Source organism: Amphiura filiformis, chromosome 16 (genome assembly GCF_039555335.1).
Source record: "Amphiura filiformis chromosome 16, Afil_fr2py, whole genome shotgun sequence".
In the NCBI taxonomy this organism is placed as follows: domain Eukaryota; kingdom Metazoa; phylum Echinodermata; class Ophiuroidea; order Amphilepidida; family Amphiuridae; genus Amphiura; species Amphiura filiformis.
In genome coordinates, this window is record NC_092643.1 from 45,086,653 (window position 1) to 45,214,890 (window position 128,238).

At 36.6% G+C, this 128,238-nt stretch overlaps 2 protein-coding genes across 3 annotated transcripts; one reads left to right on the forward strand and one right to left on the reverse strand.

The window, feature by feature from the left end:
* Positions 1-58,530: 58,530 nt before the first annotated feature.
* On the reverse strand, positions 58,531-73,637 carry LOC140136061 (uncharacterized). The gene is given in 4 exon segments (XM_072157765.1): positions 58,531-59,565; positions 59,568-59,900; positions 61,709-61,879; positions 73,488-73,637. Coding segments are annotated over 3 exon segments (696 nt in total). The 5' UTR covers positions 61,830-61,879; positions 73,488-73,637; the 3' UTR covers positions 58,531-59,323.
* Positions 73,638-74,220: 583 nt separating this feature from the next.
* On the forward strand, positions 74,221-121,171 carry LOC140136062 (protein Nazo-like). 2 transcript variants are annotated; one of them, XM_072157767.1, is made up of 3 exons: positions 74,221-74,410; positions 98,205-98,480; positions 103,835-104,304. In XM_072157767.1, the coding sequence occupies exons 2-3, from the start codon at positions 98,321-98,323 to the stop codon at positions 104,089-104,091; spliced, it is 417 nt and encodes a 138-aa protein (XP_072013868.1). In that variant the 5' UTR covers positions 74,221-74,410; positions 98,205-98,320; the 3' UTR covers positions 104,092-104,304. The 2 variants fall into 2 exon arrangements, with proteins under 2 accessions (XP_072013868.1, XP_072013867.1); XM_072157766.1 differs by lacking the exon at positions 103,835-104,304 and adding an exon at positions 117,886-121,171 and having other exon boundaries at positions 74,252-74,410.
* Positions 121,172-128,238: the final 7,067 nt, after the last annotated feature.

The following is a 128,238-nucleotide window of genomic DNA, read 5'->3' on the forward strand; positions in this document are numbered from 1 at the left end:
TAATTCAAGGTCGCTGCAGCATATTCTTGGATGTTTAGCACCAAGTGCTTTCCATGGTATATACCATTAATGGTGCTAAGTTCTTAAATGTTTCATCCATGTCATCCCAGTTCTCAAATACCTGTGGTAAGGCTGAAGCTTATCATTTATCCAACTTTGTATATAATGTATGCCTTGTTAACAACGCACCTGTCAGTCATGGTATTTTTTATTTTCTGAAGTAATCCAAGTAATTCTTGTTGGTCTTGCTTAATGTTCAATGTTAATAATTCTTGTAATGTGTCTTCAGTTTCTTGAAGAAGTGTGTCTGCACCCTCTGTGCTAATATCATGCAAGGACAAACTGACTATCCCATCATCTGTTGAAGCAAGGAATTTTGGTGTACCTTTTTCATTTCCTTGTTGTGCCGTCTAGCTGGAGGGTAACAGGATTTTCTGAGGATGCAATCTTTGATCTCACTGCTTCTTTGTTGAGCATGGCTTGTTCAATGCTTCGTACCTGATGAGGGTTGGGTTTGGTAATCTACTGGTTTTCATTCTGTACATTCACTACGCAAATATTATACTATCATATCCCTTCTCATTTTACTTGTATTGGCTGTTAGGGCTTCTTCCATGGTCGACTACACCCATTGCATTTTTTTGGGATTTTTTGCATTTTGTGAAGAAATGAGAAAAAAAATTGGACAAAGTAGTATGCACCCTTTTAATATGGTTACCTTGTGATTCGTACGGCATCTGGTATACTTTTATTCCATCAATGTAATATGGAAGCTGCTCTATTTATACAATTTTGATGTTATTAGCCACCGTTTAAATCCGTCTTTGATAAGTTTCACTATTTTGCCATAGCAATCCCTTGCATGATTCATCAGCTGTTCCCTGAATGCATTATATACACCAATGGTGATGACTACAAAAATTTGACGTAGTATCCACAGTGAACGCGAGACATTCGTTCAACAGTCCTTTTGAGTGTACTTCACATTCGCCTCTGATAACACCAAGATCAATTAGCCTATCTATCTGTCCATAATGTAGAGGTCGCTTTCCACCATCTTAATGAATGGAGCTTTAATGTGTTGACCAATTATTCCCATTGCCCTTATCCCGGCAACAATTATGTCATCCTGTAAATCGGCTTTCAAGCATCTCACGAATATATTTTCTTCCCGTTTTGGGTCGAGTGTATCACACAGTGCGTAAAAATGATCCTTGTGGTGGTACACAGCAGCAGAGTTGTGAAAGGGCACATTAAACCATGAGATGAGAAGTAGGGACAATGCTTATCTGGGCCAACAAAATTGCAGAAACTAAGACTCCTATTGATTCAAAGCCACTGTAGCATACTCTTGGATGTTTAGCACCAAGTGCTTTCCATGGTCTATACCATGAATGGTGCTAAGTTCTTGCTTAAATGTTTCATCCATGTCATCCCAGTTCTCGATTACCTGTGGTAAGGCTGAAGCTCTCCATTTTTCCAGCTTTGTAATGTATGCCTTGTTAGCAATGCACCTGTCAGTCATGGTATTTTTTATTTTCTGAAGTAATCCAATGAATTCTTGTTGGTCTTGCTTAATGTTCAATGTTAATAATTCTTGTAATGTGTCTTCAGTTTCTTGAAGAAGTGTGTCTGCACCCTCTGTGCTGATATCATGCAAGGACAAACTGACTATCCCATCATCTGTTGAAGCAAGGAATTTTGGTGTACACTTTTCATTTCTTTGTTGTGCCGTCTAGCTGGAGGGTAACAGGATTTTCTGAGGATGCAATCTTTGATCTCACTGCTTCTTTGTTGAGCATGGCTTGTTCAATGCTTCGTACCTGATGAGGGTATGGTTTGGTAATCTACTGGTTTTCATTCTGTACATTCACTAGGCAAATATTGTACTATCATATCTCTTCTCATTTTACTTGTATTGGCTGTTAGGGCTTCTTCCATGGTCGACCATCTGTTGGCACCCTTTTAATATGGTTACCTTGTGATTCGTAGGGCATCTGGTATACTTTTATTCCATCGATGTCATGAAAGCTGCTCTATTTATACAATTTTGATGTTATTAGCCACCGCTTAAATCCGTCTTCGATAGGTTTCACTATTTTGCCATAGCAATCCCTTGCATGATTCATCAGCTGTTCCCTAAATGCATTATATACCAATGGTGACGACTACAAAAATTTGACGTAGCATCTACAGTGAACGCGAAACATTCGTTCAACAGTCCTTTTGAGTGTACTTCACATTCGCCTCTGATAACACCAAGATCAATTAGCCTATCTATCTGTCCATAATGTGGAGGTTGCTTTCCACCATTTGCATCAAAGGAGTGTTAATGTATTGACCAATTATTCCCATTGCCCTTATCTTGGCAACAATTATGTCATCCTGTAAATTGGCTTTCAAGCATCTCACAAATATATTTTCTTCCCGTTTTGGGTCGAGTGTATCACACAGTGCGTAAAAATGATCCTTATGGTGGTACACAGCAGCAGAGTTGTGAACATGTGGAAGGGCACATTAAACAAATTCCCTTGGTATGCCATGAGATGAGATGAGAAGTTGGGACAATGCTTCTGAATTCTTCAACCATCCCTGACTGCTCATCTCAATCTGGGCAAACAAAATTGTAGAAAGTCCTTACGGTTAACAGTGATGTGTTTTCTCCTTTGGATCTATTCCACAGGACCTTCTTTTCCCATCCAATCTTCTCATCCCCAGATTTTATTCTCTCCCATTGATTCAAGGCCGCTGCAGCATACTCTTGGATGTTTAGCACCAAGTGCTTTCCATGGTATATACCATTAATGGTGCTAAGTTCTTGCTTAAATGTTTCATCCATGTCATCCCAGTTCTCGATTACCTGTGGTAAGGCTGAAGCTCTCCATTTTTCCAGCTTTGTAATGTATGCCTTGTTAGCAATGCACCTGTCAGTCATGGTATTTTTTATTTTCTGAAGTAATTCAATGAATTGTTGTTGGTCTTGCTTAATGTTCAATGTTAATAATTCTTGTAATGTGTCTTCAGTTTCTTGAAGAAGTGTGTCTGCACCCTCTGCTGATATCATGCAAGGACAAACTGACTGTCCCATCATCTGTTGAAGCAAGGAATTTTGGTGTACCCTTTTTGTATATTTGTTGTGCCATCTAGCTGGAGGGTAACAGGATTTGGAGGGTCTAGCTGGATTTGGAGGGTCTAGCTGGAGGGTAACAGGATTTTCTGAGGATGCAATCTTTGATCTCACTGCTTCTTTGTTGAGCATGGCTTGTTCAATGCTTCGTACCTGATGAGGGTTGGGTTTGGTAATCTACTGGTTTTCATTCTGTACATTCACTAGGCAAATATTGTACTATCATATCCCTTCTCATTTTACTTGTATTGGCTGTTAGGGCTTCTTCCATGGTCGACCATCTGTTGGGACCCTTTTAATATGGTTACCTTGTGATTCGTACGGCATCTGGTATACTTTTATTCCATCAATGTCATATGGAAGCTGCTCTATTTATACAATTTTGATGTTATTAGCCACCGCTTAAATCCGTCTTCGATAGGTTTCACTATTTTACCATAGCAATCCCTTGCATGATTCATTAGCTGTTCCCTGAATGCATTATATACCAATGGTGATGACTACAAAAATTTGACGTAGTATACTATCTACAGTGAACGCGAGACATTCGTTCATCAGTCCTTTTGAGTGTACTTCACATTCGCCTCTGATAACACCAAGATCAATTAGCCTATCTATCTGTCCATAATGTGCAGGTTGCTTTCCACCATCTGCATCAAAGGAGTTTTAATGTGTTGACCAATTATTCCCATTGCCCTTATCGTGGCAACAATTATGTCATCCTGTAAATCGGCTTTCAAGCATCTCACAAATATATTTTCTTCCCGTTTTGGGTCGAGTGTATCGCGTAAAAATGATCCTTGTTGTGGTACACAGCAGCAGAGTTGTGAAAGGGCACATTAAACCATGAGATGAGAAGTAGGGACAATGCTTTTGAATTCTTCAACCATCCCTGACTGCTCATCACAATCCGGGTCAACAAAATTGCAGAACGTCCTTACTGTTAGCAATGATGCACTTTCTCCTTTGGATCTATTCCACAGGACCTTCTTTTCCCGTCCAATCCTCTCATCCCCAGCTTCTATCCTCTTCCATTGATTCAAGGCCACTGCAGCATACTCTTGGATGTTTAGCACCAAGTGCTTTCCATCATCCATGTCATCACAGTTCCTGTGGTAAGACTGAAGCTCATCATTTTCCCAGCTTTGTAATGTATGCCTTGTTAACAACGCACCTGTCAGTCATGGTATTTTTTTATTTTCTGAAGTAATCCAATGAATCCTTGTTGGTCTTGCTTAATGTTCAATGTTAATAATTCTTGTAATGTGTCTTCAGTTTCTTGAGGAAGTGTGTCTGCACCCTCTGTGCTGATATCATGCAAGGACAAACTGACTATCCCATCATCTGTTGGAGCAAGGAATTTTGGTGTACCCTTTTCATTTCTTTGTTGTGCCGTCTAGCTGTAGGGTAATAGGATTTGGAGGGTCTAGCTGGATTTGGAGGGTCTAGCTGGAGGGTAACAGGATTTTCTGAGGATGCAATCTTTGATCTCACTACTTCTTTGTTGAGCATGGCTTGTTCTATGTTTCATACCTGATGAGGGTTGGGTTTCGTAATTAATCTACTGGTTTTTATTTTTGCACATCTTTTAAAACAATTATTATGTCGGATACGTTTCTGCTTGAAACGCCACGGGCAATCAACTCAAAACATGTACGGTATATACAAACCTATGTTTTTGAAGTGAATATAATTCACTGCTGGTACTGACCCCATAACTTGCTAGGCCCATGTAGCACTCCTGCACTTTAAAATTATAGTACTTCCCTTCTTTCATTGTTGACTTGTTTTCCATCTTCTCCTTCTCCATTTGAGTTTAGTGTCCTCTGCTTGTATGGTATGTCTCTTATGTAGGCTATCAAACTTCTTGGATAATTTCATGTCTTGAATATCCGTCTTTCCTTGTTTCCTCGTTGATGCTCCTAGGTTGTGTTTGATAATTGAAGATTTTCTGTATATGCAACTTGGCACATAAGTTGTTTCTGAAGCAAGCTGTTTGATTAATGCAATAATCAACACTTCTTACAATGTGTCAAACTTCTTATTTTCTTTGTGGTATGAAGTAGTGACAAAATTGATAATGTCTCCTTCAGTGTCTTGGTTAAATCTGCCAATTTATCTCTGTGGAGGCTCTACGTTTATTCACTACAGCTTGATCAGCCAAACTATTTATATGAAAGTCACAGAATAAGTATCCTAAATCAGCTTTTGTATTGGTGGTACCCGCAATGTAAGAGGCTGATAACCAAATTTGTCTAGTATGACACCATTTCCATATGTCAATTGCCAAATTGGCCAGTTTCTGAATTTTACCACCCATATTGTTAATATATAATATGGCAGCAGTATATTATCCATCAATAGATGAACATGTTTCCCGACAATATGATCGTAAAAAGCTCTCAAAGCTGTAAATGCCGCCAACAATTCTAGGCAATTAATATGTTGGTTTTGCTCTTCCTCATTCCATTATTTGACACATCTTCAGAAAATTTGCTCTACTCAATATGTTTCATTGTATTTTGAATTAGTTTTCATAGAGCAACAAACCAGAGAATGATATGTAGCTATTACTATCATTGTAAATGTGGTATAATGTACTTTGAGCCAAACTGTATCCATACTTGGTCTCCTGCTACAAAACATTTTGTTTCTAAATTCTTACCCTCAGCCAAAAATGACACATTTTGTCATTGTGAGTTATTAATGACCTCGCAATTAGTGATTTTCATGCAAACTGCATAGCAAAAATTACCCAGCCCATCCCATTTGGACTTGTCCAAAAATTCTTTTCCTTCAATGTTACCCCCCCACAGGACTCATTATTATTATTGCACAGCCTCTAAAATTAAGACTAATACATGTACTAAATTTACAATACGAAATGAAAAAATCTGCATGCAAATCAATACCAACTAAATGTGGTAAAATACTGCTCTGAAATTCTGTGGAAGTCTGATGATACATAATACAAATCAAATAAAAAAGTCAATAAGGTTAGTAATCCAAGTGATGCCATCAAAAGAAATTGATTGCCTGACTGCCATTTTATGTATTAGTTTGACTATTATTATTTATTTATTAGACACATTAACACCATGTTACTTCTTCATTGCTGGGCTTAAATAACCTACACTTTCTGTCATGCTGGCCTCATGTGACCGCCAATGAGGTCTCACAAGTGGCTGGGGCAAATTCATGAATGCACTTAGGGTGACTGCTGCCGATCTCCCCTTGCCGATACTCCTCATGCCTAAAACAAGGCTCCTTAAAATACAAAGAAATAGAGGTATGGTACACCACATAAAACAACAGTATATCAATTTGATTGGATCACAGGCTTCGCATATACATTTTCTATGCCAATTTGTTTTCCTACAGTACATCTACATGTCTATTAGACTGCAATATCAACTTATAAAGATACGTGTTAGATATTATGTATATTGCCAGCACTAGAGTATTTTCAAGTCCCAGTATATCAATGTAACAGTAAGTGAAGAACTTCAACTTTATATGGGAAGTTGACATGATGACCATGTGGACTATTTATTATTCCTCTTTACCGATTAATTTCTTCAGAGTTACGGAGTTTATCAACTGGCTTTGTGGACTCATTCCACATATTGGCTTTGGTGTATTTCCTGCACCTAGAATAAGTGCCCCTCAGCCCCAGGCGTGTAGCCCATCCGTGATCCTGTTCCACCCAGAGCTGATAGCCTGAATCACTTCTTGGCCTCCTTGCAGTTGGCCCGGGGCCACTGGTCATTGAGAAGGGGGTATCATGCGTGGCCACGAAGTTTCAAATAGCACCCTAAACAAGTATTTACGAGGTCTGAAAATACACCCGTAAACAAGTATGACAAGTGCAATTTCATACCCTAAATAAGTATTGACATTATTTTTGCCCCCATTAGAAGCAAGTAAATCAGTCATATTTTGACTCTAAAACCCTTTATGATATTAAACTGGGAAAACACAAATTCAAAAGTTCATAATTTTTAACCTTTATTACATACTACATTTGTCTCAAAGGACCCTAAACACTGATTTATTGTACAAGGTATACCCTTTTTCTCAAATTTCCTTGTTTTAGATACCCTATTCGCGATACGTAAGTACAGTGCCTGATCATGAAAAAAAGACCCTTTTTACTTGAATCTTTACTTGCATAAATAATTAAAATTATTAATGTTACAACTACCCAATTTCAGGTTATGTACACATTGTTTTTTATTTACATCACTTGCTTCAGTGCACTTTTGTAATCCCATTGATCCCTGTTGTTTTTGCAGTTTTAACACTTCAGTCATGAAACTGCACTTTCCTAAAAAAACTGAAAACAAAAATGAAAATTGGACAAAAGGTGCCAAAAACAGGCTTAAATTAAATAAAGTTGCGGAAATTTTGACTTAAAAAAAAAACTGAATTCAGCTTAAAAACTGGAAATTCTCATGCCTGAATTCTGTGTGCCTTAAAATAGGTAATTTTTTGCTATCAAACTTTACCTACTTCCGAGCTTACATTTGTTTTTCAAATCCCTCCTGTGTACTGTCTAGTCTGTATTTGACTTGTTTCACCACATCAAGTTGGTGTAACTTGCTCTTTTCTTTCCAAGGATATATACTTTTAGTCACAAAATGTTTGCTGGTAATATGTACTTTTTGATTTTTGACTTGGTTTACGTTTACGTGATACTTCGCAAGTACAGCCCATTTGATGCTATCAGAGTGAATATTTTGATTACACTTCTTTCTTACCTGCCAACATTCAGCATTATGACCTTTCAGCAGATGTATGGGCATGTTCAGCCCACATATTATGCATGTTTGAAAAACTGTGCTGAACATTTCTTCATTTTCTTCTTTTAAAACTACCTCCCTTTGTAGGGGACGTATGTATATACGTCCCCCACTCAGGGAGTGTAGCTTCTGACCGCTACAAGGGCCAACAAATGTTGTCGTCAGAGTCTTTGATTGTTGTGAAGAGGGGCGTAGCCATTCCCATCCCCCTACCTCCACGTAACTTGGAAATGTGCTGAAAAACAAATAAGAAAAAACATAAATTATTTATGGAAGATAACACATTAAATTTAAAATACATCAGTTTATGCTATAATTTTTGTGAGAACATTGCAATGGAACATTGAATTTGTGAGGATGAGTGGAATATGTCACCATTTTGTAGTGGTATACTGGTACACGACTTCAATTGATCTAGATGAGAAAAGTTTTTGTATCAGAACAAGAGGCGATGAAAGGCTATTGAAGAAATAGTGGGAAACATTTCACTCATGTTCAATGTACTTGTGTAATACACATCGTCTACACCAGGTAAAGAATTATTCTGTATCATAGCACATATCTTTATGAACTCCTCGCTGACTGCTGAGAGTAGCTTTTATTACAAATGAGCTTATACGTGTACTGGGAGCGATTGGTTAAAAACAAATCATTGGCTAAAAACCAATTGCTAATAGTAGGGATGACCATGAAAATTTGAAGTTCCTCCTGTTTTGTAGAATCATATCATATATTACAGAGCTCATTAAATGGAGCATTTCAGTCTTTAAATGACCTTAATAGGATAAATGGTTTATGGCCAATTTTATATGTGTGTTTTGAATAGGCAGTTTGGACAGATTATGAACACCAAGTAAAAATGGCACAAAATTTAATAATTTCCAGTTTCAAATTCATCATTTTCAAAAAACACCTTTTCAGTAACCCTTGAAAAATGGATTACATGATTTGATACAAATGTGACTCCTCGCCACAACTGAGCCCGGATGTCGCCAGTGCCACTATTGAGATATGCTCCATCGAACTTAACAATAAACAATAGGAAAGAAAGGATTTATTGACTGTTTTATTGATTTTTCACTACTTAAATGTCAAGTACTATAGACATGATATACATCATTTTAAAGCTAATTTCAAGCAGAATATTTTGGTTGAATATCTCAAAAATGATGATTGGCGACATCCGGGCTCAGTTGTGGCGAGGAGTCACAAATATGAAGTGCACATCCTGTTGAAAGGCAAAACTTGCACACACCAGTGTTCTTTATGAAGGTTTCCAGCAGATCCACGTCCACAAGGCGATTTGCACATTTGCCATCCTCATCTATTTGAGGCTCTGGTATCTGGGAAATTAAGGACCAAATCAAAATCAATTACACAAAACACGATGGTACAGTTTCAGGACAATAACAACTTTGAATATTTATTGTATATACAATGATGCAACATTCACAGCATACAGTGCATTTAACAAAAAAAAACAGCAGCACTCAATCTGGTGAGATCAAACAAATATGAACCTGTTGTGCTAAATAAAACAAAGGTGGAATATAATATTTTCTTGTAACTGTAACTACCAATATATATTGAATTGTGCAATATGGCCAATTTGGTCAAATATGGGCCAAAACATCCTATAAACTTTAACCCAGAGGCTCCGGAAGGTTAGATAGATTGTTTGAAATGATCCTTGCATATCTAACAAATGTTTTAAACATAAATTTCATCTGTAAGTTGGAAATCTGTTCAGCAGTAATGTAATAGCATGTGCGTAGGAAAATGAGCAATAAATTTTGTAAATATATTCTGAACTTATACAATGTGTGTGGTTGTATGCTATCATATGGTAGTAGAAGGGCTAGCAAAGTGAGTAAATGTTGCATTGTTTCTTGCGGAAATCTGAACCTATAAAAACTACCAAGGGAAGCATGGTTATTCCAGTTTTACACTTACTACCGGCATAAATTGGTTTATGTCTCGTCAGGCATTCATCTTCTTCTACAGTATGCATTATATCATCAGCCAGCATGAATTGTGTCGACTTCTTGAAGTGTTGCGTCTTGAACAGCTTTCTGAAGGAAGGCAACGACAAAATGTGCAAGTTTTAAGTGTACATGATGTAACAAGTTTGAGTAAAGTTCAAATGAAAGACTTGATATGCAAAATCTAAAAAGCATGCTTTGTGTGTGTGTTTGTGTACGTATTTGATTACAGTTGATACACTAGGCTTCCAGGGCTGAAAAAATATTTCCCAGGAATCTTACTCAAAATGTCCTCCAAGGATTCCCTTCAATTTATTATACTTCATTATTTTCAAATCCTAAATTTTGCAATCGGACCCTACGTTATACATGGCATATTATATTAGTTCAAATGTAAGGTTTATCAATTAAAACAGCACTTTTTTAGAGCATTCAATCCTATAAGATTTTTCATTGAAATAACACATTTTAGATTATCCATTTAGTAATGTTCTTTTTTGTAAACTATTCTTGAGAATGACTCCATTCGGCACTCATCTTCATTCACTTCTATAATCGCCTCATCTTCATCGCTGCCAGTTCCAGTTTCCATCTGATCTTCATCCATGCATATCATAAAATGCCTTGACAGCATCAACTTCAGCTTCCCCTGCATAGCTAATTGCAAGAGGCCTTGAACATCTCGCTTCTAGCAGCTTTGAAACAGTTGGTATCATCCAGGTCTGATACTGTAACTGTACTCCAAATGCCTGCCTCTCTTCAATACTGTATGCTGACATCCACTGGCATTATAGTGATTCAATACTGAAAGGGGATGTGTGACAGGTTGAATAAGCAGATTGGGGAAATTCCAATTTAATGTGTTATGTATACAATCTTATTCCATGTAAAAGGAATTTGTATTTATGGAAACTTAGTAATTCAGATACATGTGATTTTTGTAATAGTACAGATAATTTGGAACATTTCTATGTTCAAATAACAACATATTCTGGATTAAATTTTTCAAACTTTATTTGTCAACTGGAAAATTGCATCTTGTTTAAAATAAACCTGGAAAACATTTTATGTGGGTGGGATATTGAAAATAATGAAAAACATTTGGCTAATATTTGAATTGTTTTGGGGTGTTTTGCTATTTACAAATCTAGAATAATATACAATGATCTCAGGAAATAAAAAAGAATTGATCAAATGATGTTGAATACAAAGCGAAAACTGAGGATAAATATAGATAAAGAAAAATGGAATTACTGCAAAATATATTGGAACATTAAGTGGTGACATTATATTTATAATAATGGTACTGAAATAATTCAGAAATAATTCAAAATTTATATGTCAAAGATTAAAAAAAAAAAAATGAGTGTATGAAGGTGATTTAATACAATGTGCATAACATCATTATGTAATGCTGTACTAAAATTACGTATTAATTTTTGTTTTTAATCAATTAACTTACCGGTACTGTTTCTGACTGTAGACCTAGCAACCCTTCAATGGCATCCAGTTCAGGACCACTACACTGTTGTGTAGTAGAGTTGAAAACATTAGGTATATAATCTACATTGTGTGGGTTAGAACTTGTTACATACATTCCCACATGTATGTAACAGACAGGGTTTTGACAGACAAAATATGGAAATGGTTTCAAAATATTTAAAAAAATCAAACATCTTACCCCTCTCGTTGAAACGCCACATTTAAGGCTCTCGCTGCCCCCTTTTCCCTTTCATATTGATCGTCGTCTACGCGAGCCATGATTTAATTTAATTTCCGGAGTTCTCGATCGATCTGAATTGTTTGGATAAAATTGCTGCTGTCAGCATAAGTACACACGTGAGAATGGATGGGGGAAAAGAAGACCCTTTAGCTCACCAAAATTGAATAAAAATCAGTGCAATTAAGTGGAAAAATTTGTCAACAAACACACGCGGGGTGCTTGTGTATTATAATTTATTCATTTATGCACTAATTATGCATAGCTTCACCGGCCATATCTAGTTACGTCATATAATTGACAGCAACATGGAACTTGCGCAGTAGTGATGTTATTGTCGGTAGCAATCTATTTTTAGACAACAATTTGGATGAGACTGCCAGCGAAGTGTAAATTAACTTTCAAGTTTTTGTTTGTTACAGAAGAAATCGGCAACGGATTGGGCTGATATTTGGTGACAATGGTTATTAGGAAGATATCTATCAGTACTAAAAAAATTAAGCAAGATCTTGGACTCTGTGATCTTGAATGATGGCAGTTTGCAAACATTCTTGTCAGATGCATCCTTGAACTTTAACATTGTTCAATCTTCATGATACTTATGATTTTTATGGAAATAAAAATATGATATGTAAGTACATGACCTACTTGGTGAAATGCATCATAGTACTCACAAGGAAGAAGTATAGTTTCCTTTGAACAAAGAATCTGCTCCACTCGTCCAAATTCCCGGTCAGCTGGCACACATGCATAATGTCCCCTCACTGGAAAAATGTGCTGTATGTTAACCTTGTACTTTGTTGCAAGCAAGTTGAGTGCACTTAATATGGTGAAGTTTTTCTGCTTAATGCTCAAGTCACTGAAGGTCCTTATAATCGAAAGATGCGTATCAAAAAAGTGTACCAGAGCACTGGCTATCTGGTTGGCACCTCTGCCCTGCTGGTGTTCTCCCGAGGTATAAAACATTACATCATCTTTACTTTGTCTTCCAGGTAGATGGATGTAACACAAAGGAAAAACAGCCACAGCTGTCTTGTGTAAACCTATCGGTGACTTGGGTAGCGCTTGGTTTTGCATTAAATTAAAACTTACTGTCAGGACATATTCATCTTCAGCTTCCTCATTTAGCAAAGTGTGCTGAGATGTCACTGGAGCTGGAATAGATAATAACATGTAACTTTCAACTTATCCTTATGTTTTCCTGATGAATCCATGATTTGCTGTGGTGTGTTCTTGATTCACATAAAACATTGTACTCTTGGCATTTGTATGCCTGTACTTGTTCATAAGTATTTATAATGGAAAAACAGAAGATCACACCCAATTATATGACAGGCATAATTATTTTAAATTAAGATGAGTTGGAGCTCTGTCAGTGGTAGAGCTGTACTGGGCAATTTTATAAAAAAAGGCTGATTGCCCATCCAATTCAAATTTCATGCACAGTTGGGTCAAAGTGAGATTATGCTACATTTGTTCCTTAAAAATATTGGTCCTGTATTTTGTTGACATCAGGAGCAGTCAGTCACCAAAACTGTTTCAGTAGAAGTGTTGAAGGACCTAGAGCCGAGAAGATTTTTTTCAAAGATGACCTTAGTTGGTTCTGGTTCTATGAGCGATAATCTTGGCATGATTCTGCGTGGGTCATCTTCAGATAGTTCTTGCTTCTGCTGCATCAGTTCCGGCTGATTGATTCTCTTCTTGACTGCCGTCTCCATCAATTCACCAATGAAATGATAAATCAATCTTCTTCTCTTTCACCTCCACCGCATCCCATCGCTTGCTACGCTTCCTTCACATGTAACCTAATTAATAAATTGAATATGAAAAAGAAAATAATTGTTAAATAGATTAAGGACATCATAAAACCACTCTCTACCCTACTATATCTTTATGATGTACCGAACAAAAATTGCCAAAAATTCACTTTTTTGTGATTTTCTTCATAATTGTTGTTTTTACACCAAAACTGTACTTATATTGAGATTCATTGATGTCTTGCCTTTATAAAAATGTATACTTTCATATGTCTTGCGTGAATAATTGCAAAGTTATGGCAGTTTTACTACATGCATGTCTGAGAGTACACATCCTCCTTAACATGTTGTGTATCTGATACTATCACTGTAAGCGTGGTTAGTTTTAGAACCAAACTGTATCCACACATGATCTCCTGCATGAAGCTGTAACACTAATTGGCAATATGTGGACTGAGCTAACATGTGAACTACTATCTGACAGACATTCCTAAACCTGTGCTGTGTGTATTATCCCTAGACAGAAATAAAACTACACGTAGACAACTTTTTTGCGACTCTTGTCGATATTTGAAAAAAGATCAGTGAATTTATTACCACATTTTGTTGAAAAAGAAAACTGGAATCAGCCATTATTCAAGAAGCCCAAATTTGGACAAGCGATTCCTGGGCTTATACTTTTCTGGTGGTTACCTAAAAGTAGCAAAAGGGCAAATCAAGCAAGAGACAATTTTGTTGGTGTGAAATTGTGAATATACCTCATGACGAACTCTGCCAGGACAAACCTGGAGTACATGTAAGTTGACTCATAAAAAGCAAAGCAAAGATAAATATTAAGACAACTTTAACCGGTATGAAAATATCTATGTGGTGAGCTCCATTCGTGATTACCTATAGAGCCGGTTGCTCACTAAAATGTCGCGGTCTTGGCAAAGCTGAGGCCTTCAAGATATAATTGATCAAAGCATGATCTCAATGAAAAAGCAAACATTGAATGGCTGTAACTGTTGTTCTCAATATAAATACATAGCATGCTCGACTTCTTGGTGTACTACCATGAGCCCCTGATGACTGAGCTTGAGTTCCAGTTTTTTGTAGTACTCTCAAATTTGAGGCTGAATGCCGATTCTTGTTAGTTGAATTTCTTCTCCCCATAATTTCTAATAAGCTTAAGCTGCTACTGCCAGTAGCATGTTTTGTTGACATTTGACATGGATTCAATTCATGTCCCCCTGGGGTAACTTTCTTTCACAATTTTTAAATAAAAATTGACTCGTTTGCAACATACAGATTGGCTTGTTCATGGCGATAAATCGCAGGCATTGGTGTTAGTTCTGTTCCTGCCTCTCCTGCCTGCTTACCTAAACGAGGGCAATATCACTGCCGCCTCCTCGTTTGCAACATACAGATTGGCTTGTTCGTGGCGATAAATCACAGGCATTGGTGTTTGTTCAGTTCCTGCCCTCCTCTTCATGTTGCTGAGGGTCCTGTGAACTGCCACCTTGTCCACGTTTGGTGGGTGCCCATATGCCCAATCCCTTCAACGGGATTGGGGTACCGGCCCGCTGCACCCACATCTGTCTTTAGCGTGCCAGGACAGATGCGGTTATGGCAGCGCCAGTACACCGGCAAATCTGTGGCCCTTCTCTTCGTGTACATAAACCCCCCAAAAGCTAAACAATATCTGTCGGAGCTGTCTCTTGCTGTATCTGGCTTTCAAACTCTTGCAGTAGTTGAAGTTACCCAGGTCTGTGAACCTGATAAGTTTCCCTAAAGAGTAAAGCTTACCAGAAGAGGCCACGGACCTGAAACACTAGTATGTATTTGGCCAGGTTCCTCTCCGGAGCTGTCTTTTGCTGTATCTGGCGTTCAAACTCTTGCAGTAGTTGTAGTTTGCCCAGGTCTGTGAACCTGATCAGTTTCCCTGAAGAGTAAAGCTTACCAGAAGAGGCCCCAGACCTGAAACACTAGTATGTATTTGGTCATTGTAAGAGTAAGAGCCAGGTTCCTCTCCGGAGCTGTCTCTTGCTGTATCTGGCTTTCAAACTCTTGCAGCATGTTGTAGTTTGCCCAGGTCTGTGAACCTGATCAGTTTCCCTGAAGAGTAAAGCTTACCAGAAGAGGCCCCAGACCTGAAACACTAAGTATGTATTTGGTCATCAAGAGTAAGAGCCAGGTTCCTCTCCGGAGCTGTCTCTTGCTGTATCAGGCTTTCAAACACTTGCAGCATGTTGTAGTTGCCCAGGTCTGTGAACCTGTAGATGATAAGTTTCCCTGAAGTGTAAAGCTTACCAGCAGAGGCTCCTGTCCTGAAACACTAGTACATGTATGTATTTGGCCATGTTCCTCTCCGGAGCCGTCTCTTGCTGTATCTGGCTTTCAAACTTTCAAACTCTTGCAGCATGTTGTTGTTTGCCCAGGTCTGTGAACCTGATAAGTTTCCCTGAAGAGTAAAGCTTACCAGCAGAGGCTCCTGTCCTGAAACACTAGTACATGTATGTATTTGGCCAGGTTCCTCTCCGGAGCCGTCTCTTGCTGTATCTGGCTTTCAAACTCTTGCAGTATGTTGTAGTTGCCCAGGTCTGTGAACCTGATAAGTTTCCCTGAAGAGTAAAGCTTACCAGAAGAGGCCCCAGACCTGAAACACTAGTATGTATTTGGCCAGGTTCCTCTCCGGAGCTGTCTCTTGCTGTATCTGGCTTTCAAACTCTTGCAGCATGTTGTATACCCAGGTCTGTGAACCTGATAAGTTTCCCTGAAGAGTAAAGCTTACCAGAAGAGGCCCCAGACCTGAAACACTAGGTATGTATTTGGCCAGGTTCCTCTCCGGAGCTGTCTCTTGCTGTATCTGGCTTTCAAACTTTTTGCAGCATGTTGTAGTTGCCCAGGTCTGTGAACATGATAAGTTTCCTTGAAGATTTAGATTATACCAAGTCTATTTGGATTTTCATTTCATCATGGACTATGACGAAATATATCTGGTGCGCCTCTCTTTCTTCTATCTTCAGTTGCCGCGTCAGTTGCTTAACCGCATCAACTATAAACCCACTTGAGGGTTTAGTCCAGCAGATGTATGACCTCATGCAGGGTAACTTCATTTGGTATAGTTTAAGCATCCCCATCTTGTTCTGGTAAGCTTTACATTAAGCCATTCTGAGGTTGAGACACCATTTACTCACCATAGGGTGCCATCTGTGTCTCTTGGAAAATTTGATTTTTAGTCTTAAGAGCCTTGACCTGCTATTGCCAGAACAAGTGTCCAAAGGTGCCTGGTTCAAATTCTAATGTAATGTTTGTAAACTCAACCAATAAAGTATCGAAACGATTATAGATGGTCAGATATATCGGGAACTGAAATATATAGCAAAAACTTATTTAATGTATATAAAGCGCAGCTTTCTCCTGCGGATTTTGATACCTCTTTTGTTGCTCTACGATATCATTTGGTCGAGTTATGGGCGTTTGAGTGGCTTCGAGTCGGATTTTGAAAGTTGCACTTAGCTCCTATTCAAGCCAAATGCGTAATACTGTGACCAATAAATTACCATTGCTTTTGTCCGCCAAATTCAAATGAGTATGTGCGTCGCCTGTTGGATAAATCGATTGCGATGACCATCAATTGTACTCAATGGTCGACAATAGTGGGCATAAATCAATATGAGGCTGAAGACAGATTACCTTAGAAGGCCTTCGGCACATCCTGCTCAGGAAATGGCGAGACATTGACCAAGGAAAGATTAGATCTTGTTCAGAGCATGCAACGACGAATCCAGGCAGTGATAGAAAATGATGGTGGGCACACCAAGTATTGAGATGTCAGCAGAAAGAGTTCATGAGATAAGTGAAGGGTAGCAAGGATTGAAGTTGGAAGTTGAAGGAGTAAAATAAAGTTCATGGTTAAGTAAACAGAGCACATCGGTGTCCTTTGTCTTGATTTTGTGTGTGTATGTACACGACGAACGCATTTGGCTTGAATAGGAGCTAAGTGCAACTTTCAAAATCCGACTTGAAGCCACTCAAACGCCCATAACTCGACCAAATGATATCGTAGAGCAACAAAAGAGGTATCAAAATGCTCAAGAGAAAGCTGCGCTTTATATATACATTAAATAAGTTTTTGCTATATATTTCAGTTCCCGATATATCTGGCCATCTATAATCGTTTCGATACTTTATTGGTTGAGTTTAGTTTCATCTTTTACTATCTCATGAAGTCCATGCAGCAGAAATATCATTATCACAAACATCTACCCCATCATCTCTTACTGCATCTTGAAGGTGCTTTTCAAGCAAGTGTGCATGGCTTTTTGCTTATTTATTGGAACGTCCTTGGACAGCTCACGAACACGGACCAATAGCTCTTAATGGCTTTATGAGCTGAGTGGTGCTTTACTCTCCGCCATTGTTTATTTAACAAAAAACTTTCCTTTCTTGATGCCATTTTGCGTAACAAATCTGTATATTCATTACAGTGTGTACACATTAAACCACTGTTAATAACAATTGTGGCACTGTTCATCACATACTTTTTGACTGAATCAATGTTGCCGAGGGTCCTGTGAACTGCCACCTTGTCCACGTTTGGTGGGTGCCAATGCCCAATCCCTTCAACGGGATTGGGGTACTGGTCCGCTGCACCCACATCTGTCTTTAGTGTGCCAGGCAGATGCGATTATGGCAGCGCCAGTACACCGCCTAATCTGTGGCCCTTCTCTTTGTGTACATAAACCGCCCCAAAAGCTAAACAATATCTGTCGGAGCTGTCTCTTGCTGTATCTGGCTTTCAAACTCTTGCAGTAGTTGAAGTTGCCCAGGTCTGTGAACCTGATAAGTTTCCCTGAATATACCAAGTCTGTTTGGATTTTCATTTCATTATGGACTATGACGAAATATATCTGGTGCTCCTTTCTTTCTTTTATCTTCAGTTGCTGCAACAGTTGCTTTAACCGCATCAACTATAAACCCACTTGAGGGTTTAGTATGACCTCGGTGTAGATTCGTTTGGTAGTTTACGTGCCCCCATCTTGTTCTGGTAAGCTTTTCATTAAGCCATTCTGAGGTTGAGACACCATTTACTCACCATAGGGTGCCATCGGTGTCCCTCGGAAAGTTGGATTTATAGTCTTAAGAGCCTTGACCTGCTGTTGCCAGAACAAGTGTCCAAAGGTGCCTGGTTCAAATTCTAATGTAATCTTTGTAGTTTCATGCAGCAGAAATATCATTATCACAAACATCTACCCCATCGTCTCTTACTGCATCTTGAAGGTGCTTTTCAAGCAAGTGTGTGGCTTTTTGCTTATTTATTCGAACGGCCTTGGACAGCTCACGAACACGGACCAATAGCTCTTCATGGCTTTATGAGCTGAGTGGTGCTTTACTCCGCCATTGTTCATTTGTCAAAAAGCTTTCCTTTCATTTTGCGTAACAAATCCGCATATTCATTTCTTTCTTGCTTGGAAGACTTGCATGGACGATACTTTGGTTGTTGTAAGGCTTTATGACTTGGAAGATCTGGTGGGACGGGTTCTTCATAATCTTTTGGGACAGCCTTGCCCCCATTCCCCTTCAAGCAATAACCCAGGGGGTACTCAAGTTTGGTTTTGGTAAGGACGTGCCACTGAGAATTTGAGAGTGGACCCATAAATATACCAATTTTATAAGAAATTTGGACCCATTGATATACCAAAAGTCAAAATTTTCGGCCAAATTTAACCCAAATTGTCTTAGTTTTTATAAATTAAAATTTTGGCTAGGTTAAGGTAAATTTGGGCTATTTTCCGAGAAAATTTTGAAAAAAGGACCCATTCACATACCAAAATAGGCTTTGAAAAAGGGGTCAGTGATATACCAAGAGGCTGAAAATGCTACCCATGTTTGCAGCACGTCCCGTATGGTCATTTGTACTGAGTACCCCGAGCAATAACCTCCTTTACACCATATTGTTCCTGCATGGATTGTATGCCCTGTGGTTGATCTCATAATAAACTGGTCGTTCGGGTTGTCTTTACGCAAAGTAACAATACTTGCGAGGACATTTCTTTTGATTGATGGATCCCTCACGTGATATAAAATAGCTGAATCTCTCACAGGATATAAAATAGTACGCCTATCATCAGCTTCAGTAGTCATAGTGCCTACACAAGTGATGCTACAGGCTTCTCTCAGGAGCAAGAAACGTGAAAGATGCTTGTAGATTTAGTAAAAAAAATAGATATTGCATGATTTTCACATCAGTTTCATTGTCATGTGGTGCTCTTGCTCCGTGCCTTAAATGATCCTTCAGAGTCTTGGAAATGAAGCTGGAAAAGACTGTGGTAGTTGCCCAGATTTGTGAACCTGATAAGTTTCCCTGAAGAGTAAAGCTTACCAGAAGAGGTCCTGAGCCTTGTCTAACAGAAATTCAGAAGGTATAATGTTAGGGTGGTGAATTCCCATAAAATGAAAAGCACAAAATAATATAGCCCTTGGTGGCAAACTCAGCCAACTCAAAAGTCTGTTGGAAGTGATCTTTAACATTGGATATTACACTAGTATGGCGGGAGAATATAGTCAGAAATAGAGATCATTGATTGTAATGTGTCTGTGCAGCCTTGTCTAACGGAAAGTCAGATGGTATAATGTTAGGGTGGGGAATTCCCATGAAATGAAAAGCACACAGAATAATATACCCCTTTCAGGTGGCAAACTCAGCGAACTCAAAAGTCTGTTGCAAGTGATCTTTAACGTTGGATATTACACTACTATGGCGGGAGAATATAGTCAGAAATAGAGATCATTGAATGTAATGTGTCTGTGCAGCCTCGGCTAACAGAAAGTCAGATGGTATAATGTTAGGGTGGCGAATTCACATGAAATGAAAAGCACACAAAATAATATAGCCCTTGGTGGCAAACTCAACGAACTCAAAAGTCTGTTGGAAGTGATCTTTAACGTTGGATATTACACTAGTAAGGCGGTAGGATATAGTCAGAAATAGAGATCAGTGATTGTAATGTGTCTGTGAAGACTCGTCTAATGGAAAGTCAGATGGTATAATGTTAGGGTGGCGAATTCCCATAAAATGAAAAGCACACAAAATAATATAGCTCTTGGTGGCAAACTCAGCGAACTCAAAAGTCTGTTGGAAGTGATCTTTAACGTTGGATAGTACACTAGTATGGCGGGAGAATATAGTCAGAAATAGAGATCATTGATTGTAATGTGTCTGTGCAGCCTAGTCTAACAGAAAATCAGATGGTATAATGTTAGAGTAGTGAATTCCCATGAAATGAAAAGCACACAAAATAATATAGCTCTTGGTGGCAAACTCAGCGAACTCAAAAGTCTGTTGGAAGTGATCTTTAACGTTGGATATTACACTAGTAAGGCGGGAGAATATAGTCAGAAATAGAGATCATTGATTGTAATGTGTCTGTGAAGACTCGTCTAATGGAAAGTCACATGGTATAATGTTAGGGTGGGGAATTCCCATGAAATGAAAAGCACACAGAATAATATACCCCTTGGTGGCAAACTCAACGAACTCAAAAGTCTGTTGGAAGTGATCTTTAATGTTGGATATTACACTAGTATGGCGATAGTCAGAAATAGAGATCATTGATTGTAATGTGTCTGTGAAGACTCGTCTAATGGAAAGTCAGATCTATGGTATAATGTTAGAGTAGTGAATTCCCATGAAATGAAAAGCACACATAATATACCCCTTGGTGGCAAACTCAGCGAACTCAAAAGTCTGTTGGAAGTGATCTTTAACGTTGGATATTACACTAGTATGGCAGTAAAGATTGCGGATTTGTTGCAAACTGCCTTTTTCCTTGCGGCTTTTGGTGTACAAGTCATTAAAAGGCGTCCTTTGCTTAGAGGTTAGTCTTTAAAATCTTGCATAGCAATCACATATTAACAGTTTTCTGCCAATTGACCTTCTTGAAACCTTTCAATTTCATCACATATGATCGGATAAGTTCTTTAGCTAGGGCATTCAAAAAACTTGCTATGATCATCTGCCTAGATCTGTGATGATCGATGCTCACATGGAGATCAATATCGTAATAGTATGACGAAATGTTGATTGGAAGGACTCCACAGCAGCTTCATTATAGATGGTATAATGTTAGGGTGGCGAATTCCCATGAAATGAAAAGCACACAAAATAATATAGCTCTTTTAGTGGCAAACTCAGCGAACTCAAAAGTCTGGAAGTGATCTTTAACATTGGATATTAATATAAATACAGATTTGGTGTAAAAACGACAATTATGAAGACAAAGTACATACATTTCAAAAAAGCTCAATTTCGCGAAAGAAACAATGTCTAGAGTACACAGCCACGTTAACCCCAACTTCAGGCTAAAAAATATCTATATCAAAAAATGCCTCTTTTGCCAAATTCCACCGTGGGATTGAACCTGGGACCTCGTACCCCAATCCTATGTCCAGCAATATCAAGCCACTGGGCGGGCGCTGCTTTGGCAGCGATTGGCTGCTCATATATATCTACCATCTATGACGTAATGAGCCTGTTTTCTTGATTTTCTACTGTAAGATTTTGTAGGATTCAGCAAGGTACTGCACATATACGGGCATTATTAACCCTATCTCTCATCAGGCTAAAAACTATCCCCGGAAATTCCTATATCAATTTACCTTTTTCAATGACCTTAAATTTTCTTTCTTGACAATATATTTTCCAGGCAAGACTAGTGTATTGCTATTGGTAATAATAGCTCTAAATGCCTCTCGCATTCCTCCGTGTGCAAAGTGATCCTAATGAAAACAACATCAAAGCCTTGTTCCCATGTTATAGATCCATTTCTTATCATCATACGCTGTACAGTCGCCGCATAGCCTACTGGCGGCTTTGGTTTCATGATGCTTAAGCCCATTTGCCCGAGTATCGCCACATCTGATGGCATCTGACTTGGCATCCCTGCCCTCCCCTGGTATGGGGCAACCTCTTCTGCAACTTCTTCACCTTCTCTGACAGGTCATCACTTCTTGCTTCCATTTTTCTAGAGAATGCAACTGTGGCCAGTCTATCACCAAACTTTGGTATATGTACCTCTTCATGGATTCATCATCCATCATAAGGGAACTTTCATAAATACCTTGGTGGGGGGCTGGAAAATTAGGAAGGGGGTCAAAAAGTTTTGACCTTCCAAAAGGGGTCAAAAAGTTTTTGACATGGCAAAAGGGGGGGGGGGGTCAAGAAAGTTTTGACACCCATAAGGGAGGGTCAAAAAAGTAAAATACTAAATTTTTGCTCGCTACACGCGCACATTGTCACAATGGAGCCCTTTTCATCCCGATCATGGGCGTAAACTGGGTATTCCTTTGACAAACATTAATGTAAGGACCTACATCAGGTCTTGATGAAGCAAATGAGTCATATAAGCTTATTAGATGCAAGCTAGCCAATATCCACAAAGCATCCAAGAAAATCATCATGAAATTACTCCATTTCAAAGTGTCCATTTCCAACAAAATTCAAAATAGAGAACAAGCATGACAGTAACTAAAAGTCACAAAATTTGTAGAACAGTCACAGTCCTTTATACAAGTAGATCAACAAAAGAATGGCAGAACATCATTGAATCAGATGATTCAAACTATTCTGCACTGTGAGACTTGCCAAAGGACTGGTTGAATTGCTGCCCTGTAGTCTGACAAGAGAACATTGTTTCGATGTTTGTGCACTCGTTAACGAAGCAGTTGTCCCATGATATTTCCCAAAGGTATGGAATGCAGAACACAGATGAGTCAAGGTTTTAATTTTTTCATAATTCTTAACAAAAGCTTCAACGGCGTTGGTCATGACATCTGGTTCCCGATGAACTTTTCGAAGGATATCTTCGTAAACCCGATGTAACCCTTCTGCAGGCTGTTGAAGTGGGTTGCACTCCCATGGCCTTGCTGCCTTGTAGTCTGACAAGAGAACGTTGTTTTGATTTTTGCACACTCTTTAACGAAGCAGCTGCCCCATGATATTTCCCAAAGGTATGTAATGCAGAACACAGATGAGTTGAGGTTTTAATTTTTTCATAATTCTTAACAAAAGCTTCAATGGCGTTGGTCATGACATCTGGTTCCCGATGAACTTTTCGAAGGATATCTTCGTAAACCCAATGTAACCCTTCTGTGGGCTGTTGAAGTGAGTTGCATTCCTATGGCCTTGCTGCCTTGTAGTCTGTCAAGAGAACGTATTTTGGATTTCTGTGCACTCTTCAGTGAAGCAGCTGCCCCATGATATTTCCCAAAGGTGTGTAGTATAACATTAAGATATGATTCTGCTTGCTACATATCAGCTTCTGAGGGAACAGCCGATTATCCAAAATTGGAAAGGAACCTTGCTGAACTGTGGAGTGCTGCATGCTTCGTTCCTATCTTGCTGAGTGCATCATCCCCTGTAAAGACATGGGCCTTGATGAGAACCCGACACAATTCATCTCCTAGCTTGAGGTGCAGCAGATGATGTGGGATCATGTGCCTTTTCTCTCCTGTCCCAAACTGAACCCAAAGCTTGAGCACCTGCAAGCCATTCTCCTTGAACAAGCCAATCTGTGTGAGTCATTAGACACAATAACTGCTCCCTCACATCCACTTTCAACTGCAATGCACGTGAAGTATTATATGGCACAACATTTTGGAGAATCGGCTGTTCCCACAGAAGTAGATATCCAGCAAAGCATAAGCATACCATGGTCATTTTTTCCCTTGTGTATATATAAAAAATGGACTCTCCATTTTTTTATTTGTCTGTTTTTAACGGTTTGTGTTTATAACCCCTAATAGGGCACACAGATATAAATAAGACGATTTAGTCATACATCACTCAAATAATACACAATGGAACATTTACAAAAACCATCAAAACTCCCATGACCTTAACTCCATGACCACACCCCTAGGACGACAGGTTCCATCCTAACACTTGAGTTACCTTCCTTCAAGACAATATCCCACACTAGGGCATCATGCTCCAATACGTAACCTCTCTTTTCCAGATGCGGTCTGAAGGAAACTTGTCCTAATGTATACTTTATATCTTCCACGTTCCCACCCTTACCAACCTCCTCCTTCTCCATTCCTCCAACCTCTTTGCTTTGTTCCTCCTTCCTCCTCTTCCCTGTACTCTCCTCCTTGTCGTTGCCACCTAAATCCTTTTCCTGTTATTAACTTCCTCTTTTATTACTTCTAAAACTTTTTCTGCCTTCTCCTCCTTTACTTTTACTACCTCCTGTTTAACTACATACCTATACTCGATTCCCTCCCCTCCCCTCCTTCCATCTCCTCCGGTGCCCTTTCATTCTCCACGTCCTTCCTCTGCCATTCTAAACTCTCCCTACTCGTTTTTAGCTGCTTTTCTGCCCGTTCCTTCTCTCTTTCTCTAATCACCGCTTTCATTCTATCCAACTCATGCTGTCATCCCAGGGATGGGCAGTTCCTGAGACATGCCCCTCCCGTGACAATAAAATCAACCTATTGAATAACAAAACAGACAACAAAATATAGTACACGCATGATACAATCTCTCTTTTTTTTTTTTTTTGGGGGGTATATTTTTGTTTGTTTATTTGCTTTTAGTAACATATTTAACTATCCTCCTCTACTCCAACTCAAGTTTCCTCAGTGGCAACCACCAGCCCTCCTCCGCACACTTCCTCCTTTCTCCAGGTAAACCGCTCCACATGGGTCTGGTAACATGTATCCGCCCTCCTTCTTATCCTCTCCTCTGTCCTTCTTCTCTAGGTCCCTCCTTTTCACCTCCTGCCACTCCCTCCTCATCCTACACTTCATATCAGCCAGCCAAACCTTCTCCCTGTTCCTCAACTCTTCCCTTATCTTGTTCAATTGTCTCTTTGCCACCTCATCCCACATACTCTCCGCCTCCTGCTCCAGTCTCCAGAAGGAAACTGGTCCCAATGTTTACTTTATATCTTCCACGTTCCCACCCTTACCAACCTCCTCCTTCTTCATTCCTCCAACCTCTTTGCTTTGTTCCTCCTTCCTCCTCTTCCCTGTACTCTCCTCCTTGTCGTTGCCACCTAACATCCTTTTCCTGTTATTAACTTCCTCTTTTATTACTTCTAAAACTTTTTCTGCCTTCTCCTCCTTTACTTTTACTACCTCCTGTTTAACTACATACCTATACTCGATTCCTCCCTCCCTCCTTCCATCTCCTCCGGTGCCCTTTCATTCTCCACGTCCTTCCTCTGCCATTCTAAACTCTCCCTACTCGTTTTTAGCTGCTTTTCTGCCCGTTCCTTCTCTCTTTCTCTAATCACCGCTTTCATTCTATCCAACTCATGCTGTCATCCCAGGGATGGGCAGTTCCTGAGGACATGCCCTCTCGTGACAATAAAATCAACCTATTGAATAACAAAACAGACAACAAAATATAGTACACGCATGATACAATCTCTTTTTTTTGGGGGGGGGGTATATTTTTGTTTGTTTATTTGCTTTTAGTAACATATTTAACTATCCTCCTCTACTCCAACTCAAGTTTCCTCAGTGGCAACCACCAGCCCTCCTCCTCCGCACACTTCCTCCTTTCTCCAGGTAAACCGCTCCACATGGGTCTGGTAACATGTATCCGCCCTCCTTCTTATCCTCTCCTCTGTCCTTCTTCTCTAGGTCCCTCCTTTTCACCTCCTGCCACTCCCTCCTCATCCTACACTTCATATCAGCCAGCCAAACCTTCTCCCTGTTCCTCAACTCTTCCCTTATCTTGTTCAATTGTCTCTTTGCCACCTCATCCCACATACTCTCCGCCTCCTGCTCCAGTCTCCAGAAGGAAACTGGTCCCAATGTTTACTTTATATCTTCCACGTTCCCACCCTTACCAACCTCCTCCTTCTCCATTCCTCCAACCTCTTTGCTTTGTTCCTCCTTCCTCCTCTTCCCTGTACTCTCCTCCTTGTCGTTGCCACCTAACATCCTTTTCCTGTTATTAACTTCCTCTTTTATTACTTCTAAAACTTTTTCTGCCTTCTCCTCCTTTACTTTTACTACCTCCTGTTTAACTACATACCTATACTCGATTCCCTCCCTCCTTCCATCTCCTCCGGTGCCCTTTCATTCTCCACGTCCTTCCTCTGCCATTCTAAACTCTCTCCCTACTCGTTTTTAGCTGCTTTTCTTCTCGTTCCTTCTCTCTTTCTCTAATCACTGCTTTCATTCTATCCAACTCATGCTGTCATCCCAGGGATGGGCAGTTCCTGAGGACATGCCCCCTCTCGTGACAATAAAATCAACCTATTGAATAACAAAACAGACAACAAAATATAGTACACGCATGATACAATCTCTTTTTTTTTGGGGGGGGGGGTATATTTTTGTTTGTTTATTTGCTTTTAGTAACATATTTAACTATCCTCCTCGACTCCAACTCAAGTTTCCTCAGTGGCAACCACCAGCCCTCCTCCGCACACTTCCTCCTTTCTCCAGGTAAACCGCTCCACATGGGTCTGGTAACATGTATCCGCCCTCCTTCTTATCCTCTCCTCTGTCCTTCTTCTCTAGGTCCCTCCTTTTCACCTCCTGCCACTCCCTCCTCATCCTACACTTCATATCAGCCAGCCAAACCTTCTCCCTGTTCCTCAACTCTTCCCTTATCTTGTTCAATTGTCTCTTTGCCACCTCATCCCACATACTCTCCGCCTCCTGCTCCAGTCTCGCCTCCTTCTCTGCCCATCACTCCATCTTTACCTGCACCTCCTCCCTCACATCCGCCACCGCACTTACTGTTAAACTTGCATTCCTCTCTCCATCCTCCTCTCCACCCGACTTACACTACTAGATACTATCAGGGGCTCCAGCGGTTGGGCTAACCCCCGGCCGAGCCCTAACACTCCAGGCATATTAGCCTGCCTCCCTTGAAGAAAGTTTTTGCACAAGTCCTGTGAACAGGACATGTCCATTTGAAAAGACAGGTTTCAGACTGTCACGCATTTCATCCTCTATTTGACCCTCACAATTGCATTCCAAAATTAGTTCAATTAATTCTTGCACTTGGCGGGATTCCTGGTAATTCAGAACTGGATGCTTCACCTTGACTTTACCTTCGTTGTCATAAACCTCTTTTTCCTCGTAGTACTCTTGAGAGTAGTACTCTTGACGATCACATTGACCATGTACAATGAGGGCTGAATGTGATATGATTCAATTGTAGCGACCTAGGCTACTAAGGGCTCAGATGATTCAAACTATTCTGCACTGTGAGACTTGCCAAGTGACTGGTTAAATTGAACAGCATGGTTTAAGTTGTGAGGAGCTGGTCTTCGCCTTTTTGGATGGGCATGGAACTGGTTTGAGATGATTATGATTGAGATGCATATTCATGTTCAGTTCCATTAGAAGTGGCCTCTGGTTCCATGTTGAAAGCCTACTTCCTGCCTCCTCTCCCCATATGGTCCCTTCTGTGTGCTGTTGAAGTGGGTTGCATTCCTATGGCGTTGCTGCCCCATAGTCTGACAAGAGAACATTGTTTTGATGTTTTGCGCACTCGTTAACGAAGCAGTTGTCCCATGATATTTCCCAAAGGTATGTAATGCAGAACACAGATGAGTTGAGGTTTTAATTTTTCATAATTCTTAACAAAAGCTTCAATGGTGTTGGTCATGACATCTGGTTCCTGATGAACTTTTCGAAGGATATCTTCGTAAACCCGATGTAACCCTTCTGCGGGCTGTTGAAGTGGGTTGCACTCCTATGGCCTTGCTGCCTTGTAGTCTGTCAAGAGAATGTTTTTTATTTTATTTCTGTGCGCTCTTCACTGAAGCAGCTGCCCCATGATATTTGCCAAAGGTGTGTAAAGACGGGTGAGTGGAGGTTTTGATTTGTCTGTAATTCTGAACAAAAGCCTCTTCAGCTTTTGTCATGACATCTGGTTCCATCTTATTTTTACACAACGATGTAATCCTCATGGTTTAAGTTGTGAGGAGCTGGTCCTCGCCTTTTTTTGGATGGGCATGGAACGGGTTTGAGATGATTGAGATGCATATCCATGTTCAGTAGTGAATGATATTTTGGATGGTCGACCTGCTGAAAGCCTCCTGCCTCCCCATATGGTCCCTTCTGTGTGCTGTTGAAGTGGGTTGCATTCCTATGGCGTTGCTGCCCCGTAGTCTGACAAGAGAACATTGTTTTGATTTTTGCGCACTAACTTGAAGCAGCTGCCCCATGATATTTCCCAAAGGTATGTAATGCAGAACACAGATGAGTTGAGGTTTTAATTTGTTCATAATTCTTAACAAAAGCTTCAATGGCGTTGGTCATGACATCTGGTTCCTGATGAACTTTTCGAAGGATATCTTCGTAAACCTGATGTAACCCTTCTGCGGGATGTTGAAGTGGGTTGCACTCCTATGGCCTTGCTGCCTTGTAGTCGTACTTCTATGGCCTTGCAGTTGCACTCCTATGGCCTTGCTGCCTTGTAGTGCTGCCTTGTAGTCTGTGTAATGCAGAACACAGATGAGTTGATGCAGAACACAGATGAGTTGAGGTTTTAATTTTGTCATAATTCTTAACAAAAGCTTCAATGGCGTTGGTCTTGAAAAGATATATACATAATAAAAAATACATAAATAAACACCAGTTTTCAGACTGTAGATCTACTGCCACATCCACTATAAAACCAAGTCCTACATCACAATCACCATGTAATGCCATTCCTGAGCAAAGGAATCCACCATCATCCAATCTCCTCTCAGGAATCAGGACTATTTACGGACATCCAACATCATAATGTCACTGGATAGCAAATCTACAGTCATCTCCTGGTTCATCGTAAATTTCATTGACATTCGGATATTTTTAAGCTTACCAAAAAAAAAAAAAATAAGACAACAGTATGAAAAGTCATGAAAAACGAGAGTTAATTATTGCTTACGTCAACTTCCTGGTTAACAATCGCCTCAGTTGAATTGCGTTAAATGCACACGAGAACTGTACCCAGAATTATGAAATACACAAATGATTGAGACAATAACAAAACAGTTCATGCACAAATTATTTCACGATTTCCAATGTTTACATGCACGCAAAAATGTTTGAACTGCTATTGACAGCCCGTGTCCCATAAGCAGGAACTACTTTCGGCGCGTTTTTAAAATTTACAAAATTGAGCAGCCAAAATAAAGGATTCTGGTACGAATTCTGATTCTTACATCCACATAAACACATTTTTAACAGTGTTTGCAAAAACAAATAATAATTCAAGAGAATCAATCTTTTTATGTTGAGGAATAAACATATTTTAAACATGTGAGATAAATTTATCTCCAGAAACATTCAATTTTACTCAACGTTACCACGGCAATAAACATGTGCAGTTGTAAACATGTACACACATGTGCATCCAACGCTCTGCAGGGTCTATTGTTCTATTGTTTCCGATTAGAGCGCTGACATATTGGAAAATGTTGCCAATCAATATTCATGAGAGTGTACATTCAACGTCCAGTTTGCGAAATTGGGTGAGTTGTGTTTGGTAGGTGTGAAATACATCTGACTGGGCGTTTTAATTACGTAAGCGAATAAAAGCATTGACATCGTCGAATGGCTGCCCAGTGCTGTTATGTGTTTAGTTATTATATAGGCCTAATGATTATTATTAAATGTATTCATCATTCCTTTCTTTTCCCTTCTCTGTACATATTCTTTCCTAGACCTACACTTTATCACTCCCTCGCTCTCATTGTCCCTCTCACCCTCCCTCTCTCATTCCCATCATTTTCCTTATATTTCTATTTATCTACTTGTCTTTATTATATTTTTTTAATTCTCCCTTCCTCCAGCCCTCTCTCATTCTCCATATCCCCTCCTCCGAAGCCTTTCCACCTGCACTCTGCTTCACCTTCGTTAATTCGGCAGGCGCAGTGATCTCTCGCGTTTTTTCGGCCTCTGACGGGTTCTTCTATCATGCGGTCTTCCTTTGAACACGTCTGCGCAAGCGCATCTGTTTCCATCAAAACGGTAATACTTTCCGCAATCACCGCATCTGAAAGCTCTCCCGACTTTAGACAACTCGCATCCACAGCAAGAAGACTTTGGAACTGTTGATCCAGTTCCGGATATCGTTGGATTTTGATTTTGATCTCCACTAACATGTCTGTCAATTTGTTGAACACGCCCAGGGCTGACTGGGTTGGCCGATCTGGCTCCTTCTTGTTCAGCTTGGATCTTTCTCGTTTTAGCTTCTTCTTCAATTGCTTCTCCGCATTTGTAAGCATTGCGATCAAGGCATAGGCGTTGCCCCATTCCTTCTTCACCCCAGCAACAGTTGAACTCAGATCCTGAAATAGCAGCTGATTTGCCGTTAAAGCCTGATCTATATGACCAGGTTTCACGCTCTTCTGCCGCGCACATAAGATCGAGTGGACAGAGTTCACTTGCATTGATATTGAATCTAGATCCTCTTCAGCAAAAGCAGCTCGAACTGCTTCTTTCGCTTGTCTCGAGCATGTGCTTCCTGAGATCTCGCTGGTTGTTTCGGCTTCAGCATTGCGAGGGTATTCTGCCATGCTGGCACTTTTGGTGAAGCCGCCCTGGATTCCCCCGAATCCGATGCACTGGTGGGAGATCTATATCCCAATCTGGGTGGTGGTATACTCGCATCACTGGCAGGTGGTGATATACTCCCATTGGCCGTCATCTGATGAATCACTGGGCGGCAATTCTGGTTCTTGCGCCTTAGGAATTTTTCCTACTGGAGAAGAGCTACAAGATCCGGAACTAGTAGGCCTGGGCCTTTTCTTCCAGAGACCCTCACACCTACGTGTTTGGGTAGGGTTTGCACTCTCCATCTTCGGTTTTTTCCTTTCGACACAGTCGCTGGAACTGGAACTGAGCAGCCTTTTTAACTGCATTTGCATGTCAACTATACTTTCACTTAGGGACTGCATCTGTTGATCTTGTCTCTCCCAAGCTCTCCAATTGACATCTTCTTCAACTTTACGTTGTTCACGTTTTGACATTCGACTAGTAGCAAAGTTTGTTTCATCATCTCCTTCTCCGAAATCATAGTCATTCTCTTCTACATCAAAATTTCTCTCAAACTTGGCACCCATCAACGCTTCTCTAAAGATTTTGGCGCCCTCTCCCGTTAAATCATCCATATCTACCAATATGTGTTCCCCCGTATCCGGGTCTTCCACACCTATAGTGCTAGGATCTCCTGTCAGATAGTAGATGGATCTAACACCTTGTGAGGCTAACTTTCTCATAACCTCATAGGCATCTGCAGCTTCATACGATCCGAAAAAGTCTCTGGCTTTCCTCCTACGCGCTTTATTGCTCATGACATTGAGTGCGTGTTTAATGCCTCTACCTATAGCCTGTTTCCTACCTCTGCCCCTTGCTGACTTGGATTCCCCTCTCCGGAAAAAGTGTCCCTGCGATTCCATCTTGGCCCCTACGGTTCCCTCTTTTGCCTGAAACAAACTATCAAGCTTGCCCTCAGCAATCCAAGAACCTAGTGTAGCCATACTACGCACACTTTCATCTTCGGGTTCATCCTGCTCAGCATCTCCTGGGTGATCGAGTCTAACTAATGCTTCGATATATGAGGCACTATGACCTACACTCCTTCCACAAGCAATGTGGTTATGTATAGCCAAGAGTGCTCCTCCTCTCATGTATGCTGCTCCTGTAAATCCATCCTCAGTCTTCGAGGAATAATCAACTTGTCCAGCTACTGGACTCTTCTTGATTAATCCTATGGTCTTCAGACCTTCTTCAGATTTTAAATCCCCTGTCTGATTGACTTTCGACACTATACTAACGTGTTGATCGTCAACGAATGATTTGGGTTTGGACACCTTTACCTTTAGCTTTGCCAGCTGTTTCAGCGGAACTGTAATATACATCACATCCCTGCCTACTTTACTATAAATTATGTTTCCTGGTGGTATAGGAACATAGTCTGACAAGTCCTCTTGGCAATAGTGCCATATTGTCTGTACCAGCATGCTTGTATGTTACAAACAAGGCAAGATCTTTCTCATGCTTATGACCTTCTGGCCATCTCCACCTTGTAGCATTAGCCACTGGGTAGCAGTTTGTACCATGCTGTTTAGCTACAATAACTTGGCAATCTGGCAATTCCTTTGAGGCAAAAGGCAATGAAGAATGTAATGTAACGGAACCCCCAGTAGGCTCCTCAGTAGGCCTACTAATATTGAAAACCGTCATTTAAACTTCGGCAGCACTAATCACATTTTTATCATATTTTATAATCTATTCATTTAAATCTTTATTTCATTTGCTTAGGTATCGCGTGCTTGCTTTGCAGGCGCAGCGCCAGACATAAATTGCGCGACCTAATTACTTGCGCGATATAGAAAAGAAATGCCGTTTGTGTATCTTGGAGCGGCTGAGTTGTGCCCAGGCTTTGTACCGGTGGGCGTGTATTGCATGTCTTGCAACTCACACTTCGCACTCGGACATTCTGATACTAGATTCGCTGATCCTTTTAGGATCAGCTACGTGAGTGTTGTAATAATTCGTAATGATTCGTATTTAATAATATCTGACTAGAAATGTGTTGCTTAATTTATGTAAGATTTAGTATACTTTTGGATCACGGAGACTCAGTAAGCGCGGATTAATTCCGAGTGAGTTCTCGCTTATGGCGTGATCAGGTTTTTGGCTTTCTATTTTTAACTTCAGTCAGATAAATAAAAATACGCATCGTCGATAAAACATAAATCATTAATTTCTTTAGTTAATTCATCTCATTAATTGTCACGATTTTCTAATCAATACGTCGGCCTTTTAATAAATAAATAATATAATAAATGTATTTTAGAGATCGGCGATAGAGTCCGATACTCGATATTTCTTGAGCGTGGGAAATTATAGCAATCAGCTGTTTTAATTGTAAACAAACCCACGATGATTTTATAAGTGAAGCTTTTATGCCGATGCACTCGTGACTTTTAAAGGATGAAGTGACTGATTTTAGTGATTAAATAATGTCGTTATTTTGCTGATAATTTCAGTGATGAGATTAGAATTGTAAACTTGATACGTGAATATTGAATATATTGTTGTGCATTGTGAAGCTTTCAGTTTATGCTGGGAAACCAGTACAATATAATATTGATAATTTTATATGTTGTCATGAGTCACCTTTATTGATCTCATTTCTTTAATTAAGTTACTTAAACTAATTAATTCACAATCCGTGGCAAATCACAATCAATTCTACAACCATTTTCATAATTAACGACCAGGTATTTATGCTATTTATGATCCTGACATTTAGGCCTATATTTCACATCGATCCTTTAGGACTTTCACGCTACCATTATACATAGTCCATATTTGTATTTGTAGGCCAAGGTATGACATCTGGTTCCTGATGAACTTTTCGAAGGATATCTTCGTAAACCCGATGTAACCCTTCTGCGGGATGTTGAAGTGGGTTGCACTCCTATGGCCTTGCTGCCTTGTAGTCTGTCAAGAGAATGTTTTTTTTTATTTCTGTGCACTCTTCAGCGAAGCAGCTGCCCCATGATATTTGCCAAAGGTGTGTCAAGCAGAAGATGGATGAGTGGAGGTTTTGATTGGTCTGTAATTCTGAACAAAGGCCTCGACAGCTTTTTGTCATGACATGCGGTTCTTCTTGCAGTTTTTGAAGAATATCTTCATAAACACAATGTAATCCTCCTGCAGCATTGTTGTCTACAATGGGTAGGAAAAAGTCCTTCAAATAAACAATTAACCTAATGTACAGTCATGTAATTCATGAGAGAGGGAGGGAGCCTCCTGCCTCCCCTCCCCATATGGTTGTTTGTGCGCCCTTCTGTCATAATAGCTTTTCTGCACGTCTTGTCGATTTTGTAATCGTGCCGTGATACTATCTTTGTTTGGCGATGTGTTGGTAATTTTGCTGGGCATGTTGTCCTTTATTTTGCAGTTGTAAAGCAATTCCGCTGGTGATGGTAGATAGTTGTCTATTGGTGTTGTTCTTTGACATAACAGCGCTTTGTGCACATCCTTGTTGTCTTGTTTTGCCTTTTTCATTATGCACTTGACTGTTTGAATTTGTCTCTCAATGAGTGTCTGGGACTATTAAAGGTGATGTGCTCAAAGTTCCATTCTTTTGCAAATTGTCCGAATTGGTGGCTGGCGTATTGCCTTGGAGTATCCGAACTCTTGGCAGACTGCGCATTTCCTGACAATGTCTTCAATGTCTTTGTTCATGTTGATCCAATACACGCAGCTTTTTGCTCGTAGTTGGCATTTGGTAATTCCTTGGTGAGCTTCGTGTATTTTTTCCAGTGTGTCTACTCCTTAGGGATGTGTTTGGGACAGAAGAAATGCCCCTTAGAGCACTTGTCCATGGCTACCTCCCCTTGTTGTGTTGTTGGGTAATATATCCCAGTGCAAGCTTGCACTTACCCCCCTGTTTCTTTACGCCCATTTTTCCTGAACAGTTTATCCAGTTGGAATTAACTTCCAGGTTTACATCTACATTGCTGTCATACTCTATGTTCAAGATTGCGCATATATCTTCGTTATACTGGATACCCATAAAATCTATCTGTATATAATTTTACATTTTATCCTATGTAATCAATGCCAAGATGGCATCTGAGATGATTAGGTAGATAATTCTTCTTTGGTACCCAGCTTGACTACTGCTGGCCTGCATGTATCCATTTTAATAGCAATTTAGAGCTCTGATTTGGGTAGTGTACAAAGCACCCAAGAGACTCTGATTTCCATGTTTTGGCAAATCTCTGGAACTCTGTCCCTGTGTACTGCATAGCTGAGTCAGATATGACTGTGTCAGGTATCCCATATCTACTAAAATGAGCTTTCATCTTGTGTATGACTGTGGCTGCTGTAGTGTCATCTAGATGATCTACTTCCCAAAAACCGGAATGGTAATCCACTGTTATGAGATAGTATCGTCCATCCAACATAAACATATCAGTTCCTACTTTGGCCCAAGGTCTAGTTGGTATTTCATGTGATATTAATGTTTCTTTGGATTGCTTGTTGTTATACATGCAGCATATTTCACACTTCTCTATGAAGTTTTTCACTTCCTTGCTCATCTGTGGCCAAGAAATTGAACAAGTCAACATACTGCAAAGTATGAAAGTATCAGAGCCAAGACTTGACGAGATGGTGACTCTTCATTTGGTAGATATGCCCGGCTCAATGTATCGGCTAAATACATGTGTTTTCCTGGGTGATATCTGATTATTGCATCATACTTTTGCAATCTCAACATTAGAGTTTGCCTCCTTAATTAATGTATAATTAAGGTTAGCAAATATTTTATACTGTTGCGATTTGGTAGTTCACAGCATCTTGTGAATGGTATTGAGCTTTGGCAAATATTGCATTGATCATTTCATAGCGGCGTGTAGTAGAATTCTAATATCACAGATATACTTTTGTAGGCCATGTGGTTTTTGAGTTATGTTGTAAAGAGGGCTAAAACAACAACACTTTTGTAAAACGTACATAACTCATTAACAACAATAAAGCAATCAAGTTTTCAAAGTGAGCTTTGGCAAATATTGCATTGATCATTTCATAGCGAGCGTGTAGTAGAATTCTAATATCACAGATATACTTTTGTAAAACGTACATAACTCATTAACAACAATAAAGCAAACAAGTTTTCAAAGTATATGATTTGTAGACTATACTTTTGCTAAACATCAAAGGGTTATTTTACAATAATGTATTGATTTAGATAATGAAAATGATTGTTTTTGGTTGCTTTGACCAACAATACCGTGTCTACCCTTAAGCCACTAGTCAGCATGTAACAGGTGGAGTTGCTCAAAATCTAGGACATGCAGGGCACCAACATACAGACTGTGAAAAGAGAGCACTTTGTGATATAACCGTATATCTGTTTACGCAGTCAGGGAGGTCTTTCTTCTTCCTGAGGATATTCAGACACAGATTGCAAACTCCTTCCACGTGGTTTGGATGCATTTGATACAAAGTCTTACCTCTTCCGATGCCAAAAAGTCTGACTCTTCAAATGTATTTGTCCATCAGTGTCGGATTTATAGAAGGCAAATGCTACATTGGTGTCATCTGCTTCATTACTCAAATCATTATCGCTGTCATCAATAATATCCTGATCAGCCGTAAGAAAGTAGAATGCATCTTCCAAGAAAGTTAATTATCATCAGCACCACATCTTATTCTTAACATTATTATGTTCTCAGATTCTTCCTTCCTTTACTTTGTGTCACATTTTTGACCAAAAATAAAATTTTTTACCAAAAATCATGGTTTTTGAACAAATTAACATTTTTGACCAAAAAAATCACATTTTTGACCAAAAGTCATGTTTTGACTAAAAAGATTCTGAAAAAGTGGTGGCTGTTCGCTTCCCCCTTCCCCTTCTTTTGCTTCAGCCCCTGGCCAAATGATGTTGCTAACTGGGCTTGGATGACCATTTTGATATGTCCATTATGAATGGAAAAAAAGGTCCATTAAAAATGAAATATGGTGCCTTTTGCTGATTTTCTTCTTTGTGCTGCCTGTTCCAGCACATAGTCTCATACTGTCAACCTTGTCTGTTGCAAATCATGATGGATCACTCCCATCCGTATCATACTGTCAACCTTGTCTGTTGCAAATCATGATGGATCACTCCCATCCCGTATCATTTCCCTCTCAGTGAGGTGAAATTAAAATATAGGGCGAGTTCTTTTTGAGTTATTGAATTTTATGCACCATGAATCAAGAACTTAACATGTAATTTGAAACCAACTTGGAAGCCAACTGCTGCCCAAAATCAACTGATAATCTATCATTAATCCTGTATAGTCAGTTCTATGACACAAGCAACTCCGTACTTGGATTTATGACCACGCTTTTGCCACGAACTGTCAAAACTAACGGCAATAATACTATCGTCCATCAAAGTTCGATCCGATTTCTTGTACGTTTAAAGAGGTAAGCCATCAATGTTTAGGCTCAAGTTAAAACAGTCTAACCTCAGAAATGATGCTTTTTGTATACTGGTTCAAACAATTGACCAGCATACTTTTCATTACAAATGGAAATAATCCATGCCTGAAACAGTTTTTATGTCTACAACGTTTGGTGTTGCCATAGTGTATGGCAACACCAAACGGGGTAAGTGGATTGTTAAGATGCCTGTTCTTATCACAAGGTGTCAGCCACAGTACCTTTTACTTCTTACTTCACATGTATTTGTCCATGTCTTTAAATACATCTGTAAGGTGTTCCTTCTTCACATTCTTCTTTAACTTGTGCATGTAAATCTCTAGCGCTCATCGCAATGGCCAAATGTACAACACTCCCCATTCTCAGTTACATTGTCATGGCTTCGATCGTCAACTGCCGTCTCTATCTTCCCCTTGATGAAATCCTGGCACAGAGTACTCTTCAGGTCTTCCAGCATTGTTAACCCTCAAGTCCCACAATATTTCTGGATCGTCATAATTCTGTTACTTTTTGTACTCTTCCTAAGTTCCGCTCAGCTGCAACATCACCAGTCAATTGGTGGTAAGCTTATCGGGGCATCCACTCTTGATTCCTGTCACTCTTCCAAAGCTGGAAACAAATTCTCACCTCATGACTCTCAGTGAAGAGAATGTTCAGTAAATGATTTTGACTTCAAGAATGCTGTATATAACATAACATGGTTATAGTTTGTGGGGAGATGAAAAATGGTACATTGATTAGGATGAGGAAGGTTGTGATTTTAAATATATAAGTAGTCACCTTGGGTATGGAGGGGGTACATTTGCTCCTTTACACTTTTTGTTGAACTCTTCTGCCAACTGAAGAACTATTTCCTGCGACTGGATGTCCTGAGAAATGTAGAGTATAATATACTCTGACAAATTTTGACAAATTTGACGAATCTACTGAAGGGCGGGAATCAGCGATCACCTGTCCCCAACGATCGATGGACCAACCACTCGGGTAGCTTTGCAGTCATCTTTCTATTTGCATGCATGTCATCAAGTTTTTTTCTGGCCTTTGTTGTAGGCAGGCGCTTCCTTTTTGGCCACCTGTTTCATTCGCTTCCACTTCTCTTTCAGATCCTTCACTGATCTTTTCTGATGGTATTTTGCACTGAAGCTAGTCGCCATCTAGTCCCAGATTTTCTTCTTTTGCACTATCGTCTGGACATCATTTCAATGGCTGCAATATTATCTGTGACCAGCTCAAGTAAAAATAATTGTTCATCTCCATCCCAGTTATTCCCCCTCTTTGTATTTGGCTTGACATCTGGGGCTCCTTTTACATCCATTTTCTATGAATTTGAAGATTTACCAGGAATTTTCACATCAGGTTCAACGTAAAGGTCAACTTCTTAGTAACGCCATGCGTATACCATTTTGCTCATTCTCTAGTCCGGCTTAAGTCAGACCGGTTTCGAATACCAGCCTTAAACTTTCATTCATTGACATGGCAGTTTCGCATTGACGAAGGAAATCAGCATATTTCCTAAGTGCTGGACCATCACGGGTGTTGATCTTAGTCCATGACTCCCATTTGTTTCTGAAAGTATTAGCGATTGCATATTTGATATTTTTGGACCCAAGCTGTGTATATCATCATGTTTGCTGACGTATAGTGCACATGGTAAATCTATTCAACTCAAACTGCTCAATTAATCATGTTCTGAATCTGGATCATTTTCTGCATCATCAGCGCCGTTTATCCGTGGCATCTGACTCCTGGCCCTCCTGTCTTTTCATCCTCCATCCAAGTCTTTGGAATGTTTCAGCCAGCCTCTTATCACCTCCTCTATCTCATTCTTCCTTGCATTCTTTGTCAGAGGGTTTTTTATAACAGCTCTTGAGCTTTAGCTCGCTGAACGCCCTTCCTAGCCAGTTAAACTTCTGAGCCAGTGGAGGAGACATGGCCGTTCGCATGATTCTCCTCACAGTTGTCTTTAGGTCCTGTCCTCCAACAAGGGAGAGGATTTTAATCTGGAAAAGCAAGGGGAAATTTTTAACAAAAGGTGAAATTTTACAATTAGCACGCAAAAGTATCTGACACCTGGCCCTCCTGTCTTCTCGTCCTTCATCCAGGTCTTTGGAATGTTTCAGCCAGCCTCTTATCACCTCCTCTACCTCATTCTTCCTTCCCTCTTCCTACCCAGTTCCGGGACCCAGTTGAACTCCTGAGCCAGTGGAGGAGACATGGCCGTTCGCATGATTCTCCTCACAGTTGTCTTGAGGTCTTGTCCTCCAACAAGGGAGAGGATTTGAATCAGGAAAAGCAATGGGAAATTTTTAACAAAAGGTGAAATTCACAATGGAGTCAATAAGCACGCAAAAGTTTATTTTGTGTCATTAATTTCACATTGTGATATACTGAACTTTGATACTTGTAATGACTCCAGTAAGGTCCTGTTCTGGTATTAGCGATTACATATTTGATATTTTTGGATATGGATGGTGACCCAAGCGGTATAGCAAAACTAAACTAAGTTATATCATCATGTTTGCGGGCGTATAGTGCACACGGTAGAATCTATTCAACTCGAACTGCTCAATTAATCATGTTCTGAATCTGGATCATTTTCTGCATTATCAGCGCTGTTTATTTATGGCATCTGACACCTGGCCCTCCTGTCTTCTCGTCCTCCATCCAAGTCTTTGGAATGTTTCAACCAGCCTCTTATCACCTCCTCTACCTCATTCTTCCTTGCATTCTTTGTCAGAGGGTTTTTTATAACAGCTCTTGAGCTTTAGCTCACTGAACGCCCTTCCTAGCCAGTTAAACTTCTGAGCCAGTGGAGGAGACATGGCCGTTCGCATGATTCTCCTCACAGTTGTCTTGAGGTCTTGTCCTCCAACAAGGGAGAGGATTTGAATCTGGAAAAGCAAGGGGAAATTTTTAACAAAAGGTGAAATTCACAATGGAGTCAATAAGCACGCAGAAGTATATTTTGTGTCATTAATTTCACATTGTGACATACTGAACTTTGATACAATGACTCCAGTAAGGTCCTGTCTTGGTGCCAGCATGATTGGCAAGACCTTTGTATATAGGGCCTAGCATATTTCCACGCTGGTATAAAAAAGAAATTGAAATAAGTTGAAAAAGTAAATTACTGCAATCCTGCCTGGATCACCTTTGTTATGATGACTCCTGTTAAGTCCCGTCTTGGTGCCAGCATGATTGGTGATATTTTTGAATAGGGCCTGGCATATTTCTACACTGGTATAAAAAGAAATTGAAATAAGTTGCAAAAGTATAAATTACTGCAATCATGCCTGATCACCTCTGATATGATGACTCCCGTTAAGTCCCGTCTTGGTGCCAGCATGATTGGCGGTATCTTTGCATAATTATAACGCCTATAACGGCATATTTCCACACTGGGGAAAAAAGAAATTAAATTAAGTTACGCATCATTGTCTAGTTTCGGAGGCTATTGGTCGCATGTGATACCAAATTGGTACCATGCGACCATTTTGAGTTGATAGTACAAATCTCTTCTCAACCTCTCCACATGCGACCTATACACTTTTCCTACTCCCCTCTTTTCCTCAAACCTCTATAAACCACATGCCTTGTCGTGAAAAAATGTCCTCACTTTCCTTCTCATTTCATCTCCATTAAGGGGGTGCAGGAATTATAAGTTGATTGATTGCGTTCTCCTTCATAAATACCAGACTCATCTCCGAAGTGGAGGTCACTTCAAATCATCCCAAGCCACATGGTTTAGGAATACAGAGAATGTTCCTTATACATTTTGACTTCGGGATGATTTGAAGTGATCGACCTACACTTGATGAGTCTGGTATTTATTCCTAGCTATCATGTGAAATGAGACACATGTAGCAGCCGACAAGTGCATCATTTTGATATGGATGTACACATATAGTAACTTTGACTTCAAAGTTGATTAAATTGTAACTTGAAGAGCTCTGAAATGTTTTCCAAGGCATGCTGTCTCCATAATTTGCAAGTTATGCTAGAGCTTGCATTGTTGTCGTAGGCTTCATTCAGTGTCGCTTTCCTCGGTTTATAGGGAAAATGGGCCAAAGGTTGCTTCTAGTTTGTGGAGAGACCTTGAACCATAAAAACTAGCCCTCAATTGGCTACTTTTTTAGTGCTTGCAAATGACCGTAATCATCTAACCCATCTAGCATGTGTAACCCTATGTAGCGGGTTGGGGGTCTGGGTCACTGGTGATGTGGGCCGTCCCAGGCCAGAACCAGGACAATGCTCTTGGAGACACAGAAATAGAGGAACAAAACGTTTAATACTTTCTATCAATCTTGTGGTTTATTTGACCCCGCATTCAGTACACCTATTCTCTCTCTACACCTCCTCACCCTGCCTCCTTTTACCAACAACCTCTATCCTTCCTCCTTCCCCTTCTATAACCCTCATACAAATCCCTAGTCGTCTGTAGTCAAACTGTAATCCTAAGCCTAATCAACTGTACTCGTAAGCAATACCATCTGTACTCAAAATGTAATCCTAAGCCAAAATATCAGTACTCTTAATCCAAAATCATCAGAACCCTGACGATATGACAAACTCGAATATGAATTATTCGATCTGGTTACGGTATATTAATATTATCTGCTGCGCTCTCGATAAATCTGAAGTAAATCTCAAAATTCCACCTCCTCACACACACCGGCCGCGTGCTCTCGTGCTTAAGGGAACACGGAGGTCACCAAAAATAAAACTTATGTCCTGTCACATTCAAGCCCATTACACCTAGTAACACACAAACCTGTTGCATCTTTGTCATCTTTTGCACACGTTTCTCTAATATGTTTTAAAAGATGTTGCATCCAAATCTGGTGTCAAAGTTCATTCCTTCCAACCATCTATCAATGGATCGCTTATCAAGTAAATTAATATTTTGTATTGATGCCATATCCCCGATGGTAAAGTGATATTGAAAACGATATTCTCCTTAGTATATTGTCGTCCTTTTGGGCATGATTTACTAAGTTTTATTTGGGATTCTGGGAAGCTGTACAGCTGTGGATTGTCTTTTATGCTGGCTATTGTTGCCTACTTACCCTAGCTCCTTTGATAGTTTTTGTAGTTGACTCACTATATATTTTACCTTCGCTCCTCCAATTTGGTTTGATATCATATCCTTCAATCTTCTCACTTTTTTTAATTTAACCATTTCAGGATTGACTGATCTGCTGCTGAGATTGTATGAGTGAGAGAAACAAAGACATCCTTTATTAGAAAATTAATCTAATTAAATTCATTTTTAATTATTCATAATAAGGTGTGCACCATTAATATGGGTATAGGATCAATTAATCTCAGAATAGTTAAAAAATAACTTTTATTCAAGTGTTTAGTGTATTTAATGTGAGATTCTATGACATAAAGTTGATTATCGTCTGCACATACAGCGAGACACCAAATCTGGCAATCGCCTGATCAAGCTCTCATCCCTGACTGAACACATACAGTAGTTTGCATACAAGTGTACTGTACCTTGATGCACTGCAAAGCTGAAAAGTCCAGGTTGGTTAACCTTGAACTATCCTAGTAATAGTTGTGATGGTCTTTGTGATAATGACAGTTTTTATTTCCGAATAATTTCCTAATATAATTTGAACAGAAAATCACCATTTTTGTCACATTCTTTGCACCATCACCAGTTCCACTTGTTCTTTTACATCTCTCTCAATATCTGATTGACTGTCTATTCCGGGGTCTATTCGTTGGATAAGGTCTGCAGAGCACAGAGCATGAGGTTTGCAAACCGAGAGAATGCTCACACAAGAATTGAAAGCAAAGCCTTCTCAAAAGATTTTAAAGGAAGGTGACCCGATATATTTGGAAAATGGAATTCTTTAAAATTGATGTATAGCATTAAATGTTGTTCCTTTCAAGCATTCATGCAAAAAGAACACATAAAATGTTTCTTGTAAATGCGACTAATTCCTTATTAATTACTGACATTTATACAGCGTGATAATCATGATAATATAGTCTACAGTGTGCTCTCTACAGTGTTTTCTCATTAACATGTTGAAATTAGGAGTTCCAAATCGGTGTATTTCCAAAGATATCATCAAAAAACTGTCGAATTAGTCTCAAACGTGGTATGCCACAGTTAAGCCTAATTCAACAGTTTTGGAATGCCTAATTTCATTGTCAATGAGAAAAATATGAGCTTTCACCTGATACCAAAATCTGCATTTTGAAGTGGGGGATGAGGCTGTCAATCAGGTTACCCACCTTTAACCTAATGACATGATATTGGAAAGTTTGAACAAATTTCATGTTTCAACCCATGATTTAAACAGTTTCAAGAATTGCAAGACATTAATTTTATATCTCCTACTAAAGTGTATTTTTGAATTGGGCTTCTCCCCTGTGGAAGACATGACCTTAATCTCCCCCACAGGAGATGTAGATTTCAAATGGAGTCCCCCATTCAGGTAACCCCATTTGAAATTCACACTCTTTGTATTGGAGAGCAAGGTTATGTCTTCCATAGGGGGTGTATGGATTTCCAGCCCATTACTGGAACAATACTTAAAGCAATAATTATTGTACATTTCCTTAAGAAATCGATTTGTATTTTTGTCCACAAAATGTTAGTGCATGCATGTTCACTGTCGGATAAGTCCCTCTTTTGAACCAAACAAATGAGGCAAAACATCTATTTAAAATGTGTGTCACTACATCAATCTTGACTGTGGTCAGTCCGTTTGATGTGTTATGACCGACCATCACATATGCCCTATGTAGGTACAGTGTTATAAACATCACATACGCATTCGACGATATTTTGATCGAATGAATAAAACGACGGGACGCATCGTTTTACTTGGATTTTGTTACAAATACAGACTTGATTTTGGCAAGGTTTGTTATAGTTTGTTACGAGTACGTTACAATCATGTTAACATTGAGGGCATCCTCCTTAGTAAAGTGCAGGCGGCGAATGGCATGATCGAGCCGGCAACTTGTAAACCGCCGCCGTATGGCATTTTCCATATACTTAGTTAGTTTTGTGGGGTTCATTATCGAACCCCTACGGTTTTAGCTTGTATTTATATTATTTATTAACATAGGCCTATTTCTTTGTTTGTGGTATTTCAAGCGTTTTAAAATTTCAAAATAATCCCATTCAATTACACGGTTGACGATGAAAATTTACTGAATTTAGAGAATGCACATCGACCACCACCTGGTAAAGTGTTACAATGTTGCTTTTAGAGATGTGATGTGATCAAGTAAAATGGGCTGTTCTATTTTGAAATCCATACTAACCCTGTGGAAAATTTTGTAAATATCTTCCACATGGGGAGTATGAATTTCAACTTTTATGGAATGAACACATTTGCCAGCATCATTTGAATTAAATGCACACTCAAAAAAGATTCAATTTGAATCTTCCACAGAGGAAGACGTGAGTTTCAAATAGAGCTGGTTAATGTGCTAATTCCATTTGAAATTCATTCTCCCCTGTGGAAGATATTTTCAAAATCTTTCACTGGGGGAGTGTGGATTTTAAATGGATTAGTCCAATGAGTTGTGTGATGTTCAAATAAATTTCAGGGCACAACCAAGACAAGTTTTCAACTCGGGGATGTTTAGACTCTCCCATGTTTGGGTGTATGTGTTGTTCATGATGGGCAAAGATGTATAGTTTATTTTTTGTATATCTTGTGATTATTTCACCATTGTGCTGCATACTTGATCATATATTTTACTTCTCTAAAAAATACTTGTGTGAATTTTGAAAGTAATATTCTTAAATAAATACTCCCCCTCTTTAAAATGCTCCAACCGTTTTCTGTCAAATTGCTCCATAAATGGAGTCAAAATACCATGATATCCATGTGTGCTGCCATTAAATTTTTGTAGAAATTCCTTATTGTTTGTGGGGCACTGGCAGGCAGGACTATAATTGAAGACCGAATTAAAGAGACCAGTTTGCATAATGATGTCCAGTCAATCAGGCCAAAAAAGCCGTACTGCGCAGTTTAGCAACCAGTCACGCTGCACTTTTGCCCTGACGTCAGATGCAAACTAGTCTTTTTACTGAGTTATTTTGTGTTGTATGTTCTCACTTTGGCATTAGTTGCCCCTGCCTGTTGTCACAATTTTTGGATTATTCAAACACTGCACCAGGGTGTGTGATATCCTGTATTTTGTGAACAAGCAGGGGTTACTAACAGTAAATTCAGTGTTGTGATATGATCTGATCTACTACAGCTGGGTTTCAGAGAAGAACGGCAGTCCCTTGCTCAGATTGATGCGAGCGCTCTGTTAATGAGCGACATACGTGGAGCTTTGTGTGTTCTTCAAGGGCGCCCATCTGCACTGCATCGACTAATGTTTGGGCATATAATCGGCCAATCAGATTATTGGTCTGTTGCTATGATTGTCAGACGATTGATTCAGCCAATCAGAACCCCACATCACAAAATGTAAACAACTGCTGTTCTTCTCTGACATACACTGTATTACATGTATGTATACCTTTCTCGAGTCAGTAATTGAGATTGTTTTTTATCGTATCTTTAAATGTAATGATGAGAAGTATATAAAAGTATACATTTTCAGAAAGGAAATGTTGCACAAAATCCAGCTAACATGACAGGTTCCTGCAAAATTAACAGAAAAATCTCAAGATTTGATTTTACATTACTGACTCAAGGAAGGTATAGAGACCATATTGGGCCTAAGTTGTAAATGTCTAATTTGATAATTTGGCAAAAGAAAAATTTGCAAAAAAGAAAAACTAACCAGTAATACATGTATTTTCATTCTTCATGTTTCACATGCATATTAAGAGTGTACAACCGAGTTTTGGAGTCATGTGTCCAAAAGGTCACTGATCCCGAACTTGGGTTACGTCTTTATTTTGTGATGAGATCATGAGTTTAAACAATTAATTATAATTCTATCATGTCATTCACAACTATGTAATATTATATTTGGCTGATTCAGGATCTATGATTCAGGTAACAATTAAGGGTACATGTATGTTGACGATGCAGAGAATACATGTATGTTAATTGGGACTGTATTCTCTGCATCGTCAATGGGCGGGAATAACCTCATGTACTTTTTGCCCTTGAACATGGATGAAGCAAACCATTCAATATAAAGTCTACACCTACAAGGCTTTATCCATTTTCAAGGGCCAAAGTAAATACGAGGTGTTTCCTGCATGTACTTTTAGCCCTTGAACATGGATGAAGCAACACCTTCAATATAAAGTGTACACCTACAAGACTTTATCCATGTTCTAGGGGCAAAAGTACATAGGCCTTTCCCGCCCAGTGACGACATGTTACATGTAAAAAGAAACAAACCAAGAAAGTACATGACAACCATATGTATTGATGAGATCAAATAAACTTTTATTGGACACACTGAAAAATCTTGTTTTCTCGTCCATATTTTTTTAAAATACAATAATACTCTGTTCAGAAAGATTAATTTCCCACTCACTATTTAAGACAACCCACAAATGCAATATATTACTAAGTAAACTCCCATTGGGGACAATCTACTGGTCTGATTCTTTCAGATTCCTGTGAAATATTGAACTGACATTCAAATGTTCCAAGAAGATTGCCCCCTACTGACTCACATGCACAGAGCAAAACACACATTCGAATAACACTAAGTCTCTGTCAACGGTATTCTCTGAAAACACTCTAGAAATATACATGAACAACCCTTTTGTTGCAGTTTTCTATGTACAATTAGCCACTCTAGTAGATTTTGTGACAAGTTTTGCTCAAAATATATGCTACTTTTTATACAAGATAAATTACAATTTGAGTTGACTGACGTTCATAGGACACTACAATAGGTTTCACGCATACACACATGGAAAACACATCGATACATTCATACTTTTTTTCCTTCAAATAACTAGTTTTCCTGCTTTGTTGATAAAATTCCTAACTATTATGTTAGGGTGAGGTTTATGGACAATAGATCCATTTATTGCATTGATATTTTTAATTCATTTCAGTGTCCAGATAAAGGAGATCTCTCACATTTATTCATATGTTGCACAAATCTTACAGACAATCTCATTTTGATCAGTAGTTCTGTGTGTGAATGCTTAGGCTAATAATAGGCCTGTCGGGTAAAACGTTTCTTTCCTGGGATTGGCCAAATTGCCCATACAAACTTCCATAAATTTCCCAAACGGTATGCACATGTAATGTATCAATTTAATGGGAAGTAACCATTCATTCCAAATTTCTTTTTGCACATGTCACCAGAATTCCATGTAAAATTGCATTCCTGATCAGAATAGGATTTAATTGCCAGTAAACTTTCAACATAATATGAATGTGAACCATCTCCGTAGGACATAAAAATATAAAGCCCTGAATAGGCCAACATTTGTGGTAACAATGTGATATTTAATTGATTACCAGTGCCATAGAACTACATGTATATCACGAGCAGCATATCCAGGATTTGAGTAATTATCGCATTAACAGAGTGTTTAGCTGTTATTTCTGATAATGCATCATTTTATGAGGACTCATGCCCCCTCAGCCGTTTCCCTGGATCCCAAAGTGAATACATGTATGTTCCATGAACGCATGCATTTAGAAAGATCTGAGGCTATCAATCTGTGGATCAAGATCCAACCAAAAGGGCTCCTTCATTATCTATGGTCTGTATGATAAATTTTGGGTACATATGCAAAATCAAGGAAAAGAAGGGCCACACCCAACATTGAACAAATGAAGTGAACAATTTTACTGTCAGCCTTTTGGTCAAGAGAGAGAACATTCTTAATCTGATCTCAACTGCCACAGGATCATGGAGACCATGGGTGCCTCTAGGCCTTTGGTGGATATGGATCTTGGTCCAAATGATAGACTATGATGATGTAGATAACCTCATTATCACTAAGTAATACTTAAACTATAATTTAGTCTCTACTTGCAAGCTGATGTCAGTACACTACCGAGCCCTAGCTACATTGTATCACTATCGTTTTACACAATTCAACAGCATCATCTCATCTTATACCACTTGAGACGTCATACAGCCACATAGAAAAGTCGACACTATCGTAACAGTTGCCTTTATTCTATAAGCTTACTGTCACGGGTGGTATAGGTGAAATTGCAATCATTAAGAGATGCACGACACCACAGTAATGCTAACAAGATGTTTGCATGATAATATTTCTACAAATATTACATCTAGATGTACCAATACAGTATGTATTATAAATTACACACATATAAATGTAGACTGGTTGAATCAACAGCAATTATGAACACAGCATGAAAATTTTAAGACGACTTTGAAACATCTACAGCTTTATGAAATTCAATGCTTACTCTGTTACAGTACCTAGTAGTACATTAAACGGTGTAGTAAGTTGACATTTAATTTCAATGGAACGGTTATAATACACAAAATCATTATTCTTGTAGGTATCAACCATCATTGACATTCCAAATCAAGGGTGAAAATAAGAGAGCTTGAACCAGGGGCCACTTCGGCAAAAAAAGTGGCCCCTGGTTCAGCAAGATTTGAAGAAACCAAGGGCCACTTCCATTTACCAAGGGGGGCAATAAAAATAAAGATATGCTGGATGGGTTAGATAAGCACTAGTTGCTTTGAATTTGATACTTTTTGGTTCACTATCCAGGGGGCCAGTTTTGTGAGAAAAGTGTCCCTGGTCAACTACAACTGAGATGGAACCAGGGGCCATGTCAGAGTTTCTGGGGACCAAACGGCTCCCATCTCCCGCTTAATTTCACCCTTGTTCCAAATGCTTAAAATTTATCAAGTTGGGTGCAATGTGCTATTCAGCAAATACCAAATATAGAAATAGTATTCATGTGTGAATAGGAAGTAATCAAAGGTATTTGACAATTGAGCACCCTATATTCAGGTTGTCCTTTGCGAATAATGATATCTGCAAAAACATGGATGGATTTCAAAAAATTTTCTTAATGTTACTATTATTATTGTTATACCATGTATTATGATTATTTTAAGGCTTTGTTTGGTCTGTTAAACATATTAAAAACAAAAATTAATTTGTGGACAATTTGGTTTGTATCACAGGTACTAAAAGCATGTACGACGAGTCTTCAACACAGCGCTCGTTAAGTCACACACTTTAATTATACGTTGAGCGCTGTCACTCTCTGCATGCTCATGTACTCCCAGTTTTGTCCACAAGTTAAGGTTGGTCTGAATCCAACCAGGGCATGTTTTAAAAATGCTGAATTCCCGTTTTCTTGAATTTTATATTCATTAGTCTGTGTACTTCAAGTTTGAACTGAAAAACTTTTATACACTTTAGATTAATAATTTAGAAGTTACAAGACCAAAACGTTTTTCATAATTCCATGGTTCAGACCAACCTTAATTCTGTCTGGTTTACATTTAATGGTCATATTTGTAAATGACAGTGTTGATTTTGAGGTACTTGTAGAAAAATTCTTAAATAAAAAACTTAGGTAATAGTTTACCTAACCAATTGTAATTGCTTAAAAATGACAAAAAGGTAATCAAAGAAACATTACATACTAAATGGATAATTAAATTAGATTGATAATTATCAATATTGGCATATTTTGGGGTTGAGTTCAAGTTTTGTATTCTGTGTTCTCCATTTATATAATGAACAAAAGATCTCTCAGCAATTGGTAATCAGCCTTATTATACAGTACAAGCCAGGGCTGAACATGAATGTATGATAAACAAAAGTATAAAGGCCGCTACAGACTCGAGTATAAAGGCTGCTACACACTCAAAGTATTTGACTTAGAATGTTTGATGTTACATGTCTTTGTTATTTTAATAATCTATTCCCATTATATTTCCAGTAATGTTTAAGTTCTAACAAATGTTATGAAAATCGATAATATGTTATGTAGAATATCTGGTGGAAATCTATTATCGATTTTACATCAACAGGTTGCATCGAATTTTCTAAATCAAATAAAAAGTCTGTAGGGTCCTTAACAATCAATCCACAGGCATGAGTTGAATCAAGCAGATTATTGCTTAATCTGAAATCACCGTAAAAATGGAATTGTTTATAATCTGGTTATGTTTACTCATGTGTTAAGATTATAAACAAAAAAACAGGAAGTTTCCAGAGAATGCTTTTACAAAAGTAGGTAATTAAATCAGAATTTAATGCAGCCTTCTTTAAATGATCATGGAAGTAAGTCTCTTACTTCCATGAAATGATATAATAACTGATTTAGTAAAATTAAAATCGATTGATGTGTTTTTCCAAGGATTTGGCCTCCATTAACTCTTTCCATGCAGTGTCTACTGCAGACGACACATTTCAATTTTTCTTTTAAATTCAAAAATTTCAGAATTGTAAATTCTCATGAACATATATATGGAATCAGCATGAGAAATGCTTTAAAATGAGTACAAACAAGCTTAGTAATAGTATTGGTTCAGTGGTTCTTGAGATAGCTCTTGATATTTTGAAAAAATGTCTCATAACTTTTTATGTTGAAGCCTATGGCTACATGTAGCATGCAGAGCATTTATAAAAAAATGTACCTCAGCTAAGCTGACCTGCAGATCATATTTTGTAACTTAATTCTAGATTTTAAAAAATATCATTGTCAGCTCCTGTACTGTTTTACATTCAAAAGTGTGTAGTTTTTGGAAATTGTTACATACAGTTTGAAACCTAAAATACAGAGTTCTGTACATGGATATTCACTGTTACTTGTCTTTATGAGTGCTCAGCTTAATACCATTGTGAAAATAAGCCCATGTAAAATATGTAGATTTTTACTTGATTTATTTTTCAAATTTCAAAAACAAATAAGAACATCTATACAAAGCTGTTGTGAAGCTGTACCAACACTGCCAAAATATAATGCACAGTATAGATGCTATTTGTAATTAGAATTTTAAATTATGTGTGAAATGACTTGCAGTATATTAATTTGGTAGATTTTGCACAGGTGTCAGTAACCAAATTAGATTTCTGTGAAGCCGAGTTCTTAATAAAATTCACATTTTTCCTGCTACTGTAAAAAACTGAGCTTTTTACTAATTCGAAAAAGTAAGATCAAGTGAAAATAACCATGTTATGTACAGTATGATAGTGCAGCGCAAACAAATTTAGTGCCAGCCATTCTCAGCGCAGCAAGTGAGTCATTCTCATACTACAAATGACTCGCTCACTCATTAACATGCATTCACGGTCGCGGTCAAAACACACTGTAGATACAGCCTGGTCAAAAAACATGCAATTGAATTCTGTCATCCGTGAACACTGCTTTCCTTTTATAGAACTAGTTGTATTTGTGATGCTTGAAATAGAATCAATAGTAGGGAAGTATTTGAATTTAATATTTGTAGGGAAGTATCTGAATTTAATTTTGAAAAAATGTAAAACAATTGGCATACATGTCATTTTCTGATAACCAAACCAATTCTACAGTGAGATGAAACTGGTCAGAAAACAATTTCAGTTAGCTGGGTATCTTGAAATATCAATAGTGGCATCAATTACAGATATTTATGATCACTCCCAAAAATGATTAAAATTATGTTTAATATAAATGGTGACACTGTGCTTTTTTGTATGTTTGCATTTGGGCAAGAGAAATACTTATTGAAAGCATATAATAATATTCTTGTATTCATCAGGGTCGTGTGGGTATAATTAAGGATAAAAATGCAAATTTTATTAATGAACATTGCGAATGTATAATAGATAATTCTGTCACTGTGATGCCAATGTTATTTTTACAGAATTAATGCTTGAGTGCCTAATTGATTAGTGGTTAATTAATAACTACCAAAAGCCTGTTCTTTCAGGGTATATGTGCTTTTAATTAATATTTCATATTGTAATAGCAATAAGTTATCTAAGCAGAAAAAAATGCAAATTTTTGTAATTAGCAACTGCATACAAAAGAGCTAATAAATGTGTGGCAAAGAGCACAAACCATATGAAATAAATGAGTTATTCATGTGAGTAATGAATCATATTTTAAGTAGCATATTCTGTACTGCAAACTGCTAAATAATTTAAGCTTCAAATAAATGGTTATTTATAAAAGAGAAAATATAAGAATTGAGTTTGCTACGTGCATGCTACAATTATTTGTTATTATTATGATTTTGAATCATTGTAAATATTTCGTTTTTGATGACCATTTTTTATAAATACTAATATAATCTTATTTGCATTAGTATTTTCCGTAGCGGCAGCTTTGGGTTTATATTTCCACTTGCACTCGAATTTGCAAAATTAGTGAAAATGTAACGACCATTGAAAAAACTTGCTCAAACACAGCCCCTAGATATTTAAATCAGTCTCATTTCAGCCAACAAAGGTCAATGCACCTGCCATTCACCTCATTGGGATAGAATTCAATTAGTGAAACAACAAAGCTTGTATATGAGACTAGTCTAGTGCCCCATGGCCACAATTTTAGATGTACATTATTTTCACTTATCACCTTTTCAAAACCCAACACAAAGGCTATGCTTGTTACAAAATAGATCCGTTTTGTGTGTTTCTATTAAAAGAAGTCAATTATTCATAATATATATCGGTAGGTTTATTTATAAAGAACTCTATGCACTAATTACCGTCAAATTACTCTATGGCCTTTAATTTTCAGGTTCAACATTTATTTGCGATTCTGAAAATACTAGAGAAACATGTTGCAAGAGGTATTTATTTCATGGAATTTACATTATAAATAATGTTACTCTCTCTGTAAAATATATTTTTGCGTAATATTTTTCACAAGTCAAGCTCTAGGGAAATCCGTGAAAATAATACCTTCGCGAAAATTTACACTGTATTACAGTATATAGGGAAAATATTGCAAGGAGCGTTTTTATTTTTTTGCATTACACTTGTAGATGAGTAATTGACTCATGCCCATGGGATGAAAGAAGAAGAAAATATTATTGCAGGAAATTTGTGGCAGGTGAAGAAATGAAGGGATATTGACCATGTTGACTGCTCTGTGCCAGAAGTGGGTAAGTACAATAGCTGCCCTGTGAACATTTGGCAATTTACATACAGTATATTGTACTCATCTACATATGGCAGCTATTGCACTTACCCACTTCTGGCACTGAGCAGTTGATATTAGGATTTCATCACTCTGATCTAATACATGCTAATTGGTAATGACAAAGTTCCTCTCCATATAAAATGAACTTTGAATACAATGTATTTTGGGTACATAAATCCAAAACTTGAGGTCAACTTATGAACTATGAAGTGAACTGAGACATTGGGAATGAGACCATTTGGGTTTATACTGTCAAATTCAGAAACCACTGAACAAAGCTGCTAGAATTGTCTGCACTTGTCTGAAACATCATGAATTCAGTTTGATTGTTCTAAAATGTTATAGTTATTGTCAAAAAAATGGTTTCACTGCTCATGCTCTTTTAATCAAACATTTAAACAAAGTACCCGGTACTACTTTACTTCTTTGAAAACACTCTTCATGTTGATTTTGCAGAACTGTAAAGCACAATATTTTTGCAGTGATAATTTTTTGTGATTTGAATTGTTTGGAGTAGTTTTTGCTGTTTCTTATTTTGGCAATTACAAATAGTTAAAGCCTATGTGTAAATAATATTTTTGTGGGCTTTTAAATTCACAGCTCTAAAATTTAACCACAAAAATAAAAACCTAGCGAAAATTACCCGCTTATATAATACAGTACCGGGTACTTAGAAATTCTTAAAGTTTCAGTTTCCCTTTATTATTAAATTCTTAATAATTCGAACAAAGCAATGAAGTGTGTTATCCAGAGATAGCCAGTGATATTAGGCTATTCCAGTTGAAACTCATACACTCCTATAGAAGACATGACCTTAATCTTCCACACAGTGGGTGTAGATTTCAAATGGGCTTACCTGAATGAGTGACTCCATTTGATTGAAATCTACACCCCCTGTGTGAGAGATTAAATGTGTTCCATAGGGGTGTATGGAATGGATTTTAAATGGAATGGCCCATTGTTACAATCACTGGCCACATATCATGTGTTCCATAGGGGGTGTATGGGTTTCAAATGGAATTTCCCATTGTTACAATCACTGGCCACTAGTATCATGTATCAGAACAGATGTCTGCGTTTGTTGGTTAAGTGATCCACAGATGTGACATGGTGTATTCATTACTGTTGCATGTAGACATTATTTTATAAGTGTTATTGAGTTACACAACAAAACAGTAAAAACTATCTACTGGCATACTGCGGGTATACAAATTATAGAAGCTAACAACGATAATATGTTAATTAAGAGTTTAAGACATTTTAATAACATTAATAATAATATATTAATTTAAAACAAATAAAATAATAAAATCATATTTACTTATATAAAAACTTTTTGCTACCGTATACATAGCTGTCTAATGATCTATACATAGAACTAATAGTCACCTAATAATCTATAGATAGCTAATATAGGTTGAATGTTGTCAAAAATATCAATGAATAAAGAGTTTTCAATTAGTGTATCAACTATTAATTTGTTTGTTTAAATGGTCACTCCATGTGGAGACATGCTTGGGTCCTGATGGGACCGGGCTCAAGCAAAATGCTCAAGCCAGGCTAAAAAGCCTATTAGCATGCTGGCCTATATATGGAAACAAAGAGAGAGACTTGAAGATATTAAAAGAACAAGGAAAAGAAGGCCACTCCCAAAAAATCATGTAAACAATTTTACTGTTAGCCTTTGGGTCAAGAGAGAGAAATTTTAATCCAATCTCAAAATTGCCGCAGAGGCTTTAGCACCGATAACCAATTCCACCCATAATATCATGGCAGCTTGTGGTTCGTGTCTAGATGATACATTAAAAGGTCAAAGGTTATTGTACGAACTGGCCTAGCTCTAACTTAGATTCTATCGTGGAATGTAATACTGCTCCTCCTATGTAATTAATTGTCTGTATAAGTTGTTATTTTGGCTTCATTTATTTTCACAAGTTCACAACTAGGGCTCACAAAAAAGCGCACAAAAATCTAAAATACCATATTCTAATCAAGACACAATGTACAGAAACTTTTTAATACAAAACACAGCAGATTTTTAAAAGCACTACAGTTTTGCATCCAGGAACTGCCATTTTGCAAACTGATGCACAAAATTGCAATATTTTTCCACCATTCATTTGTGATGTAGCCGAGCGAGGAAAATTTGTATAATTTCTAATATTTCTAATGGGAATAGCAATTAATATTTATATTGTGAGATGTGAAAAAGTTATAGTGCATAAAATAACGGCTTATACATATACTATATTTAACTCTAATAGGTAATAAACTTGCTATGAATTAGTATACATTTATACATAACATATCATATAGTTATCATACATATTTAACAATAAATACAACTGATGTAGATGGAACAAACCCATATTATAAATTAAAAGTTGACGATGACAATAGTGATTTATTTTAAATAAATGCTATATTTGTGTAATAAATAAATAGAACTTAAATGAAGTATGTGTAGCACAATTATTATGAAACAACTTATTTTATATGTAACATTGGCTTTTTGTAAGCAAAAGGATGATCGCCTAGAATTAAATCAAGTTTTCAAGACTTGTTGCTTCCTTACTGCAGAGACCACTTACAAGAAAAGTTCTGCATGATTGGTATCAAGAAGTTTTAAAATGGTTATGCCAGACTTTAAGAAAGTATTATTGCATACTTACAACATCTTGATGCAAGAGGTCATATGGCACACAATGTTAGTGATATACCTCGCACAACATCTGAAGAAAGGATATTTTGAAGGGAAAATGTAAACTGTGCATCCTTTTGCCATCAAATGCCCAAGATATGGAATGGGAGTTTACACACGGGGGTGCACATCATATAAATAACAGACTCTACAACTATTGTAAATATTTATGTTGAAGACATAGTGGTTCACCTTACAACAACCTCAGTGTCTGGCAAAAGTGTCTAGTACAACTGTAATGACTACTACTGACTGAACTGTGACGGCTAAGATGAGGTTGATTGTGGTGACATTAATTTTGCAGCATCATGTGATCGGGTAATTTAATTATTACTATAAAAGGATAAATTTTTTGCAATATTAATTTTTTTGTTTCACATTTTTCACAGATTTTATGTATGTAGTGAGGTCCAATTTGTCAGATCTTTTGTGAATTATGATGAAACAATGTGAGTAAAATTGTTCAAATATTTATCACAAAAAAAATTAATTTTGCAAAAATTTATTCTATCACAATATTGGAAAGACCATTGATAAATTATATGATGATTGCATCATGTAAAATAGTTTGAAAATGTTACACTTCCAAAATGGAGAGTATTTATGATGGCATTATTTATAACCCTATGAGAACTACCTGCCTGTTGGTCAAAAAGAAGTTTTTATTATCAATTGGACCAATCAGCAACATTGTTAGATTAATTTCACCATGCAAGAAATTGGGATGATTTATTTGCAACGCTCCATTCTGATTGGTGATTAAAGTGAAGATATCACATAATTGACCAATCAGAGGCAACGTTAGATCGGCAGGCAGTGCTCAGGGTGTTAACTAGAATTCAGACTCATGCAACATTGTTGTTATTAATATGCATAATGCTTGTGATCAATTTCATTGTTATTAAAATTACACCAAGTGCACAATACGTTCAATTGTCTTTTCATGTCGTGCATAGAAACACATAAAATTATGTGCTCTCCAAGGTCAGGGATATTGTCTTCAATTTAAAAAAAATTACTCGGTTTGCCTTCATTAGGTAAATAACTAAAGGTTTTTTCCTTCATAGTTAGTTTCACTAGTGATTAAAAAGGGATGTGTTAATTATTATTAATTTTTCACCTGCACAATACTGTAAAAGTGATAATTTTCATGTGTGGAATTTTCCCCGCTTCGCTTTGCTGATTTTTAACTATTTTGCTTGTTTTTAAAGCCATGTTTTCTTTGTAGACTTATAATATTTGCATTCTGCATTATTTTTGTTGTAGCTACAGTTGAGCAAAAAGTGTGTGAAAATTAATTTTACGCACAAATTTCCACTTCTACCGTATGGGACTTGGTAATGATGAAATGATTATCGATAATGTATGCTGTTGCAAATTTGACTTTTTCAATATTTTTCTTCACAAAAAAAAAATCAATTGATCACTAAATAATATGACATAGTATTAACATTCAATCATTGCATTCACCTGTTTTACATTGTTTGGCTGGACTTTGATTTGCTACATGACAAAAGAGTGTATCATATCATACTCACACTGTGTATAAATAACTCCCTTTGCCATAGTATCATTGTAAAACCATGCATCAAAACTGATACGCTATTATAACATTGTTAGTCAGGAAAAAACCTGTGTCATTGGCCCCTGAACATGTATAAAGCAAAACCTCTTATGTAAGCTGTTGGCAGTTTTGTTTTAAACATGTTCAGGGGCCACAAACACATTGGAGGTTTTTCCTGCCTAATGACGATAATTGCAATAAAAAATGTCACATATATATGTGATATTTTCAATGAATATTTGATACCAGTATTTGATATCTTCAAATACCAAATGTTTGATATTAAAAATCTAAATTTGATATTTTTAAATATTTTCAAATATCTGTACCAAATATCCAAATAGATGTAAATCAATACTTGTGGACATTATAAAGATAATTATTGAAACTTAATTTTCAATTTGATAAATTCCTTTTGTTACATGAACAGATGTGTAGCGTACCATGGTGAAAGGAAGTACATTTTGCTTGGAAACTGATACAGATACACTCTTCTGACACAATTAAACCTGTATAATAATGCATATATTTTACTAGTATAACATGCTGTGGATTATTTCGTAGACAGATTGGAACATGGCCAACAGTAAAATCTGTATAATTGAAAATAGACTTGAATGTTCATCAGCCTGTGGCGTTGTGAATTTTATTTTGAACAATATGGTGCATTTTATTCATTGACAAGATTAGCTAGCTGTTTTTTAAAGCTTTTCCTAAATGGAAATTTCCATATTTTTCACAGTGCTGTACAAAATTGTATTTTGATGAAATCCTAGATAAAAATATGATATGGAAATCTCCAACTTCAAACATTTATTATGTGATGAAAGTGCTAAATCTTTTGATTGAAATGTTAAGTTTTTGTTTACAGACCAAGATTCTCTTCTTAGGCCTAAGACTAGAGAATTGAAGAAACTACCAAAATCACAGCATACCACCAGTAATGTGTTGTGTGCAGATTTAAATAAAGTTTGGCTAACCATTTCTTTCACTTAGATGAAAAAAATTGGGGTAATCAGCTTTCTCTGCAAAACCGTTTACTTATTATTTACTTACAGGATTTGCATAGCAACCTGTATCTTCCCAAAACCAATCTTCAAGAAATTAATTATGCGCAATTGCTCTCTGTGATAGATGATGAAATAGCACATCATCTTACATCCTCCTTTATTTAAATCTGCAGTTTGTGTTTGTATTTTGAAACTGTAGTACCATAAGCTAGGCACAAAAGGCGAATAACGTTACTTGTTAGTAAACGACATTGTGTGAGGTTTTATTATTTTAATCCAGTTTTTAAGTCATTTTTAACCATATTTTTTTACTAAATCTTGGTTATTTATTAATTATCCCAAGGTATCTACAAAACATTAACTCAAATAAGTAAAAATACACCAGTATTTTTTAAAAATTCTATATATTAACTTTTTATACTGTTTTTACTACTTCTAAAACACCAGCAATCGACTTTTAATCAAACTAACTTTTGAAAAGCATTTTCAAGATAGCTTTGTACAGTTTAAACTGGTCAATTGAATTTCTTAACTCAACATCTTTAGATTTTGATTTTAAAATAACAAGATACCCTGTGAAATAGTTGACTTGAAAACTGGGTAAAGAGTAATCGATAAATTAGTTTGGCCAATTATTGATTATTAATTATTGATTAGCACTTTTGTTTGTAGATAGCACCAGAATGACGACCGCGACCCATGGTATTTTGGCGATAGTGATGATGTCCGCTACGCTTGTTTTGATGATACGCTTTGTTTTGACGTGACATTTTGGAGCGACTCAACATCTTGCCTTGAAAATGCTTTGCCGTTTGCACCTCCTCAACTGCCGATGCACTCGGGGCTTGCACCATACCAGCACGGGCGGCAACAGCCGCTGCTCTTCGTGGCGGGCAACGTTCCGGACTCGCAAATTGCGAGTTTTCTTCACAACTTGCTTGCCTTGCTGTTGCTGCCGAATTCGCGCCCTTGTCACCATTCCTGATGAGGAGGGCGCTTTTCGTTCATGTCCTTGAGAATGATACACTGACATACTAGGATGTTCAATGAGTAAGTCCTCCATGGGACTTGTCGCAAGTTGCTGCGGGGAACTTCCACCAGCGGTAAAGCATGGTGGGGGTGTAACCATCCAACTCTCCTCGATACCATGATGCTTGTCGGGCACAGACACAGCACTACCTTGGCCTCTTGCAGCTGGGTGAATTCGACGCGGAGATGACTCCGGACCGTCTGGTAAGAGAATAAAATAGAAATTGTTGAAATGTTTTCTCTTATAATTTTCAATATTTATTTATAACTTTAAATCCACAAAAACCCCATTTCATTTTTCAGTTCAATCATGTAAAACAGTCAAAAAAAAAAAAATTGGATTGTGTACACAATCCATTTAAATTTTTTGTTCGTTTAAATGTTAAAATTACATTTCCTGAGTTACCAATTGGATTAAAAACAATAAAAATAGTAAAATACACAATAATTTGACCATTGTTTTTTTCATGTTCCATTTTGCTTGATCACATATATTCCAATCAATTTTTCTCTACCAGATTTGCATAAAATAGTAGTAGACCAAAGATCCCAGTTACTTTGTAAATAATTTTATAACAATATATTTGCCCAATTTGGTACAGACAAAAACAATGGCACATTCACTATCATTAATTATCATTTTAACAGATTTATATTTTAATTTATTTGTATGTAATATTAGCTACATATGTTATCATTTTATTGTCACCCATTTATTGGGAAAATTGGATTCTTTGAAATTGTAAAATATTGTGACGCAATCAGGCAAAATGTGTCAAGCGTATAAAATCAATTTTATTTTTCAATCAATATATATATTTTGTGTCAATTTTTGGGTTTAAATAATTATTATTATATTAAAATATTATTTAAAATTGTTTATTATAATTTTATTATTGTTTTATTTCCATTTTTTCTTATTTGTACTTTATTTCTTGTATTGGAAGACACTGTATACATGTTCAGTACTTTGTTTAATATAGCCAAATCCAAATGTTTTTTTGGCAAAAAGTTATCATCCAGAGGATTCTAGAAATGAAACCTAATTTTACACTTTTCTATCAAAATCCATGTGCACATTTGGGGAAACAGATAAATTTCAGTTATCAATCAAAGTATAATACCACATTCAAATTCATTGAAGAAAATTCTGTCATAATTATCTTTGTGAATATACCCTGGAACATAAGTGCAATAAACTCCTCACTGGGTCTGGGCCAAGGCCAAATGACCATTGGTCAGTTTGCTCAGGCCACACAAAATAGTAAGGAGTGAGATAATACATATGAAGAACAAAGCATTTTCTCAGCTAGTCTCAAACAAATGAATAATTAATTTCTGCAAGTGGTTTTGCTTGACATGTCTACATAAATTAAAAAATTAAACTGCGCAGCCTGCTTTTGTAGCCGGCCAAATCACTGGAATGGGATGGCTAATTGAGACTTCTGTAATAACATCAGACTTGGACAAATGGTGAAGAGTTTGCCTTCAGGGGTCTGTTGGTTTCTACACCCAGAATGCAGATTAATTCTTGACAATCAATGATACTCAAGAAGAGGATGTGGGGGTGTCTGGGCGTGTGAGGGTACGTGCCTTTGTAAAGACCTGTAACGAGGATCAGGGATGTACACCCATAAACCGAGGATGTCGAACAGTTCCCTCTACCGACCAGCATATATTGCAAACATAAAAGGTGATATAAGACCATGTCTTGTTCGCTGACTATCTAGTAGAAAGTCACAATGAGTCCACAGTTTGGAGCCCTAGCGTCAGGTGTGCAACGTCCTGGGCTAGATAGGGAAAAGTTGTAGGTCCTCGCTTTCAGGTCTTTGCAAGTAGGGGTGGTGGTGGGGGGGGTGTTCCATATGCTTTGTCTTGACATTCCAGCCATTTGATTGGTCACATAAAATACAGTCTATATATGTAAAAGAACAATGAATTTTAAATCACTACAAATAGCTTGACATGAACAAAAGACAATATAATCCTAGCTGAAGTATTATACTTACTCGTTACATCTACTAGGACCCAATCATCTTCAGCATCGGATGTGAGCATCTGCTCTTGTTCACTTGTTTGGGTGGCTTCGTCAGCAGTGCCAAAGAGGTAGCTGGCAATTCCACTCAACATGATGACTTACGATGGGTTGGTTTACTCGGAAAAATACAAGAAATCAAAATCTGAAAGAAAGAGAAGATGCAAGAATGATCATCATTTGCAGTCACATTGATGGCATATATGTGTACATCCATATCAAAACGATTCACTTGTCGGCTGCTACATGTTTCTCTTTTTAAATAATAGCTAGGAATAAATACCAGATTCATCTGAAGCGGAAATCACTTCAAATCATCCCCAAGACACATGGTTTAGAAATACAGAACACTCCTTAAACATGTGACTTTGAGGATGATTTGAAGTGACCCCCATATGAAATGAGTCTGGTATTTATTCCTAGCTTTATGTGAAATGAGACGCATTTAGCAGCCGACAAGTGCATCGTTTTGATATGGATGTACACATATATTATCATCATCATTATCAGTTTTCCTTACTTTAGAAATCAAAATCAATGATTTGCAAAACAAAGGATTTAAAAAAAATATATATTATAAATATCAATTGTGAAAAGTTTGTCTTGTTTCTACATGTAGGTACCGGTATTTCATGTATGACGTACGCACATTGTACGTAATGGCCTTTTCCCAAAAGATCTTAAAATACAAAAGACTCGGAAAAATATTTGTAGATTTTAAATACCCAGGAAATTGTAGCTATTTCAAGCCAGTGCAATTGTTGTTTTAAATAAAGATGGCTTTATCTTCATCCATTAGCAAAATATGATCAGTGGCATCAAAGTATTGCCTCAAAAGGATATGATTATGTGTGGCTGTTTGTGTAATTTTTACAATTTTAAATTTTGCTGAACATGCGGGTGTGTTGGGTGAATTTAGGGATCAACAAACATTGTATTATGAATGTTCTGAAGTCCTGTAAGTCCAGTTGCAAAGAATTATAATTTATTCTACATTTTTAAATGTTTTCCTTACTTTAGAAATCAAAATCAATGATTTTCAAAATAAAGGATTTTTTTTCAAAATATATATTATATCAAGTGTGAAAAGTTTGTCTTGTTTCTAGGTACCGGTATTTCATGTATGACGTACGCACATTGTAAATTTATGGCCTTTTCCCAAAAGATCTTAAAATACAAAAGACTCGGAAAAATATTTGTAGATTGTAAATACCCAGGAAATTGTAGCTATTTCAAGCCAGTGCAATTGTTGTTTTAAATAAAGCTGGCTTTATCTTCATCCATTAGCAAAATATGATCAGTGGCATCAAAGTATTGCCTCAAAAGGCTATGATTATGTGTGGCTGTTTGTGTAATTTTTACAATTTTAAATTTTGCTGAACATGCGGGTGTGTTGGGTGAATTTAGGGATCAACAAACAAGTCCTGTAAGTCCAGTTGCAAAGAATTATAATTTATTCCAACTATCAACGAACATTTTTAAATGTTTTGTGACCGGGGGAATAGGATGGAGATGTTCATGTTCCTCTTCATGTTTACTCAAAATACACTTCTCCCTAAAAAGAGAGTCATCAGCCCCTTGCACATTTTCCAATATCCCCAACAAATAATGTTTGAAACTCATACATGTATGAAAATATTGTATTTTATGTGACATTTTAAACTTTTTTTTGCTTTCTAAGTGTACCAGCAGAGAACCTGTTACAAAGTTGCAAAAACACCTCAACATCATTTTTTTAAATCGTCTGCCACATTTGGACAGGAATTGGGTGTGGTGGTTTTCTAAAAATAAAACGTCAAAATTTGCATGCATATATATATATATGCTTGTAAATTTTTCAATGTATATTTTTAGAAATTGAATTTGAGATAATATTTTTAAATTTTAAACACTTTATTTTAGATTTCAAAAATCGTTAGGGGGGCCTGATGCAAAAAGGGGGCTCTTAAAAATTTTGACCTTCAAGGGGGGGCTTAAAAAATTACCAAAAATTTTCATGGGAAAATTGAGTTTATAAAATATGCTTTTCTATGGGGTTGACCGGTAATTTTCATGTCAAAAAGGGGGGCCCCTGAAATTTTGAGATCTGTAAAGGGGCCGTTAAGGGGGCACCCGAAAAAAATTTGGGATAAAATATTTTTGCATCAAGCCAACTTGTAGTGTTTGTAACGGTCCCTAAAACTGTTCTACAAACACGGATGTAAGTTTTCAGGATTAATCTGGAATTCCAGATTTGTTAATTTTTTTGGTCCAAATTTTTGCACTTTTATTTATTTTCGGGCTTTTTAGCCCAAATTTACACGCTTTTTCCAGATTTTCAGGGTTTTTTCTTCAGGTCTACTTCCATCCATCCCTGTACAAAGTGCAATGACATTATAAATCTTCAGTGTCAAATTTTTATACTGTCATAAAGATAAACTGGTTGAATTTGAATAGAAGAAGCCTTCAGTCAAACTGTGTGTGTGAGCTCAGCAAATTGACTCTTTTCACTGAACATAATTTATTTGACCCAAATGGCTGTGTGCATCAAGGTACGTTCCGGTGTGTGTGCGTTCGTGTGCAGTGGCAAGTGGCTTGTTGTAGCACTGATCAGACTTGGAAGAACCTTTTAAATTCAAAATGAATTTTAATAAATCTTGATAAAAATTGTGGTTTGCTGCAATTTAGCTCAATAACACTCAGGTTATGCGGAACCGTAATATTTTTTGTGGGTAAACATTTTTTTGCTATTTTTTATTAGCGATGTTCAAGGCATTTTTAAGATTGCATTTTATAATAAATTTCATATTCATTTTAGCAATTTTTTCCTTAATGATTTTCATCTGATTTTTTTTTTTTTTTTTTTTTTTCTGATTGAAAAAAAAAATCTAGCTAAGCGACAAAAAATCTGTTTTACTGGCCCAGTCAACCCAGATTTTAAAAAATTGGGGAAAATTTATTCTGTTCAAATGAATGCCGACCCAAAGAAAAATTCAGGATTTTTTGTCTTGTATTTCAAATTTTTGTTTTACAGATTTTGGTGATTTTAAGGGGGGAAAGGGGCCTGATTGACCCTACTTAAAAGGTCTTGTCTGTCCATACAACAAAGTTACTTTTTATTCTTTTTTGATATTCGGTTAATTTATTTGTATGGATTTTTAGGAAGTGAAAACTTAAAATATTTCCCATTTATTTTATTTGACAAATTTTTATTCTTTTTTGGTATTTCGTTTAATTATTTGTATAGATTTGTAGGAAGTGAAAACTTAAAATATTTCCCATTTATTTTGTTTGACAGTAATTATAATCTACAATACATCTAACCTATCTAACCTATTCCCTAGCGATGATACAAACTATATTAATCCAATTGCACCCACTTCATTATACAGCAGTGCAAATTACTTTATTTTATGTTTACATTTCAATGATGTGCCTCAAAATGCAATAAATTCAAATTCCCATTGCATACACCGATCACTATCATCCAAGATGTTTCTTGTGATCCTCTCCACGTCAAAGACTGTCTGTTTACATCACATAGGAATTCTATCTCTATCTTCATTCACACCATGACACAAGTAGTTGCTCTCGTCAGCTAGCTACAGTAGATAGCAATCTCGAAGAAATTATTCCCAGTTCAATATTTTTGTGACGTATCTTTTTCAAGTGAAAGCGTAAAAATATTTTTCTGGTAACTGTTCTAATTTTATCCAACTTACGTGCATTCGGAGATTGATAAATGAATACAAGTTGTTTTTCTTTTAAAATTTATTCTAGTATGTCCTAAAATAAATTTATATGTATATTTGTGAATATATCTTGGTGCGTAAATTATGTTCCCTACGTCATCAGTGGGTTCTTATTGAGGGAAGATGATGATGGTATGCAGAAGAGGATGACACAGGTATTCAATGGGGTTAATGCTTTGCAATGATATAAGAAATTTCATCAGGTAAACATGTCATATTTCATGTGCTGCCTTCTGTAAATTTTACCCAATTATCATTATTCATGTCCTTATTTTGATAATTGAACTATTTCTTGCTCTCTTTTAAGTTCATATCCACCATAATAATTGTATCTTGTGTGATCGCTCACAAGATTTCAGAGGTATTTCATTCATTACATTTACATAAATAATATAATTTCAGATTAAAAATGTTCACAAGGCAGCCTTTTGATGCATGCATGTTCACAAGTTACACACATTGCTGAAATGACACTGTGTCATGTTCCGCTAAACCAATATACATTTACTAGGCATGTTTGTACTAAAAATACATTTTCATGTAGAAACGTGGAACAAAAATCAGACTTTGAAATTATTTTGAAAATTTTCACCCCGTTCAACGGCTCTGAACATTTGGTACATTTTGACCCCATTCAATGGATCTGAACACACATCTGCAGCACCTGAATGGTTAGTTTAGATGATATGAGCTTGATGGTGCACAATGCTTTGATATTGCTCGTCAGTGTTTTTCAAGGAGCTCTTATGAAAATAGGTTGAGATAATACACTCGTGTCTGAAGTAGCAAAGCACATTGCACGGTATGTTTAATGTACCGTCTTTGTACAATTGTTAAATTGCTGGTGAACAATAAAATCCCTTTTGTAAATGATTTTTTGTTAAACCTGATGAAAACTGTTAGTGTTATTGTTGTTTTTATACATAGACCTATTTTTATATTTAAAAGGGTCAGATCACTTGTTGCAGGGAAAAGAAAGTGTTTCTGAAAGCATCTTACCTTTTTTTTACATTTTCATGAAGACTTTTTTTTTAAACTGTCCATAACAGAATTATCTTCTTTTTTTTTCAAAACAATATATCCAGTTCTGAATTTTGCTCTGAATTTCACTTACCTCAAAAACTATACTTTGTTCGACTAATGGCAAAGATCATAACATCATGGCGTGATATCGAATTATTAGAATGGCGTGCAATGAGGTAGCGCAACACCTAGTATCACCTGACCAAGTTGTGTTAAAGTTATGTGCGAATTTGGGACTTTATTGATGTGCACACTGCACAGTAACAAAAAACAAATCATTTTTGCCATTTTAAAGTTGAACAAATTAGAATGGAATAAATGAATGTATAAAATAAAGAAATAAAGAAATTTAAATAAATAATAAAATGAATTCAATCAATTGAAACATATGAACAATTATTTAAATGTTTCAAAACAGCTTTTCAGTCTTTTGTTTTGTTCTTTTTTTGGGGGGGTTGATGATAAGTGAGGGTGCGTTAATGTCAGATGTCATTATTTTGTGTCCATGTACCACAAAATCAATACAACATCATAAATGTCACCTTCACTTACAAATGCCAACATAATTCAAAACTTCAAACACCGTGATAGCACTTGAATAAAAATGCCTTCCACCCAACTATTTAATACTGCAAGAACTCTTGCTTTCCCTTTTAAAGGGATTTTTTTATAACTTTTCTGTTTTCTTTCTGCTTTTTCAATCATCAACTAAATCATCCAGGCATGATCCAGGGCAGTATTACCTCACCTGTCAGGTTGTTTCTATTTTTAGCCACACATAATAGGATATATTTGACAATTTGAGTATTTTGACTCAAATAAGGTCAAGGCCTCATAATGTGGCTGCAGTTTGTAAACAGACCACAAAACTTTCCATTGGAAATCTAGGTGGTTTTTGTAAATTTACAGAAAAGGTGTTTCCAACTTTTTAACCTAAAATAATATCCATTATCTGAGAGCATGGAAGTAATACACATGGAAGCTGGTCAAATACTACATGAAAGTGAGTATCATACTTGCCGCGATACTGAACAAAAGCAGTACAGGTGAAAGTGGAACAATTGAGTCAACGGATGGTCAACGTGTACCATGTCTAAAATCAAAGTTCCCGCTTAAAAATCAATAGCAGTACGAGGTCGTGTACTAAGTCCTGACAATGGGCTGTGTTATATTATCGCAGTGCATGACTAGTTTTATGAACACAAACAGATTTTATAAAATCCCTCACGTAATGGTCAGAATGCTATCAGTTTAATTTATACAATTTTATTAAAAGTATGTAATTATGTGAAAACCTACCGATTACATGTATATAAATGCTAGACTTTCAGATAGCAGTTTTAAAACAGAAAATGAAATGAAATACAATTTATTTTACATAAAATGTAAAGATAATACCCGACTCTGGAACATTCTAGTCAACAGCAAATTCGGGCAGCCCCGGGCACACAAATAGATGCGGGATTCATTTTATAATGTAAAGCATGTGCCAAGTGCAAAAGATATCAATTATTACCGCTAATTAGCGGTTTAGACGTAAATGCATGATTTCCAAAATTTTGAAGTTTAAGAAAATCTGTAAGTATAGGGTAGGAATCGATATTTTGATTGGATTTCTGTAATTATGGATTACAAATCTAACATCCCTGTCACTTTTTTCCGAATAAAAACAACATTCTTGAAACATAATCAAGAAAAACACGATTTTTGCTCAAAATAATAAACCTGTAAATAAACGAACTGGCAATAAAGGCGGCAAGTCTGATCCACATCAAAGACACGCTGACTACATTGTTATCACAATAGCTTGATACGTACCCGCTATAGAATGTTACGTAAATAATTCAATAGGTGTTGGATCGACCAGCTTCCATGTCTCTTACTTCCATGCTGAGAGGTACAATTTACTAATTATTATGCAACACTCAGTTTGCATGCCCCCCCCTGCATTATTGTATGGGCCTACACACAAGCTTGTACATGTGTGGAGGGTGCAATACCCCCCCATGAACTTTTTGCTATATTTTCCAACAAAAGGTCCAAAAGTGGGAGAAAAATTGACAAAAGGTCCACTTTTTGGTGATAAGATGTTCAAAGAGTCCAAAAAAAGTCCTGTTTTGGGGGATATTAAAGTCAACTCCCTACAAACAAACTGCACAAGTGCACCTATGTTCCAAAATCAATCCTGCAGTGCATATACAGGCCTGCCTGGTCAGGAAAGTTTTGTATGATACATGCCATGGTGTTAATACTTTTATGAACATCATGTTTCAAGTGTTTTGACTAATATCTTGATAGTATGAATTAAACACATCACATCTATCTTAGATTTTATTCCAAACACAGCACCAATGAAAAGGCTTGATTTTTCAGGGTGGGTATGTTAAAATTAGTTCATTACATTAAAATCATGTAAAAATCAGAATTTTGAAAGAAAAGTATTAAGAATGTTACAGTACCGGGTATTGCTTTAAATGTCAAAATTAAGCAGAACATTGTTTACCTCAGGTAAATTTCAAGTCAAAGTTTGTTTGATAGGCAAATTTTGATTTCAAATATAGCCTATATTGTTGACTACATGGCTTTTAAATAGAATTTGATTTACTCCCAGTACTTGGTAGTTCAATATTTATTTCAATGGTTATTTTAGCATCTGTCAAATTGTATTGATTTTGCATAATGAGCAAACAGCCAATCCAAAATGATGGAGCAGATGGGTGCTATAAATAGCTAAGACAGTGCTAGAAATGGACACCTCCCAGAACCACGCCTAAACAGTGACAACTGAAAACATTAAAAAATCCTTGATCTATTATAGAGCCGATTTCCATCAACTTTTAATTTTGTTTTTCTTTACCCAAAATGCTGAAACAACATATTAAAGTGTATTAATCATCAGGATGGGTTTCTGTCTATTTTAAAAGCTGGAATAACGAGGTAAAGTGAAAGAAACCCCACTGGCTTTTTTTGGCCGTTTAACGTCTACTGAGTTCTGGGGGGCTAATAATTGTAATATATTTTTATGTCGAAATTGTTCTGTTGACCTACAAGTACAAACACAACAAATTTACATGGCTGATCTCCATTTAGCTTGATTTAGGTGTCAGTTGGGACATTGTGAAAACAGAATTATAGCAAAAACTATCAAACTTGGAAACAAGAATAGTCTTTAAAAAAGACAATGAAAAAATCATGGAGATCATGCATGGTTTAAAAAGCAAACATATGAAGCTGTACCAATATGCTGTATGAGACTGGACTCATCTACTTTGATTATCTTCATAGTTCTGTAAGAGCTGGAGGGTTGTAAACTTAGAAGTGCGTTAACCCTTGGTATATTGGTAAATATAAATGGCATCAAGATATCTTTGATGGCATACATATGTATGTCAGACAAATTATTAATAAACACTTGACTTGCACAGGTGCACAAATGTACATTTATAATATTTTCAATATGTGGTGTGATCAAGCAAAATCAGTCTGAAGTCAGGTATATTTAATTTTCAGTTTTCTACATTGTATAGAACATTTGCAAGGGTACATTTTAGTTCCAATCCATGAACAATTGAAGCATATCCAAAACATTAGACAACAAAAGAAATGTTTTCCTGGAAATCAATATTTCTGACTTCCGACTGATTTTGCTTGATCACATCACATTTAAAAATAATTATAAATGACCAACTGGTTTTTTTTTCTTGAATAAAAAATGTATTTCTATTTACATTTCATCATCTATTGGCCTATAAATATAGACCTGCCCTAGATAATTTTTTTATAATTTAGGGGCCTACTTATTTTGTTTAAATCTAGGCCTATTCATTTTTTATTTAAAAACTTATTTTATGGATAATTACGGTAATATTATTGTCAATTTACAAAATAAGCTGAATAAAGCAAGTAATTTAACAGATTTAGTTCTAGTTAAAAATACTGCAAGTTTCAAAGTTTTTTTTATGCAAAGTAATAATTGGTGTTCATGTCATAGTCAAACTCTTAATGGCCTAATATGATTTCAAAACGCATTGAAAGTATCAATTTTTATTTTTATAAATATTTCTGAAATTTATGGGGCTGGACTTTACTAGAAGTTGGGACTATGCGCCTCGCTCGACCCCCCGCCCATTAACGTTCTCGGCTGGCCTAGGTTATAAAATCAATTTATAGTATTGATTATATTAAACTTTCATAGTTCTTGTAAATTGTAACTAAATGTGATGACCTGGTAACTAGCTGGCTGACCTCCACCCAATGTTTACAGGTACCCTGGAGGGAGTCCAACCCTACTGTATTCAAATCATTATGTCCTTGCTTTGTATGTCCTCATTCAAGGTAAATAAATGTCCTAATGTAAACAAATGCATGCCCTGTCATGCCAGAATGTCAGCTGGTGTAAGCAAATGATAACAATAATAACAACACTAATAATAAATACTTGTAATAATAATTTAATAATAATAATAATAATTTTAATAAAAATGATATTTACTTGGCGTGCTTTATTGATTGATATTAAACTTACATTTTTGTCCCGGATTTCGGCGGGGATTTCTGTACAATCAAAACAGTCAGATAGCTCAAAATAAAACCTACAACTGGCTGTACCCAAATCATAATAATAACTGACAGTCTTATCTGGGATTGTGAGACTTGACAGACAAAACAATCAACAAATTGATCAAAGAATCAATAAACAAAGAATCAATAGATTTCTTATGAAATCCAGCTAAACACAAAGGCCGGCCAGCCATTATAGAGATGCCCTGTATCCATGTATTGATCACTCACAGTGCATGTGATCAGAACCAGTCATAACAAATAAAGCTGCGATTTGAACATGTCAAGGAAACCAAGTCAGCAGGACTTGTTTGGATCAGCTGATTTGCCTGTCTCGAGGACAACAAAGTCTTTGAGTTCAGCCCAAGGGGAACTTGGAGGAAATCCATGGTTGGCAAGATACTCATTCAACTGAATCCTGTTCAAATTTACTTCATTTTACATGTTCAAACACTTCACATGAGCAGTTCTTACTCCAAGAGTATAAAAATGCTTTTGTTTTTTTCCAATCAATATCCCAGTAAAACAAAAACAAAGAGGAAAAGGCAAAAGAGTTTGTATCAAGAAAATGTTCTTGTACTTGACCTAAAAAAATCAATGGACCTTGATGTGAAATTAACTTTCATTGAAAATCTTCTCAAAAATGCCCATTGGCATTGGACCAGTAGTTGTGGCTCAAAACCCTGGCTCAACTTTACTGTCAACGTTACAATTTGCTTCTCCTTCACTATCCATGCTTTGACATTGTTTTTAAGCCCTAATGTACAATTTCCTTCAAATTTAATACTAGTAATACTTGTCGGGAAGGGTTTCTTTCCATTTTGAGCTGATCAGCTGAAATTGCAAGGAAAAGCGAAACTCTACTGCTTATTTTGGCCATCTCTACTGCTTATTTTGACCATTTAACATGCAGTTCTAGTATTATCTATAGGAGGACATAAAGTCACTAGTCATAATTATTCAAACTTTGCTCTGTTGACCTACAAACACAAAATTTGGCTGATTCCATTTAGGTGCAAGTTGGGACATGTGTAAAGTAAACAAATGCTACAAATATGCCAAACAATCAGGTTTGAAAAAAAAACCTGGGAAAAAAATTAACCAATTTCATATTAAATACATTTAATTATGCCTTTAATATTTTCCATAAGTAAAGTTTTCTAAATGTGAAATCAGGGACCGGTGAAGTTGAGTATACTGTACATGGCAACACACATTTCCTGTTTTGTCCAAAGATATATAGATTTTGAGACTGGAACTGTTCGGTCAGTTTTCTCTAACTTTGCAGGATAATCCTAAAAATAGCACTGGGGGCCATTGCAGGGTTTGGCAAATTATGCAATTTGGCATGACAAAAATGAAGTCAACATAAATACCAGTAAGGCAGTATTCATTCCAGGAATCAGGATTGTGTCTTTTGTGACATGACCAAAAATTCATCATGAATATTTTTCTCTGTGATTCTTAATTTTCAATTTTGGATATCGGAATTTCGGAAAATAAAAGAATTATAATATATATCATAAAATTGTGCTGTTTTTTCTTCATCTTTTCTTCTAATGTTTTTAGTTCTTTTGGATTTTACTGCAGTGCTCTGCTCAAAAAATTGTAATCTGTAAACATGCATGGTAAAAATAAAGTAGTATAGAATTCACAAGAAATATCAAACAAATCTGTATCAATTTGATGGGCTAATATCAGAGCTGGGCTTGAAAAATATAATATTTAAATACTCAGTTCATAAACAGACAAACTACAAGGTTGATGTGTACGTGTCCATATCTACGGAGAGTATGTATGCCACGCCCACGTACAGTACAGCAACTGTACAGCTGGTTTTCCGGTCAACCCCGGTACAAACATTCAAGCAGAAAACCCGGTAGTGGTATCGACGAAAACATTGGCGAAATGCCAGCTATAGATCCGAGCACGGGAAGAAAATCCTTGAATAGTGCCAATAATGTGAACAAATATTTCCGACTTTCATGAAAAATGCAACATTAGAAGGGAATAAATTAGTTTTTTGTAACATAAAAGTTGATGAAATATATGCGAGCCTTTTTTTCATCACAAACCGCCAACGGCATCGATCAAAACCGCAACGTAACGTACCAAAACAAAGCCCCCTGTTTTGTCTGTGTGAAGATTGCTGTAATCATGAGCATTATAGTTGAAAATTAAAGCACTTTTGGCCGATTTGTTGCTTTTTTAAGGTTCCGAGGTGATCCATGTAACTGTTTACCGTTAATTGAAGAAGCCGGTAGAGCGTCAATCGACCATTTTCCGTTGTATGTAAATCAACTCGAGTACTTCGGCATTATGAGACCTGTGTGACGGCAGAATTGACCGAGCAAAATGCAGCTGCGCTTACACCGGACACCCACAGCAAAGACAGTAAATATCCAAGAAAATAAGCCAAATTTAGCAAGATCAACTTACCTACACCTTCGATCTGCAAATAATTTGTCCGTTTGGCGAACAAAAATAAAACTATACAGCTTAAAATAATACGAATTCTGCACGTAAATGATGCAATGTTTGGCGATCAATGTCTGTTGCTGAAAAAACGGTTTGTTGACAACCGCCCAAGCCAGCTGATCGGTGATGACGTAGCTGTCAATTCTAAATTTGGCAACCAAAATGTAAACAAGCGGTTGATACCAAACTATATAGAGGGGTGGCAATACAAGTATTATTAGAGTAAATATCGCTATTTTGCCCCATGGATCAAATTCGTCAAATGAAATAAAATTTGCCTTTCATTTTAGACCCTTGGTTGGTATAAAGTGGGCAATAATTATGATAATCAATATTTTAATGTAGTAAAAAAATAAAAATTTTATCCAGAAATGCTAAACACCCGCCGTGGCATAGCCTTCACCCAAAATAAAAATGCACGTGATGAACTGCGTGATCAGCTGTACGCGTTGGCTGTCAAAATGTTAATCGCCTGCATAAATTTAACCAGTTTTCACAAATTTACGGAATTTGGCTTTTTTTATGTATATATTTTGATAGAAATAATGTAATTATACGAAAATCTATCCATCAAGATATTATATCCTGTCTACAAACTCTGTAAAATGGGGAAAATACCACAATATTTGCCGGGTAATGAATATTCATGAGCTAGCCGCTTTGTTGTTGTTGTGGGATATTTCAAGGTCGGAAAAAAGGGCTTATAACCCGGAAGTGGATCTTCTAAATTGCATGCATCTATGTTTGCCCTATGACCTGCTATATCCACGTAGACGCTGACTGTTGCTAAATTCGTTGGAAGTTGCCTCTCAAAAGGGTCGATATGATCAGATTTCGACCATAATAGTGCTGAAGAATTTATTGACAAATATATAGTTCTACAGGTAAGGCTATAAGCTGAGATTTTAAGGCATAAAGTCATGCTGTTAAATGTTGTACGTTGTTGTTTATGAATTTTGATGATGTGGAACTTTTTCGGTTTGTTCATGTCATGCATGTGGAAATCCCTTCCATGCTTCAGTCATAGTGCAGTGTGTGTGTGTGTTGTGCAATCATTGCAATTGCAAGCATGCAAGCACTGAATTCTACATGTCATGTTTGTACAAAGTAAAAAGTTTCACAAAAAAACATTTAATTTCAAGCTTAACAGAACCAGAAGTTAACCCAATGTAGGTATGCCAGGTGAAATCAAATTTGCCATCAAACGTCTGCATCATTTTATATATCAAATTAAAGCCCTTGAGTAAACAAAGCCAAAACTGAAACCCTTTTTTTTTCATTTTTTTTTTCGTAACAAAGTTACATCTTGTCAAAGACTGACTTTCATCAAAAAGATTAAGCTAGCAAAATTCCCCAATTTAACGGCATTTAGGGGGTGTCTCTAGGGTAACTGGACATTTCATCCCCTCCTCGCATTTTCATCCCCTGGACTAGCTCGTTCACGTAGCGGTTTCGTTGTCCCACTGGCCTACTTACCGCCACGTATAATAGTAGTGGCGAATTCCGGGCAGAGCCACGGGTGTTTACGTACGCTTGCAACCGATTTATTCGAAACCTCATGCTCACCTCCTGCCTTGCTCCAGTAGTTATTTCATATATTTTTATAAGTCATCCATGGCCTTTAAAGAAAGTAATTCCTCTTAGAAGCAGAAATTAAGTTATATTAGCTCGGTTATATCTTGCACTGTCACGTACATTCAATTTTGTCAAATTACTTCCTGGTTTTGAGTTTAGGGTTGGGCGATATCGCAAAAAGATCGTACATTTTTGTTTTTATGGGTTTTTTTTCGGTTTTTTTAGCCGATTAAATTGAAATAGCAGTGTTATACAAATGTAGTAATGTAAATGAATTATTTCTTGGGATAGGTATTCACATTTAATCATGTATAAATATTTACTGTTTTCTTTTATTATTATTATTATTATTATTATTATTATTATTATCATCATCATATCTTTATTTAGGCTTATACTAAGTATTTACTTTTAATTATGTGAATATTTGTGCATTTTCTTTTCTTCTTAATTTTGTTTTCCCATTTTATAAATCTATTTATGAGGAAGCAGTGTTTTTATTACTATGATTTATAAACTGTTATTGATTTATGTTTATGTGTTAATTTATTTTGGATTAAATAAATTAGACCAAGTAAAATAAAAACAAATAATTATGAGCCCCCGGGTTAAATTTCCAAACGGCTCGCCAAAAATCCCCCATCTCGGCCTGCCAAAAAATCGCTTGCCCCCCTCGGGTCGCTAAAAAATCTTTGCTCCCCCACCCTTTGAACATGCCAAATTTTGGGATCCCAATTTGCAAACCTTAAATGGTCTAGAATTAGGTATGTTATGAGTGTAGCGTGCAGGAAACTTTGCATATTAAAGCGTTTCCGTACTGTCTCCCCAACTGTTTTTTTTTTCACAATTTTCAGACCTCCCCAGGGCTCATAATTGTTGCACAGCCCCTTATTTTGTTATTTTGAGAGTTAGATTCCCTCATATCATCAGGCCCGTACGCAGGATTTCATTTGGGGGGGGCTGATTTTGAAAAAGTGGATTTTTTTCCCAAGGCGGGGGTTGGGGCGATTTTGTACAGAGTACATGTACCATAGATGACATTAAACAAATTATGGGTAATGTGCTATCTCCAACTTGAGAGGGGGAACCAGTGGTCTACGGCAGGGGGGACTTTTCCCCATGGCAAAAAATTGCCTATTTGGTACCCCTCCCCTAGTATGCAAGGAAAAAGAGAAAAAAGGAGGAGAGAGAGGAAAGAGAGGAGAGGAGAGAGAGAGAGAGGGGGGGGAGAGGAGAGGAGGAAAGAGATGTGGGGAATCCATATGATATGCAGTACCATACGATTATTATCAATAAGCCTGGCAAAATTGATTTTTCATCAAATTTACCCCAACTTTTCATGCACTGTCGAGGACAAAATTTGGCCAAAAACAACCACTTTTTTGTGGTTTTCAATGACAAGAATTTCAAACACCCCTTTTCAATGACACTTAATATTTACATAAACTTATCGCCGCTTATTCCCAAGTACCCTTTTATCCAAATTTCATGGACAGTGCAAATTATACCCCTATTTTGATGATATCACGGTCAAAACAGTTAATGACTTGAACGTGAAATCCATAAGTGTAAATCAAACCAATTTTTGAAGTTGCTGATCAAATCTCGACAGAGAATTTATGCCAATACAACATTTTAAAATTTGACCTCAGATGACCCTGGTAACCCCCAAATGACCTTACCAAAATATGATTCTAAATGGTGACTGTATCCACCAAGTTTCATGCCCATGTGACAGTTTTTGGCTCTAGCGAAGCGTATGAGCCAAAGGCATCAGAACGGATAGGGTTACACATACAGTGTTGGTTTTTATGCTAAGGAATTTTTTGTGCTTGGTTTTAGGTTTTCAAATTGGTTTCTAAGTTTTGCTAAATTATTTTTTAATCGATTGCACTCGATAGAGTTGAAATTCAGTTGAGAAAATGTGATTTTTGGCTAAAAAGCCACCATAACGAGTTATTACTTGGTTCCCTGTGTGCTATAGAGATTATTTTGTCTGTATTTAAATTTAAGTTGCGTGACAATGGCGCAAACCAACGGAAGTTTAACATTAAAATTTCTTAAGATTTTAGTACTCTCAGGTTCAGATTCAAAAGTTATTTTGACTTTCTTAACTTCGTTTAACTATTTCTTTACAATTTAAATAAAGAAATATTTAAGGAATGTCAAAAAAAATAGTCATGAAAATTGTCGAATCTTGAATAAATCGGAAAAAATGAATTTCCAAGTGGACTATTTTCCTTGCGCAAGTGCAAATTTTTGCCTTTTCGGTAACGCGGTTATCTCCCAAAGTCCCAATGATGTAATGTGTAATTATCCAATCAGTACTGTCCTTAGAAAATAAGGCCCAAAATGAACCAATCACAGACATCGTAATGAACAGTCTTTGGCAGTGGAACAAGTAAACAAACAACCAAGATGTCTGCCTCCACATGAGCACACATGACAGATGTCGCCGGCGAAATTGCATCACAATAAGTCGTAAACATGGTTAAAACAAATGAAATTAAATATGTCAAAGGACAGATTGTTATCCTATTTGGTAAAAATATCCCAAAGAGAGATCGCAAGGTGTCTGGGATACTAGGAGTAGGAGCAGTACTACCTCTACGATCGATGCAACTTTCAGAAGTCGGAGACGGAAAACACTCGACACTCATCAGCCGTCATGGCATGCTCATGCACATGATGCACTCATGGAATAATACATCATGGATACATGTACGTATAAAACCCGGGACGTAAACATGGTAAAGTCATAGTATTACTAGCCAATTCTAGTGAAGCAGAAGAAGCAGATGCAACTTTCAGAAGTCGGAGACCATGGTCATGGAGACGGAAAACACTCGACACTCATCAGCCATCATGGCATGCTCATGCACATGATGCACTCATGGAATAATACATCATGGATACATGTACGTATAAAACCCGGGACGTAAACATGGTAAAGTCATAATATTACTAGCCAATTCTAGTGAATTCAATCACCAAACCAAACATCCTTTTCAATATCAAAAAAAAAGAAGATTAATACTGACGTCCCAAATATTTTCTCAAACATAAAAATATTTAAATGCCCAAAGACAAGTAATAATAATATAATATTGAATAAATTATGCCCACATTACGCAACGCTCTATCTGTCTGTCAGTTTACTCCAGAACTCTAGTTTTGAATTTGTATCGCTTCTACGCATTCCATGCTAGAGTGCTTTGCTATTGTTTTTCAGGCAGACAGCGGTGCAATTTTTTGCAGTTTGCACCGGAGGTTCATTCTGTTAATGTTGAAATTAAATTTGGATGAAATCATGAAAGTTATTTCGATGAGTCAACTGCATCTTTTGAGCAAGATTTGCCTTTTTTTTGCCGAAGAGTGAAGTGTAATTTTAGCAACTTTTTTGATGCAATCGCCTGTTGTGATCGGCTGTTTACTTCTGAACTTCCGTTGCTTTACATGGTGTCATTCTTCAGCGAATCCGACTAGATTTTGAATGCAATGGTCTCTAGTCTACAATGTAAAATGTGAAGCTATCGGTGAGCAAATTCTTGGCTGGACTTCTCGAGCAACTGTAGACTGCTTATTTTTTCGGAGACCAGGGGTGTGTGTTCCTCAAACTTGGTGGTGGGTGCATTCTTGACCCGAGACAGAACAAGTTTGTTTTGGCAAATGGGTCAAGGTCACTCGAGGTCATTTGGGGTCAAATGAGTAAAACTGTCATGGCAAGAATTAGAAACTTAGTGGGTACAGTCAACATTCAGAGCCAAATTCAGAGCCAAGGTCATTACGGGTCACCAGCTGAGGTCAAATTAGTAAAATTTTAGGGTCACCAGAGGTCACACGAGGTCAAATTAGTAAAAACTTTTGGACGGGCATGAAATTTGGTGGGTATACAGTCAATATATAGATCCAAATTTTTGGAAGGTCATTTTGGTGTCAACAGAGGTCATCTGAGGTCAAATTAATAAAAACTGTTGTATGGGCATGAAACTTGGTTTGTACAGTCAACATTTAGAGCCAATTTTTGAAAGATCATTTTGGGGTCACCAGCGGTCATCTGAGGTCAAATTAGTAAAAAGTGTTGGATGGGCATGGCAGGTACAGTCAACATTTGAGTCAAATTTTTGGAAGGTCATTTTGGGGTCACCAGGGGTCATCTGAGGTCAAATGATTAAAAAGTGTTGGATGGGTATGAAACTTGGTGGGTACAGTCAACATTTAAAGGCAAATTTTTGGAAAAGTCATTTCGGGGTCACCAGAGGTCATCTGAGGTCAAATTAGTAAAAACTGTCGTATGGGCATGAACATTGGTGGATACAGTCAACATTTATAGCTAAATTTTGGAAAGGTCATTTCAGGGTCACCAGGGGTCATCTTGAGGTCAAATAAGTAAAAACTCAATGGGCGTGAAGCTAGGTGGGTATCGTCAACATTTGGAGTCACATTTTTGGAAAGACATTTGGGGGGTCAATAGGGGTCATCTGAGGTCAATGTAGTAAAAACTCTCGGACGGGCATGAAACTTGGTGCTGGTGGGTATGTCAACATTAAGAGCCAACTTTTTGAAAGGTCATTTCAGGGTCACCTGAGGTCATCCAGTGTCTATCTGAGGTCAAATTAGTAAAAACTGTCATATGGCCATGAAACTCGGTGGATACAGTCAACATTTTAGAGCCATTTTTGAAAGGTCATTTTGGGGTCACCGGGGTCATCTGAGGTCAAATGAGTAAAAACAGTCGGACAGGCATGGAATTTGGTGGGTACAATCAACATTAAGAGCCAACTTTTTGGAAGGTCATCTTGAGGTCACCAGAGGTCATCTGAGGTCAAATTAGTAAAAACTGTCATATGGGCTTGTAAATAGGTGGATACATCCAACATTTATAGCCAAAATTTTGGGAAGGTCATATCTGGGTCACCAGGGGTCATCTGAGGTCAAATTAGTCAGAACTGTCCTATAGGCATGAAACTTGGTGGGTACAGTCAACATTTGGAGTCAAATTTTGTTAGGTCATTTTGGGGTCACCAGGGGTCATCTGAGGTCAAATTAGTAAAACTGTCGGATGGGCATGAAACTTGTTAGGTATAGTCGCTTTTTAGAGTCAAATTTTGGGAATGTCATTTCAGAGTCACCAGGGTCATCTGAGGTCAAATTAGTATTAAAGGAAATATGTACCATAAACTAATCAATGGCTATATAGTTGCAGTAATAATAAAAACGACAAACAGTAAAAGTCCCAAGCTTACATACGGTACGTCCAAATTAAGGAGAAATTCTTAATTCCTTACGACGATCAACGGTCAGTTTGCGATCCATGGTGGCGGCCATATTGATACCCGATGTATTTTTTATTAGCTATAACGGTACCTCGATTTTGAAACCAGCGAAATCCGTGCCACAAGCCTCGTCCCTCGTGAACTTTGGTGACACGAAACGAATACTAACAAAGTTCAGATTCAACATTCGTTCAAAAGAAAACGCGACAATTTTTGCCCATAAAACTACAGAAGAACATAAAAAAAATGCATTTTAAGTCATATTTATGATCAACAATGTCATTTGAGAACGAAAAGTAAAAACAGCACTAAAAACCAAAATTTGCTGTGGGGTCGCGAATGCCATAGCAACATACGCCGCCGTGGGTCTGTGTGAAAGGTTACGCTTATCGCTTGGCAGAAGCAGCTATCATGGCGGCTTCCATGAATCGCAGTAACGAAGGATTAAAAGTGCTTTTTCTTTGTTAGGAATATTCCGAAATTCATATAGACCGTCTGGTATGTTTAATGTAGGGGTATATAACTATATTAGCCATTGATTAGTTTATGGTACAGATTTCCTTTAACTGTCATGAAACTTGGTGGTACAGTCACCCACTAGAGCCAAAGCCTTATTCAGACTAACACTATTCTTGACATAGGCCTACTCGCCTGTATATTATATTTTGATCCGTTTTGGCCCATTTGGACTCGCTTCCACCCGTTTCGATCCATGTCGCTAATTCCCTAAATTGATTGATGTATCATTGTATGCTCTGCAAATGGGATAGCTACCAAACTACCTGTTGGGGGAATGTGATCTGTCACATTATATTCAAATGATATTTCACCTGTTGCCCATTCGACTCCAAGAACAATTACTTTCACTGTCACCAAAAAGCGCAGAGCCACAGCGCCATTGGTGCTCTTGTTAATAATTTGACCTCCAATGACCTCTGGTGACCCCGATATGACCTTCAAAAAATTTGGCTCTAAATGTTGACTGTACCCACCATGTTTCATGCCCATATGACAGTTTTTAATAATTTGACCTCCAATGACCTCTGGTGACCCCGAAATGACCTTCAAAAAATTTGGCTCTAAATGTTGACTGTATTAACCAAGTCTCATGCCCATATGACAGTTTTTACTCATTTGACCTCGGATGACCTCTGGTGACCGAAAATGACCTCTCAAAATTTTGGCTCTAAATGTTGACTCTACACTTGATGCCCATGCATATGATAATTTTACTAATTTGACCGCAGGTGACCAAAATTGTTTGGCCAAATAATAATTGCCCTTGTTAAACAAACTGGGACATCCCCATACCCCACCCCCATTTAACATGTGCTTAATATCTGTATCGTCCAAGCATCCTCATCTTCAATGCAACATTCACTATTTATCACATTGGAATTATATTGCATGTTGAAAAATGTAGGCCAGGGGTTGATTTTCTTGACGGCATAACATGCAGGCCTGGGCGAGCGCGCGCGGCATGAGAAAATAAATCTTGGAATATGATCCTGAAATCTGTCAGGTTAGTTATTTTAATTTTTGTTTTACAAAATGACAAAATGAACAACTTCCTCAACGTTTATAAATTGATTTATTTGGACAATTAACAGTCTTTTATTCATACTTGATAGTGGTTTATCGTTGAGTGTCTAGGACAAAAAAAATAATACACAATTTTTCGGCCTAGGCCTACATCATTTTTAGCATTTAGTTAACTTTTTATTACTTGTCTTTTTAATACGAGCTTTAGGAGGATTAGTTCGACAACAACACCGATTTAATGAGCGTTATACCGTTTTGGTGGGTTTATATGCTACTATTTGTGCGGATGGTTTTTTGGCGCTTTAATTTTTTACACAAAATAGTTCAGTGGTTTCACTAGTTGTAGGCATACTTAATATTAAGAGTCGTGCTGCACGCTGTTTTCATAAATAATACTTGTGCATAGGCCTATATCGCGATTGAATATTTTATTAATCAGTTAAGGGTGGTGCAATAATTCCTTTTCGCTATTTTGTAACTCTCATGGTTGGTTGCTAGCTTTTGTGTTGAGTTGGGAGGGCATATTTCTGGCTCTTCATGCACAAATAAACAAGACAATAAAAAAAACCCGTCATTTCTGTTAAAAAAACCAAACATTTAAATAAGCCAATGAAAAATTACAAAAGGAATATCTTAAGAAAATTCAAGCAATAAAAACAGAAACAAAAATATCACAGTCACAAATACTAATACCAGTAGCTAAGTAACCTATATATAAAAAAAAAGAACAAATTAATTAATTAATTAAAATTAATTAATTAATTAATTAATTAATTAAATTTAATTAATTAATTAATTAATATGAATAAATCATTCTACCAGATAATTAATTAATTAATAAGAATAGAACATTCTACCAGTAATAAACAACTATAAAGAATATAATTATAATAATTACAAAAGGTAATGTCTTAATATTAAAATTCTAAGCAATTCTAAGCACTTTTAAATTTATACGATTAAAAGGAAGAACTTGAGTGGCTATGCGTGACTGTGCATGCCTGAGTGGGAATGAAACGAAATAATATGATATCGCCCAGGATATCCAATTACGTCATTGGCGAAATCCAATCTTCATGCATGCGTAATAGCACTCATGTAAAAATTTATCGATGAATTTGAACGATTTAGTGCCTGTGATTATCGTTAAAATACTGCGGATTTAGACACAATGACAGTTTAAAATGTAGCTCTAAATATTCATATGATGGAGGAGACTACATGAGACCGTGGAATAAGCCATAGCAAGTAAGTAAAAGAAAATGGGGCAATTTGTTTGCAGTCAATTATCCCCCCTAATCTGGACGTAGTCCTTCTCTGACGTTAATAACGTAGATTGCCTGGCGATCGGAGTGTTATCGTCAGAGCACCTCGGACTACCCCTGGACATTTCATCCCCTGGACATTTCATCCCCTCATGTTAAAACGCTATTGTAGAGTTATTTGAGCGTGACAGTAAAAAGATTGCATATAAATATAATAATTGTTTAGGATCTTTAGAAAGAAATAATATAAGGAAATTAAATCTTTATTTAAAATTAGTCTTATTTGTCCAATGTATGCACCGTGTTCTGTATGAGCGATCACCAGCTGATCACACGTATAAAAATCGATCGATGTTGAATGGCAATAGTGCAATGAATTTACCTATTGAACAGTGCGTGTAGGCCCCCTACACGGATTATTCTAATTCAGTATTACGCCTATTATTATTATTAAAAGTATTATTATTTTGTTATTTTACCGGGTAGGCCTATCGTCAATATATTATTATTAATATTTTTATTATTATTATTTAAATTATTATACTTTGTTTTTTTGTTGTTGTTGATATTAGCCTGGACTATTTAACTTAGCTAAAGTGTATTATCTTCTCTTTCTTCCTGTTATTTATGTATTTATTGTGTATTGTTTATAGGTTGTTTATTTATTTATAATTATTATAATTTATGTATTTATTATTTATTTTGTTTGTTTATTTATTTATTTATTTATTATTATTTACTTAGTTGTTCATCTAACAAAATTAGTAGGCCTACATTTTTATGGGAACCATGTATCTGTTTATGTTATGTCATGTGGATAGTATGTTATATTATTAATAAGATAGTGATAAAAGATAATAGTATACAAATATTAACTGTCTATGAGTGTGATGGTCGAAATATAATCACTCGGTGAAAGATGGATTGTTCCATTCCACGAGCCGGAACGGCGAGTGGAATGGAACAATACATCTTTCACCGAGTGATTATATTTCACCATTACACTAATTTAAGACGTTAATATTTGTTTTATATCACTCATGCATAAATTATATTACTAAAATACTATTTAAGGTATGAAATACATTTATTCATCAACATAACACCATGTTTTGCGGTGATATACTTCACATTTTGGGGTCCACCCCATAACTAAATCGGCGAGTCCAAGAGTCAGCGCATGACGGCTTGGGCGAGGCGCACTCACGGCAAAGCAAATGATGGTAAAGACTATCACACGGAGTGGGTGATGGTAAAAATGGCAAATGGTAATCAACCAATGAACTGTCTAGAATTTATGTATGAGTGATATAACATCAAATATGTCTGCATATAGGCCCAAGGGAAGGTTCGTGGCAATATTTTTGTATTGTCCACTTGATGAGGTGATTAGATTTAGTGCAATGTCATGTTATACAATATGAACAATAGCCGTCAGCCGAATGGTTACAGGAAGTTGAACTCTTTCATTCAGTGGAATCTATACATATAACCATGGAGGTATATAAATATTTATATACCTCCATGATATAACTATATTGCCAGTTTTAGTTGCCCAATTGGGCGACTTTGGACTTTCGTCCCGCGACAAACAAAGTGCTCCCGCGATTTCGTGACATTTTGGCTACTTTGAAAATCTCACCCGCGGAATCCATTAAATATTGAGCGATTTTTGAAAAGCCGACTTCATAATTGTTAAATTGGATATTCTGTCATAGTCAATGGTCCTTCAAAACAAACACCTCCAAACAACTAATTCAAATAAAAAGAAAACATTTTGTGGTTAGTGTGCATCCAAGTATGACAATGGGAAACAAATTAAAGTCGATACACGCGCAGGGAGATAACTGATATAAGGGCTTAATCCCCATGATTATCCTTAGAATATTCCCATATCAATTCTCAAAGGTGCCAAGCGGGGGTCCAAGTTTCTCTTTTCATGTAGGTTCACTTGGGTTTATTAAAATAACACAACAACATGTCGCTCCATGGCTCTGGGGAGTGGGGCAGTGGCTGAAAATAGGTTAGTCTACATTACCAGCCGTTATCTATTTTTTTTTTTTTTAATTTTTGAAAATCAACTAATTTTACAAAAATGCATGATGTAGGCCTACGAAAGAGGGTTTTTTTTGGTTAATTAAAAACATCACTAACTACATGACATTATACATTGGCACGGAGGGGTGGGCACGGGGGGCGATGAAAATAGAAAATAGCTTAGACTACATTACCAGTCGTTATCCACGGACCCGGGAGGGAGTTCTGGGTTGATTAAATTAAAGTCGATACACGCGCAGGGAGATAACTGATATAAGGGCTTAATCCCCATGATTATCATTAGAATATTCCCATATCAATTCTCACAAGTGGCTTAAGACGACAAAAGTGCTAAGCGGGGGGCCAAGTTTCTCTTTTCATGTAGGTTCACTTGGGTTTATTAAAATAACATAACAACATGTCGCTCCATGGCTCTGGGGAGTGAGGCAGTGGCTGAAAATAGGTTAGTCTACATTACCAGTCGTTACCTATTTTTTTTTTTTTTTTTTTTTTGAAAATCAACTAATTTTACAAAAATGCATGATGTAGTAAATACGAAAAAAAGAGGTTGTTTTGGGGTTAATTAAAAATATCACTAACTACATGACATTATACATTGGCACGGGGGCGATGAAAATAGAAAATAGCTTAGACTACATTACCAGTCGTTATCCTGGGTGTTCTGGGTTGATTGATTGAAAGTTGACTGAACTTAAGTGGTTATAAAAAAAATTGTATGGAAAGGAATGGCAGGCCTATACTATTTTTGATTTTTATCAGCAAGAAAGTATACAAAGTGCTCCCGCGATTTTTTATAACCCGGTCTTTAGGGGCCATGGATTGTAATCCATACAGATGCAGAGTGTAAACTCTGTCGGGAATCACGTAGTTCAAACTTTAAAGTTTCCGTGGAGGGGGGCACTCTAATAGTAAAATGACATGCATGTGCGGAAAAACCCCAAAATCAGTTCTTTCTGCAGTTTTTTGAGCCATATTCTAAAACTTGGTTGCCGGTCTTATAACAGTAGGCCTATAGAGTGTCCCCACAAAATGGTCTTGGGAGCAAAAAATGGCTTTTTGGGTGAAAACAATAAAAATTGGATCTTTGGAGGTGGTGAAGGGATCTTTGGAGGAAAGCAAGAAAATAAATGGGCAAAAACAGGAGAAAAAGAAAAAAATATAATGCAGATATTTATTATCAGTTGAACTGATGGAATTCCAGTATTTTATGTATAGTACTCCTTAGTCTTTACCGTTTAGTATTAATTTAATTCTCCTACAAGTATAAGTTCTAACTATCCTTGTACTTTACTACTTTTAGAACCTTTTAATCGCACCTTATCAGTGGTTATATATATTACAGATTTATTTTATTTTTATTTATTTATTTTTTTATTTAATGACATCTTTAACGAGGGTAAACCCTGATCAGTGCAAGCACTGCTTTCCACAGGGGCCCTCGATACAATAAAACATAAACAAATGATTTACAAGGAAATAAATGTAAACTACACTTAGAAAGTCATTGCACCAATAATACAAGATATAAAACAAATAAATATTATAAAATTACAAACTACATAATATATACAGAGTAATACCATAAAATATTTAAAAGATTAAAACACATGAGACTATAAACAGGATAGACTAGTTAGGTTTGTAAAATGTGCTCCTTGAGCGACTTTTTAAAGTTAATAATATTGCTTATTTGTTTTAAATTGTCAGGGAGGTTATTCCATGCTGTTGTTCCAGAGTACCTGAAGGAACGTTTACCAGTTTCAGTATGAACAGAAGAATGAAAAACATTTTTATTTGCAACAAATCTAGTGTTGTATGAGTGAATGTTTATTTGTGAGTGAATGTTGTCCCTCAGGTACTCAGGAGCCACATTATTAATACACTTATACATAAAAATAATTCTAAAATAATCAGCCCGCTGATTTACCTTCATCCAATTGAGTTGTTTGTACAAATCCTTCACATGTAAATCCCTAACTTTACACCCAAGAGTCAGTCTGGCTGCTCTGTTCTGTAAGACTTGAATCTGATTAATATATTTACTTATGCAGTTGACCAAATTGTACAACAGTAGTCGATGTGAGGCAAGATGATAGCATTACATAAAATATTACGAGTGTATTGATCAATATACCAACTTAACCTTTTTAAAACACCAAGTTTTTGTGATATTTTGCCAGCCATTTTTCAATATGCTTATCCCATTTAAGTTATGGGTCAAACCACATACCAAGATATTTAAATTCATTCACATTCTCAAGAGTTTCATTATTGATTTTTATTTCCAAGTCACCCATTTTTCTAGTTCTTTGGTGTGTTCCAAAAGTCATAACCTTTGTTTTAGAGGCATTAAGTGTTAATTTGTTGGTGTTCATCCATTTAGAAATATGGTCTAGATCTTGGTTTAAACCATTCTCAATTTCAGACTTATTGTTTGAACTAAACAAAACTGCAGTGTCGTCAGCATATAAGACAACCTTACTTTTGATTGCGTTGGGAAGATCATTTATGAATAAAATAAAAAGAAGGGGCCCCAATATTGAGCCTTGAGGCACACCGACTGTTACTGGTTGCGGATCAGATTGCACACCATCAATTAGAGTTGTTTGCTCACGACCTTTCAAATAATTTGAAAACCATCCCAACTCAGTGTCTTTGATTCCATACCAGGAGAGTTTGCGAAGGAGAACAGTATGAGACACCGTATCGAATGCTTTTTTTAAATCTAAAAATACAGCCCCAGTAACTTCACCTTTATCCATGTTGTTAAAAATATAGTCAGTAACATCAGTTATTGCAGTAAGTGTAGAATGTTTGGGTCTGAAGCCAGATTATGCAGTTGTTAAGAGCCCATTATGTTGAAGATATTCGTACACTTGGGTGTGGACAGCACGCTCAAGAATTTTAGAGATGACAGGAAGGACCGAAATAGGTCTGTAGTTGCTGTTTAGTATGATAGTTGTAGATTCCATTGATTAATAGTACACCAGTCAATATTTGAAAGAATTCAACTTCCTGTAACCTTTCGGCTATTGTTCCTATTGTATAACATGGCATTGCGCTAATCACCTCATCAAGTGGACAATACAAAAATATTGCCATGATCCTTCCATATGCAAACATATTAACAATAAACAGATAAATAGTATTAAAAATGTACTAATTTTGTTAGATGAACAACTTTAAGTAAATAATAATAAAATAAATAAATAAATAAATAAATAAATAAATAAATAAATAAATAAATAAATAAATAAATAAATAAATAAATAAATTTGTTAATTAATTAATTAAAACAAACAAACAATACATAATAAATACATAAATAACAGGAAAAAAGAGAATACACTTAACATAACAATAATTAGTCTGAGATATCAACAAAAAAACCCACAGTAAATAATAATAATAATGATAATAATAATAATATGCCTAATAATATGCCTAATAATAGTAATTATAATGATAGCAATACTCACAGTAATAACAAAAGATATGTGCGTATGCCGTATGCACTGTTCAATTTAGGTAAATTCATTGAATGTATAAACTATTATTAACTATTAGTCTATTATAGGCCCTGCTGCCATTCAACATTGATCGATTATTATACGTGTGATCAGCTGGTGATAGCTCATACAGAACACGGTGCATACATTGGATAAATAAGATGATTAATCTTATATTAGTTCCTTCTAAGTTCAAGATTCTAAACAATTATTATATTCATATGCATTCTTGATTCACTGTCATGACTGTCACGCTCAAAGAAGCGTTTTAACACGAGGGGATGAAATGTCCAGGGGATGAAGTGTCCAGGGGATGAAGTGTCCAGGGGATGAAGTGTCCAGGGGATGAAGTGTCCAGTATTCGTTTCTAGATCTTAGTCTCATGGCGATAGCAGCTTTTTTTAACGGAACTGCTATCAAAATCCCTCTAAAATTCCATGTGCGACTTGATTATCACCATAAAAAATAATATATTTGGGTCAAGTGAAGTATAGAAAACATATTTATGTAGGTTTCCTTCACCGACCTATTCTCGAAAAAAATTCAAATTTCTATGTAAATATGCATTGTGTTTGGGCCCCGGTCTCGGCGAATTTCGCTGACTAGCAAATGTGTTAACTAAGGTTTGCCTGGGATACCTACCCAATGTTTCTAGTCTATCCGATCCTCCCCAGCATTAGTCCGAGGTGCTCTGACGATAACACTCCGATCGCCAGGCAATCTATGTTTATATGAAGTAGGCCAGTGGGACAACGAAACCGCTATGTGAACGAGCTACCCCAGCATGTCCAGAGCAGAGGTTGTACAATGTACATACAGGCCCATGCCATGCTTGCTCGAGAAGTCTAGCCAAGAATTTGCTCACCGATAGCTTCACACTCTAGGCTCGAGACCATTGCATTCAAAATCTAGTCAGGATTCGCTGAAGCATAACACTGTGTAAAGCAATGGAACTTGAAGTTCAGAAGTAAATACAGCCGATCACGACAGGCGACTGCATCAAAAATGTTGCTAAAATTACACTTCAGCAAGATTTTAGACTGTCCAAAATAGGAAAATATTGCTCAAAAGATACAGTTGACTCATCGAAATAACTTTCATCCAAATTTCAACATTAACAGAATAAATAACCTCCGGTGCAAAAAATTACAACGCTGTCCGACCGAAAAACAATAGCAACGCACTCTAGCATCGAATGCATAACTATCGTGTGCAAATTCGAAGCTAGAGTTCTCGAGCAAACCCATGCATGTATGAGCATGGTTGTAAACTTGTATAGTTCTACAAATTTTGAACGCTTGATGATGTGATGGATCATCAGTGTTACCGTACTGTTTTTGCATGTTTGAGGACTTGATGAAGGAAGTGCCATAGGGTGTAGTATGAGTGTAAATTGTTTTTTTTTACTTTTATGTCGCAAAATATTAATAATATTTACAATAATCGACACCCTCAATGTCATTGCCTGTTTGACCCATTAATTATTGTGACCATCCACAACGAATTCAGTTTAAACTTAAAAGTTGCACTTTTGAAATCAGTCGCAGTTTTGGAATCAACTCCCCAACCAGCCCTCGAATTAAGGATCTGAAGGGGCACGGCAACTTTTTTAGGGCAAGTTGATAATTGCCGTGGATTTTCACTGAAAAGGCAAGGCAGCACGGCAATTTGTAATATTTCAAAAGGGCATCAAGGCAACTGTTGAAAATTTGAGAAGGGCACCAAGGCAATTTTTCAAAAGCGAATAGATGCATTACCGCCAGCTGAATTCGACACCAAAATTCGACTCTCAACTTTACACTAAAACTAACCTGATTGCTTAAAAAACCTGCTTTATAATACAGTTTAATTCACTTAAATTTTGCGATCCCTAGTTCTGAGCTGCAAAACTGACTCGAAATGTAGCGATGAAACAGCTGTAACTTTGGTAATAATATTGATCAAATTCGCGGGATAAAAACTATTTCGTGCAAAACATATCTAGAGATGGGCTCACATGTATAAGATAAGACGATACCGGAAGGGTATCGCCATCGGTTTGCAATGGGAAGTCAATGTTTGATAATCGAGAGAACAATTGATTTGCCCAGCGCTCAGCTTTTGATCACCACAGACGCGAGGCCGAGGAAGCTATAGTTACTAACAGCGTTTCTGATTGGTCTATAGTACGTTGAAGGTATTTCTCTGACCAATCGAGAAAATGAAGTCAGATTTCTAGTAACCAGATAATGTATAAGCCGATGTGATTGGCTGAATATGTAAGTTACGTAGGGGTAATGAATATTAATTCACAACAAACTATTGTGTATTCTGTCGGTCCGTGTCACGTCACTTCCGGTTGATGATGTTCGAGTGAAAACAAGTCCCTGATTCGATTTTTGTTGATGATTTCTGTCATTGGTGTTATGTAAATTTCGATCGCAAATAGTCAGTGGAATCAAACAACCGTTTCTAAGTCTAAAGAGTGAAAGAAACTTACTTGATTTACCGTTTATATACTGACAAACTTAAAATTAAATTCCATGGTCGAGTATCGTTTTTTTCTGAAATTGAATGCCACTCCAGCAACATCGCTATGTAGCCTCCTTCACAGCCGGTTTCTGTTGTTCACAACAAACCGGCGCCACATGCAGTTTGGGCCGAGACTAGAGATAGCCCGGATGTTCAACCGACAGAATACTGTGATTGATAGCTGGGTTACGTTGCTCAAAATAGTGATCATGTTCAAGATTTTCGATTTAAATTTCCACAATTTTGCTGGGATTTAACTGACCAGTACTTGTTAATGATTTTATAATGAAGGGACAGGGCTGGCCGGCTAGGGCACCCACGGCAACTTCATTTAGGGGCACGGCAAGTGACTGCCGTCGGTAAAGGACATATTTTGAGGGCATTGCGGCAATGGGGGTGGGCACTAGGGTGATTCACAAAAAATGAAATTGGTATTTTTCAACGGGACACCCCCTCGTTTTGTTCATTTTGGTAATAAAATTATACCTGCAAAGTATGAAAAAATTCAAAAAAAGTTTAGGGGGTGCTACCGGTCAATGAACTTTTGTACACAAAGTCAATGGGATTTTTTGTCAAAAATTTCAAACGCTTATTTCAGGGCCTAAAAAGTCTACCAGGCTTGCAAAACTGAAGTAAATGTTCAATGATATACTTAACTTTGTGAAAACATGGGTTTTTACCAAATTAAGTTCATAGTTGACTGTAATAATAAAAAATGTTTCAAAAGTGACAGAGGGAGTGTAGCTCAAGAAAAGAATACCCTGGGATATCCCCTGAATCCCACCAGGCACCCCAAATTTATACCTTATTGAACTGAACTGTTGATAAAAAAAAGATTAAAATTCTTCACATATTAGTTTACCCCAATGGTGATACCAGCTTTTGAAATCTTATGTAATAGTAACTATCAAAATCCATACATCTGTATCAGGGGTGGTCATTATGGCCATAGCTGATGAAGATTTGTATTGTTTGAATTGAATGACCATAGGAAGGATTAGATTAGATTCACCATGGTAGAAAAGAAATGTATATAAATTGGGGTCACAACATTGGATAGTGGCCAGTTCATAATATTTTGGCTGTTCCAGCAACTGCCTTGCCCCAAATGTAACAGTTTTCACAAAAATTCAATTTTCTGGAAAGCGGGTTAACATTTTTACAATTTTCTTTAGCATTTATTTTAAGGACATTACTCACACTATGATCAAATATTTTTGGCACAATCAGGGAAAATTAACATGGCTTTTTTGTGTTGTAAAGAGAATGGCTCATAAATCCCATTGACTTTGTGTACAAAAGTTCATTGACCGGTAGCACCCCCTAAACTTTTTTGATTTTTTTTTCATATTTTGCAGGTATGATTTTATTATCAAAATGAACAAAATGAGGGGGTGTCCCGTTGAAAAATACCAATTTAATTTTTTGTGAATCACCCTAGTGGGCACCCACGGCAATATGCCGTCGGTGCCGTGGGTTAATTCGAGGGCTGTCCCCAACAAAATCATAATCATCGAGTCCATTCATTCATTCATTCATTCATATTTATTCGTCAAAATCGACAAGAACAATAAATATAATCAATCACAAATTATCACAAATTTAGCATATGAAATACATGGATACAAGCAAAGACACCAAAAAGCCGAAATGCCAGGATAACCCATAAAGTCTAGCTGCAAATGTGTAAACTTATTTCCAATGGGGTCCAACATAAAGACAAGACGGTGCCTGGGCAATTCAAGAAAGAAGTCACAAATCAATACTACAATACTCCACACTCAACATAGGCTAGCATGTCATCGCTTCACACAGCGCACACCATTCATCCTTCTCGCTTGGCCCTAAATAAGTCGTTGGGAAGTATCCTACTTGAACTTGAATTCGAGTATCAACAAGCTCAAAAATGATAATATCAATGTCATAACTGCTTGAGAAATAGACGCTCAAAAATGAATTTCGCTCTTGCAATAAATTATTCCTTTGTTTTCTATTGATTTCTGTAATGTCTATTGGACTAATTGGTCCATATCTCTGAATATTAAGCACTGGCGACATTACACTGGGTTTATAGTATGGTGGATGGTCGCATATATTCATAAATTGCTTACTTGTTTTCATATATGGGTTGTTTTACAATCAGGGTACACAGATTGTCTCACTGGGGGTGAAAAATGAAGTGTCTAGTTTTTCCTCAATTTATTTGTTTTTGTGTTGTAGATGGGTCAAATAGGAAATCTGTAAAATTTTTAGGCGTCAAGTGTTCAGAGTTTCAAGTTATGCCAGAAACATGTTTTTGATACACATGATTCTGTATACCCAATTTTTCGGAGAGGACACATTTTGACGGAAACCTGACTTCCAACTTTCAAACATGTGATACATGGAAACTAAGTGTAAGTGGGCTAAGTGTTTATTATGAGTTTGTAGGATATATATTAGTGTTTTTCAAGAAAATATAATTTTAGTCTTGGGTCAATTTTAACTATGGATTACGAGCTTGTATTCGGAGAGGAAATTTTTTGACGGAATTTTCAACATAAATTTGAAGAAATGGTACAATTAATGAAACAGTCGCAATCTTACATGGTTCTCAATTTCGAACAATCATGTTTCAAACATTACTTCTGAACAGTCAAAATATGTTTTTATGTTATTGCTGGCAGTGATATATCATTTGCAAAGTTCACAAAGGTCAAATGAGACCCAAATTTGTCCCAAAATCATACAGAAATGTATATTTTCATCATTTGCTAAGCATTTCAAACAGTTTCTTTGTGGCTGTAGGTGGAACTAATAGGGGCCAATAATTAGGCATGGCAACTGTTAATCATAAGTTAATCTAATATTTGAAACAGGGCATAATATGGTGCTCAGCCTAAATGTACCCTGATTGTAAAACAACCCTTATATCATATTTTGTGATAAAAAATGATTACAAATGTAATTTCCAATCATTTGTAGTCAGTAGAGCAAAATTGTCTTCATTCCGACGGCTAAGCACATCAAACCTTTGCCACTACAATTTCCACTGACTTCTCCGTTTCGAGGTCTGAGATGCCTACCTTAGACCTATCCAGGGTCAGGGGAATAGAACAATATGATTCGAGGGGTGTACAGCATGTTTTGCTGACGAAAATATTTTGTGAATTGTAGACCCAATTTTTTTTAGCCAGGACGGTTTTCAAGAATCTAAAAAGTGGGGGGGTTTGCAGTCAAAATTTTTTTTTAAATTAGTAACTACTATAACATTAACAATAAACAATAGGCCTATTACGTAACAACAGCACAATTTCGTAACATATTATACACATTAATCTTTTATATGACTCTGTCCACAATCACGTAGTTTTTGCCGACAATGACATGGTTTTGACGACAACAGTCAATTTTGCCGACAAAAAATGGGTATGGGGGATGTCACAGAATTGTTACCGTTAGGCCTTATCGTCACCGTTTTGAATTTTGATGATTTTTACGATCGTCTGGATGAGCAAATCACTGAATGGGCCTTAGAGTACATGACATAGACATGAGTACTAAGACTTACATGTAGCATATTCAAAACACATAGGCCTACATTTTATTTTATTTTTTTGCGGTGGAGGACAAACAAACAACTTTTTTTTTTGGCCTTACCGTACCTAACGTTATGTTTGATTTCTCAGTGGCAAATTCGAATCATGTAAGCTTACCTAATCCTGTGGGGCGTATACATGCGCATAGAAGTGTGATTTGGCGATGCAGTCGGGTAAGCGCACTGATTCAAATCTGCTACAGCAAAATCCAACATGCCATTACTCTCAACTTGAGAGAAGACATCACATTTATATTCAAGGTATGTACTGTGTAGCGGGAAATTTTCACGGGGGTTAAATTTTTGCGCTTTTCATGGTTGAACAGGCAGCTGCGAATTTTTAACCCCGCAAAAATATTTACTACACATAGTAGGCCCTACTTACATGTACGGTAATGTGAATACAATACAAATTAAACACAAATAAAATGCCCAGAATTGATAAAGATTCAGAAAAATTAACCCAGGGAAAATATCCCACTATTAGAAAATGTCGCAAAAACATGCCGGTAGAGTCAGTGGGTACCACCATAGCTAGTGAAGGATCTTCTCAGAGCTACTTTAAACTGTGTGGCAACATGTACCAGATCAAACTTCTACATTCATTTATGTTTCCTACAGATATGGGCTGATAAACAGGAAGAAACAACACAGGTGTCAACAATTATGTCATTACCTCGTTAGGATGCTGCATTAATTAGGTGTCAATCCAGTTGTGTAACAGCACTGCTATACTACATGTAGTGTAATCTAATATTCTAAGAAAACAACTCAAATTTTTAACCCGGTGGGTTCAGTTTGTATTTAAAGGTAGGACGTATGACCGTTCCACTGGCGTTCCAGGATTTGAAAATGACCCCCTATTTCGAGGAATCGAGGACATTTGCAGCAATTTTACCCCCTATTTTGCGCGAAATCAAGGAAAATTTGCCCCCAAATACCTCCCCTATTTTTATCATTTTGAGGACACATTTTTATTTCACCCCCTTATCACGAGGAATCGAGGACATTTTCCCAAAATAAATACCCCTATTTTCACCATTTCAAGGATGCTTTTGAATTTCCCCCTATTTCATGGGGAAATGAGGACATTTTTTTTCGGAAAAAATACCCTATCAATTTTTGTGTGGAACTGCTAAAAAACGGACAGAAAAAAAACAAAATAACAAAAACTGTAGCGGTAAAAAATGCGGACGAAAGTCCTTGAAATACACCCTATTTTTCATTTCAAGGACAATTCTGCTGCAAAACACCCCTAATTTGAACAATCGCGAACGATTTTGTCCTCGAAAATTTTGCGTACATTTCTTGAAAAGTAGGCCTACCCCTAATTAGAACAATCATGCATACTGTGAGATAGTAAATAGCATGCATAAAGTGAATCATTAGAATGTATAAAGAGAAAGTTACCAACTTCCCAAAACATACCGGTACACAATGCATCGTCAGTGAAGACTGAACCCACCGGGATTTTTATTCAACTTTCAAAAATCATGGGAATCTAGATATCAGTTATTTTCAAATCAGCACCAACTTTAACAGAATCAGGCATTATTATAATGATTGTTGATGAAAATATTGATTTTCAGCCCCCATGTCCAAATACTTGTTTTGACCGGCACCAAATCATTTTTTGGCCAATTTGGATGAAAAAGAAAGGTGTCAAGATGCTCCGGAAGACCGGAAATCATCATCATACTTATAAGAAGGCTCCCTAAGAAATTTGAAACATCACCATTCTTTGACCCACCACTAATTATAGTCTTTTCTCATATCATCTTAAAACTAGAGTGGTTACCCTACCATAGCTGAACCATGTGGCTTTCAGCAGAGGGGGAATTTTGTTCCCTTTCATTTGACACATTAGGGGGTCATATCTTCTTGGTATTTCGATTTAATTTCATTAATTATTTGCATTTAATTAATTAATTCCTTAATTCCTTAAGGTGGTACTATGCCCCCTGATAAATTTTGTGACTAATTTTGCATTTTTCTCAAAAAATAACTATACACTGGTAACAAAAGTTATATATTATAGGGGCAAGGAATCCAATTACTTTACTGAAATTTCAGTGATTCAAGACAAGTGGTTCATTATATAAAAGAAATGAGGTACATTCTAGTGGTACCTCATTTCTTTTTATAAATAATGTACCGCTTGCCTTGAGTCACTGAAATTCGAGTGTAGCAACTGGATTCCTTCCCCTATAATATAGTCAGGGCTGTCAACTCGCACACATTGGCCGTGAGTCTCACGCATTGGGTAACTTTCTCACGGTCTCACGCCAAGGTAGTATAATCTCACGCCTAGGTAGTTAATTTCACGCAAAAAGCTGGAAAATGAGTAAAATCTCAGGCATCGTCATGAATAATTTGTTGCTCCGGTTTTCACATTCTCGAGCGCCGTGGCTCAAATAATCATGGTACAAAATGAACATTGGAGTTGGCAAATCCCGGTACGCCTCTCTCTCTCACGCCAAGCAATTCCAAAAAGTTGACAGCCCTGATATAGTTCAGGCAGGTTCAAGCAACCAGTGAGTTGTCATAGAAAGTTACCAATCCCGTGATCAGTAGCCCAATTGGGCGACTTCTGATGATTTTAAAGACAAAATGGAACACATCTTAAAAACTATTGGGAGTAGAACCCCCTGTGTTTTTGTATTATTTATATATTCTTTAATTTTTTCTCTTTCGTTTGACACCACTCAGGGTGGTCATATCTTTGTGGTATTTTGAAATATGCCCATTTTACAAATGTAGACCAAATGGTTAATAAGTTAGTAAGCAAGTAACATTTACTAATATAGGCTGATACCATTTCATGGTTCAGCAAAAATCTACTGGCATGCCAGGCCAGCATTGTTGAATGTTTACTGCCCGATGCAAAATCCGCTTGTGTTGGGCCACTCCGGCTTAACTGGCTTAACTCTGACCCTGGTGCGGTGCTATGACTATGTAGATTTTAACTTGATGTACTGTCAGTGAATGCAATTTCAGATCAAACAAAACTGGTTGAAATCATCAGTGGTACACAATACACATAGGGAACCACTGGAAACGGTAACAACTAACTAATTAGATCAGAAAAAAGATCAGAAAATTTGGTTGAATTGATACAATTTTTCCTGCAGAAGCTCCCAATTGATATTATATGGTTTTAGAAGTCAGAATTTTCAGGAAAAAGGTTTGAAATTGTCATAACTTTCATCATTTTTTTTTAAATCCACAAGATATAATTTTCACTATTTTGGTCCAATAAAACATGGTTTTTATTATACTATCGGAATGTAATATTAGAAACTCTCAAAAACCATCTGAGATTTTATATAGTCTTGATGTTCCACTTAAATTATTAATTTCCACAGATTTATCAACTTGGCAGACTTTTGCCCAGCTACAGAAAGAATCGACTACCACTTTATACACCCACGAACTCTTATATTTCCACCAAACCAACGTTGCCACATTCCAGCCATCCACTATGCCAGTTACAGCAGAAGAACTTGTCAGATTACTCGCCATCTTGGCTGAGGAAGAGAACCTCAGGGTGACCGTGAAAGAGACGCTAAAGGGAGGTGCTATGGCCGGTGCCGGGGCCGTCATTGGAGGCATGTGTGGCGGACCTGTTGGTCTCGCAGTCGGTAAGTTACCTTGGATTTTAATTTACCATAGAAGTGATGATGTATGGTAGGATAAACTAGCTACAACTTTTGAATATATCACCCTGCACTCATCACCTGTGTATGTCTGCAAGCATACATGTAGATTGAATACAATACTATTCTTTCAAAGATACTAATCTTACAGGTGCAAGTGATCAGCATTCTACAGAATTATGATCCAGGTCTTTATCCTTGTTCTTTGACATCTATGGTTCAAATGCAGAGGTACTGTGTGAACGTAATAGTGCAGTGCGATTATATGCAACATGTTCAAAAATTATATTCATCTATTGCTATTGTAGTTAAGCTGAATTTATACTCAATCGCCTTTGCAGAAAAGCGATTCTCACGCATGCTCAGTGTTGACGTACATTTCCAGAGCATCAAGCTGATCAATTGATTCAAATCGCTGAGGCAAAAACGATGTCGCTATTGCAAGTTGAAGAAATCTGAACTTCCAAGCGATATCGCTTGACAATGACACATGATTAAACGTGAATGCATCAACCAATCATATACAACCAACTGGATCTATTATTTTGCTAATTAATTTACCTTTCTCGATTATTAACTTTTGGTGATGAACTAATTCAAAGCAATAATTATTGACAGCAACTGATGTTTTAAAAATATATTTTGTGGCATTTAGAATATTTTAATTATCGTCTGCAATCGCTATTGCTGTGATCACATCAGTATAAATGCAAAAGTGACGAAAGATGCATCGCAAAATTCGGCGATTGCCCATCGCTTTCCAAAAGCGTTTCATCGCAATTGCTCGGCGATCGAGTATAAATTCAGTTTTAATCCTGTAACATCATCATTTCTACGGCGAATAGAAACATTTGTGTTGTGTGACTGCATTGAAGAACATGGAATCTGTACAAAATTAAGAGCTCAATAGCTGCTTTATGTATAATTCAAATGGCAGCTTTTGCATGTTCACTTTTGGTATTCGCCAGCGAAGTGTAACATGTAATCCAATTATCACTATGTCAACTGGATCACACTTTTGAGTCCTGAACCATGATCAAATTGATCGCCACACACAGTGCACCAGACACCAGTTGTACCATAATTCCAAAAGGTGTGTGATCCAGTTACCAAGGAGTTACTTACATTACATCATAGGCCTTGCTGTACCCACTTCGCTGGCAAATAATGTTCCTGGAGTCACACAACTAGTTGATAACTTGGCATGGCAACTTAGGCTTTAAAAACATGTTTGGCTCAGAAGAAAATAGAAAAAAAAACATCTTTTTATTGCATATTCAGGCAAAATGTTTGGCCACAGTTTCATCATGTCTTTATGATGACTAAAATCAATTTTCTAATTAGCATTTATAATCATCTGAGACGAACTTGTTTTGATTGTTAAGTTTCATACTAGCAAAACATGAGCTCAGATATCCAATTTGGACAAAGATGTGCTATACACACAAAAGAGAGTGTGAGAGAGCAGGAGAGAATGAAAGATAAGGAGGAGAAATAGAGAGGAGGAGAGAGAAATGTCCAAAATTTATCCCACTTACCTTATCAATGTGTCATCATCATGATACAAAATTCAACTGAATGCAATATAAAAGTTCCAAACTTCAGTTAATTTCAAATGATTTCAACTGAATTGTGCAATACTGTAATATTTGTGTTTACTGTTCAACAATAAGTGCAATAGCTGCCCTGTGAACATTTGGCAGTTTACACACAGAAGCCCTATATTGTACACATTTTCACATGGCAGCTATTGCACTTACCCAATTCTGGCACTGAGCAGTTGAATTATATTTTTATTTTTCCAAAATTAATTTCACAAATCTTGTGAGAGGCATTTGTGAAATTTATTTGCCATGAAATTTATTTGTTGTTAAAAATTGAACTCTTTGGCACAGAGTCAAAATCAATTTGTGAAAAATTATTTGCAGCCAAAATAATGCAGAGCTCTTTGAAGTGTATGAAATATATTATGCCTTATTTGAGTGTTGAATCATTGAATGTGCAGTGTTTATAATTTGGGATGATGTCACAAGCTGCAATTGTTGTGCAATACTTGGAGCAGAAGTTGTGAGTTGGCACTTGATGAAAATACACATCAAAATATCCATCTAGTATCTTGATTATATCAACAAAGAATAATATAGTAGGATTTTTTTTTGTGTGTGTTAATTTTTTCATTGTTCCTTATTGTTTATTTTAAATTTTGACTGTTTTGCATTTGGTTTGTTGCTGTTGTTGGACATTCTTTCATGTCTGTTTAATAAACAGACGTATACAAAACAGTGTTTATATTTGCATACATATTTTTTGCCTTGGATCACAAAAAGGCATTGTGTTAGTCACTTTTAATCAGCCAATCAGAACCCCACTTCTGTGTTTATGTTGTGTACGCTCTCAAAATGTAAACAACTGCTGTTCTTTTTGCTGTCAAGTATAGTGTTTGCATTTGACCACTATCATACATGTAGTATCAAATGGCTGACCCCTTTACATTGTTTACACATGTTAGTTCTTTTCAAAATCAGTCTGCCGAGGCTGCATTTATAAGTAAGAATTTCTTGGTGCAAACAATACCGAATGAAGCCATATTGGCATAATACACATTCTCTATTATTTTTTTTGCATTTATTTGAATGAAGTTGATCTCTGTTGCTCCCCCTCGACAAATATTTAGTGGGGTTTACAAATTGCGAATGAATCTGCAAGAAATAGATTTGCCATAATCATGTAGCTAGATGTTGACGAGGGTATAAAATCTCTACCTTTCTAATGGTCCCGAAATACCGAACTTTAAAGAATAATATTAAATAAACGTGTAAAGCTGACTGTGTGTCAAGAATTGGCATGATATGATTTGTCCTTCCATTTTCCACCTTGATGTGGTGGTGACAGCAGTGCAAGCTATGGCGTGCACATGCCTTTAGAGTGACGCTGCATACATGTAGATGGGCACACGAAAAAAGTTGCCTCGACGCGTTGAAGTTTATGCCACATCAGGGTGAAAAATGGTATGGGGTTAAGGGGGTACTACACCCCTGTGGTAAATTTGTGACTATTTTTGCATTTTTCTCAAAAAATAATAACACACTGGTAATAAAAATTATGTGTATTATTGGGGCAAGGAATCTAATTACTACACTGAAATTTCAGTGACTCAAGACAAGCGGTTCTGTATAATAGGAAACGAGGTACATGCTAGCGGTACCTTATTTCTTATCATAAATAACAAACCACTTGTCTTGGGTCACTGAAATTCCAGTGTAGTTATTGGATTCCTTGCCCCTGTGTTATTAGTTTTACCACTGAGAAAAATGCAAAAATATACACAAATTTATTGAGGGGTGTAGTACCCCTTAATGTTTAAAATTTTCATTTTTAATTTTAAATTTTTTTAAATTTTGATATTAAAATATTTAGGCCTGAACTATATTTCACAAAGGTAATAAGATGTTAAAATAAGTAGTTTTTAGCAGATACTTGATTCTAGTATATAGCCAGATTGGTCACGATCACAAAGTTTTCATATATTAAAGGTGTCACGTTCTATTGTATGTAGATTATTATATGTTTGCCAAGTTTTTGGTGTAAATTTCTGGTGTTTAATACGAAGAAGCCAAGATAAACAGTTCATATCAGAGTCTATTTATGGATTTGAGACAAAACAAGTAATGATGTCATTGACCCATAGTTTGTTGAACTGATAGCTGAAAAGTTTTAAAAATTGAGGTTATCTGTCTGTAGTGTACTGTAATGTAGAATAATTTTTCATATGATGAAGACACAGTAATAATGCACTGTAAGGTTATTTGTAGTCTTACGATCAGCTTTTTTGAAGCTCAGAAACCAGAAGTCGGCCACATGAATTACTAGGAAAGGATCCAAACGCCCAAAGTGGAGGAGAAAATGATTATTGTATGGATAATGCAAATTTGAAATTACCAGACTTGTCTTGCCTACCAGCATCATGTATTACATTCACTACATTTGATACCAGGGGTAGAATTTTGTCGCACAGTGAGAGAATCAAGCTTGATTCTTGCAGTAGGTGTTTATGAGTTTCCTTTGATAATACTGTCTTTACGAGAATCAAGTTTGATTCACATAAAGTTGTTTCCAAGAAGAATCTTTACAAGAATCAATATTACGTATTCTCAACAAAATTCTAGCCCTTTGTATTTATATAAAACTTGCTTCATTCATCAACAACTTTGCTTCATTTTGTTTATTTTGCTCATGAACAGTGCAATCACCAAAGAGGTTAGAACTTAAGGGTCTAGACTTTGAAAATCCCCGTGTGTAATGCTAATGATTAGTCCACCATATTGAATTATCATGCAAGGGGACCAATATTGTGTACCTCTGGCATTTCATCTGCAAAGGCTGGAAATCAAATGATAATTACCACCTTTTAAGATTGAGCATTACAGAGGTTTGTGCATTTGACGCCTAGTGTGTTTATATTGCCTTATCGCAGGATGCTAGAAAGTGCGCACTTTGATTTTCAGTTTGCTAGTTAAGAGGTCGAACCTATGTTCACAGACAGTGTTGCTTCGAGGGGAGCGCTACACCTCCTTCACAGAGAGTCTGTTACCTTCCCGGCATTGAATAAAGCCAGTACCCATTTGTACACCTGTCGAGAGGCAATAGGGTGAAGAGTCTTGCCTAAGTGAACAGGTTGTAACATGTTGGCACTATGGCCTCAAGTTACCTCACGATTATGAGTAGAAGTCTTAGACCCCTGCTATGAGTCGAAGTCTTGGACCGCTGCACCACCATGTCCCCAGTTTACGGACACATGGCAAAATACGGCAAAATTGTCGGAGGATTGCTATAGTGCCCTGCATAAGCATCACACAAACATGTCACAGCGTGGCCTCTCTCCTATTCTACATAACCTCTCTGGTCATAACACACTTTTGGCCAAACCCAGAAAGTCATATAGTACTCGATCTTTTATTTTTGTCAGGCTTTTAATTGTTATTTTATATCATTTAACTAGTGTAATTGTTGCGATTCATTGCTTTGCCTCAGTTATCATTGCCGAGATGCTTGAACTTCAATGCTGCTTACCTGAAAGTAATCATATTGGGCTATATTGAAATCCATACACCCCTATAGAAGACTTAGACATGACCTTAATCTCCCACGCAGGGGGTGTAGATTTCAAATGGAGTCATCCATTCAGGTAGCCCCATTTGAAATTCACACTCCTTACGTGGAAGATTAAGGTAATTTCTTCCATAGGATGTATGCATTTTTACAGGTGTCACTCTAGATACAAAAGTTTCCAAATTTCTCACAGATCGAGTACTAAGACTTGAACCTTTTTTCCCCCACAGGTGGAGCCGTTGGAGGAGCATGTGCAGCATACATGTCCCGGAAAATTCAAATCTGTGCGGAAATTCTTTTTGAAATGGAGCCAAAGAAGAGAGAGCTACTGTACGAACACTTTAAAAGTATAATCACTGGAATTGACGCACATGATGTGACGTCGTTAGGGCGATTAATAGCAGGTGACCCCCTCATTAGGGGTCAAGCCTTGATGGGGTTAAAGGATTTTGTTGGTGGGACGATGAGTATGCAGATAATAGATTGATAGTATGAAAACTTGACTGCAAAAATGTTGTTGTGATAATTTAATACCATCAGTGCATATACACGTATGAAGGATGAAGAGTGCTATCTCAAAGCTTGCCCAGTCCACCATCAGACACAGTAGACCAGTTCAGTATTCTACAAAAGTGAAATGGATTTTTTTTCCCATTTCACTATAAAGCAGCTGTGTTTCTACAAAGTTTCTACATACACAGTTAACCTTTTTTAGGTATAGTGGATGCAATATGAAGTAAAGGCCCTTTCAGTGATCCTAGCGTAAGGCTGTTACAAGCGTAGCTTGAATGCTGTCGTAAGCGTTAAAAAAAATCAAAATTGTTTATAACAATTTTGTCTAAAAGTGAAGGATAAGTCATTCAAATTGTCATTAAGTATTTTTGAAACGAAAATTTGGCAAAAAACAAAGAAATCAGTAGTATTAAGGGGGTACTACACCCATTGATTTTTTTTTGCATTTTTTTGCATTTTGTGAAGAAATTACAAAAAACAATTGGACAAAGTGGTATGCAAAATGAAGGAGCAAATCTTCTCGTTTTATTGGTGGCATCGGTATCAACGTAGCTTACATGCTTTTAAAAGTAGAAGCCAAAAGGTGGTACATCACTGATGATTTAAATTCACTTCATTTTGGAAAGCTTAATATCAACGGATTTCGTTAAAATTTTGGATATGTGTTGCTAACACGTTAGGGAAATAAAGTTGATATGTAAAATGGGAATAAGTGGTTCCTGATTTCTTTTATGACTTCATGAACTTGGTGCTCCACAACTATCAAAAAGGAACTGGTTAAAATGCTTCTATTTTCAATGTTGAGCTATATTTTGTATTTTTAACTTGCGACATTATTTCACTGAAAGCCACAGGTAACAGGTTACCACAACCATACTACAGCAATGTTGAAAAAAATTGTATTTCTTGTCACCTATACCACCATATTGGGTAGTTTTCCGTAAGCTTAACGTTTGTGATTTTGGTAACTATTTTATATTTATTTGTGAAATTCATGTCAACTAGGCATTCTAAATTGTACTCACCATTTACATCCCAAGGTATATTAGTATATCCACCTTGCACTTCTCGATATATATCCAGTTAAAGACAGAATATCAAAATTATTCCTCATTATGATACATTTTGTATCACAGACTCTCACATGTGTATTCAAAATTGATGCTTAAATTTGACCTGAACCAATTGACCTATAACCTGACATACGGTGACCTAATAGCCTTTTATTCTCCTAACAACACATCAATAACAACATCAATATCAAATTGACTAATGACTATGCATCTATTGTGTAAGTGTTTATTTAATTTATTCAGTGTTATATATTTTGCAAGCACCACTAGATTTTCTATAGAGAGTATAACAAAGGATTTAATGTATTCTATTCATGTACCCTACTTGAACATGTTGAAAAGAATAAATTATGGTTTGTTATGAAACATGCATCTGAGTTACCAGGATACGGTAAACAAAAAATATATAGGGCTAAAATGACTTACTATACAATGGTTTAAAAGCACCTTTTTTATTTATTTTTAAAATTTTTTTTTTTTCACATGATCCGTGCATATATCGCCTCGCTATAAATGAAAAAATATTTTTTAGACCAATCAAACCAATATATGGGTGTAGTACGCCCTTAACAAAGTTGAAGGCCCATTCAAATACAAATTCAAATGAAGCTAATTTCTCTGTAGAGAAATTACAGATTCGTGTGAATATCTTCTATTATCTAAAATACACAGCTTTCAGCTTAACCACTAGCAGGCTATGACAGCACGCCTATGACACTAACAAAGATGCCGAAATCTGAATTTTTGAATATTTTTACAATCTTTCTGATGCAAATCATTTGGGTCAATTCTTGCCAAGTAGTTTTGCCGAGTTTTATCATGACTGAATACTGTCCTCCGCTTGGTGCACGCCATACTTTGAAAAGGCTAACTGCTTCATGGCCAGTGTAGCAATGGCGTCTGATTGAAACAACTTTTCGGAGCAAAAACAATCACTTGCATGTTGCCTCCATTTTGGGGAAAATTTAGGTGATAAGTGTGATAAAACATAAGACAATAAGCAAGTTTTGGAATGGCAGGTGTCTTCATGTTAATCATCACAAATATTTATATATTAATGGTACATGTTTAAGTGGCATATTTTCTAAGCACCATGTGGCCTGTACACAAAGCTGAAAGATGAAGGTCAGCCAAATCCAATGGTATTTGGTACTTAGTCTAGTTAGGTCAGATGGTTCACAACTATGATAGTAAAAAAATCAGGTGACCCCCCTGGGGGAAATTCCATGACCCCCCCTAAAATTGGCCCTCTTTTGACCTGCCTCAGAATTGATATAGCTTTAAAATGCCCAACATTTGACATCATGAAAATGTACTTTGAAATAACCTGGGTCTGACAGAAAGTTGAACATATTGAAATTGAACTAGGCTTTATAAGATGACCTATTCAGAAAAAATTAATTCTTTTGATATAATTACGTAAAATCATGATGGAATTTGGGCAAAAACAGGATTTTTCATAATTTTGAAAGTAGCGAAAAAAGAACATTTTCAAATCACATTTCCTGCTATATTCAGGCTAACATTGGATCAAACCTTTTGGATAATATAACCAACATGTTGTACTTCTGAAATATGTTTAAATTAGCGTGGTACTTTTTTTCCTATACTGCAGGGGAGTTTGTTGATTTTGGTGGATTTTCCGTTTTTTGCTTGTTTTTTGTAGACTTTATTAACGTTTTCCAATGTATAAACATACTAATCATTTTACATTCTGTCTGGCTTCAATTCTCAACCAAGGTTATTATTGATTTGAAGTTGATAACTATTTTCAGGTGGATTTTGCTCTTTTATTATAGTGGAATTTGTTAATTTTCATCGAATTTGCATATGAATCTCCTGCAAACTAATGATATGAAACTTGGGTTTCCTATAGATTGTTATGATAATTATTTTGATTGCTGATTTTAGGAATATGTTTCCAATAACAGAATGTGCTTGTTTTGTGTTAATGGAATTTGTTTTTTCCAAGGAATTTGTGTCTTTTAACATATTTTCTGGAATTTGCAACCAACATTAGGCCTACACTATTTAGGTAATAAATCATATTTTAAATAAAATAGACTAATCTTTAGTTAAAAAAACATTTATAACAAAACAAAACAAACACTACACCATACTTCATATTATCTACTACCAATGCAATGGAATTTTCATTTCTTTTCAAAGCGAATTTGCCAAATAACATGTACAGGTGCTTTAAGCATGGTCTAAAATTGAATGTGAATATACATGTAATGATGTCTTTTATATCTTTGTTTTATTGCTGTAAAGCGCTTTGTGATCGCTTGATGTTATTGCGCTATATAAAAATAAAATATTATTATTATTATTATTATTATTAGGTTTACAATCTCAATATCTCATTGAGCGTGAAACTCACACATTCAGAGACTTTATCAGGTGTCAGGTCTATTGCCATTTGGTCTAATACCATTTGGTCTAATACCCATTTTATCTACATACTTGACATTTAGTATGGAATATTTTCTCACAAAATTCAAGGACTGGGCTGGAATTTCGGACTTTGTGCAAAATTGTTCTGTTATTGTCCAATGAACTCACGCTGCTTCTTTGTGTACAGTAAGATTATAACATTTCATCTGGCCCCAGGGGCCATTCAAACTTTCTGAGTGCGCGTACCACTTTTAAGAGCCATATTTTTAAAGCTCCTCCCACTTTCAAAATGGGTAAATTACAAGTGCATTTCAGTTCTGATGAACACTTATTGGTATTAAGGTTCAGTAAACATCACCTTAAACCTAAACAAATTTGACAATAATGTTGCTCAAATTCAGAAATTTTACCCCCACAAAAATCCAATTCAGTCTCCTTAAGACCGCCATTTTAGACTAATTCACTACATTATGAGCGCCATAATGTAAACTAATGGAATTTGGAAAGCACATTTTCTGTCAAAATTTGTGTTACACCATCTCCCGACACACCCCGATTACTATTTAGCGCGTGCGGTTTATGCAGACCCCTTCCAGACCAGTCTTGGAATTTTGCAAAAAATATTCCATACTAAATATCAATTCTGTATATCTAAACGGTCTAGTACCAGAAAGGCTAATTACCACGTCTAATAATCATATAGTCTATAGTCATTTAGTATAATATTGTTTGGTCCAATAACCAGTATGTCTACTGACCATATAGACTAATAACCATTTGGTCTAATATTTTATTATGAACAATTTGGCCTAATTACCTTCTGATCTAATAACTGTTTGGTCTATTAACCGTATGGTCTAATAACCAGTTAGTCTAATACTATGTCGCGTATTTGCCAAACAATTCGTTTACAACTGGTTACGGGCTGTAAATATATGTAAATGAGACGAGCATGTGTATCAACATACTACATTCATCAAAACTTATGCATTATTCCTCGGAATTCTCAGGTTTATTATTGTTTATAATGTACCAAAAAAATTAAGAAGAAGACTTGCGGCCTGCATGTATTGAAAATGACATTTTGCCGGGCTATTTGTTCTTCTTTTCCGGTCTTTACAAGGTATATAAATAATATAACCGACACTAGGCTAATCATGCATCACCGGGGTGCCACAGGCATGGGACATGGGCCAGTACGAGTTACCAGCAACTCCAAATATTAAAGCGTAATATGTTTGCCTGTTTACGTCATTTGCATAATCCCTGTTTATGAAACAAGTAAAGGCATCCTGCTTTTTATCGACCACAGTAACCTTGACCTATGACCTCATCATGTGTAGTAGCATCATTGCACCTACATAGCCTCACATGTGCTATTAGACCAATCGGTTAGTAGATCAATTAATTAGTAGACTAAATGCTTGTTAGACCAAATGGTTTGTATACCAAAAGGGTAATATTAGACCAAATGGCTATTAGACTTAATGGTTATAGACCAGATGGGTATTAGACCATATGGTTCATTGGAATAAATGGTTTTAGACTTTTTGGTTATTAGGGACCGTTCACAAACACTTGTTGGGAGGGTGAGCTGATTCAAAAGCGATGGGGGCCTGAAAATTTTGATCCTCCTGGGGGGCCTTGAAAAAATGACCACAAATTTTCCGGGAAAATTGGAATTGATATGCTTTTCTATGGGGTTGACCCATAATTTTCCTGTCAAGCAGGGAGTCCCTGAAATTGTAGAGGTCTGAAAAGGAGGCCCGAAAAATGTTCGTGATGAAATTTTTGGCATCAGGCCCCCTAACAAGTGTTTGTGAACGGTCCCTTAGACTATTGGGTTTTGGTCGAAATGGTAAATAGGACCAAATGGTTATTGTACCAAATGATAATGGGACGAAGTGGATGTAGTAAAATTTAACAAATTCTCACACATCAAATTTAATTTATTAGGGATTCATTCATGAAAACCACGCTTATACCAGAACATTTTGTGCTACTATACTATTTCTTCATCATATACCATTATTTCTACAACTGAAATCCTCACGCAAATCAGCCGGTCCTAAACGCTGGGCCATATCGCCGTTGTTTAGTCTCAAACAAAGCGCGCCGTTAGGTAGCGCGTATGTATGTAAGTATATGGTCGAATCCAACCAAAAGTGTCCACGGGCCAAAAATAAAAGTCCGAAATAAAAATGTCTCCACAATTTTTTCCTTTTGCCCATTGATTGATGACATATTGGCCTTATAGGAACCAAAAGTGCCATTACTAATCTTGAAAAATAAATCCAGGGCGTGTGATAGTAAATGTGACATCAAAACCCAATGTTACCTACGAATACCACTAGGATGCTTTCACTATCGCAATACTAATCAACCTAAAACAAATGGAATATTCCCATTAACGCTTTTTTCGTGTAATGTAGACCACAGGGTGTTAGGAAAATGCTAGCTCAACCAGAAAATATTTGTTTTTATTTTTATAACGCGATCAATATGATCTTAGTCAATTTATGCTAGTTTATTTTTGAAAATGAAGTTTAGGTCAGTTTCTGTATTTTATTTATCAAATGAGTATGAATCAATTTACACATTGTATAAGAACGAGTAGGATATATGTTTTCAAGAATATTAGGAATTATCGCATACACCCAACGCTTTATACAATGAAAAGGTGAAGAAACCCGGGTATTCGTAGGTAACATGAGCGATTTAACAATATCTATATTGAGTTTAGAGGTTTAAATGTTGCTATTATGGTAATGAATTAATAAAATGGTAGTTTTTAGATCTCTTTCAGATGGTACGTCCAAATGAATAAATGCTATTACCTTAGATCAAAAATTTTTGATGCTTTTAGCAAGATTTTGACCACTTCATTTTGATATACAAGTAGTTAATCAGCAATTTTACATAATAAATAATTGTTGAATGAATCCGTATATGGGTAATAATAGTGTCCTGGGGTACCGCTTAAAGTTTTTGACAATTAATTTCCATTGGTAAGGACACTTCATTACAAATGTCATGTATTATGCTGTATTCGTAAGTAACATTTCAGTATTTGTAGGTAAGAATTAGACTTTGGTGGATATCGCAATCAAAACTTCATTTTATAAAGCACTTTGAATGTATTATTTTCTTTATGTGCGTTTATTGATACTTTAGACCCTATCACGTATTAATAATGTCGGTTCACAGCGGTTGAAAGAGGATTGAAGTAAGAAACAAAGGCACTAAAGTGACTTTAATTTGCTTAATTGCACACAAATCGCTTAAAACCGTTATTGCAGACTTGTGAAGTTAATCTTGGAGTCAGTTACGTCTTGTGGCCTTTCGTTTGAGGGCAACTACAATTAGCTTTATACCAGGGTCCATCACTGTGTTGTCTAGATCATGAGACAATGAGAACAGTCGTTTTTTCCATGGTATTCGTAGGTAACCTTAGCGAAAACGTCAAAAGTTACCTTCGAATAAATCAATTTGGACACAAATTACTCAGAAACCAGAAGGTCGGTAAACATTTAAAATGAAGCACACATGACAGTTGACAAATCCAAGTATTTATCCCTTCTAATCTTCTTTGAATCTGATTTTTCTTTTAAATGAGCAGACCGTCGTCTATTTCAGTACATATTTTTCAACAATTAAGCCGTATTCACTTTTGCATGGTGGGCATGTATGTGAATTCGCAACTTTCATTGACATATGATTTGATAGCAAACATACAGGCCTTCGTTATGTACCAATATGGGCATTGGCATGAATGGCGGTGTTTCACAATACTGTCATGATGTCAAATTGTATTCGTAGGTAACATTCGGTTACCGAAATTTACCTCTGAATACTTGCTTTTATTGTTGACATACAGAAATATTTAAACGCAGGCTATTGAAACTTGGTAGAAATAAAGAGTGTATTACCCTGCACCTATTGCTTAACTATTGTTTACTATTCTCTCACTTTGTGGAAATGACACAGCTTTTAACATGTATTCGGAGGTAATGCATATTTTTTACCAAACCTACCTTTGTGCCATTTAGAATTTCTGGCAGCTAAACACAATAATAAAGATTTCGAATGCAATGCATTTCAGTATTGGACATATCAAAGCTTGTATCAATTGCGCATTTATTAGTGATTTCCATTTTTAAAGATATATCTAGTGCTATGAAAAATTGTATTCAGTAGGTAATGTAAAAAATACCACTCAAAAATTATCACAAAAAATTCATAATTATGTACAAATATGTGAAAAATTGAACAGGCAATCTTTGAATACACACCTTTCAGGAAATCAATTTAGATTCAATGCAATGACTGCTTTTCATAACTGATTTAGATGTTTTTAAAAATACTTTAAGAAATATTTGAAAAAATGGGTAAAAATAGCATGTTTTGGGGTCTCTGTGTCTAAGTTTTTCACAGAAGGGGTCTTATTATATATGGCGCTGAAGCGTATGATCAAAGCGAATAAACACAATACAAAAGCGAATGCCAATTGATTAATACTTTTAAGTTATGGCCCTGAACATGCCGTGTACACTTTTGGTTGGATTCGACCATATATGCATGTAAATTATTGACCAAATACAGCCAAAAATGGGGTATTTGGACATTAAAAAGTCACTTCTAGGTAAAAACTTGTACTCAGTTGTTATTAATAATCTACATACTGATGTTATATAATATTTTCTTTCTGAATAATACAGATTGTAAATAGTATTAGACAATATTAATATGCTCATTTTGATTTTGTTGATTTACGAACTAACGCAAAATGCAATATTTTAAAGACCCCTCAAAATAAATTGGAAAAAGATACCACAATAGAGAAAGTATTTTTCTATAGGCAAAGGATGGGAAATGTTTATCTAAAAAGGTCATATCAAACTCAGCCTGAATAAAGGCAATAATTAAGTTAGAAATTAGGTAAAATTTGCATTTTTTCTCATTTTCGACATTTTGAAAATATGGCTATATTGAGTTTATGAAAATCCACCTTAATGAAATTGCTGGCTTCTGCAAATTTGTGAGGTGATTTACCAATATATGTATTTTCAATACCAATTTGTTTGGGACCTGTTGAATTATGGAGTTTTCTACAATATTTCCTGGAAATGCGATGAAAAACCGCTTTTAAAAACATATTTTACGTGATTTTGGAGCGATTTTTAGGGGTGGTCATATTTTTAACGGGGGCTCCAGAGAATTTTTTAGTGTCGTGATTGAAAAGTGTTATCAAAACCTATCAATGTCCCAAAATATTATTGATGGCGGCCGACCTTCATCTTTCACGTCTGCAGGAAATTAGAAAATATGCCACTTAACTGTTGGTAAAATTTCAGATGTTTATTTGTACCAAAGAAAATTTTATGAGATCTGTGCATATTTATCCTTTCGGTTTCACCATATTGGGGTTGGGTAGAGCCTCAGACTAGCAACAGACATGGAAGGAAAAATGATGTAACTTACCACAAATGGCACAATGTTATATCTGCTTTAATTCCCATTCATGTATGCTGCCAGTTCGAGGCCCTACTCTCAAATTTGATGACTGTGCACAAAGTGAATACAATGTATGTTCATGGGATTAACCAAATTTGTCTTCAAGTATTTATGCTACCCATGAGCAGGGTTCGATTTACTCTGAAAAATATGTATAGCCATTTTTAGGGAAAACATTATGTAGGTGATGTTCTTTTGATATAAGCAAATTTAGCATAAGTTTACATTGTAAAAAATTGATATGCAAGCTGAAATGTGTGTAGCAGGTTGTCCAAAATGGGGAGCAATTTGCTCTGCAGCACCAGGTTTAATCGAACTCTGCCCATGAGCTATCAAAAACCTTGATTAATAATGTCCATGTACCGTATGAAATAAATTTGCAATGGGAGATGTACAAATAATCAAATAACTTGTTGCAATAGAACCAATGTGGTGCATGGATGTTTTGTAAATAAAATGAATTGGAATTGCCCACTTGTGTAGTGGCTATCTAGATTGGTGAATCAATCCAGTTTACTGCAATCTGCTTTTAAGAGCATTCTAAGGACCAATTGATAGTCTGATGTTTGTGTGCAATTTTCCTGTGTGACAAGCGCTGAGTTTTAGTTCATGATATTGATAAGCTCTTTTCTTTTCATGGTAACAGAAAACACATACAACATCAAACGATTTTTGTTCACTCAAATTTGGTAGTGAAGTCAATGCTCTTTGATGGTTCTGTCACAATTCGAGGAGAACCCGAGAACCGGTTCTCGCTGCGATATCAAGCATGTGCATGGGACCTTGAGCAAAATAATACACGCTGGACAGTTGGTAGTACGCTTAATTTGTAAAAGGAAATCTGCAAAACATAGATTAACTGCATGTAAAATAAAATATTTTTGCGACCAGCCGACCCTGTTTATGAAGAAGCTGCATGCAACCTAACCAAACAATTACCGTACTGACACAAGTATAGTCCCACCCCGTTATTGTGTGAACATTTTTCAAAATTAGGGGGTGGAACTATACTCCAATTTAAGTTTTTTTTTTAAATAAGTTACCATATTTATTTTTTCGGTTTTGGAGTGTCCCTGGACCTAGAAGTGAATGCTAGGATCATTCATGGCTGACTGTGTTTTTAATATATAATGCAAAGTTATACTCTATTCATGATTTCAAAATAGATACAAATTCAATGCATTTTGAAATCATTCATAGAGTATGACATGAGTACAAAGTATTACTTAGTATATATTCAAAACACATGGGCCTGTAATTTTAAGTCAACCATGAATGATTCTAGCCTAGCATTTATCTCTAGGTCCAGGGACACTCTCCAAAACCAGGGGAAAAAATGTATTTATAAAATAATCGAAGGTGGGACTATACTCGCGTCAGTACAGTACAGTACTTTTCCATGGCCTAACGCCTAACAAGGATGTTACTTCAGATGTCTAGTTATAAACTGGGGTATTCCGTTTGAAATCCATACACCCTCCATAGAAGACATGTACATGGGGTTAATCAATACCCAAATGGGTGATGGATTCCATTTGAAATCCACACCCCCTGTATGAGAGATTAAGGTCATATATCTTCCATAGAAGGTGTATGGATTTATAGCTGATTTAGCCCAATCTCGCCTAAATTTATTCAATTGTCATATAGCTGGCCAGAACTCTTTAAGCATTTACAAGATTGAAGTATTTGTAGTGTATGATTTCAAGTTATAGTACAAGGACACTGTCTTTAAGAAGGTTGTTTTAGGGGACCTTGTACTTTTATCTAGGACATTCTGATAAATTCTGATTAATAGCAGTATTATTTATAAAGTATGACATTGTAGGTCAATGTCTTGATTACACCAGGTACTTCTTGTTGAAGAATCTGTTTTATGTGCAGTTGAATTTCAGGGATGGAATCTTGACAAGTCACTGTAAAGCATGGCATTTTTTTAGCATGAAAATTTCGCGAGTGAATCGATTCACCAAATTTCCATACACGCCAATATTTTTTCTTCCTATAGGCCTAAAGGGGTTACAGTCAAAAATGAGGGAAAACCAATATTTGATCAATAAATCAATAACTACTTGCCTTGAATTTTCAGTGCAGTAGTTGTAGTCCTTGCCCCTATAATATACATATCTTACTTGTCACCAATGTGCTATAATTTTTGAGGAAAATGCAAAAATAGGCACAAAATTGGCCAGGGGTGTAGTACATGTACCTCCTTAAATGGAAATGTACAAATTTGCAAAAATTTCAGTTCATATAGAAACATGGATTCTCTCCAAAATGCGAAATTTTCAATGCTGCGAAAAAAGATCATGCTTTTAATTGGTGTCCTGTAAATGATTTACCACTAGTCTTGCTTGAAGACTTGGAAGCATAATGTTAGAAATACTGGTAATATTTAAAACCACTGTTCTTTATTCCTTGCCATAAAGTATTGAAAAAAAGAAATATATATCCCCGGACTTGTGTAAAGGCACATTTTAGCCAATATTTATAAATCAATATATTGACTGCTCATTGCCAGAATTTGGTAAGTGCAATAGCTGTCATGTATATGCGGCTGCCATGTGCAGATGAGTACAATATATACTGTGTGAAAATGTTCACAGGGCAGCTGTTGCACTTACCCACTTCTGGCTTTAAGCAGTCGATATTACCGGGGTATATTTAAATATTGAAAAAATTTGAGAAAAAATGCTGGTCATAAATTAAGAAAAAAGGGTCACTGGGTAAGAGCTTATCTTTATATTCATAACTATATGAAAAGGGGATCATTGGGTGACAGCAAACCAAACAATGAGGTCATTGGGTGAAAAGGAGTTAAAAATGGGGTCAATGTTGCTACAGACGGTCATCCATTTGTCAGTGAGTGCCTTACCGCTGATGCAATTATGTATGCACACCCATTTGACATATGATATGAAACACATTGTTATAAAATGCAATTCTTTACATCATCTCAATGAAACAATGAGTACTGATTTTGTGTGTAATATACACTTGGAAGTATTTTGTATTATACTTGCTGCCACTTTGTTACTTTTGTGAGTATGGTAAAAATAATAAAATGTTTTGTTATGAAAAAGAAAAAAACATCTTTTCTTTCTTGCTGTGTGTGTGTGACCAGTTAACATTTACCTCAACAACAAAAATAAATGGTATTCTTGTTAATGTTCTTTGCACTTGACACACATTTCATAAGCAGATTCTATCTTAAAATGGCTTTTTAAAGGGTGTAAGCAGAGTTGATGTTTAGCGGGCCGTCCTCTCAATTTGTTCATTTTAGTGAAAAAATAACCAATTAAAATTGTATTACTTTTGTTTAGAGGATGCTACCAGAATTGGAACTATTGCATGTGTAAAGTCAAATAGGAGTTTAAGGTGAAATATTTGCTCATGCTATTTTTTCCCAACAAAAAAAATCATTGACTGCTTCATGGCTTTCATACATGTGTTCAGTATATTATGTAACTTTCCTCTGCAAAATTTCCTTTGTAAAACCAGTATCAAGTTCAAGATTTTCCTCAAATATAAAATATTCCAAATCCTTACAGAGGGAGTGCAACCATTGTCATTACCAGTACATTTAATTGAAAGTGGGTATTTAGTGGCTGTTCTGTGTACTGCTGTGCCCCAGTTATAAAATTGCCCTGCTCTGGATTTTTCAACCTTTGAAAGGCTCTAAATCTACTCCGTACCAAGTTTCTGGAGATATAATGAAAATAGAACACCACTTTTCAGTGCTTTAGCAGAATTTGCAGCTTTTCAAATCACATCAAATTCCATTCAATCATACATTTGTCAATTATTTGGATTTCATTTTACACAAATGTTTTATCAAATTCTAGTAATAAAATTCTCCAAAATGTTCATATCAATTTTATTGTTCTAGGGGGTACTACACCCCTGCCAAATTTTGTGCCTATTTTTGCATTTTTCTCAAAAATTATAGCACATTGGTGACAAGTAAAATGTGAATATTATTGGGGCTAGGACTACAACTACTGCATTGGAAATTTTATTTCAGCACAGACAATAGTTGTGGAGTTACAGTCAAAAATGAGGGAAAACCAATATTTGATCAATAAATCAATAACTACTTGCCTTGAGTTGCTGAATTTTCAGTGCAGTAGTTGTAGTCCTTGCCCCTATAATATACATATATCTTACTTGTCACCAATGCACTATAAATTTTGAGAAAAATGCAAAAATAGGCACAAAATTGCCCAGGGGTGTTAGTACCACCTTAAGATAATTGTGCACAAAGCAAAGTTATGGCCCAAAGTAGTGATGACATTCTTTTTTTGATGTGTGTATAATTAAAAGATCGATCCAAAGCAGTGAAAACGTTACTCTAGAGGTGTTATAATAAAACATGACTGCTGAATGCACAATATGTGCATGTGTGCACTTATATACAATGTGTCATACCTGTCAGGGTCTTAGCTAGAAATTGAGGGTTGCCCGTCATTTGAATAAATTTGCCTGTCCTAATTTGACCTTTAAAATATTTACCAGACATCTATAGCCCATTTGGGGTTCAAAGAGTTCAAATATGTGCTGATATGGCCTTGTTCTACAAATTGGGTCTACTAAAAAGGGCAATTAGCTTTTCAAAACATACAATTTATGATATAGCATCTGTCAAAGGCATTAATTTTGCCCGTCCCAGGAGCAAACTGGCCGTCTAAAATGACGGCCAGACGGGTGGCTAGCTAAGACCCTGATACCTGTTCACCGATTCCCAAATCCTAACCATTTTATTTACATCTTTTTCCATCCAACAGGTGCAGGATTGGGTACAGCCTACGCAAGATGGAAGTACAAAGGCAAATGCGATTTGGTATCAGAGATCCTCATAGGCTTGGAAACCGACAAGCGTGAAGAACTACACGAGCACTGCAAACCAATCATAGATGATTATAGCACATACGATTTCACCGCCATGAGTAGATTACTGTCAGAAGACGGGGAATTGAGGGAACGGATGCTGCAGAGTCTTAAGTCATACGTCACTGACGATTTAAAACGACTGATGTACGAGGAAGTCAAACAGCGTGGGAAAGCGGAGTGACGACTTTGGGGATCTTCTTTTTGAAGGGAGTTTTGTAAGGTAGCTTTAAATTCAACAATTATGTATTGAAATTGCCTGTATGAAAAGTTCTTGCTTGCATTGACCAAACGGTCAAAAACAATTCTGACTGAATGGTCAAATAAAATGACCAAAATGGTCGAAAACAATGACCAAGTGGTCAAAAACAATGACTGACCAAGCTATGTGAACTTTTATATTAAAAATGTAAAGTAGACTCCCATGTTTGAAAATACAGGTGTAAGAGCAATAAGGGTGAGTAAAAAAAGATAATCATGCCATATTGAAAACAAGCATGTTAGCTGCTTTCAGACCAATAATTTCAAAGATGGATTCTACTCCATTCCATGAACAGAAAAAAAATGTACAAATGGACCCTTGTCAATTTTAACTCAAATTTTGGTTGACACTCACACTGAAAGAGTTAAAAAGCCATGGAGACCAATGTAATGTTGTAATTATAGCATACTCACAGACTACATGTATACTACAGACTGTTTACCAACATGTAAAGTTCCAGTATCAGCCGTTAATGTGGGCCAATCGTTCTATGATGTGTGACATAAGAAACTGTACGTACATGCTGCATATTTTTACGGTCTTTCACGTAAATGTGAAGACATGCAATGCTCTATGCTGGCATGATTTTTTAGACATGCACGATCGAACGATTGACCCTCATGAATATGCAAGTATTCGCAGCATACAAAGCATGTGCAGGGACTTTGGCTGTTGGCAAATAATCTGTATTAGTCTGCGAGTATACTGCTTCCTGTTATACATCCCACTGTTGTCCCACCAAGCATAACACAGCTAAGATTAGATCTATACATTCTTTAATACGTAAAATGATTTGGCGGGAAAACAGGAGGGATGTATAAATTTTTGAGGTATTTTCTGTCTTTGCTCCTGTAAAAAATAATGTACCATACCAGTACAGATTATGTATGTTAAAATGTAATATACCATAAAGATTTGCTTAATGGTGCATATTGGCTCCCTTGACATACATGTAAATGGAATTTTATGCACAAACAAAGTGCACTCTCGTAAATATCCCACCAGGAAATAAGGACACTGGTCCTTGATTCTTGTTGGGATTTTCAGAGGAGAGAGCTCTCTATTTGTACTTGAAATTTACCATAAGGCAAAGGAGCCCATGTGCACCATTACAGTGACGTGTGCTAAGATGGGAGCTGTTGAAAATTTAACAGCTGGGGAATCGAGATCTGTGCCCCTCCCGACTTTTGACAAGCTGCGCATGCCACTGCACCATTACGTGAACCTTAACGGTATACAGTGATTCTGATAACATAGACTGAATTCTTCATCGTCTATACCAACTGCACATGTTTATTGTGGCTTGTTATTGACGACTGAAACTTCTGCGCAGTTGTGATCCATATTTTGGGATTGAAAACTACAAAAGTGTAATGTTCAAAGGATTCAATCGTGATGGCAGATTTAGCATAGCATTACACACAGAGCTAGAGTCCACTCACTCTAATCGAACATGCCTCTGGTATAGTGATGAATGATTTAAGTGATCTCCTGTGATTGGTGTATGGATATATCCAATTGTGTGTTGTGCTTGTGTATTCAACCGAACCAATTGCCTTCAAAAAATAAGCGGTTAATTTCAAGATTACAGGACATATTTGTAATTATTGATCGATGTAATTATGATTTTATAAAGTATCAGAGTGAAGCTTTTACCAAGATCATGCAGCCTTTGTATTGAAGGAAAGGAATTCACGAAATTCTCAACCAAGCTGGTGATTGGCTGTACTGCTGTAGTTATTTGGTGTGGCCCTGAAAAGAGATGTTGATTGTAAACATTACATATTTTTTACACTACAAGCCTTTGTATAGAATGTGTGTTTGTGGTGCAAACACATTGGCCCTGAAAAGAACTGATGTAAAGATTACCTATTTACACATGTACACTACATGTACAAGCCTGTGAAAAGAATGTGTTCAGATTTCAATATTTATGGCACAAGCTTCCAGGCATAGTACAATGTAGATAATACATGTATGACAAAGATCACTACACTTTGTTTCACCTTGAATTAGGTAGTAACATAGGTGCATATTTCGCTGGGTGCAGTATCAAATGCTAACCTAACCGAGAAGAGTGTATACGCACATGCACAAGGGCAGTTTGTTGCTACTCTTGCGGCATAACATCACTACCTAACTTGAGATGAAACAAAGTGTCGTTTGCTGGGATTCAGAACTCACACTGTTAATTTAACGTTGCAAGATTATGTTCCTGATACTACTTAATGTTCATATAAGTTACTTGCCAAATTTGTTTATTAGTTTTGTTTATGTTTAGACTCTCTTTCCTATACCATTTTTCACCCTGATGTGGCAGTGATACCATTGCTGTTTCGCACGTGCATCTATACAGTGTTTTTAAACATGTGTTTCTAAGCCAGCACTTTGAGCGAACGCTAGTGATTTGAAGCTGTGCCCAGTGACATGCCCAGTGACGTCACTGCCACATCAGGGTAAAAATTGATATAGTTTAAAATGTTTTCTTAGTTTTAGGAAGATAGGGGTTGGTGATGCACAGGGTATTTTCTAGGTAACCATACATTAATTTGCGTATTCTGTTTAAGGGATCTGGAATGAGCGTTTTCAGCGTTTCGACAGTATTTTTTGTGGGACATGAGAGCACATTAGACATATCGAATTGCATTCTGAATACGAAGAATGTCTTTCTGATATCAAATAATTTTCATTTTTAGAAATTCACGATATAATACAAATTTTATGACAAATTATTAAAATTTGATATTTTTCACATTTTTGATATATAACAGGCCTCGAAGTAAATTTTATAAATCTAATGATATATTCTTAAAGTGTATGTAGCTGGGAGGAAAAGCCGACGATCAATTGAAAATTTTGACCTTTCATATTGACGATATGGATTTTTTTTCCAAAAAGACCTAATTTCTTTTGGTGTTTTGGGGAAAAAAATCATATCTTCAATACGAAAGGTCAAAATTTTCAATTGATCGTCGGCTTTACATCCCACCTACATACACTTTTTAAAGTATAAATCATTAGATTTATAAAGTTTACTTCGAGTACTGTTAAATATCAAAAATATCAAAATTATTTGATATCAGAAGGACATTCTTCGTATTCAGAATGCAATTCGATATGTCTGATGTGCTCTAATGTCCCACAATAAATACTGTCCAAACGTTCATACCCCAGCCCTTAAGTCCTTCACACACACAAAAAATATTTTTTTCAGTACTCAAGTTGGTTTATCACATGAAGAGTTGAGATGCAAATAGCGATGTATACATTGTATCCATTTTTCCCGCTTTGAGATGTGGGCTAATATAACTCGCCAAATATAAAGAATATACCATATATCCCCCTTCAATTAAACTCCCCCCACCACTTTTTTCAACCAAGATGTTTCAAAAATGCTGGTATTTCCTTGCTATCTTGTGTATTAAGCTAATGGCGTTTGTAATTGGCAAAACTATGGTCGTAAACCCGGAAGTGAACCAAAAGGTATCGTTCCTAAGTTTCATTTCAGCGTGAGTTTTTAACTTACCTAATGATTTTAATGGGAATTATCGTTCTAAAAATGACCTCTAATAAACGCCCCCTTTTGAAAAATGCAATGCCCCCGTGACTATTCGAAGAAATACAGAATAAGAAAATATGTGCTTTTTTTATCATAGTTTCAAAAATATACATTGGATTTTTTTAATGTGAGGTGTCAATTTAAAGCTAACATTTATTGGACAGATGTTGGTGGTCTTAAGGCAAAAAGTATGAAAAAAGCGTATATCACATTTTGCATCCGATCTACATGTATCTCTTCACATTACGGCAAACATTTCAAATTGTAATTAATATTTGTACAATACAATGTATATAAAACTTTCCTTTTGGTGCTTATTCACTCTGATACATGTGTAGAATTAATAGATTAGGAAAGATGTAGTGACTTATGCTCAGCACCCTTTGGAGTGAGTTCAGTTCAGTTCATTCCACAATCATCTGATTTTCAGAGCAGATCTGCATTCAAGACAATCCATATTAAACTTAGCCAGATCAAAGTAGATCCAAACAAGCCATTTGGAAAGCACAACCAAATGTGCTCTGTCAAATCAGTTCATGTGAAATCAATGTCAAAGACTGACTGTCAAGTCTTTGTGTACTGTTGGCTCAAAATTACCTAATTTATGCCAAATCAAATTCAAAGGTACAAAAACAACTGGTGCCCCAGAAATAAAAACATCTCAAGCAACTCCTATTATTGGCGTGTTTATTGCCTCACTATTATTGGCGATTAACTACCATAGCAATAGATGAATACAATTTTTGAATAGATCGCCCTGCACTACAAGCAGGTTGCGCTCATCACATGTGTATGTCTGCAATCATTGAATACAATACCGCTCTTTTCAAAGATACTTACCTTACCGGTGTGAGTAATCAGCATTTCTTTGACATATATGGTTCAATGCATAGGTACTGCATGGGTGATCTATTAAAAAATTGTATTCATCTCTTGCTATGGTAGTTAATCCGATTATTACATCACTTCGACAGCGAATTCAGATCTGCCTAGAGAGGAAACAATAATGTTCCATACCAAGGGCACTAAGATACATATAAAAGGCCTGTAGCTGTATTTTGAATTTATTTGAAGGATTAATCATGCTCGATGTACATTATCTGACCTCCGTGAGTGACATCCAAGATAGCAGATTAACCATAGGATTGCGTATGGTGCAATTTTAAGGTAATAGTTTTTGGGTATAATGTCATTGGTACCTACATGTAGGAAAGATGCATTTTCCTTTTCCATTTCTTTCTAATGATAACAACTGTACTGGGAAGTTATTGTAGCTGTATCCTTGTTTTCATCCTTCTCTTTATCTTTGTATTCTTTTGTGCTGACAATGCAAGATCAGAATCAGTAGTTTGTTGTGTGTACTCATTTATTTGTAATATATTTGTTAATTTTTTGACATAATTTCCATTGTAAAATTGGGAATTAAGATAATTATGTATTTCTGATAATTTCTCACTGAGAACATGATATTTATCATATTGGCCATCTGCATGCTCCATAGCAAAACTATATGGATGGTTTTGGTATATTTTGTTTGGAATGTATTTGCCACATCATGGAGTGATATAGAATGGTGTATTTAAGTTGGCACAGGACATAGGCCAAACATGCTTTTCTTTGGCCAAAAGGTTACATCAGGAGAGCCCAGACTTAATATTGAGTGATTAGTGCAAGAAGGCTCTATCGGCAATAGCTGCTTTATAGCTATTTGACAATTGTTGCATTTTAAACTGTACACACCTAAAACTATATGGCACCTAGCAGCTATTGCAGATATGCCCTTTTATACTAACCCCTCTATTTAGCCCTATTCAAATGCTATGGGAACTCTGTCATTGTGCATTACCATGTATAGGGACGGACTCAAGGAAGTAGTGGTCATCCAGCATCTTTCGGTATACCAGGCACATGTGTTATTTTTTTCTCCATGGAGAAACATGGCGGAGTGTGGGCTCTCCTGGTCTTAACTTTTTTGGAAATTTCAGAAGTGTAAGCTGGACACTAGGATCCACAACATGCCCATACATTTGTACATTCATTGAATGACCTTTGAAAATTTGAGTACAAAACTCATACTCTGCAACTTGAGGTCAAATTTTGCACTATGATTGTTTAATTGAGGTTACTGAACTATGCCATTGGGATGAAGCCATTGTGGTCCATATTGGGGATTTCCTTGAGATGAGCATTAGCAGAGTATAGTTGTGGCATAATTTGTGAAGTTTGGCTCCCGAAGTAAACAAAAATTGTGCCTTTTGAAATGTTATGACAAGCAGGGTCCTGATTTCTGTATGCCTGTTTTATTCAAAGAATTGGACGATTGTGATGGATATGTTAGATGTAAAATAGTTCACTTAAAACAATATTTGCCCATAAACCAGACCCTGTGTCCACATTGGCCAACAGATGAATGTTTTGTTGACGGCTCAAATTTGAAAACAACTCAAAATAAATTATTATCAACTTTTTGGTAAGCTTGACTATCAACCGTATCTTTTATTGAGAATATTTAATGTATCCAAAAATGAATGAACTTGTATTGAGTTATCTTGAATTTTGTGTGATGTTGTTTACATACTAACACTTAACATGTGTACAACTAAAAAAAAAGTATTATGTATTTGCAAAGACTTTCCCTTACTGATTTTAGGGAACAACCCAAAAGATCCATGATGTCTTATAAATGAAATTGCTAGGGAATGAGGAGATTGAAAATGTTGGTTATTTTTCTCCTATTCTCTTTAAAATAAAATTACGTAAATTTTGACCCTGTGCAGTTTTGTTATAGACAGGGTAGAGGGGTTTAGCTTTTAAACTAACTGTAATATATTCCATAATACATTGGAGGGTTGGGGAAAGGTTGAAGGGCATTGGACCTCGACTTTTGTCCGAAACAGGTAACAGAATTAAGTATTATTGATCTCTTCCTAACTGCATAGCAGAACGGTCAACTGCATATCCGTCAATACACGCTTTTTCAATGGGAAATGAACTTTGCTGCTTGGATGATGTCACAATGAGGTTAGCATTTATTCCGTATGAAAAGCGGGTACTGACGGATATGCAGTCGACCGGCCTCATAGTGTTGAGTCAGTGAGCACATAATAATACATCATATGTGTAGCTGTACAAAAATAAAGGTTACTTCAAACATAATATATATAATAGTTACATTTGTAGGACATCACTGATCTTTTGGGTTTTTCCTTATTATATAGGCTACTGCTACATCTTTTATTTCTTACAAAAAAATGCAATAATTTGGGCATGTAATTATGTACGGTATACAACTTTGATGATTTTTTTTATTTGGGAAATCTGTTGTAGTTTGCTTTCTTGACCTTTTGAAAATGACACAATTTTGATTAATTGAAAAGTGCTCTACAGTAACAGTATTTCAGACAATGCTTGTATTCGTACTCGTTAATATAGGCATCTTTTACTGTATGTGCGCCCACACACACATGCTGATCATGTTATATACATTATTGTATACACTCTACGCACTAAAATGTTTGATAACAATGTAATTGAAAGCCAATTGTAGTTTTGAATGGTAATTACTATTTGATTAAAAAAAAAGATTGTATAAATTTTAAGGCATATTTTTGGCCATATTTAAGAGCAGGTTCACATGGCTATATGATTGACTATATCCATGTGCCATAAACCTACAACTCTTATAAAGTATTTGTGTTAAATGTCAAAGATAATGAGATTCCATATGATATGTACCCACTAGAAAGTTTGAGTGCCTTATATACTGCTGAATTATGCAGAGAACAATGCAAGTCTTTGGGCGATATGATTATTAAGTACTAACACCAGGAGCCAGGTTCATGAATTGTATAAAGATGTATTGGAGAGATTATATTTTACTTAAAATATCTCCCATAGAAACATAACATAACACTTGTGTTTGAGTTTCACAAAGCATTTGATGTATCGAAGAGATTGTGTTTTACTTAAAATGTCTCCCGTAGAAACATAACATAACTTTTGTGTTTGCGTTTCACAAAGCATTTGATAATATTTTAGTTACAAAATCTCCCATGGAAACATAACATTTGTGTTTCAGTTTCACAAAGCATTTGATGTAACGGAGAGATTATATTTTACTTGAAAAATCTCATGGAAACAACATTTGTGTTTCAGTTTAACAAAGCATTTGATGTATAGAAGAGATTGTATTTTCCTTACAAAATCTCATGGAAACATAACATTCGTGTTTCAGTTTCATAAAGCATTCGATGTATCGGAGAGATTATATTTTACTTGAAAAATCTCATGGAAACAACATTTGTGTTTGAGTTTCACAAAGCATTTGATAGAATTGATTTGGTGAATTATGTCATAAAGGTTTTACCCATGAAATGTAATGTGTTCAGAAACAAAGTATAAGTTTGAGATTGTGAGGTATTACAGTGGATGATTTTCAGTATTTCCCATTATACAGTGGGATTTAAATTTATGAGATGTCTGTTGGTCTATTAATTCTTTGACGTGTCATCTTGTTTTCTGACCTACCATGTGTAATGCTGAGAATGGAGATAGATTATCATACGTAAGTAAGGAGTCTCGGGACATGTACAATGATTAGCTTTCATAGGTAGCGTTCACCTGAAAGTAGAGTTCACTAGTCTGTCCTGTCATTCTAGTTGAAATCCATACACCCCCTATGGAAGACATGACCTTAATCTCTCACACTGGGAGTGAAGATTTTAAATGGAATCACCTATTCAGATAACCCTATTTGAAATTTACACTGGGTGTGTGGAAGATTAAGGTGATGTCTTTCTTAGGGGGTGTATGGATTTCTACTGGAATAGCACATTTTTGTTTAATTTTCTATGCCGACTCTGACCTTTGTACTACACATATACACTTAAATCACATACTGGTGGCTCAGAAAATGAGGGGACAATATTAAGACAGACAGCACTAAGTGAATAAACATGAACGCAGTATGCAAACGTGGAGTGGCATTCAAGAGTACCGATTCGCATTACAGCAGCATCACATGACATCGCTTGTTTACATACCATATTCATGTTCGTTCACCAAGTAAGTAGTATGTAAAGTTAATTTTTTATTACTTCAGATATTTGTGCTGTGCGCCGAGCGTAAACGCATAAGTGATCAACAATAACGCTGATTGGCTGATCAACAGGCTTGACAACGATCACCAGTGTGTACCCAGACCACGGAAGTAATTGAATATTACTGTAACTGTTACACAACTTAGGACAAGGCAATGTTTTAGTATATTATTGTAAACAATTCATTCCAAAGTTTTTATCAAATCAACTGACTAATTTCAATATGACCAAACTGCCAGATAGATCATTTATGGTTTGTCATTATTTCAAAGTTGCTAAGTGTAAATAAGCTGCGGAAGTAGTAGAACAAATCTTGTTTAATAGTGTGGAAACACCCATAGGACCAATCCAGGGTTCCTGCACCTTGAAACCTTTAAAATTCAAGGACTTTAAAGGTCCAAAAGCATGATTTTCAATGACTTACCACAACACAAAAAGCTGCATATTAACAAAAGTGACAGCTCCTCTCCACTTCCCAAATTTTGTCAAAATATACTTTAGGTAAAATTGCAAATTTCCAGGATTTTCAAGGCGTTGAAAAAGTGTTTTCAAATTCAAGGACCGTGGGAACCCTGCCAATCACAATGAAACAGCGGTAATCAGAAGCCTGATCTCCGTTAGCTCGCTTGGGTAATGTTATTGTGTCTACACATGTTAGATATTGTGTTTTAGCCAGAGCTGGAAACAATAGTAATATCTTTGTCCTGTGCAAGGTTCTCAGCTGTGCATTGTTGCTCCAATAGAGGACATCTAAATAGGTGTGTGCTCCATTGCTTGTGGTCCAGTGCCAAATACGCAGTTCGCATCTTCGATGTTTAGATATTAATAAGAATTATATAACATTACACAGGGGAGCTAATGGATACATGTAAGGCTTTGTTGCGCTGACACCTTGATTTGCATTTTATGGATTACAGTAGATATTCGCTGTCATAGTGCATGTTAGAATATGACCGTTGCTAGGTTAACTGGCTCACACTTTCTTTGTTACGAAGCACTGATCAAAATGATCACAATACAAAGCCTATCATAATTCGGAGCAGGTGTATGAGCCAAGGCTTGAACCAGTAATCATGGTTACTATAGCTAAAATAATAATTTCTCGATCATGAGAGTATGAATGTACTGCGTGCACTGCGTAATGTCGCAAGTTTAGTGGAATGACACGATAGCGCGATCGATTGTGCACGCACAGGAAATGCAGCGCTACCCAAAGCGTGTGTGGTAGGCGTTGTCCGCCGACGCAATTGTCATTGCGTGCCTATATTGAGCTCTCATGATCGAGAAACTACTATTTTAGCTATAATGTGCACTGCGGCAGCGAATAATG

What these genes read in the sequence shown, in the direction of transcription:
- LOC140136062 (XM_072157766.1), top strand. Translation starts at nt 98,321, where the DNA reads ATGCCAGTTACAGCAGAAGAACTTGTCAGATTACTCGCCATCTTGGCT. An exon ending in ACCTGTTGGTCTCGCAGTCG is followed by an intron (nt 98,481 to 117,885) that starts GTAAGTTACCTT and finishes TCCATCCAACAG; the next exon opens with GTGCAGGATTGGGTACAGCC.